This window comes from Balearica regulorum, chromosome 10, assembly GCF_011004875.1.
Source record: "Balearica regulorum gibbericeps isolate bBalReg1 chromosome 10, bBalReg1.pri, whole genome shotgun sequence".
Taxonomy (NCBI): Eukaryota; Metazoa; Chordata; class Aves; order Gruiformes; family Gruidae; genus Balearica; species Balearica regulorum.
Window position 1 is genome coordinate 2,321,723 of NC_046193.1, and position 140,633 is coordinate 2,462,355.

Sequence of the window (140,633 nt, forward strand, 5' to 3'; positions counted from 1 at the left end):
CTATGCCAAGGAAACATGCTAAGGTTACATAATTTGCCCAAACCAGTTTTAAATATGCCAGGAATAAAAAAAATAAAAAAATGGAACCTTCTTTACGCAATGAAGAAAACTGACAGATAAAGTTAGTTGCTGTGTTCAAGATCTCTGCATTACAGTTCTTTTACTCTGCATTTGTTACTTATGAAGAGACAGAGAAGCTGCCTTGTAAAAAAATTCATTTTCAAGCAATTTCAGTGTTACGTACAATCTATATATTCAATGTATTGGCAGACCAGGGTTCTCCTTCTCTCCTAGTGGAGTTTGCTGTTGCAGTGTCCTTTGTTCCATGTTAAGACTAACGCTTTTTTTTGTTTCTCTTGATTTGCACTCTTTCTTGGCAACAAACAATTAAGCCTGCCAAAACTTAGATAAATAACAAGGTGAAGTGCAAGGGCAGGAGTTGAGCATTTACCGCCTAGCTAAGTGAACTTTATTCCCTGGAGGCTGCAGGAGGAACAGTGGTTTAGTGAGCTGCGTATGGGATGGGCAGTCTGAACACTATTCTAATCTGGGCTCTGGTGCTGACTCATTGCATCACCTTTGGGAAATAACTGCCTCGATACACTTGTTTTTTCTTCCGTGAAGTGGTCACACTCCGTTGTAGACACTAGTTACCATAGTTACAGATCCTGGAAGAGTTACGAGGAACAATTTCTCAATCAGATAAACTGGAAATCCTTCGTTTTGTTCTCTGCTACAGGAAGAAAGGGCCAGAAGTGATAGCAAATTAGCAAGTAAGTTGAAGCGAGGTAATTCGGCTCCTTAGTATCAGAGACCAGATTTATTCCAGTTGCACACTGTGAAAGAGTAAGGTAAGACCCTGGCACCTGCTCCCCAAAGGCTGGGTGAAAGATGGTGGCCCACATTAATCCTAATCAGAACTGGTAGTTGCAGTTATGTGTGTATCAAACGAGCCATCGTAACCGGGAAAATCTGACCTCTGAGATTATTGTCAGCAGTGACCTGCTGCCAAGCAGCCTACTCTTATTTATTCCACTAAAGTCAACCTTGCTGACACAAGCCTTTTTTAAAGGCAATCTGCTTTGTGCATGCCTGTCCTGTTACTAGGTTACTAAAGAATGAAATATCTCTGGTTTTTTGTAAATCCCCATTCTTGCTTTTGGAAGTCTGGTCACACAAATCTGTTAAAGAACAGCCCTATTTGCATCTTTGATTTCTATTTACTTACCCCAGCTATTCCTTACATTTTGATGAACTCTTCTTGCCTCCTTTCCCAAGCCCTGCCGTAAGATAAATAGAGGATTCAGACTATTTGGTTTTGACCAGTGCCAAGGTTTGCGCTCTCGGCAGCATGCTGATCATGGCTGCAATTCCTGGCTTGCAGGGACTTGGGATCCAGTTACATTTGCTGGCGTCAAGCAGACTCTACAGACCACTGTGAAATACTGAATCTAAAAATAAAAGAGTGAAAAAAGTACGAAACCAAAGAGAGTGGGATATTAAAATCCCAGGAAAACTGTAGAAACGTTTGGAAGAGGCACATAAGCAGTCTCAGGGGAAAACACTAACGCATTGGGGGAGTTTAAATTAAGCCGATGGGTTTGCCTTTTTTAGCCCTGTCACCCATGTGACGCTCAAGAGTTCAGCCTGTGGGTCCAGGTATTTCTGCTAACACAAAGAATGCATTAGAGCCTTTTGGAAAGGCAAATCATTCTGACTGTCTCAGCTTCTTGCCTTTGCTCTCCCTAAGAACTGTTAAACCCAGGTGCACTCGGTTTGTGTTTGCACACATCCTCCCGGCCAGGGTCTCGTCTCGGCTTTTGGATTTCTCCTTCGGATCAGAACCGCTGCTGATGGTGCCAGAGGGCTAGCCGGGTGTGGGAAGAAGTTTCAGGCTCTGGTGAGTCTCAGGGGGGGACGGGTCAGGGAGGTGGAGGGGGGGAATATGATTTTCAAAGCTTTTGCAGCTCTTGTAATTGTACAGCGACATAGGGAAGATTAGGGATTCTGTGAATCCAGGCTAGAGGGTCAGGGTTAAATACTTGCTGGACCTGCTTCACAAGGTTAAATTAATTAGTCTGAGATCAGCTAGAAAAGCCCAAGTGCTATTTCTAAAGGGCCTTTCATGAATCTCAGATAAATAATTTCATGGGAATTTCCTCCTTTTCTGAGGAAAAATCTCATAATCTTTGAAATTGTCTTTTCCTATTTAAATATTAAACCAGCACAAGAATAAAGTTTTACCACGTACAAAGTTGCATTTTTAAGCGCGATATTTGTTGTGACTGTCCTTTCCTGACCAGCACGTTTCCATGTTAGGGTTTCAGACTGCCTGTGTTTGAGTTGTTTGTAAAAATTCTTCCTAGATTTAATCGAGATCTATTTGCAGGAGACTTTATTTCTGCCTCCTTTTTGATGCTTTGAAATTTAAACCACGATGACTGTGAAACTGAGGTTTAAAAGTAGATGTGTGTTTGCATAACAATGTATTATATATACACAATACTAGAGCTCCATGGCTACCCGTAACTGCAGTGATAGTGTATCTGCTGTGGTAGCTCCTTGGAAGTTTGCATATAGGTCAGAGGTTTCCAAATGATGATTGAGATTATATATATTATGATTGCATTTTCCAAGTATGCCACAGTTTAGTCACGGGACTCATTAGCATTCGTGAGAGCTGTGAAGTTCTGCTCCTTCACACTGAACTGAAAGTTCAGCTCCCTGTACCTGAACCAGCCCTGTTCCGCGTTGCTGAGATATCGCAAGGTCTCGTCTTGCCTCTTACCTCAGTTTCTTAATGCCTTGCTGCATGGGAGTCTATTGCAGTGGGTGAAGCAAGACGACTCAATACGTTACTTCCCTAGCCTTGCGAGTTATGCAATTTGTAGATTTGCTTTGGTTCTTGATCTTAAGTACAGTAGCTCACACCGTGCTTTCTAAAGAAACCTAGAAGTGATCTCCTGCCAGTATGAAGTGGCTGTTTAAAACTGCATGGGTGTTTTTGTTGGGGGTCCTTCTAATACTCTTAGACAAAACCTCTGTTGTCCCAACTGTGTGACCTTGAAAGTACTTCACATGCAGCATTTTATGCAGGTTAATTTATTTTAATAGTATAGCTAAAATGAAATGTTATAATAACATATAACAATTTAAAAGACACAATCCAAATATTTTAAAAACTGTACTGCTAATTTACATTCCTTCATTTCCCTCATTAACTTTGTAGAAGAAATCTGGACCTATATATTTTAATTTGCAGCAGAGGAAAAGCTAATGGAACCATCAGGCGGGCATTTGAAGCTGTTTCACCATGTCTCAGGCTGCGTGTGTTCTAAACAAAAACCACCTAAAAATAAATATGCAAAATGCCTGTTACTTATGTATATGAACATGGCAGATTCCTTTATAGTTTTGCAGCACATCAGGTTTGCAACTTAATAGCTGATTAAGCGCACCTTACAGTGAGAGATCCTGCAAGTAAAAAGGAACTAAACACATTGCTCTATCATCCTACGCAACTCACCAAGTCGGTGAGCCTGATTTAGCGTAACTCAAGGCAGAGTTTGTGCGAGGACTCACAGCCATTAGGAGATAGCAGAGGGCTAAGGCAGGATCCGAACCCCGCTGAGCTGGGCACTGTACCCTACAGCAGAGGTTCACCTCCTTGCTGTCCAGCCCTGCTGGGCTCCTGTGATACCTCATCCAACTATTGTTTCAGCTATAGAACAAATCCTTTGAAGCCTCTATTTAATAAAGATGAGTGAATAAGCTGATTTTCTCATTAGAACAGAAAACTGTCAAACTTACCCTCTGAGGTTTTAGGTTTTACTTTTTTTTCCTAGATAGTCTGAGGTTTAATACGTTTCAGCTATCTATTTGGAATTCATTTAAAAGAAATAACATTCATTCATATCGTCTGATAGAAAAAAATAATCTTTTTGATGACTGTCCACAGTTGGACAATATCTGGCAGCAGGTCAGAAGTTGCAAGAAAAGCAATAATATCCTCCTTTATCAAAGCCTGTGTCAGCCAGGATATTCAGCACACAGGAAGGTCTGCAGTCTCTGCCTGACTCTGAAATTCTTCAGCTGCCTCAGAATCACAACTTCTCTTAACTCCCTCCATCTTGTGTGTGACCAGGTTCCTTCTCTCTGTGTGTCCACGTTCTTGTGCAACCCTTCCTCTCAGCACTCAGTAAAAATAAGTTATTACATGTGTTGTATGAAACCCAACCCTACCTTTTCTTCTAACTGAAACAGAGGTCAAGACAAAAGGTAGGGGACGTGAAATACCAATTCCTCTTTTCCAAAATGGGTAACTGAGGTAGAGGCTAAGTTGCTCAAGGACACAGAGTTTCCCCGAGCGGTGAGGGAACCTAACCAGACTCACTGAACCTCACAGGAAGCTATGAGTAGCACAGAGTAAGAAACAAGCAGGTTTTTGTACCAGAAAGATCCAGCATAACTGTAGGACAGAATGATGTCCAAATAAACTGAATTTTAGGAGCAGTGGAAAGAGAAAGTTCTGAAGGAGGGTCAAGATTACCAAAAAAGAATTGTAGAAACCTGAAAGATGTTAGCCCAGTCCTAGATCTGTTTCAATGTAGTGAAGAAACCAAGTGATAGGAATATAATTTATCTTCTTTATTCATCTTATCTTCTAAAGTAAAGAGTAAACGTGTTAAAAGTCTCATGCAAAGTCTGGGCATTGTGTACTGCTTTTATTGTGTGTCTCAGAGCACAAACAGTGCTCATGGGCTATGCTCTGGGGAACATGCAAAAGTTTCTTGAGAGGTTTGATGCAGATGTTTGACGTTTCAGGGCTTCAATGTTTAAACTCTCTCTCCACCATGACAAAGGGTAACGGGCGCAGTCTAGGTCCCTCGCAGCCCGTGTAGGAGCCCATGCTGTTAATTATGTCAGTTTGCTAGGGACTCTTAATGAACAAGTGATTCAGCCTGTAAATAAAACCAGCGGATGTCCACCAAGGGGAACTCTATCAGTCTACAAGATGTCAATAGACACATCCTTAACCAAAACAACTCACTCACCAAATTTGAAGCACTTACTTGGAAGGCTGGGCAAACTATAGCTTCAGAGAAATGGTTGGAAAATGCTTAACAGAGTAAAGTTTACTATTTTTCCTTCTTGAGCAATTGTTGCTATTTTATCCATACGGAGACACACACACACATAAAATCATCTTAGGGCAGAGACCCAGCATGAACATTTACAGTCCAAATAACCTGTTGGCAAACTAATAAGCAACAGAAATCAGGATGTTATGTTTGGAAATGACAAGTGGGCATGGTTATCTGTACCACTTGGATGAATAGTGTAGATTATGCGTCATTTCTCAGACAGCTTTAAAGTTTAGCTTACTGTCTTTATATGCTTCATGTAACTCCATCTATTATTCTGTACTTTTTCTTTTGGTTGTATGTAGCCATAAATGTTTCACAGAAGTCAGCTAAGTTTTTGTTAACAGAGTTGTCTAATATAACCCAGGTGTCTCCGCATGCATTTTCACTATTGTCAGCAGCAGGTGCTAGCCAGCCTGGCACTGAGAACAATTTAAATGTGTGCAGAGACTGCAGCGTGCTACCAAAATTCTTTGGTTATTGGATGGTCATAGAAACATTAGTAATTCAAGATCCGCGGTGCTGAGCAGTGTTTATTGACCTCTATAGTAACCCTGCCACCTTTACCTGCAGCTATATTTTAGGGTCACATAACCACTATAGTGGAGTTAGAACTAGCCCTCCGAAGATCCGGGTCACAACTCACTTTTACTGGTTTCTGAAGTCATTAACTAAGGTAGCAGCAGAGTTAATTTTGTATGGTGTTCTTTATGCTTTGCCTTATTTTAAAGAATGATTGCTGGAGCAAGTTGAATGTGTTGCGTCCTAAGTATTATTGAGGCTGGAAAGCAGCCAGAACAACCAAGGAGCAAAACTAGGCAGTTTTCCATATCTACAATAAAGCCCAAGTCTCTAGCAAAGTTATCTAAGGAATCCAGGCTGAGAACAACAAATGAAAAAGGAATGACACAGATAGGGCTGGGCTATAAGGAAACAAAGTTAAGCATTTCATGATTTTGGACAAAGTTTCCTGCATGGTTATGCATTTCTTTTATTCCTCAGAAAAATCTGAGGCAACATACTGCCACTTCAGCAGCTGCATTCAGATTCTCATCTTCTGGCAACCTGGGTAAATCGAAATGATCTTCAGAGAGACAGATCAAAAGTTATTACTCACCCTGGCCCATTCATACATCCTCTAGCCAAGGACCAAAATGTTGTGTATACTCCCACCCAGTATTTTAACTATTTGGTACCTCAGCTATGGTACAATTTGTTGAGTATTGTTCCGTGCTTCTTTAAGAAGACGATGCTTATTGTGTTTTGAATGTTAGAGTGCACTTCAAGAAAAAAAACACATTGCACTTTGAGCAGCAAAACTAAAGCAGCCTCACTACAGATTTATATGGTCTCATCCATAAAACACCTCACTATAATAAATAAGGATATCTTAAGTGTGTTTCTTATTTCAGTGTCACCCCCATAAGGCAAAAACCTCACATAGTGTGGCTAATTCAGCTTTAGGTTAAATGGTGAGTGGCCAGCCTGCTATAGTAAACAGTACAATGTACAATGGTTGGTTCCTGAGTTCTTTCTTTCCTTCAGCTGGGGAATGAGTATGGTTCCTTTTTCTGTCTACAGTTGCTGACTTCCAAGAAACTTTAGAAATTTAATTATTTTTGAGACCTTGGTTCATGTATCAAATATGTTTGAAATTTGGAGCAAGAGATAGACTGAACCATTACATAAGCTTCTTCTCCTTAGGAAAGCGAGCTAATCAAGATTGTTCCATAAAAAGCCCCACACCCAAATGACTATAAGTGCATTTTTTTTACAAACATAGTCCTCTGCCAAACAATAGCCATCAGAACCCCTTTGCCCAGTGGCCTTTTCCTTGGCAGTGATACATGCTTGTGTTTGGTAATGAAGCGTGTATTGTTTGTCATCTGCTTTGAAGAAAGAGTTTACAAGTTAATAGTATTGTCAAGTTACATTTCCAACTTCAATTCAGTTGCATCCAAATCATTACTAGATTACCATTAATCAGGCTGTAGGAGAAAGAATAACAAAATGGAAATGTAGTAAGATTTTTTTCATAGAATGTCAGATTGCTGTACTTTTCCCCTAAGCTCCAAAGCTATTCTGCATTTCATTTCATTGGCAGATATCCCATACTTCCTTAAAATCTGAAGCAAAAAGATTGGGATAAGTATTCTGGGCATTCATGGATGTCAGATTAATATTGTTGGCTACCTACTCTGCATACCGTGATTAAGTCAGCACTCCCCGGATGCTGACTTAATCTGAATTCTGTCTGGATTCTGTCGTTGTAGTTGATGTGGTTGCTACCTACTTCATTTTTGAAGCCTGAATGCTATTTTTTTCCTGGTTTTTGCATGTTCCTATAGTATGGATTGTGCCGTGTGCTGGGGTGCTCTGTGCTCCATCCAGTACCTCTCTCTAGGTGGGGGAACATGAGAATATGGACCGCACTTTTCCTCCTAAGCACAAAGATACTATATCACTCTTATTGGGGAAGCCAGATGAGGGTAGTGGTACCATACCTTTAAACAAGAGCAGTAGCTGCATGCAAAGCCAAAGGATGGACCAGTGTTTGCAAGAAAATGAACTGTGTTCCTTTTGCCACTGAGCTGATCCTTGCACAAAACCCTAGTATACTTCATTTTTAATCATGCTGCACTGGAAGTTTAATTGAATACCTGTTCATTTTTCTACTCAGAATTATATTAACTTTTACAATCAATTGGATACAAGCAGATTCGGTTTGATACTCAAATTTAATACTTGCTTATTTTGATTCCAGAAGGTGTACAGACGTCCCTGCTTAAAGAACCTCATGTCTGAGGATCCTTAGCTTGTTCTCTCCTTTGAATATTTCCAACCAGGGATCACTCTTTTCCCCTGCCTCAAATTTGGTGAGAATCAGCTTTTGATACCCTGGAATGTATCAGGTAGCAGTCAGTGTTGGGGGGGTTAAGACAGAAACCTTCTTACTTTGGAGGAGAAGGATTCCAGAATTCTGTCACAAGGTTTTATTCTACTCTATCTTGTACCCTTATTAATTTGCAGTACAAGAAGAAAGCGTAAATAGTTCCATAAAGAATGTGGACTTTTATTGAAATGGAAGAACACATCCCTCTGGTGCCCAAACATTCTGGTATGTGAAATGATTGTTTGGTTAGGAAAAGCAAAAAATAAATAAATCAAAGTTTTGGCAAGCCTTGGTTTTGCATACCCCAAACACCAGGTAGACACCTGCACAAATATTGTTTGCATACAAATAAAACTGTGAACAGAAGTATGGAGAAAAAAATCTAAAAGCTGAACAACACTATAGAAGCCAAGGCTCAAATCTCCATCTTTTGCAGTATGTCATTATTGAAACAGTGATTAGTTTAAAGTCATTGTATGAAAGGAAAAAAATAGAATAAATATTTTTGCTAAATGATAACACATTCACACCCTCTGACACTGGGGCTTTACTAGCATTTTTACTAGTTGACTGAATTTTATGCAGAGGTATTTTTAGCTGCACCTGTAGGTTGTTTTTGCTTTTTAAAATGTCTACACACATACCTACAATCTTTTCAACTTTCCCACTATATCCACATGCCGATCAAAGCAGCACTACACACATAAAAAATCTTCTCATAGAGAACCTTGCCAACAAGCTATATGAAACAGATGATTCTGCTTTATAATATCCCCAAGATTTACAATGTCCTTTTCTCTTTCAAAAAACGGGGATCCTGCTGGTGAACAATGCAGGACTTAAGCTGTTCCTAAGCAGAGGTTCCAAACACGTCAAGTAGTGTTGAAAGCGCTTCCAAGCCTGGCATATTATGTCAGGGGCTGGTACTGAACCATAGCCTGCTTCCCGCTGTTCACATGTGCTGTATCATTTATAATCCAAGTGTGAAATGGAGGAAAACTGCTTGAACTAAACCCATGCATGTATGGATACCAGGACAATATTTTCTTAAGCTGAACTAAAATTAAGTCTTCCCAACCACCAGCTTATTTTTTCTAACTTTTACTTGAGTTACTTTACTTCTTATCACATACATGGGAATAATTTTACTGTTTTTACTAGGAAACTAGAATTTAATCTATTTGTCTACCAATTCACTGGTACCTAAAAAACCTGGCTAACACTGAGTATCTTTCGCCAACTTTCATATGGAAAATTATTCAACCTTCTTCGTTAGGAAATATGTAGTGGATTTGAAACAAACCTTGTCGTTATGAGAACTAAATGACATGAAACAGTTTTGGATACAGAAACCTGAATCTTCAGGCGGAGAAAGCATTGCTGCTATCTAGAGTAAAGGCTATCCCAGGAAGGGAGAGCCACCCTGCAGGAAGACCTAGATAGGCTGGAAGAGTGGGCTAGCAAGAGCCTTCTGAAGTTCAACAAGGACAAGTGTAAGGTCTTGCACCTGGGAAAACATAATCCAGGAGTGCAGCACAGACTGGGATCCACCTGGCTGGAGAGCAGCTCTGTGGAGAGAGACCTGGGGATCCTGGTGGGCCAGAAGCTCAATATGAGCGCACAGTGTGCTGCTGTGGCAAAGCAAGCCAACAGGATGCTGGGCTGCATCAACAAAAGCATGACCAGCAGAGATACAGAAGTCATTATCCCACTCTGCTCAGCGCTTGTCAGATCACACCTGGAATACTGCGTTCAGTTTTGGTCCCTTCTACACAAAAAAGATGTGGACAGGCTGGACAGGGACCAGAGGAGGACCACCAGGATGATCCAAGGACTGGGAAGCCTGCCATGTGAGGAAAGGCTGAGAGAACTGGGTTTGTTCAGCCTTGAGAAAAGAAGGCTTAGAGGAGACCTCATCACCATCTTCCAGTACTTAAAGGGTGGCCATAAAGAAGATGGAGATTCCCTTTTTATAAGGAGTCACATGGAAAAGACGAGGGGTAATGGGCACAAGTTACTCCTGGGAAGATTCTGATTGGACTCTAGAGGAAAATTTTTCAGAATGAGAGCAATCAGCCATTGGAATAATCTCCCCAGGGAAGTGGTAGATTCCCCAACACCGGACGCTTTTAAGATTTGGCTGGATGGGGTGCTGGGCCATCTTGTCTAGACGGTGCTTTTGTCTAGATGGAACTTTTGCCAAGAAAGGTTGGACCAGATGATCCTTGAGGTCCCTTCCAACCTGGTATTCTATGATGCTATGATACAAGTAAAAGTCATTGATCTCTTGATGAGAATCATAGTTAGGAAGGTGAATGTTTTACCAGAAAGAGAGAAGAAAAATTTCATTAAGTTTACCTGTGTGCTGAAATGACCTTGTGCTTCAGAGAAAGGCAAGGATATTGGCAGACATTGTCTTAGCATGTTTTGCAACATTCATTCTGCACTGTCTAGATTGCATGTGTGATTTCTGAATCCAGTTTCTTTGCTACAGGATTTTGCATTTGGCTTACATGCAATGTGTTCTTTTTAATTTGAATCTGCACGGATATACATCTGCAGCGGTAAGTGGAGACTTGCTGTAGTACAAAAAAAGGATTGTCCAGAAGCGGAACAATGCTATACCGTGGCATAAACAGGGCCTATCTAATGACTGTCTACAAATAAAGGGAAATGGTTTGCTGGGGGAAGGCTGTATTTCTAGTGCAGTATTATCTTGCCCGGAAACCAGGTGGGTAACATTTTAGGGAAACATTTCATGTCCCCACAAGAGAATTGACTTTCTACCCAAAGCTCATGTGTATTGAGTGAAAAGCCTGGTTTGTCTTTGTCCTAAACTATTCTCAGGATTCTAGTCTACTTTCCCACATGTGGAACAAGGCAGAGGCCACAAAGAAAGAATGGGCATGATAATGAAAGAAAGAAAATAAGACAGCAAGCTCTTTGCCTCCCCTCTATGCTCTTGCAGAAAGGAAAAGTCCGTGAAGTTGCTGCACTGCAGAACATAGATCTTTGACAGAGGAAACAGCTGAAGAAAAAGTACTGTACCAGTCATAGTGGTTCTACTCTTTGGGAAGCTGGACATTTACCCTCTAAGTGAGAGGGCAGACTTTTGTCCACTGACAGACAAGTAGGCTGCCCAGTGACCACTGTCTTCATCTGGAGAAAATAGACACCTGGTAAGGACAGTAAGTGTTTTATGTGCTGGTCAGGATGCCTGGAGGAGGAAGAGGCTATAGGAACAGCTGGAGGAACAGAAGGCAGGACAAATTCAGTGTTTCTCAAACGGAGGGAAAGGGAAGAGTTAGTATTTTAGTTCAAGCCCTTCTTTTTTTTTTTTCTGCCATAGACCCATTATCACTGCATGCTAATTTGCATTTAATACTGCAGCCTCCTCCCCACTTTTAACAGCTCGACATCTTAATAGCAGAATCTTTTCAAATTGTGACATCAGAAGATACTTTACTGTAATGCATTTGCCTAAGTGCAAAGTGCCAAATGCAAACTAACAAGAATAACCCTGATTTTGCAAAATGGGGAGGAAAAGTGGGTCAAGCTTAAGCTGATCTGCTGAATTGCTAAGCACCTGAAGCTAGTGGGTAGCAGCAGGAATTGCAATTGCTCGTTGAGGTTCTTCTTGTCTTATTAAATCAAGTCAATACTTGCTCAATGATCAGAATCTCTCTCAGCTTCAATCTTATGTTGGAGCTCAGGGGAGGAGACTTGCATGCAGGCTTCATTGTTCTTCTTATAAGAACTAATAAACAGCATAAAAATGGAAGCATGAGCGATCTGTCTTGCCTGGGGATATTATTGAAACCTGGTTACATGTAGATTCGTTCTTATTTGGTGATGGCAACTCCCAATCTGAAGTCACCTGTAGCAGATGAGGAATTCCTTGGGTGTATCAGATACTTCATTTACCTTTGGGCAGATACCAAGAGAAATTACAGGTTAGTTAGCTAGTTCAAAAGGGAAAAAAAATGCATTGCAATTAGAGAGCCCATTATAAGCAGGAGACTAATACCTGCTAAGCTGCATTCTGGGATGTTGGGATCTGTTCCCAATGCCATCAGATGACATGCAGAAGAAGATGCAGTAAGTACAAGGCTTTGATTTTGAAATTATATACATAAATATATATTTTTTTTTATCTGAGGGAAGATTGTAATCACCATTTAATCAAAGATAAAGTTTTCAAGGTGCAGAAGCAGCTCTAGTCTTCTTCAGATTATATATTAAAGTTGGCTGTACATTTATAAATCTTCTTCTGTCATGAGCAAGGGTTTCAAATTGTGGATATGGTTTTACTTTGAACAGTATATCATATATTGCTCACTAAGTACAAAAAATACATGGTTACTATCCTGAGAGAACTAGGCATTTAACGTATGATAAATTGATACTAAGTTAGTTGTGAAAAGCATTTAAATACCCTAACTAATTTTACACATGGACTGGAGACAGCTCTAATTCTTTGTTTCCACAAGGTACATGAGACCCTTGTGACAGTTTTGTGACCTGTTTGAATGTCTTCAGCTCATACATTAAAAAATTACTGTTTAAAAATACTTTAAGTATGCAGATCTTGAAGCCTATGTGGCAACACTGACTCCAGCAACCAGAACTCAGGAATTTACACAATCCCTGCAGTTAGTTTACAAACTAGTGGCTGTGCAGCCTAACTGGCTATTTTATCTTCCTCTGCTCTGATTAACCCTTTCCCATCAAAGTTTCCACCCCTATACTGTGTTGAAGGAACTTGTATCTGAAAGACTAGTAAGAATGCTCAAATTAATGATATGCTACTTTATTAAATCATTATTTTTAGATTTACACAACAGTCAATTCTTTAAGAGGAGTTCAAATATGTCTAGAATGCCGATTAGTGTAGTCTTGTGTATGTGAGCGTAAGGGAAATCTCTTCTCTATCCATAAAAATCTTTCTCTGAGTACATGCAAATATAGATCTCTGAGATCACATCAGGATAGTTAAGAATTTCCTGCTGCTATGTTGTTTTTGTCACATTGCTCCTGCTTTCTACTGTACAGAAGGAAATAGTAGCCAAGGGATGTAAGAGAACAACTGAACCCAATGTGACTCAAGTATCTATTATAGAAAGTGGCTGCAATGTAAAGGAACTGTTTCCTCTGGCTATAAAAGTGAGGGATGATAATAGCTATCTTTTTGCAGATAGGCAGCCCTGAATTTCAAAATCAAGTTTATAGTATCCTGTCTTGCTAATTAATGACATATCCATTTGCCAGACTGAAGCTGTAAGAACTAGCTTAGTGCAGAGCTGTGAAAAACAACCCAAAACCTGATTCAATTCCACCTAACCCACCCACCTCAGTCTCCCTGCCAGCTTCCTGGATTTAATTGCTCTCTCCGATCTTGCGAGTGAGTGCCTCCCACAAAGTGTTTTCCAGCACCTTTCTGAATCTGGTTTCTTTCACAGGCTTTGCATTTGGATTCCTTCACATATTGCCAAAAGCTCACAGTCCTTTCCTCAGTCTCAAAACCCAAAATAAACGCTTTGCCTACCTTTATCTGGTTCTCTTTGCAATTCTCCTTACAGACACAAAGCTGAAAGAATGCTGACAGCCCAATTTCCTTCAGGAGTATGCAAGCAGTTAATATTGTTTAAAGAGCTGATGAATCTCTGAATTTCTAACTCGCGTGAGCATATGCTACTTCTATTCAAAGTTTATTTGCTAACAAGGGCTTGTGGAAAATTTATTTCACCAAAGAATTACTCAAATTCTTGAGTGTGGGCTAATGAAGAACTGTTACATAAACCAGAGCCAAGTTTTACACATTTAGGGCTTAATCAGAAACTTGTGCAATATTGTTTATGTAATTGTTCAGTTTCAAATTTGGTTGTTACACCACTTCAGTCTAGATAGATGCCATAGTACATAATAAGTACTCATACTCTGATCAGGATGATTGTATATGAAAGAGATTACTAACTAAAGTGTTAATTTATGGACAAAGATACTAGACATGAACCATGGAGTCAGTAGGACCATCATTCTTTGATACAGAGTTTGGTGAAATGAATGCTTTGTGCTTGAAGTACCAGTACAGCCTTCATGTTAATACTTCTTATCCAGTGTTTGCCTCTCTTCCTATTTTCCACACCCACCACACCTTTATATCATTAACTATCAACTTATATAAAAAATATCACCTATGCTACTGCACCCTGCCCTTTTGATTAGGATAAACTGCACCAAGTCCTACCTTTCCATATCCTGTATCTCCAAATGTGAGTTGATGCATACTCAATAGAGACATTTTTGTCTTCAAAAGACAGGTTTTTTTATTCTCCTGGTTTCAATTGCACACTAAATGCTGAGATGATAAAAAGATATGATCTCATTGCTTAAGTGTCTCCAACTACCAGTGGATTAAACTTGTTTTTCTTATTCAACAAGAAAAATGCAGTATTTCACAGCCCTTTTCAACACAGTTGTATAAACCTTACTGCAGTATCAGTAGCTTTTTACATCCATGTTCTTTTTTTAAAAAGGCCAGACAGGAAACAAAAACATACTGGTCATGTTAACAGAGCTTTGGTGGTCCCTCTTCTATAGTGTAGAAGTAAGACATGCAATATTCAAGTCTGTCTTTCCCTAGTTTATCAACACTGCCAGTGAAGGCTGTGCTAGAGGACTGGTAGGTATATCTATCTTTAACATCGTTACATGTCTAAAGGTCAATAAAACTGACTGGAGTCATCTTAAGCATAAATACTTATAGTAGCCCCCAAGGAATATGTATATATTACAGTTGCTTTCTAGGCTGACATCCATAATAACTTATCTTCACTGTTATTTTCATTTCTTCTACCTACACTAAAACTGGCATGGATATATTGTGATCACAACTTCTCTTCCAATGTAGCATATATTGTAAGTACTTGAATGAAAAAAGACTATGTATCTGGTTTGAAGTAAGCACAAAGATAACGTAAAACATTCAGATTCTCTCGTGTTCATATAATTTAACTGCTTAGAGTCCCATAAATTATCACTTGATGAGCCTTAAGATTCTGCTCCAGTGGAATTTCTTGGGTAATATCAAAAGCAACTGAACAAGTTAAGAATGAAGTACAGCTTCCAGTCTAACTGTAGCGTTCGATACTGACAAAAGCAAGACTTCTTTCAAGAAAAAAAAAAAGCAATTGTCCACATAAACTGTAATTGCGTTCTAACAGGAAGCAAAAGATGCTTAATCTGTTTCAGAAGAAGTAGAAATTAGTCATACACAGATTAAAATCTATTCATATGCAAAGATTACTCATCTATAAATTGCAGCTACTTTCAGATGCGGTGTTAGATTACTTACTATACCCTGAAAATAACTGCAAACCAGTAGAGAATATTTATGTGTATTTCTTTCAAGCTAATTACTTATGCAAAAATGCATCTGTTGGATGACACTGATGAAGCTCATGATTTTCAAATATTTCCTTGTCCTATGTGGTGATTACTCAAAATCTATCTGTTCAGAAAGAGAACTCATCAAGAATCTTTCAACAAAATGCTTTTTCATTGGAAAATGAGATTCAAAGCCAAAAGTTTTGCATGGAAATGAATTTATTTTGGTGAAGCTTTGTCTCGGAACATTGAAACCTTTCCTGACAAAAGTTTCTGGTTTAGATGAGACATCCCTTCATTCCAAATTATCAAATAATGTAGGCCAACTGCTTGGAACAAAATAAGTTCTAGGATTTTGCTCCTATTCATGTGTATTTATACAAAGTAAAGCAGTTCCATCAGGAGAGACTGAAAGACCTATTGAAAACTGGCCACCAGAGCTGGGTTTGGGTACCTACCTTGGTTATGGCAGAACCTGAGGACTTAGCGTGTAGAGAAGAGACTTTACCCCTAATGTTTGTATTGTTTTATTGACAAGCTTCAAAAATGGTCTTGGCTTTACCCTCCAAAACTTCTTAGGGGGCTCTTCCCAAAACAATTCTAGCTTGTGATTAAGTAACTTCTAATCCAGAAGGAATTGTTTTGCAGTTTCCAAATACAGTTGCACTGTTATGGGACTCAAGCTGGGGAGTAGGAGATGTGCAATCATTACAGCTTAAATAAGCCTGGAGTCCTCCCTTCAGACAGAAGTAGTTACAAAAAGTAAAACCTGAAGAAAGCTAGTGTGTGTGTGTATATATGACTTGCAGCTCATTCTGTGAAGAGGTTACGTAGTTGAATTACTCAGTAAGCTTAAGTAGCAGAGAACTAACTTTCTTTAAAGCAGAAGCATCCTACTTGAGCCTTTTGCATACAGCACCACAGCAATCCTCATTTTTCAAGGGTTTTCAACTAACTGTCCCTCCCCTAGCACCATCCCCTTTCATACTAAGTAGAATCTAAAAGACTAGATTCCTCCCTCTCCAGTATGCTTTGGGAAAACAGATGGATCATAATTTTCTCCTTTTCCCTCATGGTCTAGTCTTGGAGACATCACTAAAAAGGAGAGATTAAATACTTTTTTTTTGGGGGGGGAGGAGGAGTAAAAACCAGACCCAACGTGTATATTGTTTCCTGAATTCTTTTCCTATATCTTAATGACTGAGTTCTATGTCTATGACTTCATGCCACTTTCTGTATTTCAATTACTTAACCTTCAGCTAGCACTCTTTATACTAGCTATGCATAGACTCTCAGTGTTGAATAGTTGGAGAGTACCTTCAACTATAAATTTGATGCTGGTATTGCAGAATCAACCTCAAAAAGCATAGGCTGGATCCCAAAATATCCCAAGGAAGAAAACTTCCACAACACAAACCCAAGAAAAGCATACGGAGTGTGTGTATACTTATTTATTTGATTATCCAAGCACTCTGAACTTGTAATGTCGGTAATGTTGCCAATTCTCCCAAATGTACAGAATGCAATTTGCCTTTGGGGTACAGGAACTTTTGAAACTGCCTGATAATAAAGGCTTCCAGGAACACCCCACATTCTGTTCCACCATCCTATCTGCTCACATCAGTTAGTGATCCACCTGATCCCTCATCAATGCTTAGAGTAGCCAGCTTTCATTTAATCATGGTTTTGATGCCCCTACATACATGGTGCCCTTAGTTACATTCCTGTTCCTTGTGGGCTGCAGTGTGCATCTGCTTCGTCCACAGGCTTGAGATGGCTTCTAGGCTGGAGTCCTCCAGTCAAACAGAGGAAACCCTAACTGTCCTTCAGTTTACCTCCATGCTGAGAGGGACAGCAAAGCCCAACTGAGCCACCATTTGCAGGAGCAGTAGGGAGAAGGGACAAGGGCTGGCCTGGACTTCTGCACAGTTTCTGCTTCCTTTCTTCCTGAGGGCTGCATTAATGATTCTGCTTCCCATTTAAACTCAGCTGAAAAAAACTCATATTGGGTACTGAAGGAGAGAAAGAAAGGCGCATCTGCCTTGAAGCGATGACCTAGATGCTCTACCCCAGGAGACGGGAGTAGCAGATAATCAAAGGAGACTTCCACAGACAGGGTTAAAAATGATGTGACAGCTGGAGTCGCTGGATTTGCAAATGACTGGCTGGATCACAGGACAGAATAATTCTGCTCTTGGTAGAATCATGAGAATTAACAACACTGTACTGTCAAAGTTCAAAGGAATTGGCCAGGGACTATAGTCTGTTCCTCAAGCCAGACCAAGATTATATCATGGATGAGCCATACCACTAATGATATGTGGAAGAATTTCCCTTTGCAGAATTAAACACTGAGTTGTTATATGACTGGCTTCAGGAGATCAGAGCTTAATGCAAACAAAAACTTGTTTGTGGCCAGAGAATTCAAGATAAGTTGTTGCTACGTAACTTTTTATTTTAAATTTCCCACTGGTAGTCTGCATACATTTTCAAAAAAAATTTGTAAGCTATTCTCCAGAACTGCTGGAATGTTATATCTCAACAGAGTTTAATTGTCCTCTCTATTAAAGATTAGATGAGTGAAAGTAAGAGAAAACTGCATGTCACAGGACAGCTTGGAAACAAAGTGGTCCTCACCTTTATTCTTTAGGGAACTTGCCGATTTGTACCCTCCACTCGCTTTTGATACTTCTCAGACACAATTTTGGACCAAAAAAATAATATCCGAGGGGCAGTTGAGGATCTCTCCAACTACTGCAACATGAGCTGAGTGTTAATTTTCTTCCTTCATTTACAGGCCATGGGTAAAACAGGGCTGCTAGCCAGAAAAGTGCAATGTTCATAGTATTATCATGTCATCTCACAATGCTGAGAAGTAACTCTTAATTTTGATTCTGTTTATGTTTTGGACAGCAAAAGCAGACTGTTTATGTTTATGCTGCAAGTATGCTAGTGAAACTCTTCCTAGGTAGACATATGAGATTTTATAAATGTCTGGAGCAAATGTACAAATGCTAGGAGTTGTAAGAATGCAAAAAAACCCCACGAACCCCCTCAAAAACCGTAAATCAGAACAAGTTTTTTCTAATGGAAAAGGATATGCATGTATGTGCTTTTGGAAAGCATGCCCTTCTACAATTAATTTCTCTCCTGGTTACTGAGAGTCTTTTTCCCACTTTGGTCCCCATGCCCCGTAGCAAAGAGAGGCAGATGCCTCAGCTGAAGAAGGAGCATGTTATTTGTAGGTGGGACGGTCTCTTACAGGTGTGAGGCTTCCTGTGCACAGACACCTACATCTACTTACTCCTGCCTGACTTCCATGGTACACTTTCCCCTTATCCACCAGAAGTGGAATAACACTTATATAGCTGATTCATGGCTGAAGTGGGAACTTTATGTAGTAAGTAGTTCTGTTTTCTATTCTAGCATGCTCTTTAATCTTTCTTCCTGTTCAAAGTGTTAAAGGGGTTTGTTGTTGTTTTCCAATGCCTCATTCTTCATTAATGCAGTTTGTTGGTGTATTTTGGTAGCTTTCCAGTGTTAGTAGACATTAGAGATTTTTCTTGTTGATATTCCAGTTACATCCAATGCTAGCAGGGATTCTGACTATGTCCCTTGTATAACCAATGTTGATGCCTCATAAGCAGTTGAAAGTGTTGAAAGAAGGGAAGCATGCCTGTTTCCATTTCAAGGATAGAAAATTGAGTCATCACAGGCTATGGACAAAACATTTTCCAGATATGTTCCAAAATATTAGAACTGACTCCTCAGTACAGTAATAGCCAGGAGTCTTGTGATGTTTAGCTTACCTTTTCTTCAGCCTTCCCCACTGAGGTATGGAAGTGTGAAGTAAGAACAAAGAGCAAGACTGAAAATTGGAGACTAAAACTGTCTCTACTGTCTCACAAAGACAACGTCTGTGATTACAGCATGACTCACCTTCCGGAGGCTTCGAACCTCTTGGTACTGCTTTGGGCATAGCTGGAGCATGTGCTGGTAGACATGGTAGAAGGGCAGTAGCTATGGGTGCTCAGGTGGGTCGTGCTTATAGCTGCTCTGGAGACTGCTCTTTCAGAGCCCTTTAGACATAGCCCAAGTACACAGACATGTGGAAGATGCACAGCAGAGCTGACAGTTTCACATCAGTCTTTCTCATTCAGTGTCGCCAAGTCCTGTGACTCCCTTGAATCATGTGAATCTGGTGAGGACTAGTATCAGTCTTGTGAGGATATGAGAAGTTCCAGCCCCGCTGTGGATTTCAACCCTCCACAGGACAGAACTTTTCTGAAAAGCTGCTTTCCTTCTTTCTGTATCGCTAGAAGTAGTGGCAACAGCAAGACTAGGACAGGAAGCAGAACTAAGGTGCTGTTAGACAGAAGTGAATGTGGGGGTGTGAAAGAGCTCTTGAATTCGAGGTCATGTAAACTTGAGAATGGTGATAATAATATGAAACATGCTATCCCTTATCTTTGGGGGTAGCTGAGGGTGTAGAAACAAAGAACCCTCTGCAAGGGACAGATCTAATCCTTAGATAGGGTTGTTGTTTGTTTTTTTTTTTTTTCTTTTTTCTTTTGGTGTAATCTCACAGTTTTGATTCAATGATTTTGAAGCTACAGCTGTGGCTAACAATGGATACACTCTGTTACAGCCTTGCTACTTCACAATTTTTCTCAACTGATGCACTTTCACTAACAAAGTAATGATGGCATTCTTGAAAATATCTCTCTTGTGCTTAACTTAGTCTCAGAGCTAGTAGACATTTAACATCTGCTTAAGCATATTTCAATTACTCACCTAAAAGTGACTTGACTAAGTAGTTTCTGGTAGAGCCACAATTTGAGCCCTTCACTGATTTAAATCCAATGTCTTTGTAGTTGTTGCTCATTATAATCTAAAATTTGCTATAATATTGTTTATTGTACATTTTATCTTAAAACCACATTATTTCCCTACTAACACCTAGTTCTATGAAGAGAATTAAATGGCATAAAGCATCACACTTGAATATTCAAGTACTCCTGAAGAAAAGAAAACTGGAATTAATGGAGCTGGATAATAAGTGTAACTTCAACAACCAGGAGCTATGACAGACTCCAAAGCCAAATGAGTCTGTTGCTGAACTCCTCAATGGTGTTATGATGTGGTAGAAAGAGAAGATAACACAAAATCTATTTACGGGCTAATTTAAATTCAAGTCCATGTCTAAAAGACAGACCTGACAAGTCATGTGCACTTCATAGCAGGGCCACTTTTTTGTTTTCTTTTTCTTAAAGAAGATTCTAAAACTTTTTTTATTTTTCTTTTCTGGCCATATTCCATGCTGGAAGGAGCAATGCTCCTCTCATGTGGTTTGAAATATGCAGCCACTTGGCCAATGATCTCGTGCACCAGGGCATATGGAATGACGCTCTTTGCTTGCATTAGTGTATTAGCACACTGCATACAGCTATTAATTTTCTTTAACCATTCACAGCTCAGCACTGTGGTGTGTGTTTTCCAATATATTCTAATGGAAATCTTGAAAGTTGTTTTATTTTCTCTTTCTGGCTTCCTTAGAAATGTTTTAGGATTACATTTTTAATAAAATCTCTCCAAAACACTTCAGATTTTGGAAAACCTTTTCCCGGGGCATATTACTATAGGAGTGGGAGAGCAGGCTAGCAAAACTGAAATGCAATCCACTGCCTTCTGAATCTCAGATTTCCTGGGTACCTTTATTTGCAAGAACATATGGTAGAAAAGCAACAGCCCAAAAATCCTTCATATCTCAGGAGTGATGAACCTTCTTCAGGAGGACAGAACCTCATAATGGGGTTGCCTAACACTCCCATATCTAGTTCTGTCCTTGAACAGAAGGAATTAAGTGGTTCTATGATGATGCATTTAATGCAGAGTAACTTTTCCAGAAATTAAGGTCTTATCCACTACTACTGTGCAGTGCTTTGCACTGCTATGCCAAGGTTAGTGTAAGATTTTTCTATCATGGGATACTGATGTAAGCATCAAACGCATACAGATGAATGCTGCCCTTGACCTGATTCAGTGCACTAGGGCTAACCTTTTTGTTGGTTTGTGTTTTTTCCTAGAGTTTCACTGAATATAAATTTTTCAGTTTAAAAAAAGCAAGGATTTATTCCATGTTCACATTACATCACTCCATGTGACTCCTCCTGTGGCTATTTTCGTAGCCTGTGGTCATATCGCTTAGTTCCTAGAATTAGGATGATAAATTTTAACACTGAACATTTATTTAGTTGGTAAGCTTCTGTATTTTTTGACTGTAGAGTTCCTCATTTTACTTCTCTTTTGAGCCTGGCTTTTCTGTAAACTGTCTGTTTCCTATATTAGGTGGAGTCTGCTATACTTTCCAGAATACCTGCATGGAAAATGTTATTTCTCTTTCTTCTTCCTCACTCCCCGCTTTTTTTTTTTCTGGTGGGTGAGTGTTAGGGGATTTTTGTCAGCAGTCTGGGATGACAATCATGTGTGCTTTAAACTTGTTTTTTTAAAACATGCTGCACACTTCAATGCTGTTTTGTGTTGCCAAGAAACATGCCATGTATAAACAAAACCTCTGAGACCACCATCTCTTTATATACTCTATGTATCTTTATTCCAGAAGTTAACACCCCAGATGTTTCTTAAGGATACACCTGTCAAAGATTTTCAGGTTATCTGCAAAATTTTTGTAAATACAGAACAGCTTTTTAACCCTTCATATTAAACCAGATGGTATTTCTGCTTCACTATAAAAACTTTTCCAAGTATTTTTACGTCGTATTGCTATTTTTTTCCTCTAGTTTCTGTGTGTTGGAGAAACAACTGTGTGTTTACCCTACTTAATTAAACAAAGGTCAAGCAAGGCAAAACATGCACCCTCCAGAACTTTGGGAGGATTTTGTGAAGAAATAAGAGCATCACTAAATCTGAGATGTATTTTTTCTAAAAAGCCTAGGCAGTTCTGGTTTATCAGATCAAGATTCCGACAGCTATGGAGTATTCAGAGAATAGATCTGGATCTAAACCTTGTGTCCTAAATCCTTTTCAAATTAGGAGATGCAATTGAGTTAAACTAGAAACAATTTATATCAATAGATAGATTACTGAAATACCAAATGGGCAGATGTTCTGTCTTCAAAATGTGCCTGAACTACAGGGTTCTGACTAATGCCAGCTTGACCAAGAAGAATAAGTAATCAGACTAAAAGGAAAGTAATTGACTAGCCATTCAGGATGGAAATCAAGCAAAATCAGATCAGCACAGACCAGAAATAGGAAAGAGATGAAAATGTCTCAAAATTACTTAACCAAGATGCTGTCACTTAAAAAGTGACGAACTGTGATAATATTTTTGTCATATTGGCTGCATTTTGTAAAAGTAGAAATTAATTTCAAAACAACTGTATATATACCTTTTGGTGTAATTCTATCATACTTCATGTACTTGCTATATATAGCAAAACATTAAGATCTGTATCTTAATATTTCAGAGATGGATCTGTAAGTTGAAATCTGGTAATGTGGTTCATAGATGTCTTTAAATGTGGTAATCAAATTATGAAAAGTCCCATTATGCAAATGGAAGGCACCTGCTTTGTAAATTAGTTCTAGAACTGTCAATAGGGTACATGTTCTCGTCTGTACTGAGACAATACAAACCTGAAATATTCTTACATATCAAGATTTCGATGTTGTTCAATTTTAGCATATCTCATGTAGCTGGAAGTGTTTGACAGTATAGTGAAACTGCAGGATAACTTACCAAGAAGTGAAGATTATTGCTGTTATACAATAAGAATTATGGGGCAAGTTGTATAGTTGGATATTGAAACAACTGATTGCCAGCCTTTTGGTCCTCAATTTTGTTCCCTATCTCCCTCATTAATTCACCATGTGCCCTTAGGCAAATCAATCTCTGTTTTCATTTTAAAGTAACAGCTAAAAGGATAAAATGCTTGCAGGTGGTTTAGAGTTTAAAGATGCTGTTCTAGAGAGTCAACATAAGCTACTGACTTTAAAAAAGACTGAAAAGATCTTTCCCTCCAAACCTAAGAAGGATAAACAGTAGAACAAAAGACCACTATTAGCTGCAAGCAGTCATCTGTCAAAAAGTGTAAGTTGTTTCTAAATGAGAATTTAAAAGCTCTTGGCTCTGGTATTGTAAATATAAAATCATAGTAAGGAGAACACAAAACCCAAAAGGCAACTTACAGAAAGTATAAATCTGTAAAAGACTTTAAAATGCACAGAAATAGAAAATCAGCCTCTAATTCAGGAAACCCTTACACTGATTGCTATAACATGGGAGGTCACAGTAGGGAGAAAACACCTGTTTTTTGTTTAGAGCATGCTTCCTAATCATCTATTACTGGATTTGTTGTGGTTTGTGAAGTGCTACGAGAACCTAGGACAGGAAATGCCTACACACCAGAGTACCTACTTTCTGAGTTTACCTAATTCTTATTCAAATCTATATTTTTAGTCCCTACAAGATGACTAATAGGCATGTGAGAGGTACTTGTCTTGTAACTTTATATTACTCTGTCATCCTTTTATTTCCCCAGTTGAAAAGTCCTAATCTAGTTAGTTGCTTATCACGAGGAAGCTGTTCTATATCTCTAAAAATCCCTGCTGCCCTTTTCTGTTCCTCTTTTAATTTTATTAAACATATATTCTAGCACAGGAACAGATCTGCATGCTGTATTCAAAATGTGGGTACATCCTTGACTTACCCAATGCAATAAGTACGCTCCTCTGTTTTGTTCTCAGATCTCATCCTAAATTCCTAACATTATTTCTTGTCTTAACCATTGCTGAGTACTGAGCTGGCATTTTTAGGGAGCTGTTCACAGTAAATCCCACATCTCTAGCTGGCTGACAAGAGCTAAACCAGAACCCCTTACTGTTAACATATGATGTAGGCTGCCTTTTCTTAGACTGTTGCTTTGCATTCATTTGCATGAGATTCAATCTGTTTCGTCATCTAATGCTGTGTTTTTTCAATGTATGTGTTTTAGTCTCAACTATCTTGAAAAATTGTGTTTATCAGCAAACTTTCTTGCCTTCCTACTTCTATTGTTCATTGTCACAACCTTTTGAAGAAGTCATATGGGCTTTTTTCAAACCTGACAATACCTATAGTGTAAGAGGTAAATTAATTACAACATGTGGCATTTATCAACAATAGACAAAAAACCTAATTTAGCAACTTCAGCTCTGTATATAATAATATTACTGCTTATGTTAGTGTGATAAACAGATGAGTAAGAAGATACAGCCTTTGAGATATACTTTATATATGCAAAAAGATACTCTTTCTGGGATCATAGAGTTTCTAACAACTCGGGCTGGAGTTTCACAAACCAAGTAACTAGATCCGTAGGCTGTTGCCAAACAGGGAGATTCTGGTCTCTGCACACCTCATCCACTACTTAAGCCTTCCTGCTCATCCCCGTGCATTGATCAAGAAGTGTTGGGATTGTGAGATTAGTTCACGAAAACATTAAACCCCCTGACTCACCATGCAGTGTCACGACTGCTAGATCGGGTGTGAGAGAAGGGGCAGAAATGTGCAGCTGGGCCTGAAAGGGCAAAAAGGGACCGTCCCTTTGGCAGCAGTATAGAATTAGACTGTGTTACATGATTTGTGAAATGGCACCTAAGCCTTAAGGCACAGCAGCGCTCCTACTTTTTCTTTCCCGAGGTACACAGAACTTCACCAAATCCACACTTTTTTTCCATGTGACCGCCAGGAACATAGCCCAAATGCTCTGATGCAGTGTGAAACTTTAACCCTAGACAAAAAACCATGAACTGCTTGTCTGCATTATCAGACTTGTGACTTTTTTTTGAGCGCATCATCTGTGATCGTTATGTGGGTTGGTGCTTATGCTGGAAGTGAAAGCTTGTGTCAGGAAATTATGTCAAAAAAAATGAAAAGTTCTCTCATTAAATGTAAAGACTGAGTCAGTTAATACTGTCTGATAGTGTCTAATTCTAGTAAGAATAACTTTCAAAACATTTTTAGCCTAATTTTATAAGTTCTATGATTCAAAAAGCCCCCTGCAACCTCTTAATTATAAATAGATAAATGCAGTTGGCGTCCTCAGTGGGAAAGCATACTGGGTGGTATACATCTAATGCAGTGCAGGTGATGCAACAACTTTGGAACTGATGGCAGCAGTGAAGGCGGGGGAAGACAGAAATGTATGAAGGCAGATAGTGATTAAGGCTGCCTGGTAACAGTAGCCTTTCTGCTGTTTGTTTATTCTTGTAATATCAATGGGAAATCAGAATAACAAGTTCAAGTTAAGCTTAAAAATAAAGCAGCTTAGACTGTTTGAAGATAGATGCTAATGTAACTGAAAGCAATTGTATAGCATATCAACAGTTGCTTCAGCATGACATACTGACATTCATGATTACATTCCTTTATTCCAAAATGCTAATGAAGACCAAGACTGTTATGCCTTGTAGTAAACAGTTGTGGTAAGAATAATATCTATATGGCTTACTGCTTTGAAAGTTTTCTACTGCATTAAGTTGTTATGTAAGAGTAATTCTAGAGTCTCTCCTTCTATGACAAAAGTTTCTTGAAATTGCTGTTCTTTCTTTTCCCTGAATGAGGAATGCAGTATTCAATGTGAAAACTACCTTTTTCACAAGAAAATAATTAATTTTTAATAGCCTATATAAATGATTATTTATAATATGCTTAACTTTGGTTACCTAGCATTTTATATCCTTGTCAAGTCTTCTTTTATAAAATACTATTTTCAGTATGGTCATCTTTTTTTGAAAGACTGCTTAGGTTTCTAGTCCAGCAGAACAACTGAATTAACTCAGGATTATCGAATTCTACAGTACTAGCTACTTTCAAGTAGCACGTTCTTACCAAGAACTCAAACTATAAAGTAATTAGAACATATTGGCTTTTTGCCAAATTCCAAGATAGGCTTCCTTGGCAAGCATCACCTCAAATGTTTCATGTAAGTTGTTCTACAGCAGGTCCACTTTCCTCCAGGAAAAGCTATTTTATAGAAAGGGAGTCTTAGCAATCCTTACTTCTAGATTACTTTATTGTTCCATATCACTACACAGTAGTAGCATATTTTGTTGTAAATTCTTTCCATTACTCACAAAGCCACACAAACATCTTGGAGCTTTCCTCTGAGAATTCTTAACTTCCTACAAAAACAAGCAACAAAAAGCTACCAGGAAAAGTAACCAGAAGATTTTTAATCACTTGAGTCTATTTCCTATCCCTAAGAGAAACTAGCATTTTCCACATGTTTTAAGTTAAATACTCAAGTGAATTACATGGCCTGTATTAAATTAAAGCTATGATCTATCACTTTTTTATGAACTATATTGTGTCAAATATGAGAACAGATCCTATTTCTTACCCATATTCAAAGACTTCCTAGGATTGCTACAGAAATGGAAGTTCTTCTTGAATAGGCCTGGTTTATCTTTTAATCACTTAAATGTGAGATTTAAATCCCATGTTTTAAATAGAAAATACTGGCTAACACATGTGTACAATAACTCAAAGTCTTTAACTTAGACTTTACTGTGGTGACACTCACTGCTCTCCTCCAGATACCAGAGGAATTGGGATATATTGCAATATCAGATTTCACCACTTTGAATATTGCAAGAGCAAATTGTTACACTTATGGTAGTCCATGATGCTAAAGCTTTGCATTGATAATATTTAAATACTCTAGACTGCTTTAAGGTGTGTTCAAATGAAAACATAACTGAACTAAGGCTTGGCACATATCGTTACATATTTGTGCATTTAAAAGTAATGGCCCACCCCGGAGAGAATCCGGAAGCAAAGCGAAATGCCAGGTGTATTTGGAAGAGATGATTTTTATTTCTTATAGTCAATATACTAAATTTAGTAAATCCTGTCCTCTGATACTGACAGGTAAGGACTCATTGATTTATTTTTTTAAATTGCTGTGTGTTCTAAGGTTGTGTTTCACTTGCTTTTGTTTTTTTGTTGTGGTGTTAGCTTTTTTTATCCCCATCTCAAAATTGTATGTTAAATCTTGCCTTCCTCCATCTCTGAGCTATATGAGGATGACTAGGAAAGCACAACTGTAGAAGTTAAAGGGCAAAGTGTAGTGACTATATATAAAGTTATAAAAAATAAACAATCTCAGTAATATGCTTCACTAGGATAGTATTAAAAATCTGAGGTGTTAGACCTTTGGTTTCAATGGAAATATCTTGAACTCTCCAAGATATAAACAAAGCAGGTGTGAAATATAAATTGTTATGAATTAAATAAGGTATCCTATATTTCAAATATTCTGGAAACTTGCTTATAAAAATATCTATATTTATTTTGAACAAAACTGTGTCTATAATCACCAATACATATTTAAGAATAAGCATAGTTGACTATATGTTATCAAATGCTAAACGAAGCCTGGGGGGGGGAAAGAGGGCAAATAATTTTGCTTGCATTTTTGTCAGCTAAGAGCGTGACCCTATTTGAAAACTTGATAAATCAAAATCCATTACTTAGGGAAATAACTTTGTTGCTTTGTACTGAATGTTTCACCAAAATATTTAGTTAAAATAGCTAATTTTGAAGTCTGTGATTCTGAAAGCTACAAAAAGTCAGATAACTTACCCAGAGAGTACTGGGTCAAAGCATGTGAAGGCTGCATGCACCCACATAACCAGTATGACCAAAGATCTCTTATTTACCGTATGGCCTTCATAACAGGAGGAAAAATCCACCTCAGTTTTCTTTTAAGACTGCCTTTTGAAAATAGTGTATCATCTGTCAAGGGTGTCCTGGGGAGACGTTTCAGCAATTGATCCTCCTCAGATGATAGAAATAATGCTTTTGAGTTTCACTCTACTTGCCTCAGGAAAGATTTAACTTCAATTACAGAACCATCATAAAGCACCACTGACCCTATAATATTGCAAGTAATACTCCGGTTAGAATTAAGGTAATAGCATGGCATATATGAAAGAATTTAAATAGTGGTATGTCAAAGTCATCAAACCTCAGGTTGGAATTATAAGTAAATATTTATTATATGCTGGCAACAAGAATTTGCTGTTGCTTTCCCTCTGCCAACTTTATATATATTAGGGAAAAATAATACCCTCTTTTTTCATTTCCTGTCTGAAAGTTAGCGTGTGAACACAGAATCAGGTTACTTCAATTAACAAAGATGTTAGCAATGCTTACTCTATAAAAAAAACAGGGCTTTGCTCCCCCAAAAAGATTTTGCTTTTTTTTATTTGGCCTTACTATTAAATAAACTGATGTCTCAGCAATAATGTTTTAGCAGTTACTTAAGTTCTTATGTCACTGTTCTGTTTAGGTGAAATGCAGGAGAAAGGCTTACATAATTTGTTGCTAATGCAAAACTTCTGTCTCCTTAACTTCAAACTTATTTCTGGTGGAATGTCTGAATAAATTAATCTGAACACATCTGAGTATTAGATATACATCTTGAAAGTATTAAAAATACTCAAGTACAACCAGACATGTCGATACTCATTTCTCTGCAATTGCTGAAAGATTTAACAAATCTACTAACACAGCATACTAGAGTTTTGCAGTGAGGCATAGCAATAGACTTGTATGTTTGCATTCCTTTCACCTGATGTCTTCGCTAATTACCGTTCAAGTAATTTACTTGTTTTGCTCATAGCATTGTTTTGTATTTTATTATCTTGCAAATAGAAATTTGAAAAAAGTTCTTACAAAAATAAAACCAAACCAAACATAATCTTGTATTAGAAGCTTTAAAAATGATAAAATTGACTTTTTCCATTGGAGGAAAAGCATACCCTGATGTATATAATAAATCTGATTACTGCTGTCTAGTCTAAGAGAAATGACTTTGTAACAACAACAAAAAAACCTGAACAAGTGACACAAAACATCTGACAAAAACACCCCCCCCCCTTTATAATCAGAGACTAAATTAGCCATATACATATACAATGTATTTTGCTTTAAATACCATACCTACACTGGTGTATCATCCTACAGAGCTTCACATAGGGAAATCTACTGATGCCTTCTGCTGCTGACAAGAATAATGCTGATACCTGCAACAGATATGTGGTCCGTTAGCATTTTTACCAATGCACCTTAGTCTAGTTCTGAAATACAATGTACCAGCATGCTTTAGACAGACATGTTATGAACTTATACTTGTGCAGCTACCAAGCTTAATCAGCTTAATAGTAAAAATCTTTCCCTGTTGTCATGTTTTCATTAGTATACTGTCTCTGAAGTTATGTGCTGACAACATAATTTTTGTCATACCCTTTTAAGCACAATTTGCTATATAGGACATTGAGGTATCAAAGGCTAGCTAAAACATATATTGAAAATATATATCGACGTATCAAAGGCTGGCTAAAACATGGGTATATTGCCTAAGGTAATGTATGCCTTTGATCACCTATCTTTGTTTATCTGAATGTTTGAGATGAACTTGAAAGACAATGGATAAATAGGCTTGTGCTGAAAGCCAAATACTTTTTTTTTTTCTTACTTTGTGTAGCTTTTTATAACAGAATCCAGTAAATGAGTTCCACTTGGCTTAGTACATGAATATATGCATGTGGCTAAAATGGGCTTTTAATTTGTCTTCTTGCTAGATGCATTGAACCTTTGAATGATACCAGGTATTTATAACCTTATACCTATATTCTAATTAGAAGTCTGGCTTTATCTGGGAACAGCAGTGTTGGAGAGCAGCGTGGATAGATACACTGGCTAGACTGCTTTCGATTCCCTTGTCTCTTAAAATCTACCTTTGATAAAAGCCAAGTGTGATGTCAAAAAGCACGTAAGTGAGTGTTTCTGTACACAATACAAACACATGACAAGAAGAATAGGGTCCTCATCAATATGATAAAAAAAAAGTTCGGCTTTTTATAAAGGATCACAACAAATAGGATTTATGAAAAGATAAAGGGAAGTTTATAATTTTTTTGTTTGCCTATCATCCCTCCATATGTTTTGAACATATATATACACACAGATATAGTCAGACGTATATCTTCCTATTTTACCCTATTGCTACTGATTCAATACTTGTGATTCTTCAAAGAAAACTGAAATTTTACTGTCATCGTAATGTACATTATTACAATGGGTGACTTCTAGAGAAACTAAGTATTGAATGCAGTTCAGTTACCACACACTAGAAATTGTCCATGCACAGGAAAAATAATATATAGCTTGAGGTCATGCCAAATCAGTTAATCAGTCTCTTTATGTAGCTCTGTATAGGTATAATAAAAAAATCTTCTGCAGCTGAGCAATTATATATTCATGCTATGTTCTGAGAATCTTTGTCAGGAAAGAGGTATTTATGCTTTGTTATTTTTAAACTGCAATATTCAGCCCTAAATAGATTTTTATTGTGGTTAGACTTTTTCAGAAAGTCAAAATAAACCCAATAAACCAGTTTGGTTAGGTTTCAAAAACAGAACACATGTATAAATCAAAGTGCTGTATTTATTGTCTATGAAGTAGGAATGGCTGTTCAAATAGCAACAAATTAAAGCCTAGACTCCCCCCCCAGACTATTTATTCACTGTGCAGGTGGCACCCATCAGTTCAGTATCTCCACATTAAATTTATAAAACATTATTCTAAAATGAGTTTTCATGCTTTGATATTCTCAGTAGACAGGGGTATACCAATTGACTTAGTACATTTGTCTTATGGTCCTCTTTGAAGCTTCCTAAATTCTGTCTGTGATAAAAGGAATGCTACCCAGATTCTCGATCCTTCTATTGGGAATCTAACTGCTATCCCTCTGATACATTTCCAACTACAGGGAAAAACCACATCTCTGGTTACCTAATAAAATACAACTATACCTGTCAGACACAATTTAACAGAGATCACTTGGAAACCATGTGGCTTTAGTTATTTTTAAATCTTTTTATCTTATCTTTTTTTTTTTTTGCAGTCAGCTTGTACTGCATTTGCAAATGGGTAGCCAAGGTCCATAACAGCAAATGAGTCGACGGACAAGGGCTGAGTCATGCAGCAGGGACAATTGTCTGTAAGCAGGAGCTGTGCTTTCAATCTCAGGTTTCAAAGTTATGACCAGCATTCTCATGTGTCACAACTTCTTTTCACACTAAAAGAAAAATAAATCTTGATAATAAGTACTGCAAATGAGTATCTAAAATGCAGGAAAGCAACTGAACTCCTCCCATCTGGAGAGGAGTCTGAGAGAACTGGATGGGGTAGTGCAGTGCCTCTGAATTTTCCTAGAAGCAAATTGCATTGCACTGAAATTGGAGAAGCAGAAATTCTCTGCTGCACAGCATATAAGAAGCCCAGAGACACTGGATATCTATAATACCATAAATTACAGGGAGCATATGGAGCACTGAAAACTGGTAGGGAGTTTGTTGAAAATTTTAGGAATGTTTCATATAAGATTATCAGTGAAGAAAGGCTAATATAACTTTTTTTTCCCCAGTAAGAGATTATTGCTTATTGTTTATAGACCTGCTCTCCCAGAATAACTTATTTATTACTATAGGGCTTAATGAAAATCTGCTTCAATTTTACACTGAAGTGTTCCCACACAAACCTGTATTGAAAAATCCATTGCAACTGACACTTTCACCACATATTTTTATTGTTAAATTTATATAAGGACATCCAAAGAACCCTATAAGTATGAATACCTAATACATGGATTATAGTATTAGAGTCCATTATGGAACGGATTCTGGAAGAATATACAAATCTGTAGAGGATTACAGTCTTTGACATTACAAGGAATTGCATATGGTTTTTTAGATAAACATGTTTCTTAAATGCAAGTGTTAAAGCACTAAAGAAGAAATGAAAAAATAAAGAGAATGACCACTTCATTCTGTATATACATTTAAGTTAACAGATAAGGCAAAACTGGTTTGCGAGCTAACTATGGCACAACATATTTACCTCAGGCAGTGTGTCTCATGGGGTGTGTGTAAAACATGACAAAAGAAACTTTGCATGACAGCTCTTGGTAACCGGCTTAAAGCACTGAAATTGGCTTGACCCTGCAAATAAATAAAGTGAATTTAAAAATAGATACTGAAGTATGAAGTAATAGCTGCATATATAAGGTTTGCATCTGTATTATAAAGTACATGACTTGACTTTACACTGAGACAAAGATTTGCTGAAGGAAATCCTTGGGGGTTAGAACCTCCAGATACGCAAGCCTACGTGACCCCGACTCATAGCCTGACTGACCTCCCCTGAGTTCTCTGGGTGCAGGAATTGCTCAAATGGATCTGCTTCCAGAATTCAGTCTTCCCAGGGAAGTAATGAAGTCACTACATGCTTCGTCTATGACTGATGATAAAGACTGAGGCGTTTGGAAGGAGGTGTTTTTTGTGTTGTGCCTATGGGAAGTCAGGTGGTGTTTTTGTAAGGAAAAGAAAAGCTCCCAAGATCTAGCTTCGCTATTTGGCTGAAGAGATGCTGAATGGAGTGGAGAAAGGTATGCACTGTAGCCAGCCCAACAGCAACCACATTTAGTTGGATATGGATAAAATAAAAAGTTAAGAGTTTGTTCAGGATAAAACAACAAAAATAATTAATGTGAACAGACTGTGCTATGGCTTCCATTCCAGCAAAAAACAAGTTTACTGCTTTATATATATATATATATAAAATGTCCTATTGTTGTAATGTGTGCAATTTAAATTCTTCAATGCATGAAAAAACCCAAACTATAAATTACATTCCAACCCCTCTTCTTTGATTACTTCAGTGACACAGGGAAATAATAAAGTCTTTCAGCTGAACTATAGAATTTAAATGGTTTATGCATCATCATACAAATAAGGAATATCTTATTTGGAGTACTTCCCTTCTAGGTTGCTATTGCTTGATATGTTCAAGGCCACCTTCTTCATGGCCTCTGTATTATGGGGGGAATAAGGGAATAATTTATACCATATATCAAAATAACATGCAGAAGTACAATACTTTGAATGCAGCTCAGATTGAACAACCGTGGATGGTTAAAGTGGCAAAGTTTGTCTATGGCAATCCTTGGCTTGAGGAGTAAGGGAGTAAGGTTCGATACCCAAAATTCCATAATAAAGTGTGTATATACATTTCTTCTTTTTCCCAGCTAGCTTTACACTCCTAATTCTTGCTACTCATTCTTCTGAGGCTTATAGGTCTTTTATATACTAAAGATACAATTAAAGTTATAGGATACCACTTAAAACACTTTATATTCTTTGAGACTCCCCAAGTAATCACAATTAAATAGACTAGGCAATGAATATTGCACATAGCAAACTGAACCACAATAAATAATAGGTTTAACTTTTACATGCTTCTTTTCCGCAGTCAATATTAACACTTTTCTCAAATATGGTCACTCAGCATCATCCATGCCATTTTTAACAATAAGGAAACTGAAGTCTGTGAAGCTGGGATGGCTTTGCCTGTGTGACGTACCCACTGCATGAAAGGGAGTTCCCAAGTCCACAACCACTAGACAGATTTGCCTAGTATCTCAAGATAATAGTTGCTGTCACCAGCCCACTCTAAACCCTAGTGGCGCTCATTCTCTTTCTAATCGCTCCTCAGCCTGCTTTTTATAGAAAACACTTCAGATGGTGAAAATGTAAGATTTGATTACATGCCTGGACAAATGAAAGTCTAATACCTGGACGCTCATGTGTTAAATATATTGTAAACCCAACCACTAAACACAAATATAAAACAGATCAACCTCAGGAAGAATGCTAATAACTTTCAGTTTATTTTGGAAAGTTTGTTCAATTTTTGTTTCCCTTCTACTTTAGTGCTGCAATGTTTGAGTTTCTTTGCTTGGTTTCCTTGTTTGCTTTTTTTTTTCCTTGTAATTATTGTATTTCTTTGTATGTGCTACATTGTTTACCTATCTGAGATTTGGCTTGCTTTCCTCCATAGCTGTGTTCATTTGTGCCATGACTGCAATCCTTGATCTTTCTACTCTTTCTTTTAGAAGAGAAGTTTAAAATTTTATGTCAAAACCACCTCTTCTGTTACCCCTCTTTTCCTCCCCTTTTTCTTTTTAAGCTTTCCATGGCATGTTCTTATTCATATTGTACATTATAATATTTCAAGCTCCTTTTGAGTATTTTGCCAAAATCTGTAGTACTCTCTACCATATGACATGGATATACTCAGTTTTAACCCATGTGAATATTTATTGTACACACTGCTCTGAGTTTGTTTCTCCTGGGCCGGCTCCTGCAGTCAGATACATGGATATGACTCCTGATAAAGTCAGGTAAACTGTGTATGTGCATCAGAGGACTCCTTCAATTTAAATGTGACACTGAAATGCCATATAGTAGTTATTCTCTTGAAAAGAATGATTCACATTCATAAATTTTGTCCTTGGTCAGTATCTTCTTGGTTTGGATTTGTTTTTCTGGTGGGGTTTTTTTTTGTAAGCCTGAGCCCATGGCAATGGGGAAGAGACAAAGACGAGAATAAGCACTTTTCCTAACAGAAGGGTTGAAATCTCCATGTAGTTTGTCTTGTAAAAGAGTGCTACAAAAGTTTAGTTAAATCTTTCTTTTAGCAATACCCTCTAAACTGAAGGCATCATTACACTGGAGTAAGAGGATAACTTCTAGAAATATGGGAATAAAGTACTGAATCACAGTATTCTAGAGACATGGAAATTTCTGTTTCAGCCTTCTAGAGGTCCTGGTTGCCATCCTCATTTCAATCTCCCATTACTTGGCAACCTCACTTCCTCCTGGAGGCACCAGTAGCTAAAGACTTTGTGTATATTTTTTTTTTCTTATTTTGTGCTTTGGAGAGGCAAACCCAACAGTGCTGCTTTTTTCTTGCCCTTGCTACGACTCTATGAGAGGTTAATGTGACTTTAGCTGAACTCAAGCATTGGTTCATATGAGAATAAACCCTCTTCTGTAGAGAAATCCCAAATAAGGGTGAGAGAAATTTGCTGGAGGCTCTTTTTAGAGAAGTGCTTATTTAATTAACAATTAATGTAACTTACATGACTGTAAATGCAAACACGTATGCTCTTTAAGAACAGTTGTAGGAGACGTGTTTTACTTTGCAGTGGCTATGCTTAGAAGTGTTGTTTTGGGATGATAAATTAACTGTTTACTGTGCAGCGCTGAGCATTTTCAAAGCCTGACCTAAAATAGGTTGGTTTGTGGTGCACTGGCAGTACCTTAACAGACAGCAGAGCCCTCCAGTATCTTTACTTTGACACGGAGGCTGTGCTGAGTTAGACACAGGGCATTGCTGTCTGACAGCTGTTCCCTGTCTTCTCCAGGAAAAGAGGTTGCACGCTATTTTTTTAAAAAATTTCTCCCCAGATACCTTTCCCAGCAGTTCACACCCCACCCCTCTCAGCACGTACCGCCCCTTGGGAATTTTTGCCTGTTCCCTTCAGAAACAGGCTTTGCCTTTGAGCAGGTAAGACTTACGGGCTCTATTCTGGAAGCGCGGCTGAGGCAGGTGTCGGCCCGGGGAGGGGGCGGCCCTACCCGCGGGGCCCCGCCGCTCACACACCCGTGAGCCAGCTCTGCCGATACGTCCCGCTTAATTAATTGTCAAACCACCAAGAGATTTAGCCTAGGCAGGGCTGAGCGGGGGACGCGGGGTTGCAGGGAGGCGCCTCTGGAGGACTGACTGAGGGCAGGCGGCTCGGTCGCCCCGGCAAGGCCCGCTCCATCTCCCCCGGCGCGGCGGCAGAGCTCATTCCCCCCACCTCCAGCTCGGTTCCCGAGCAGGTGGGGGAGAAAGGAGAGAGGAGGCGGGAGCACCTCACCTCCCTCCACGGCCGGGCGGGGGCAGCCCCGGCACCTCAGCCGCTCCCGCCGCTCCCAAATGGCGGCCTGCAGAGGGGGCGGGGGCGCGGAGAAGAGCGGGCTCTATCGACAGCTCGGCGCTCTGCGGTCAGGCCGAGAGGCGGGGAGGGAAGAGGACGGGAAAAGAAGGGGAGACAGGCGAGAGGGAAGGAGCCGAGTACCGAGAGGTCGATGGGCGGAGGATAAATGTCTCGCTGAGTGTGAGGCCGCCATTTTAGATGAGGAGCGAAACGAACGGCGCCGAGTGGGACAAGAGCCTGGAGGGAGCCGCCGAGAGGGAGTGACATAGGTACGAGCGGCGTTGGGCTGGTGAGCGGCAGAGGGCAAAGCAGGGAACGAGGGGGAGGAGGGCTCCCCCTTGTCCCATTCCTCTTCGGCTCTCCCTTCCTCGGTGCTGGCGCCTGGATCGGCGCCGGCTGCTCCCAGCGGCGGCTCAGCCCCGGGCGCATCGACCCTGCCGCCGCCTCGGCCGTGAGGGAAACTAGCGCGGGGGAAGGCGGCCGCTCGCCCCCTGGCAGGGACCGGGGGAGGAAGGAATCGGCCGTCTCCGTACCTGCACGTCGCGGCTCATCGCGGAGCCCTTTGCGGTCGGATCGTTTCGTGCGCGCCGCCTCCCCTCCGCAGCCGGGGCCCGCGTCCCTGCCGCGGGGCCGCCCTGTCCGCCGCGGGGCCCGGGCGGGGGCTCCCGCCTCGAGAGGAGAGGTTGCGCGGCGGCCCGGCCCGGGGAGCGGGGAAGGTGCCAAAAAGCCTGGGGTGGGGGGTGGGGGGGCTGCTGAGGCCCGTCGCGGCCGTGGCGGGTCAGGTGGGAGGGGAGGTGTGTCGTGGCCGCCGGCTGTCAGTGCCAGCGCGGAGCCCCGGGGCCGGAGCCGCCCCCCGGGGGGCTGGCGGGGGCGATGCGCGGCCGAGGCGGGTGTGCCCCGGCGCTGGGGCGGCCAGCGGGCGGGATGAGCAACGGGCATCCAGGAGCAAGCACCTGGAACGGTGCCCTGGTCGAGGGCGGGGGGGATGCCCAGCGGTGGCTCCGCTTGCCCGGCCTCCTCGGGTCTCCGCTTCGCTGCTGGCAGCTTTGTCCCTCCTGTGCTTCCAGCGGGGACTCCCTAACCTCCTGTTACTTTGATCTGCTGTCTTCTGAACCGAGAACGGAAAATGAGTTTAAGTTGTATGAGCGTCACTGAATGCATTCTGCTAAGGCATTCTTTGGTTTGAGCTGCTTGCTTGCTTGATTTTGTTTTGACTTGGATTCAGTTTAAAAAAAGACATTTGAAAGCTGGAGTGAGATTCTCTAGTTTTCCAATTTCTTCTAAACGGTTACAACTTTGCTATGTTTAGATTGTGTGACTCCAGAGGCAGGGCGCGAAGATTGTGCTGTTTCAGGACTCTTTTTTATCTGTAGTCTAAGTGTACACTCAAATAACCTGTCCGTGCTAACAGCAGCACGTCTCTTTTCCATTGTTCGTCTTGCCTACGTCAGGCTAAATAATTAGCGTAGATTTTTTTTCCTTCTTAGCCTTTAAGTGACATCCATAAATACAGAGACTTTACCTGGGACAATGAGACCTCAGAACCAGTTGTAGTGGAATTGCTACAGCACAGTGTGCATTCCAGATGCAATTGTAGGTTGTTGTAGGTACGCAGAACAAGAAGGGTCTGTAATGGAGTAAAACTAAGATTCTTCAGAAAACAAAGCCAACTTAAAATGTCTGAAAATAGTTTTGTACAAAAGACTTTTAAAATGTTTTTTGTTTTAATGTTTGTGAAAAAGCTCAGCTCCAATTATTGCATAAAGGATCACTGCAAAAACTAGGATACCATTTGAATGGACATACTTGTCCCTTAGGACGCATCTACAGTGTTGCTGCAGAAGAAAAAATTAAATTGGTGAATGTGAGAGTTAATTTCAGGCAGTTCAGCTAAATCTGTTCTGCAGACACCCATTCAAAATGGTAGTGGCTTTAATTTAGTTAGTCTTAATGAATATTTTTTGTAGCTAAACCCTAAGGCTACAATTAATCATAAAAAGGTATGGATCTGTATGTATGATCATGAAATGGGTGATTGATTAATATGGTAAGCAATTTAATCTTGGGTTATTAAATCAGAGGTGAACTAGCTTACTTGGGTTGGAGCAACAGTGCTTTTAGAAATCTGGAATGTGTTTTTCATACGGTTTGTTGCCATACTTAATATCTTCAGGACTGGACAACTTATTGTGCAACACTGCTGACTAACCTGCTTTGAAAGAAAATCTGGAAGTAGCAGAGAAAATATCTATTTTTTTTTCCAAAGAACATATAAGCCTCTATTTTTTTCAGTTGAATGCCTTTGGTGTGTACATAAAATTTTTTGTTCTTTAACAACAACAAAGCTTGTTCAAATTACATATGAAGTTACTTCTGTCTCAGGGCCTGAACTTACTACAACTTATTAAAATAACTCATATTTTATAAACCACAGACATGACCCATGGAAATCATTGGTCAGCACTTCTTGGTATGCTAAATCAGCACTAGTTTCTTCTGGGATGTGTACTCCTCTCCTCCCCCCCAGTCTGTTTATTTGGCTCCCTCACTGTTGGGAAACCAGGAGTTGAGGAAAAAACAAGTTTTCCTTGTTTTCTGTCTTTGAAAACAAATTATATTGAGGTGATGAGAGCTGTTGGTTCGAAAACTTCTGTACGAGATGGAACCAAAAGCTGGTAGTTTGAATTATGATGTATCAATAAGTCTAAAAATCAGTTAGTTTCAAATGCAGGAGTTGTGCTGATAAATTCACTTTCGTGTTATGGACACAGAATGTTTAAATTGTTTTTACGTTGCTGATGAAGTTTTGAGAGCAAATGAACTAACAAAGTTTAGTTCAGTACAGATTTGTATGTAGCCTCTGATCATCTCTCCTGCAAACATAATGTCTTTCTCTTCCGTGACACCTTCAGCATCACACTTTTGTAATACCTCTAGCACCCCTTCCTTCCCCATCTTCAATATTGCCTTACTTAAACACTCTCTAGATTTTTTTTTTTTTTCCTTTCTGGTGTTGCTTGTCTACCTTCTTGGCCTGCCAGCTAGGCAAGAGGGAGGGTTTTTTCTTGGTTTGGTTTCGTCACATGCTGCTGTAGCTGGCACACCAAAGGTTTGTGTAGTGGTGCCCCAGCTGATGAAGAGGCAAGGAGAGCGAAGGGTTCTTCCATACTTTGGCTTTCTATTTCCACAGCCTGTGGGAATTTTGTATTCTTGATGGCTGTACCTAGCTGTCAAGTTGAAATAAGCTAGTCTGTCCAAGAGTTGCTGGAGGAGAGGCAGGACATCTGGGTGGCATGATCACATAAGACCAGTTGCCTAGGAAACAAGGGTAACGTGTTTTTGTTGAATTTCCAAAACTTCCATGCAAATTCAGCTTGAAGCAAATGAATAATTGAAAAGGATGATTGTTTTGTAAGAAATAAGTTCCTGGGCTGTCGTCTAACTTAAAAATGCAGAAATCTAAAGGCTGTGTAACTATGTGAAGAGAAATAGAAGTGAGTGCTTAATTCTCATAAAAGCATCAAATTGCATAATTCAAAAGTATCTTTAGTTGGGGAAATAACAATACACAGAATAGTCAAAGCGAGATTAAAACTTGTGATTTAACTAAAATTTCAAGCATGGTAATTTAAGCACAAGTTCCACATAAGCTTAATTGTAAACAAGCAGATGTGTTTAAGTCTGGATTGTACCGCTTTTGATTTTGTGTAATTGCTTATGCAAAGCCCTTCAGTATTTTCTGGTATGAAATATATCCATTGTGTATTGAATAAGGTTGTGGAAACATTTTGTTAGCTCTAGAAATAAATTGAAAGATGAGTTGATGTTAACAGTAGGAAATCAGGTGAAAATGCTAGCTTTGACAAATTAACAAGGTGTTTTAGCAATGAGCATGCATTAGCTTATGAGTTTTGAGACAGCATGAAGTTCTTACTCTGTGTGGTATTCTGTATGGGTAATCCAGATACGTATTTAACGGTGTTCCGAGTTTTTCTGAAAAGAAAGTCTGTTTTGGACACAGTTCTGTGAATAATTCTCAGTGCTCTGTTGGCTCTTGCTGCGTACACTGTTTTTTGTAAACAACAATTTTGCTTTGAAAAGCAGCTGGCGCACGTTTATTCCTTTAGTGACTTGAATATTGTGTTTGTACTATAAATGTCATCTGTTTCACACAAAGTTGATTTTATTGCAGCAGTGTGTACTGACCTTTTACAGTTTAATAGAATATGGTCATCTTGTGTACTGAAATGCTGCAATGCATACAGTAGATGAAGATAAACAAAGCGCTGGTCTTGAGTCATTTGTAAATGAGTAAAGCATTTTCTTGGTAGACTTCAGAGCTAGGAATTATCACCGATAATAAATAGAATGTTTACATAAATGAGTATCCTTTTTCCAGGGTTTTAAATGACATAGTCGATGTGATGGAATTACGCATTTTTTCCAGAGGTTTCTGCTTGCTTATGGGGAATGACAGGCTTTTTAGAGCTAAGATTTAAACGCACAAAACCTTTGGATCCGTATCGGACAACATGGTGGCAAATGCAGGTCATTGGATTTGTTTGCAGTTGCAGGTGTGTCTGGGTTCTGCCATTTCTCCTATGCATGTTCCCAACGTATCCTGCATGCTTGCATAAACGAAGCAGAGAAGTAGCACAGTTAAATCAAAGCTGATTGGTTTTAACTTCAGGCAAAAGAGTTTTAGAATTGCCTTGCAAATAATCTGTGCATGTGGTGAGTGTGTAAGTGACTCTGCCTTGTTTTCTTTGCGCTATCTGAAAATCTGCAAATGGGACCTGTATCTCCAGCTCTTCTGATATAAGCCCCTTTTTATGTTGTTGTTGTTCTCAGTTTCGTTGCTCTGTGGAATCATTTCACTTGCTGTGTTGTGGCTCTCTGCAGATGTTGAGTTGATTACGGTAGTGCTGCCTGTTTTCTCTTACTACTGCATTACTTTGCTTCATTTCAGATTTGAGCTTACGTTGCATACTTGTTATTGGTTTGACCCTAAAATATTTCATTTCTGACAAACAGCTGACAAAAGGGTGTTAATTAATATTGCATTCCAATTGAAATACGTAGTATCGGTTAAGAGCAGTTGAGACATCTTGTATATTTTTAGTTCACAAGCTAGAGGGAGGTTGCTTCACTAAGTTGCAGCTGGGTGTGGCATGGGGTTAACCATATTAATTAAAGCTGGCTCAAAGGTTCAGACTTTAAAAAATGGCTCAGAGCCCCCATTCTAGTCTTGTTACATACATTTTTTCGCTATAAAACAAGCTAGAGTTTTGAAAATGAGTGGTTTAGGAACACCTAGCTGGAGAGACTAGCAAGAGGGAGATGCAAGGTAGTGCAAAAATAGAAGAAAGATGTATTTAATGCCTTTGTACCTTTACAAGGCTAACATTTTGGTATACATTGAGAAACTTTAATATATGACTAATCTTCCTTTTTATTTTTCTGTAGTGTTTTTTATTTTGCTAGTCATTTGCTTGCAGTATATGTCCCTGTCAGCTCTATTAGTAATTTGAGCTAGTTTTTTGCGTATTCTACTTTCTTGTTCTATTCTCAATCATTTAACAATGTTTGCTCAAAGTCTGGTCATGCTTTCGGTATTTTCTAGAGTGGTCTTTTTGGTCTGTTAGCATACCACAAAAAGCACTGCTCGCTCTTTACTCTTTTCCTACCTGTGGAAGAGATGAAGTGTGTCTCCCCCACTGTGACTGCTTGTTGGACAAAGGAGTAGATAATCAACTTTTTTGCTTTATTCTATCATTTTCCCTGTGTAGATGAAACTGCATGTGAGGTTTTTATTTAAGAGTTTCTTGGTGAAACTGAAGGAAGCATAGTGAAACGGGTGAAGATACATGTACTCCCTTTTGTTTGCATGGAATTGTTACAGGAATGTAGGAGCACAGAGGGATAGTCCTGCAAAGTAATAGCCCAAATGTAGGGAGGACCATTAGACTGGAAGCTTCAATGGTGGCAGTGTTGCTCGGAAGAAAAAATACTATAATTTTGAGATTTTGTTTAAAAATTCCTAATTTACTGTTAAAAAAATGCTAGTTACGTTATTCCCAAATGATTCTCATAGAAAATAAAAATATTTTTTAAAATTTCTTGTAAAAGGAAAAGCAAGGTAGGTTTTAATTCCACTTAATGTGGAGGTGAAAGACCCTGAAATTACTTCTCTAGGTTCCAGTTGAAAAGGTGTATTTGATATATAGTAACAACTTGATTTTTTTTTAACTTTGTTTTAGAAACCTTATTCTAAGTTTCAGTGAAAGTTGATCCTACTTATGACATAGGATATGCCTCCAACTTCAGAGTCCATAAAACCTTCTTTTAGAATTCCAGAAGTTCAGAATTTACCTACCAGTTGTTAATGCCAAGGTTAACATCAGGTAAAATATTTTCCTTATTTTGATAATTTCTGATAGAATTTGAATTCCTTTAAGTCTAATCTATTTCATAAGCCCACTAAAATACCTTTCTTTTTCTTTAATCAGCTCTTTATTTGAGCACATCTTTGTTGTAATTTTATGAGTGTTTTTGTAAAACCTGTATTGTAAAACTCATGCATTAAGCATGGCAAATGGGTCTAAACTCTATCTGCTTTTGAATTCACATGAGACCTATGTATATTTCTTCATATAGAGACACAGTATTGGGGCTGCTGTGTGCAAATAAGAAACGTATTTTTGATTATGGCAGCACTTTCAAACTTAAGGAGAGTTAAATATGTTGACAATCATTCAGTTTTTCTTAGGCTGAGGAGAAAAAGATGTGATAGTAACTGTGCAAGCTAAGTGACATCCTGCTTTTTTATAGCTTTCTTTTCCCTATCTATCTCCCTCTCCAATAACTTTTGAAAGCTGTGTCTGATCAATACCAATCTGTAGGCATGAGCAGGCAGAAACCTGTTTGTGGTGTAGAAGATGGGAGGATACTGGTTTCCCTTGTACCTAATTAGAAAGCTAAGCAATTTCAGTCATCTCTAAGTCAATCTGCAGGCTAAGGAGTGTGAATTTCTTCTAGCTAAACAACATTTCTGTCTCATTTTGATCACTGGTCTAGCAGTATTAAATGCTCATATTGTGATGGTTATCTTTTTTGTGGAAACATGGAAAAAAACATCTAGAGTTCAGGTGCTAGGGAGTGGTTCTTCCAGGGCGGTTGGAGCTGAGGGGCTGCCTTTGCAGAAACAGGCCAAAATGGGTTCATTGGAGGATGGCACATGCGTGCTGTGAGAGAATGTAGTAAGTTAAGTAGCTTCCAGAGTTTTTTGCAGCCAAAAGAAACAACAAAGTGTGCAAGCCTCCAATTTTATGCTGACATTTAAGAAAAAATAAAACTGTATTCTGAATTACATCATTCATCTGTGTTAAATGCTTTAGAAGCAAGTATAAAGCTTACACAGGCAATAACAGCATGCCGAAACAAAGTGTTCGTGTCAGAGTGATACAGTGGATTGATTTCAGCTGAAAGTGAGTTCCAGAGCTTACTCTTAGATTTCTCAAACCTTTTAAGTTGACTGTGTAACTTGTTCACTGGCAATCAAGAGGTTATAAAAAGCGAGCCAGCTGATGTTGCAATCTAAGCACTGGCCATATAGTGGAAAGACTCTCCTTTGGCATGTTCGCTAGTGCTATTTTTACCTATTCCAGTAAGATCTGCCCTTGTGATGTTAAATTACAGGACAGTACCTGGAATTATTTTGTTTTACAGAAGTGCTGTATGCTCTGGAGAAAATTTCAATAAAATTATCAGGCAGATTGAGACTAAACTTGTCTTACATTTGCAAATATTTTTTCTTCTGTCACCACAAGTAATACTGCTGCTGTAACTAAGATATTCTTTCACTTTTGTTTGCATATTTTGTGTCTGGCAGAGGGGTTTTTTTAAATTTTGGTTTCCTTTGTATATTGAGTGTTTTGTCTTTCTGAGTTTCTCATGTGGAGACTTTAAATAGACAATGAGATTTTTAAAGACAGGGAATTAACAGTGTAGCCCAAGAATAAGTGTAGCGGGGGTTTTCGTCATAACTTCTAAAAAGCCTAGCTGGTTTGGATTAAATTTTAAGTTGATGATTCCTTCACACAATAGAAAATGAATTTAGTGGGTTTTTTCTGGGACTAGATTTTCAGCACTGCCAGTGACAGTACTGTTTCTACCAAACTGTAGTGAAAACTGGAGGAAACAGCAAGAATGCCATAAGAGTGTAACACTGGGGTTCAGTTGTAGAAGTATCACATATGCAGATGTATGACCATCTGAATCACAGTGCTGAAATGTCTAACATTTGTGATTACCTAATCTTAAATATAATATTTTCCAGGTGTATTTTCTAAAACAGCATCTAGTTCAAAAGTGACTTGACGACACTGAAACACAAACCTATAATTTTAAAACTGTTTGTTTCAAACTCTTGTTCTGGCTGTTTGCACAATTAGGTGTATATTTGTAGCAGTATTTTCTGTTTTTTCAAAAGCAGTGGTTTGATACTGAAGTATGATCGGTGATCAGCTTGTGCGAGTTCAGCGTTCCCCTTACAGACCACCTGCTTCCCTTGCTCCTTCTCTTGCACTGTGGAGGGTCTCAGGTGGAAATCCTGCAAAGAGGCAAACTTCCTCCAGTACAGAGTCGTTTTCTTCTCCCTTGGCTTTGCCATTGTCTTAGGTGAACAATTCTACTTCTCAGGTTTAATTGAATCTCACATCTGCAGTAACAGCTGGTATTTTTGTCAACTCGCTTCTTAAACCCTCCTTGTTGCCAGTTCTGTTAGCAAATGTTCTTCCTGATTTTTGTTTTTAACGTGTCTCTTATCTGCCAAGGAAAAGACATGATTTTTACTCCCTTACAGCTATTTGGTTGCAGGTAGAAGTATTGTACGTGCTGCTTCTTTAACCTGTCACACTCGTTTTGTGCTATGCCTTCTGTTCTTGATTTGTATACGAGATTTCTTTTTCTTCTGGCTGATTTTACGATAAAAATACTTCAGGTTTTTAGCCTATAAAACCTCTACACCTCCTCAGCAGTTTTCTCTCCTCTTTTTCATCTAAAATTATCCATCATACTGACTGAATTAATTTTCTCAAAGTTTGTCCAGACTTTTTTCAGCTCAGTTTTTAACTCTTGTTTTCCTCACGAACTGATCTTTACAGATTTCTTGACCTCTGAGCTAAATATGAGGATCACAACTGTATCTTTGTTTTTATCAGTTTGCTAATGCTCAACCTAGCTACTTTTAAAAAACAAAACCCCAACACTTCACTCTTACGCCCTCATGCCTATATTGGTTCCTGTGAGGATGTTTTTCTCTGGTCCTCTGCATATTCTTATGGTGGTTTTGATCTTCCCTGGTTTTTTTCTGCTTCAGGCCCCCACGTACTTTCTGGTCACATCACTTTCTACACCTTATTCCTCAGTAATGTAATCTGTTAAAAATAAATAAACAAACAACACCTCCTCCACCTTGATTTAGTGTAGATTATTTCCTAAATATGTCATCATTGCTGACTGGTTGTCTTCTGTTAGAACTAAAGATCTCAGCTTTTTTTCTGATGTGTGAAAGACAGAATTCCTTCCTCCCTTTTCCCCAATCTTCCTGCTTATATTTTCCATGATGGAAACCATATTGACAATATTTTGTATGTCACATTCCTAAATCTTTGCTGTAGAGAGGTAAGCAAGTTAGTAAGCAGGGTGAATGTACAGTTCAGACTGTAAGTAGGTTTTAGTTTTAAGATTATTAAGTGGCTCAAGGTGGAGATCCCAAACCATTCTCCTGGTTTCTTGTTAGTCTTTGCGAGTTTGCTGTCTCGGATAAAATCCTTGCAACTTTCTTTTTTTTCCTGTTCTATCCAGGAGAGAGGATACTTCTAACCAAAAGTAAGCTAGCAATGTAAGATCTCTTCTTGATTTTTTTTTTTTTTAATGTGTATTTTCTTGTATTTCGTATAAAAAAAGACTTGATGAAGCTGTGACTTTTCAGCCTGGAGAAGAGAAAGCTTTGGGGAGATCTTATCAATGTGTATAAATACGCTGATGGGAGGGAGTGAAGAAGAGGACACCAGACTTCTCACTAGTGCCAAGTGACAGCACAAGGGGCCATGAGCACAAATTAAAACACATGAATCTCAATCTGAACCTGAGAAAACACTTTTTTTTTTTTTTTTTTTTTTTAAACTGTGTGGGTGGTCAAACACTGGAAGAGGTTGCACTGAGAGGCTGTGGAGTGTGTATTTGTGGAGATGCTCAAACCCCAACTGAGGTGGTCCTGGGCAGCCTGCTGTAGCTGACCCTGCTTGAGCAGAGGTTTGAACTAAATGATCTCAAGAGGTCCCTTCCAGCCTCAATGACTCTGTGACTGTGTTGCATCTTTCCCTTCTCTAATCAACTCTGCATGGGATTGTTCTAGGAATTGCTAATTAGGATGGGAACTTTGGGTAAGAAAGCATTTTACCATTTACGATCTAGTGAATATTTTTGTGTATTTGAATTACACTCTTTCTTTAACTAATCTGAGCTTCCAATCTTTTAATCAAGAAGCTTCCCAGCTTCCCTAGGAATTCTAGCTTTTACAGTTAATGCTTATATGCAAGACACAGATAGCCTTCGGAGACTTAGCTTCTTATTGCTTTCTTTTTTTGTTGTTTTAGATCCAAGATTTCTAATAACATTTGTGAGTCAGCAAGGTGTTTCTGTGTGAAAGTAAGGAACTGATGTCTGAGAAGAAAGTATTCAACTCATACTTAATTTTTACTATTGTGAATTTTTAGCAGTAAGAGATTTTTATGATGTTCTTGAATGAGATTATGTTGAACTGGGCTAGCTTTTGGTCGTCATGCAGTCTGGCTTTACACAGTGCGTCGCATAACACTGAAATGTTGCATAAAATAATGAAAGGCCTTGAAAACTCCTTAACAGGAGAAGGATGATAAGTTAACTCTACTATTGATATAATTCACAAAATAATTTTTTAAATTAATTTATTATGTTGTGCATGTGTTTGTCTACCAAAATAGTAAATATCTTCTGTTTTTGTGCTACCTTCCACAGATGATGTACTTCATCCTTTTGTCATAGGACTTCATTCGCTTAAAGGAAAACTAAAGGTATAACTACCTTTCTCTGGTTATCTTTCCCTTCCTCCTTACCCTGCCCCATTATTTCTCCTGAGGTCCCTAGGTCTTTCCTGGGGGAAGAGAAGCTTACCACAGCCGAGCTCTGTGCTTGTATTCCTTCACTGCTACTAAGATTTGCTTTTTGTTTTTTGAGAAATTCCACAAAATTTATATGATGTCTGCAGTTGCTTCAGTGTTTTCTTTATCAGAAGTACTTGTTTAACTTAAACTCCTACTTTACTCAGTCTGCATGGATATTTACTTTGCAGGGGGAAAGCCTTTCCTCAGTTTAGAACTTTAGATCTTGATATTTGCCTGTCTTCCTCAAATAGTATTTGGCTTTCCACATAACTACAGATCTGTTGTGAATAATCCAGATCTAATGTAAATCATGTCTATGACATTATCTTAGAACTAGTGGTTGGGGCATTTTTTTGTTGGCTTTTTTCGTTTTTTCTGAGATTGTACCTCTGAAACAAAAAGTCTGTTACGGCACTTTGGTAAATAAATAAACCCCCACCCAAACCAGAACTGTAATTTCATGGATGTATTTAGTAAGGTAATGTGAGATAGAGTTAAAATGGAGCATAATATATTTTTGGGGGCAATCAAGACAGTAAAAGTTTGACATAGTCTAAGTAATTTTGCTTGTATACAGTCTGTAATTTCTAATTCCATTCAGTTATTTGCCATTTTGTGCAGGCTACTTTTCAAATACCAGTGCATAACAAACAACAAAATAAAGTCAGTAGAGCTGTCCAGTCAGTTTGTAACTAAAATACTCAAGTAGTATCATGTTAGATTTGGTTCATATTGCAGAAACATATGTTCAAGTATTCCCAGGTGCACTGTATAATAAAATATAACGGAGAATCATCTGTTCTGTCTTCTCACAGAAAAATATCTCAAGGCCCATTCCAAGCCTTTCTTAGTGCTATTGTTCCTATTCCCTGCTCCAGCCCCTGCCCTGATCTGTACATTGTGTCCATGCCCAGGCTCTTAGAATTGCAGAATTGACCTCCTGGTGGCACTGCTGGTTCTGGCACAGAGCCCACATTTAGTAAACTAGATTTATTAGTTTAAAGCTGCCCCGAGTGAATGCAGAGAACACCTGATTCTTGAATTAGCTGGATCACTGCATCCTATTCCAACTGTACAGATAATCTAGATTGTCTGGTATTTTGCAGTGGTATTTTAACAGTAACTGGTATATCTGAACTGTAGAGTTAGCTTGCATAGCTTGCAGCTCCCTGCAGTTACTTGAATAGCCTAATCTCAGACTGTCTTCAGCAAAACTGAGGTTGGTTTAAAGACTGGTGTACGTTCTTGGTGGTGGTGTCCTCACTGTCACTTCGTTTACTCCATGGAACTGACGGAGGACAGAGCCAGCAATTCTTTGTGCTGAGATTCTCAGTCACTTTTGTTTAATCCTTGAAAACTTGTGTGGGAAGGGCATTTAGTGGATTGCTGACATTTGAGTAACTTTTTTATCCTTGCTGTAAAGTGGATGAGTTCCAGGCAACTGTAAGCACAGTTTGGGGCTTTCATCCGTACTTGAAACAATTCAAGCAGGAGCAAGTTCAGAATGCAAATAGGCACATGTCTGAGAATGTATGTACAATTGATAGACTTTAGGGAAAAAGTGCTTGTCTGAAATGTCTTGCCTGTGTAATGTCAATACACATGTAAACTCATAGCCCCACTTCTGCAATGCAAGATCCGCTTTAAAGATCTATCTTTGTAAATCTTTCTTTGGAGGATTCTGCTGTGAAGAATTTAATGTGATGGTGAACACGCAGCAAGTCTCAGCATGACAAAGAGTGTCATAAAATGTGATTCTGATACAGATATAAGAAAGCAGTGTTCAATATGCTTTTTCTTTCTAGTTATGCATTTGAATTTACCAAATTAAAAAATTAACATCGCTTCAGCTTTAGTAGTCCTCATAATGTTAAGAGAACACATTTAAAATATTGAGTGACCACCTCTCAATATTTATCAATTGATCATAAGATAAAAATTAGAAATTATTATACTAAAAAAAGTGGAGGTTTTATTCCATGACATAGAGCTCTGGTGTTTTGTTAGCAAAACTCATACAAAAGGTATGTGCAAAATTTGTACTTTCCTTCCTTGCCTTTTCCTTTCATAGCAGTTTTAATAGCAATTTTATAAACTTTTTTTGTGAATCTATATAAGTTCATCAGCAGTACTGAACTAAAATTTAAAAATGTTCTGATAGAGTGCTTGGAAACACCTGCTGCATCTTTCTTCTTACCTGGGATTGCATTTTTGCTTTGGGAAAGGGAAGAATTTGGATTCTATATCCCCTTGTGCTCTTTTAGATACAAGAAGAGTGTTCAGTGCTTCTGTTTCTCTAATGAAGGAATTCCGGTTTTGTAGGGAAACTTATGGAGCTACACTTTTGAACTTGATAGAAATTTCATATGGAAAGAAATAGATGTCTGACCCGGGAATGACCTGTGTGGAAAGGACAAACCAAATAGATCTTCCTAAAAATTGGTTAGGAAAACTAGCCTGGAGCCGTTCTTATCAACAGAGGAGAGCAGGTACAGAGCAGACAAGGAGCCGATAGTTTTGGTGACAAATACCTACTACCCAGAGCCCAAAATACAGGCTAGTACAGCCAAGCAGCATGACTTGATTTATGCTTACTAACCAAAGTTTTACTCTGAAAGCTACTCTTAAATACAGAATCTTGCAAAGGATTAATCAATCTGAAAGTGTGCCAGACTGAGAGTTGTATTCCTTGTGCCTTCCCTACTGTAGAGCCCAATTGTTGGAAAACCAATGTTATTTTTTTCCTTAAATACTTTGAAGTTACATTAGCAGCAAAATGGCTGAAATAGTAACTAAGAAATGAATGGTTCAGGGAGATAAAGGTGAGAAACGATACGTTCAAGATAGAAGAACTGAGACAAAAATTGTATGTAATATTTCAGTGATTGGTTTCTGTGTTTGGTTTTGTGGTTTGGTTTTTTTTCCCCTGAACAATAACATTTCCTCCTATTAATTTTAAATTTTTTTCCCCAGTTTTATTAGGGGGGAATTTGCTATTTGGGATCGATCTCAAAATGAAGGACATTTAAAGGGAAAAACCCAGCCTTGTAGATGTATGAGAAATCTGCTTGGGTTGTTAGACTGATCCTAACTCATGCCTTGCATTTATGTTTACATTGATCACAGTTTTATTTATTAGATTAGGAATGGGTTTGCATTTATTTTCTATTGCTATGAAAAGCTACTTTAAAAAAATAATGCTATATATCACAACAGATACTTGTTTGATGTGGGTTTCTTTTTTTTTTTCCCCAGACAACTGGTCACCCATGCAATATTAAATCAATTGAGAATTACTGTATAGGAGGGAAACTGAGAAAAGACCACAGTTAAATGTTTATTGATCTTTTTGTGTGTGAGATGAAAACTTATAAGCAACTTTTAAAGCTTGTATTTTCTAACAAAAGTGTTCATTTTAAAATGGATTCTGTTTTTTTTTTCTGTGGTGTTTTGCCTTTGTGTATGTATTTCATTAAACATGAGTGTGATTAAATTGTTCATGTGGATAAAAATGACAGCATGTGTGTGTTGGGAGGGAGAACTGTATTTACATTTTCTTTAAAAGCTTTTGGTGTTTGTTTAAGAAATAAAGGAAGGGGCAAGACACCTAAATGCTGTACTGCGAGGAGTTTAGCTTTATATCCTGCAAACTTTCAGGCTTTGTCATTACCAGTTTTAGCATTCCTTATGGAGATAGACTGAAATTTTTAATAGTTCAGACTAAACACTTTTTGCTAGTGACGGAGAAAGTTAAAGTAACTTAAGGTATCTTCTGGATATGAATGAATGATATGAGTGTATGATCTGAGCGGATATGAGTGAATGATCTCTAGGAATTTGTTACTGGCAGGTATGCACATTGCATAGCTATGTTGTGCATTTGGTTTTAATGATTGTTCAAATGACTAACCATCAAAATCTGTAATCTATGCAAAAAGTACTAATTAAAAGTGCAATCTTGGTCACAATGTGCAGTATACCTGTGGGAGGTGGAGGAATAGTATGAAGGGGTTTTTTTCCTGCTCAAATTTAACTTAGATCTGAGGCAGAAATTCTTCCCTGTGGGGGTGCTGAGGCCCTGGCACAGGTTGCCCAGAGCAGCTGTGGCTGCCCCTGGCTCCCTGGCAGTGTTCAAGGCCAGGTTGGATGGGGCTTTGGGCAACCTGGGCTGGTGGAGGGTGTCCCTGCCCATGGCAGGGGGTGGAACTGGGTGGGCTTTGAGGTCCCTTCCAACCGAAACCAGTCTGTGATTCTATGAGATAGCATGTCTGTTGTCTTCTGCTGTTGTGCTTGCTTCTGTGTTCAGTGTACCAACTAGAAATCATGTGTGTATGTGCAATATTATGTTGTGAGAGTACTTTTTTTTTTTTTTGGTCAGTTCAAAGCTGGTCAAGTAGTTGCCATGCTAATTCTCTTACCTCGTATCTATGTATGCAGTGAGCAGTTTGAGTTCAAAGTGAATGTTTTTGTATATGTTCATATAATATTTTTTTTACGCTAGCTTGCTTTACACTTGAGGGCAGGGAAAAGGTGTAAATCATTCCTAAATTACTTCTTAGGAAGCAGCTTTCATGACTGTCTGTATTCTTCCATGATAATCCCACATGAGGATTGACTCTGAACAGTTGCAGAAGTCAGCAGCAGGACAGTTGATTACAGCTGTTTCTTCAACAAGCCCCACCTTACCAACTGCATGCCCTTGTACCATGGATGCTGAGAGCGGGTTTAGCAACTTTTCCTCATGGATTCCTGTCTCTCCCCAGGAAACTGCAAGTAACTTTTAAACTTCCCTTTCTTCTCCCCTACCCCTCTACCCTCAGGCCACTTGCAGGTCTTTGTCCACTCCAGGCCAGATCTGAGCCAAGTTCTCATCTTCTCCCTTCATTGGTGGCTCCTTGAAGTGTGTGAGTAAAACCCATAGCCTTCAGTTTAGGCAGGAAGGAGAGCTAAGGATGGCATGTTTTAAATTTGCCTGCTGAGATGAGCAGGTACTTTCATTTTATAGAAAAAGATCTCAAGATCTGTGAGCGAACCCAAGCTGCCAGGGACGACAGTCATCAGCTGCAGCCAAAAAGATGGCAAAAATGCACTGGTGAAGTGTGGTGGCAAGAGAGAGCAAGGCATTGCTGGAAGAGAGGATTATGCTAAACATAGAGAGTCCTGAGAATATCTAGTATTTATTTGAGGCAAAGATCCTAGGAAAGAGAACGATGCAAATGCATAATCAAAGATTCAGCTGACACTTGTACAGTGGTTGCTGTGTTTATGTTTTTCTGACTGTGCATACAACCACCTCAAAATGTGTTTCTGTGGTCTTTTCTAGTAGGCTCTTCTACAATATGTAGTAGGCCTTTCCCATTCAGGCAAGAGAACACCGTTAGAGGAGGGAAGTACCTTTTTTGGTATGAAAGTTAGCTTTTGTCAAGGTACAAGTTTGAATTTTTTTGTCATTTCCTGTTTTCTCTTGAATTTTTCAGGAAATATTGGCAGCATGTCAAAATATTAAATATAAAGGCTGTAACATTAGGGTGTTGTCACCTTACGTCAGCAGTGATTTTACATCAAATGTAAGACTGTTATCATTTACATGCCATAGATTTAAAAAAAATAATTTCAAGTATCTGAATCCTATTAGATTTTGATTGGGTATTGAGTTTTAAATATCAATGATGGTTAAATATTTTGAACCTTTGAGCAACTGGACCTGCACAACTGATGGCATTGATGCAAGAATGACGACGATTGGCAGGAGGGAAGGAGAGGATATGTATGTTGTCATTGTGTATGTTGTCAGTGAAAGAAATGTTCATGAACAGGCCAAAAGATCCCTTTGTAGCAGAGAGTGTAAGAGCCCTAAAGTTGTTCTGCTGCAGAGTTTGCATGCGTTGTTAGGTGTGTCATATAAACCAAACCTTTTTCTTTAAGTTTGTTGTTACATGTTTCCTTTCTAGCTGCTAGTCAGATCTGGGTTTAGGTCTGTAGCCCTGTTAAGTACTTACAGATCTAGCTCAGGCTTTGCAGAGTTATGCTGCGAGTGAAAACACTCTGAAATTCAAAATTTATCCTTCTGGGCATCCCAAAATGGACACTTAACACTAGTGGAGATCTTTTTTTTCTGTGAATTCCATTACTTTACCTCTTCAACTGTAACAAACACTGTTGTCTTTTCTCTGACATAACTATGTGAATGTTTGGGATAAGAGGAGCTGCTCTTGTTTGGGGTTTTTTTTTTTTGGCATGGGTGCTACACAAAAGGGCACGAGGAAATGAATTGGAGGATTCAAATAATTTGCAACAAGGGACCACACGTTAAATGAGACTTTAATAGATACTGATAGAAGTTCAGAAAGGAGTGTTTGGTATTATGTACTGAATTAAGTTGTTAGTGATTTCAGGGGGAAAATGTAGGTCTTTCACTGTAAGTCTTTCCTGTACCATAAGGGGATGGAATTAGCATGGCTTGGAAGACCTTTATTTTGGCATTTCCTGACTGATTTACTTTTCGACTTTGCAGCTTTCATATGACTTTCTTTACCTTTCATAGAGGTGATCAGGAATATAGGTGGTGCGCACAACCACTGGAGATTAATTTGGAAACAATACTCACGTGGCGAAAGATATGCACTTGCACCGTGTAGTTCGGAATATCAGTTTCTCAGATGTTCATAGAAGGATGCAGTTTTGTGGAGGAAATAAATTACTGTGCTTATTTTCACTGTTGCCTTTCTTTTTTTTTCTTTTTGAAAGCTTGGTAATAAATCTGGGTACTTGGAAATTTAGCAAGGAGTACATTTAACTGTTAAAACTGGTTCAGACTTTGTTTTTGCTTAGTTTTGAATAAGTTACATTTATAGTATAGTTTGGAGTTCAAGCTGCATTGAAGTTGTGATAGCTAGGGAAAAAAAAAACCCTTTATCTTTGTCCCTGAGTGTGCAAAAATAGTGCTGTGTGCCGATTTGGAAGTATGCAGGGGATTGTTTATGTTCCTGCACTGGGAGAGGTTTATGCTGAAATATTACTGAGCGTAGTGTGGGGGGAGTTTTAGAATTTTTTTTTTCTCTGTTTCATACTACGTAAATTGTGGTACTATTAAAATGTTATGTATTTTGTTGTATACTAACAGTATTAAACTTACTACCCTTTAAAAACCAAACAAACAAAACCAAACAAAAAACCAACACCCCCCAAACAAAACCAAACCAAAGCCCCAAAATCACTGATAAAAATAGAATTTCTTCAAGGAATGCTTTTTTTATTATAATTTCTATTGGGCCTCTTTTTCTTAACAGTCCAGTCTGTGCTAATGCTTGCATGCCATATCTGGCTTACAGAACTATTCTTTTGGCCTGCAGCTAGCATCTAGCCATGTTTCTGAAGACCCCTCAGACATTGATTATCTTGATTAATATGATGGTAAATGCTTCCGTGGTGCCAGAGATGCAGTGAGAGGAATTACGCATATATTTGTGATCATCTGTTTATGTGCAGAAAGCCAAATGCGTTCAAGAGTCAGGCTACTTTTGCAGATGTGGGTGAACTGTACCATGCCTGTGTAGGTTGATCGTGTCACGAGGGAGAGGGCAGTGCAGTTTTCAGATGCTTTCAAAAGAGGCTGTGAGGTTTGTTGTCTCAAGAAGAGAGAGTACCACTTTATAGTGAAGGATATTGTAATTTTCCCTGACTCTCTCAATTTTTGCTTCTTAGACCGCATCAATGGAGCACATTCAGGGAGCTTGGAAGACTATCAGTAATGGTTTTGGACTCAAGGATTCTGTCTTTGATGGCCCAAACTGTGTTTCACCTACTATTGTCCAGCAGTTTGGTTATCAACGCCGAGCATCTGATGATGGCAAAATATCAGATACTTCCAAAACTAGTAATACTATTCGTGTTTTCTTGCCCAACAAGCAGCGCACGGTGGTAAGTCTACGTTACCTTTATGTGAGAAACGTACTGTTCTCATTGCTAACACTATGGCGTGAATCTGGCAAGAGAAATGCTAAGCTTCACAAAAGGTCTTATTGTGATTAAGCGTGTTGTCATCAGTTTGCTAATTCTAGAGGACAGATTTTGAAAGCAGTGTTATCTGTATTTTGAGAACCTGTATTTCGCTACCTCAGTGCTGCATTTTTCCAATATACATGAGCAAGATACTTTGCTTACCTATTTAACATTAGAAGACAGTAGTTGGCTGACCTAAACAATGATGCCTGTACGAAGTAAAACATGTAATCATTTCTGTTACCGTTTTCTTCACTTGAATGCCCACAGTGAAGTATGGTAGTTAAAGCTGAAGTGAAACTTCTTGAGGGAACGCTTCTATTAGATTTCTTGGAACTGAGTGTACTAATCATAGTCTTAGGTGAAGTTCCCTGAAATCTACATTAAGCCTTTTTCTATACTTAAGGTAACTCCATTTGGCTGCATTTCTAATACTTTTAGAAGCTACCTACTTATATGAGTGCTGTGTAAAATCCTGTTTTGTTGAAACTTAGTAATTGGAAGAAATTGAAAAGTTATAAAATGACTTCAAAACTTCCTTTGCATAAGTATGCAATAGTTACGTATATGGCAGAAAATGTGCCTGTCTGACAGGTTGGCTGAACATGCGGTGAGTTAAATCGGAAGGCACAGCAATCTGTTGTTACATCATACAAGTAATTTTTATTTATCTATTTATTAACTTCAAAAGTGAACAGCTGTGCAGTTTTACTGGAACTTTACTGGAAAGAAAAGGAGAAAAAAACCCATGACACCTTCTTCCTCCCTCCCCAAAAAACCCACAACCAACCCAACCAAACCCCCAAACCCATTTTAAACAAATTCTGCAATCACTGACTGAATTTTTTTTCCCTTTGGTCACAGGTAAATGTGCGAAATGGGATGACCTTACATGACTGTCTTATGAAGGCACTTAAAGTAAGAGGTCTGCAGCCAGAATGCTGTGCGGTTTTTCGACTTCTTACTGAACCAAAAGGGTAAGAGTCTGGAATGTTCTATGTGAAACTTTCAACTAGAGAATGTAAAAATCATAGTTTTAGAATAGCAGCAATAGTGCTGTCTTCCTCTCTTTTGCTAGTTTCTTTTAAAAGCACAATTTGATTGTGAACACTTCCCTGTTGCTTTTTTTTACCCTCCTCTAGAGCAACTCCTTCAGCTTCCTGGGTATTAAAAATTTCATTTTTGTTTTAAAGCTAAATATTAAAAATGCATTAAATTGAGGGGGTACACTCAAGTGCTTGTAGCATCTTACAGAGGTTTTTGTCATATTCTAGATAAAATGGTGTGATATGCTTGCATATTCGAGGTGCATTTCTCCTCTGTGTTTCTAGTTGGTAAACTTCAGTGCTAGTGATTCTTAGCCAACTTAAGTGAACGAGGCTCTGTGTGCTTGGTTTTAAGGCTCTGCATTCCTCTACAACTTTTCAATGTTTGGATTTAAATCTCACTTCAGATATTCCTTATTTTTTGTAGGACCGGGGATGCTGCTATTAAATACCAAATGATTCTTTTACAAGCTGAGGGAGTGAAGGTATCTCATGGAGTTAATACATTTAACTTCACACCTCGTAAGGCTTGAGCTTAATGCTCTATTAAGCCTCAATCGTGAGGCAGTCATTTGTGGGTTTACATCTCTGTGTAACTGAGTCCATTCTGGGGTCACCAGTAACTTCAGTGCGGAAGCACGTAATATGGCTTTCATGTCACTAAGTCTGCCATTCATAATTTCTTATGTTTTGTTTATAAAGGTATTTCTAGGACTCCTTTACAGCTTCTAGGTTTCTTATTTCAAATAATCTATATATCTCAATGAATTACACATTAAAAAATAAACAGAAAAAGAGGTGAATTGCTATGTTTTCAAAGTTGCTTCTAATTTTTCAAGTGAAAGACACTGAAATATAGCTCACTATAACAGGATAGCCACGCTTTTTTGTGTTTGTTTTCAGTTTACTCAAGGAAACTCACGAAGCATAGATCATTGATTAGGCGACTTCTTACTTCCTAAGTAATTTTGTTGTCCTTGTTTTCTCTTTCTTTCAGAAAAAAAGTACGTTTGGATTGGAACACAGATGCTGCCTCCTTGATTGGAGAGGAACTACAAGTGGACTTCCTTGATCATGTTCCACTCACTACACACAATTTTGTAAGCTTTTCCTCTTCTGTATTTTGATGTAAATTGAGCTACATATTCAGTCAAAGAATTTTTTAGGCATTAGGTACCTTTTGGCTTTCTAAACACAGGGGGAGATTTCAGAAGTGATTGTTTGATTCCTTCACCCTTACTCCCCACAAATTGGATTGGCTAAATATTGATTTGCAATGAAATGCCAGAATTCTGTTTACATTAAGAGACTCCTAGGTGTCAGAGACTTTAAAAGCTCACATTATGCATGTTCTTCAAAGGTCTGATGATTGCCATTTTTATTTTATATAAATATATATTTCTGTAATTGTCATATTAAGATATCATGTCTTTAAAGTCCAGAACTGGGAGATAACTTGCATTTTCAGTCTCTGGCTCATCAGTCAAAAAAGGCCAGATAATTTTGGCAGCTTTATTGGACTGTTGGTAATTGTGCTGAATGTACAGGGGTGCCGTTAATTCTGCAAGGTCATGACGTTGTTTTGAGAGGTAATACTGGCTTGTAATTTGACAGAATGATTTGGGGGGGGGATGAAAGACTTTAGGTTTGTGGTTTCTTCTCAAAAAATGAATTATTTGCTCAGTATAGAGCAAATAAATAGAGCTTGTTTGGGTTTGTTTGGGTTTTTTGTTTGTTTGTTTTACAAAGAGATAATGTCCAACTCTAACAGTTTTACCTTGCATTATTTTGTTCTCCCTGGGAAGGAACTCTATTCCTATATTCTAGCCTTTGTTGTTGTTTTGTCCCAGAAATATATTGTGCCAAGTGGCAAAACTAAAGGATTATTGCTTACATCCATTAGAAAGGTTAGAAGTGATTTACAAAAACTGAAAGTAGCTTTGCTTCTACTTTACATTTTTAGAAAACTGCAAATAAAATTGTCTACAGTTGGTCACCAGAAAACTCATGTTTTTCTCCAGATTTGGAAGAGGCTCAAACTTCGAGCCTTCCTTTGCAGTGTGCTCTGGAGGAAGAAACCGTTTGGTTCTTTTTAATCTTTTTTGCATATTTCAGAAGCTTTAAAAAAAACTCTTAGATGCCATTTAAAAGAGTAGGATTTCCTTAAACTATTTAATTAATTAATTAATTTATAATTTATTTCTTATGCAAGGGATATTGGCTAGTCATGAACACACAGCAAGCATTTTGAGTAATAAAAAAATAATGAGGTGATTCTTATGATCTGATCCCCCTTCACCTCCTTGGTTATACTAAAAACAAACAAAAAAGCCAATTCTGGGCCCACCCAGCTCTGTCACCTTACTGAGCACAAAATGGTGCTTTTGAATTTGATGGAACACTTTTTCCTTTTTTTTTTTTTTTTTCTTTCTTCTTAAATAATCAGGTAAACAAAGCCCTAAATGTTTGTAAGCTTTCCAGGTTTCCAACCAAACTGGAAATATATGCGATAATGGTTTTAAGTTCAGTAGCACTTTGAGGGCACTGATAACATTTTAACATGGTATTTATTTGTATCAAGCTCTGGAGATGTTCATCTCGGTTAATGAAGAGAAGCTAGTAGCTTGGATTAATCATTTAATGTGTTTTCTAGGCTCGGAAGACATTTCTAAAGCTTGCTTTCTGTGACATCTGCCAGAAGTTCCTGCTAAATGGGTTTCGGTGTCAGACATGTGGTTATAAATTCCACGAACACTGCAGCACTAAAGTTCCAACCATGTGTGTCGACTGGAGCAATATCAGGCAACTCTTGTAAGGACTGCTCCTTTTTAATAGAAACAGTAATACTCTGTGACAGACAAACATAATTTTTTTTTAAATCTCTTATCATAGAGATAAATTTGGATTGTTGGGAAGTGTAGTCATTTTCATCAGTATACAGAACTTGTGGATTGATTTCATAAAACAGCCAGCAATGATTGTCTGTTCCCAGGTGAAGAAGGCCGTTTACATTAAATGCATTTTGTTCTTGTTGTAAATTTTAATATTCTGGGACAAGCAAACAAATGTCTTGAACAGGCAGTTGCTATAATTAGTTTCAGCAGAGTAATAGTAATTCCTCTCGCATAACACTTTTGTTAGAAGGAAAAAAGGTTATGATTCAGTTGGGTTTTAGCTGTTGGAAGCATGAGTGTTCAGAACTACCACAATTTTTGACACCCTGTTGAAAATGCATGGAATAGTGAGAAAACTGATGAAGGATAGTACTTTCCTAATATTGATTAGTTGAAAACCGTTACGTTAGAAGAAGTCCTTTTACACGAAAGTGTTACAATTGATTTTATGTCTCTGACCTACTGATTGTATTTTTTGTAACTCAACTTGATTGTATAGTTATGCATTTTCTTATACTGACTAGTTGTTAGAGCATAGGATGACTTGTGCCACTTAGTGCTAACTGGGTTTAATGGAACTTAAAAAATTTGGTGTCAAATACCCTTTCAGGGAAACCTGAAGTCTGATGTGAAAGGATTTGTATCTTAAATTTAGAAAGAACACATGGAAATTTTCTTTGGGAGTCTGAAGACATAGTTTTTAGTCATACCATACACAGAAGAAAAATATTATGTAAAGATAGGAATGTGTTCATGAAGTTAATTATGCTGGAAAGAAACAGCCCTTTAAATTTTCAGCTATAAAGAGCATTGTACAGGAGGTAGTGTAGCAGTTGAAATTGTAATTGTTTTTGTTGATATTTCAGATTGTTCCCAAATTCAAATATCAGTGACAGTGGTGTCCCTGCACTACCTCCCTTGACAATGAGACGGATGCGGGAGTCTGTCTCCCGGATACCTGTTAGGTAAGCTAGTATTTCCTGTCATTTCTGGTTTGGGAAATACAGTTGTTTAAAAACAAAACAAAAATAAAACAAAAAACAAAACACCCCCAACTCCTCAAAAATAGAATGATCTTATAGAAGGTTGGGATAAATGTGCAAGAAGGCAGCACCACTTCATCACAGATAATATGTAGTGTCCTTTCTTTTTCCTAGATTCAAGAAAAACATTGATTTGGGATTTTGTATTTTTAATTTTTAGTCTTAAGATTTTAAGGGAGGGTATTAAAGGTTTTCTGGAGACCTTTGTTTTCCTGCCTATGAAAATTCAAGGCTCCCTTTGATATTTTTGTGAATTAATCTTATTTTATCTGGTCAGGTAGTATATATGTAAGTTTGTGCCACTTGTTTTGCATGACTTGCATACGTAAACTAAAATAATGTTCTAATGTCTTGATGACAGATAACAGTTTAAAGAGATAACAGTGGAAACTGAAAATATGCTCCTCTTAAAGAAAATTGTGAGACCTAAATAGAATGTTCCTGTAGTTTTAAATGCTAGAATAAAAATTGCTTTCCTTTCAAAGGGGCCTGTCTTCTGATCCTAATTTGTGCCTGTATTCTTTTCCTTGAAATTCTAGAGGCTGAAGAGGGCAGGCCACCTTTTGTTTTTTCTACATCCATTTGAAAAATCTTGGCCTATTCAGGAATGAGGCACAGAGCACGTAGCTGACTTGCAAATGGTTCTATTTATTCATTCATTTATTTATTTTAGTGGGAACTGCATCAGGAATTGATCTTCTGTTCTCTTTGCCATCTTATTCTATTTCCAGTGTTGTTGGACAATGACTCATTAACGTGATAGTTTTTTAAGCTTTTTGTGAAGGCTGGCTGATTTCAGTTAGGATACTTGTGTGATTTGGGATAAATAAGGTTTGAGTGACCTAGCTGTGATTTATAACTCTTTGTTGAACTGGATTTTAGTGTTGGCCTCCTTTTAACTGGCATTGGGTTTCATGACTTCCTTGCTGGCTGTTCTGTGCGAACCATTGAACAGTCTTGCAAACCTTTACAAATTTGGGGCTTAGCAGTAAAAGTAGCTCTTAAGCTATGCATTTAACAGGGTTGAAATGAGCAGTTCGTTTAAATTTCACAGACCTGAATTAATCCAGCAGAGCCTATATTTTATCAGTATATTAAATGTGATTTGATGGGGATTGAGGTGAACTGTGGCAAAATTTATAATGGCAGAAAGAGACTTACGTTATACACACTAGATAAGTATGTGAGCTGACAAGACCTTCAGGTTTTTTAATTTATTTCCTAAGTTAAACTGGGAATGATTCAGCTGACCAAATAGTCTAGTTAGTGTGTAAGTCCCAACTTTTTCTCTGTTTGGAATTCTGTGTATATTGCTTTTGGACTGGTTACATTCAACAGTATTTTTTCAATTGCTAGAGACGAAAAAATAACCACAACTTTCGCTTTCTGTCTCTCTTTCCTTCTCAGTTCCCAGCACAGGTATTCTACACCTCATGCCTTCACATTCAACACATCAAATCCTTCCTCTGAGGGCTCTCTATCCCAAAGACAACGATCTACATCCACACCAAATGTCCATATGGTTAGCACTACAATGCCTGTAGACAGTCGGATAATTGAGGTAATACTGGTAGAGAGGGAATAGCATAAAGTTAAACTGAAATTGTGACTGGCCATCTAATAGTCAGTTGTTTTTTCTTCTTTGGTTTCTGTCATTTGCTTCCTGTTTACCTTAGTTGGCTGAGTGATGAAGAATATAGTTGACACATTGGCATAGAAAGTTAATAGTTTATTCTTGCAGTCTTTATCAACTTTGAAGTTCTAGGGAGATTTTTGATGTCTGTAAAGATGTGGGAGAGCTTAACAATCAAGTTTCACGGATCTGAAAAGAAAATAAGCTCGGTTTTGCTGAAGAAATACTAAAAATATTTTTTCAGACTTGAAAAATCTGGATTTGTTGTGGGGCTGGTATTTATTTCACATCAGACTACAGGTACTGTAAGTCTGGATGTAGTTATAGAGTTGGAATACTTCAGTATTCAGTCAAAGCTTATTGGCAATATGTTTTCTGTTGTACAGAATTAACAGCAATTCTGGGCTTGTGTGCTAAAGCCATCTCTATCTGAGAATATTTCTGCCGTTCGTTGCTTTCAAGCACTTCTTTTTTTTTTTTCTTCTTTTTTTTCCCACTATACCTTAGACTGGCAGTAATAAGAGACAACTCTGAAGTCAGGCCTAAAGGGTTTTTTTTTGTTTTGTTTTGCGATAACCTTAACGAAATAAGGGAGTGGTGTGCAGGAAAGGCTTGCAGAAAGAAAGTGCTGAACTGCAGGACTTCAAGGAGAGCACTATTTGGTTTTTTTTGCTCTGGAATAGCTTAAAACTCTTTAGGCCAAGCAAGAGCCTTTGACTGCCTAGTTTACTTGCATCTTCAGCTGGTAGTTTATAGACTTCTGTGAAATGTGAAGACTCTGAAATGTGCTAGAGAAGTTCTCTGTACCTTTGGAGCTGAAGAAATGTGCACCGCAGCCCCATGAAGCTTTTTTGGTTAGGAGCTTTGCGTCAGCTGGGTTTTATGAGGTTTATTCTCTTCAATTTTCTTAGGCTTACAGCCTTTTTTACTGCTTCAGAAGCCTGGCTGGGACCATCTTTTATGGCACGAAAAATAATGAAGCACTCAAGAAAGAGAACATGAATTATTGAACTTTGTAGTGTGATGAGACTTTAAAGAGACATTGCTTTCTTTATCCTTTATGCGTAGCAGTAAAGAGACAAATCATAATATCATAGGGACTGATTAAAAATAGCTGTCATGTCTTAAAGGCAATAGCTGCTTTTTCCAAAAGGCTTAAAAAAAAAAAAAAAGTTTAAAACCCCCTCCAAACCCAAAAACACCAAAGAAAACAAAACACCACAAAAAAAGGTAGTAGAGACGTCGTATGACATGAGAAAGACCACCTTAATAAAGTGGTTTACCAAAAGAGGGATACTAGTGAAGTTTTGGGTTTGAACAGGAATATTTACTTAAAAGTTTTACTGCATTTAATTATCATATATCAAACAAATTAGGTTATTTTTTCTTTCTTTTATCCTAACATTTATTTTTTAAAATTTTTTTTTATACCTCCTCTGTTCTTTTCTTTTATCTCTTACTGTGTTGGCCTAGAATAACAGCCTGAATGCTTCTCCCAGTTCCTGGTGCAGACGATTTTGTTTGAGGGGAAGAGTAGGTATTTTCTTGGTGCCTTTTGTTTTCTTGTGATTAACAGGATTGCTATAACTTGTAAGCCATGGCAGTGTCCACATGAAATGTTTAATCTGGAGTTGATTTGATGAAAATCTTTATAGCATGTTTATACTTAAATATTGAGGACGCTCATTGGAAGAGGCAAATTGATAAAGTGCTTCATTTTTAGTTTAGCTGGATGAATCCATGCTACTATGAAATTTGGTGCAAATTTGAATAGGTTTGAATTAGAGATGCATTTGGTCACACAGTTTTAAAGCAAAACCTTCTCAAACACATTTATTGTGTGGCTTTTTTCCTCTGGAAACTATTTTATTGAACATAACTGTACAAACCCCTTAGATTAAGAACATGATGTACTATTTTTATTTCACATCAAAGTAAAGGTGACAGACTACAGCACTGTGTGTGGTATTATTTGTGTTGTAAGAACAACTCTAAAGAACACTGATTTTGGTTCATTTGCTGTAGGGTTCATAAGCAAAAAAGAAAATACATCAGGATAGAAGTTCAAAAATACTTTTTTCTTAAATAAGAATTACATATACCTAAGCATGAGCACAATTTTTAATTATTTAGTTATCCTTTGCCAGTTTACTTGACAGCAGTTACATTCTCAGGCTGAGGTACAAAAACCATTGCTAGTTATTAATTCAAGTTCTGAAAGATTTTTATTGTCCTAAAAATGGACAAAAGCAGTAACTTGCAAGAGTTCTTCATTGGTAGTTTATGCAGATTTTAATCCACTGAGGTGCAGAGTAGAGGTTCTCTGCGAGAGTCAAGCCTGGGAGAATGCAACTAACTAGCTAAAATGATGTATTTTATAAACAAATCTTCACTAAGGATAATCTGAGTCAATTTGAAAACTATGGTGGAATGTAGGCTTGTTCTGTCCTCCTATGAAATCTTACATTTACTGTTCTACTAATTAGTTAGAAAGTTTGAACTGACTTCTATTAACTTTGACAGTATTTAACATTTCTGTAGTGCATGTTCTTGCTTTGTACTTATACAGTACCTGGATATTTTACCTTTCCTGTATGTACTTTGGGATAATACATAGCAGGTGAGAAAAGTTGTAAAGTCATGTTTGTCAGAGCTTAGTTTATCTTGTGCATGGCTGTAGAATTGTGTTGTAAAGTGCCTGTGGCATGAGGTGAGAGTTGTCGCGCTGTACCAACTAGTGAACTGTGTAAGAACATGCTTTTCAAATATCAAACATTAATCTGTGGGAAAATGTTTTGAAAATTAGATGGTTTTGTATTAGGGCAGTAGATGTAGCCTTTTTTGGGTTGAAATAGTACAGTAGAGATATTTCAAAATGTATATTGACTTCGAATATTTTTGGGGCTTCTAAAAGTTTACCTATTTGTCACCCAAAAACTTCTTGAGAACTTGTCCCCTAGAGACCATCACAGGAGCTATGTTCAGATCTGATATACAAGCATGTACAAAAATCCAGTGGTGGGAATGCAGACAGTATTTCTGGTGTTTCTTCTTGTTCCATGTCTTTTTTTTTTTTTTTCTCTTTCCTTTCTTTTTTTGGTAGTAATACCTTTTAATATGCTGTGAATATTTTTAATGTTTTGTAAGAGTTCACAAATTGCATGGTTTTTTTTAGCATATAAGATTCTTGTAACTAGAAAATAAACAAACTATCATCTTTTGGAGGGTGTTGGTCAATACCGTATTGCACTAGACCAAAACTGTCAGGAACGATTTAAACACTATTCCTGCTCGTTCCTTTGTATGCTTTCATATATTTATTAACTTATTATCTATCTTCTCTGTTTTAGGATGCAATTCGAAGCCATAGTGAATCAGGTATGGTTTCAAAAAATAAAATAATTTATAATATTATTTTGTGTTTATTTTCTGGTTCATAAATTGTTTTTCTTCTATTTTTATATTTAAGCCTCACCCTCTGCTCTGTCTGGAAGTCCTAATAATATGAGCCCAACTGGCTGGTCTCAGCCCAAAACCCCAGTCCCAGCCCAAAGAGAGCGAGCCCCTGGATCTAATACACAAGAAAAAAACAAAATTGTAAGTATGGTAATATTTGATTTTTTTTTTTTTGTTATTATGTTCAGCTAGGCTGGGAGTAGTGGTGTGTTGGGATAAATTTCTGCACAAGGCAATAAAAGCTGATGATAATCTTGGATTGCTCTGCACTGTGTGTGCCCAGGGAAGTGGTTGAGTCACCATCCCTGGAGGTATTTACAAGAGGTGTAGATGTGGTGCTTAGGGACATGGTTTAGTGCTGGACAAGGCAGTGGTAGGGTAACAGTTGGACTTGAGGATCTTAAAGGTCTTTTTCAACCTAAATGATTCTATGATTCTATATAATAGCAATATAATTTTAACTAACTTGGGAAAGATGGCACTATTGCTTTGTGTTACTGAAAATTGATTGAAAATTAATTTCAGACATTATCGTGACATTAGTTTTCAGTACAGATTCAAGGATTGCCTTTCTAAATCTTTAGGGGCTGCATGTTATTTATTCTTTTTTAATATTGGCATAAGTAATTCTTTAGCCTTATTATCACTATTTGAACTGTATTGCCATAGCTTCCATAGAAAGTAGATATTGATAATGCCATCATTTTCATAGTAAAATTTGTCAAAATGTCTCAGGGAAAAATAGCTTTAACAAAATGCAAGTTTTCCCTCAAAGGCTTGATTTAAACTTGGCGGGGGAGGGGGTGGGCAGAGAAAGAAAAATTAGAATAATAATGAATAATATCTGGAATTTTTTGAAAGCTTGTAAGATTTAAAAATGAAAGTAGAGTTGCTTAGTCGGACTCACAGTTATTAATCACTTAGACATTTGAGAATTCTGCTCTCATCTTTATGTTTTATTCCTTTTAAATATGTAAATAAGTTCCTGAATTTTAGTATTGTGTTTGGAAAAAGTAAGTTTCTTAAGTGTTTCAGATGTCTTTAAATAGTTGATTATAAAATATTTGTTCCTCCTAAGATCAGAATTTAATGATAGCTTCTTAAGCTCTCTTTTTTTTTTTTTTTTTTTTTTGTTGGGGGTGGGTAAACAAACCCACCACCTCTCACAAATTGAGGAGAAAAACAAAAGTCTAAACTGCAGGACAAAACCATCAAGCTTTCAGTGCATCTTAAACTTGTACGAAGCAAGTTATTTCATTCTTGGTGTGTATGTATAATATATTTGATTAAATACTTAAAGTAAAAGCCATGTCAATTTTTGTTCCAGAGGCCTCGTGGACAGAGAGATTCCAGTTATTACTGGGAAATAGAAGCAAGTGAAGTCATGCTTTCTACCAGAATAGGATCAGGTTCTTTTGGAACAGTTTACAAAGGCAAATGGCATGGTAAGTTCTTGACAAGTATTACCATCTTCTCAAAATGTTGATGTGGTAGGACAGCAGTCCAGAAAAAGGTAAAATTGTTTCAATGGTGCTGTGTGCTTGTCTACCACCAAAGGTACTAGGTGAGAAATACTCATTTCCTAATATTAGCAGTGGGGAAATTAAGGCAAAGAACAGACATCAAAATCTGACTCTCACGACTGCCATCTACGTGTTCAATATATTGGAACCAGCATTGTTTTCTTTATTACTGTGTTCTACAACAACTTGTTTTCTGAGAAGATTTCACTTTCCATTAGCAGGATTGAATTAGCAGAATTAGCTGGGAGGTTTCACAGCCTGATGTTAAATTATGTTTACCTTTTCTTAATACCTCTGTGGTTTAATTAGCATTCTTATATTCAAGGTGGCAGGGAAAGGAAATAAGGATAAATTGTTTTTACTGTGGAGTTTTTCTAAGGTAAAAATGGTTGATGTGAGAGTTTGTGATACAAAGTTAGCTGGAATACTTACAAAAGAGACACACTGCAGAACTGCAGAATTAGTTTCCAAATTCAGGGCTTGTGATTTAAAAAGAAACACACACAAACCCCTCCAGGCCCTAATTTAAGTAGCATTATTGTTGTAAAATAAGCTGACAAAAGAGATCTGGAAACTTACCTTCCACCCTCTATTTTTAAAGAATAAATACTTGCATGTCTTAAAGCCTAAATATTGTCAACATCAATGGAAGGACTATTCTTATGCTAAAAGTAATATTCATGAACAGTTAAACCGATTTTCATTATTATAAGTGAAATGGAACACAGAACTTAAGAGGAAAATAGGTTAAGTAAGATTTCACTAAACAAAGTAATAAATGAGAATTTCTTGTTAATATTTATTTTAATAAAACATTTGCAACTCTTCGTGTATCCAGGAAATGCACAGGAAATGCATGGAGCTACATATTTAGAGAGAACCCTCAGTTGTGTGCACAAGATGGCTGTATAGCCGTCTCCTAACTCAGTATCAATAAGATTCACTATCTTATTTGTAGTAACTGTTTATAGTTTACCTGATTTCTCAGGAAAGTCGAAGTTAAATTACTAATTTATTTTTTTTTGTAACCTTCATTTGTGGTGTGGTCTTAGAAGATTTAAAGGTTTATATTTCTTGCAAGTCATTTCTGTTTAGAATTGAAGAAACTGGGAGTTGACTGCGCAACTTAGTGAAACTGCAGACTTTTTTGTAGTAACCTGTTCTAATAGTACAAATGCAGCAATAAAAATATCTTGGTGAAGCTAAATGAAACAAATCAAAGTGGCAGATTGCTGCAAACTTAAGTAGAAATTCTAGATTAAGTTAGAGGTATTGGGTTTCCTAACAAGCCCATCCGTGAAGAGCTGTTTGCAATGAACCTTTGGCGTGCGTCTGTGGAAGATTGTGTATAACTATATGCAAACTGTATTAGGTTTCCAATAAACTTCCCTGACTTAGTCTTCCAAAATAAAAATGAAGTGTCAAGGACAGTCTTGCTCCGAGGAGTGCACGTCTCGTTGAACAGGTATCGTGCACTTCCATATTTTTCCAGATTGTTCTGATGGTTAAGTACTAATTGTCATATTTGCACCGCTTCTGTTACAGACCCCATTTGGATCCTGTAGTGTCCTGTAGCATGCTTCTAAATTTAAAAGGCGGAAAGAGAACCAAGGCAGTTTAAATGGGTTGGAAGACTACCTATCATAAACACTCACATTTCCCCTTTGGCCCTGGTAATCAGTTCTAGGGTTTTGGTGGTTGGGGGGTGGCGGAAGCTGATTTGTCTTCAGATTGCTGCTAAACAAAACGAGTGCTAATGTGTATTTGTTTCTGTAGAGAAAACTGCTTGGGAAATGCCATCAAGCCTAAAAAAAAAGTGTGGCACCTGATTCAATAAGAACAGTATAAGGTTAAAAACATCTGGAGCAAGGATCATAATGGAGAATATATTGGAAAGTAATCTGAAAACGTTTGGTCTGTCATCAGTGGATGCTGCAGCCTTGCCTTGGCTCATAGCAATATACTTCAAGTATCAGTAGACCATCTATTGGTCTTGCATTGTACCTCAGCAGGAGTTGCAGTAGGAACTGGCCACTTCAAAGCCTGTGATTTTGGTAGTCTTGTGAAAGTGTAGGCTTTCTACCAGTAATCTTCTGTTCTGGTCTGTAAGCAGAGAGATCTGTAAGCTATAGAACGTTATGATACCGCAAGTGCAAGATGGTTCTCTTTGTGAAGATGCTAGAGGATGAAATAGGAAGTATATTGCATTTACTGAAGTTAAAGGAAGAAGATATAAATGTATGATAGTGTGTTCAATATTTGTGCATGTTTGTGACTTCCAATTATACAGCAAATTAAGTAGCTGGTAACTACAGTGGAAGATACTGCAGTTCACTCCGGGTACTCTGAAACTTTCAAGTACCAGCTTGCACAGCCTTCATAGCCTTCCCATACTTTGCTGGCCACATTTTTTTTTTTTTTTTCTTCTTATCAAGCAGTTAGTTTTCCCAATGTGTTCAGTTGATCATTGTATTCTAGAGACATGCTAACATATTTTTCATATGAATCTTGGAAAAGAGACCATATTAAGAAGGAAATAATTAGTGATTGTGGTAGCAGAGAAATCTGTTACTCTAGGGGTTTTTTTAATGTAGGTGACGATTCTGTAGTGCTAAGTGGCAGCAACCTTTAGACTCTGGGTTAAGCCTATGTTGGAGTGTAGCACTTCCCAAATCTTTACTGCATGTGGACTAAGATTGAAGTTTCAGTTCCCCTAAGCTGCTTTTATCTTCCTGTGACAGTGTCAAGGGAAGTTTTTCCCCCTCTTGAATTCTAAAATGCTGTCCATCCGTAGTTAAAATGAACGTGATGCTTACTTCTTTCACGGAGGAATCGGTGGGCCTTGCTGTTAGTGCTTTTACTTTTGGTAGAACAGGTGGCTTCATTCCACTATGGTACCTTTTTTTGAATCAGCTCAATTCCACTGTTTTCTGGATGTACACTGTAAAGGTTTTTATGACTTCATTCTCTGGAAACAGTCTCAATCAGATAGCACTGGATCATCATATATTCCTCTCTGCATTACCCTTTAACAGATACTGAAATCTAAAGCAAGCACTGAAACTGAAAGCAATTCAGATGAAGATTTTAAGTGAAATTTTATAATGTGTCAGCTTAAAGAACAGTAAAATAATCTGCTTTCTGTAGTCCCCAAATTTGTTACTGAAATACTAAAATCAGTTGTATGGGTCATGATTTTTCTGCGATTCCTAGACAGAAGATTTATCCTTCCCATTTCTGAAATTTAGCAGTATTTAAATCTAGAAAGTTTGGTTTTTAAATATTTATATTAAAAAAGAATGTGTGTATATACGTATATATAGTTCATATATATATGTAAAAAATTTAATATATCAATTATATAAAAATACAAAGGGGGGTGTGTGTGTCTATATATGTGCGCTAAAGCTGGATAGAAAAGGGGAAGTGATGAAGCTTTGGATACTGTTTGGAAGCCAAGAGACTCTGAGGTGACTGCTTGAAATAATGTGCTGAGAATGCACCTGTACTGGAATACCTTCCTTTTCAACAACTATTTGAGATTTAGTAGCTTCGTATCCTGCACAAAGCACGTGTAGTTCTAGCCAGCCGTAGCTGTTAAAAATAGAAGGGAAGCATGTGAACAATTAATGACTTTTTCTGTTAGACTGAAATTCAGGTAAATGAATTGCTTGATACTACGGAAGTTTATATGTCTGCAGGAAAATCTTGACCTGTGTACAAATTAGAAGAGGTATACTGTGCGCAAATTAGGAATTTTAAATATACTATATATTAATGTTATTTTTGGGGGGAAAAAAAAAAAGCTGCATTTTTAGTAACTCTTATGGTAAATGTGTTTTCAGGGGATGTAGCAGTGAAGATACTAAAGGTTGTAGATCCAACCCCAGAACAGTTCCAGGCTTTCAGAAATGAAGTGGCTGTATTAAGGTGAGTTGGTAGTTTCGCTGCTAAATTCTGTTACTCCACTGCACTGTATTTGACTACTACTCCTCCTTTAAGCCGTCTTACCCAATATTCTATGTTTGATAGACACAAAAAGCAGGTCTCCAGAGAAGAATAATCAAAAAGAGAGCATACAGTGATACTTCTGAATATTGTTGTGGAGCTCTGAGACAGCAATCAGAATTCAGAGTATTTTAGTGGTTCTTCACTCTTTCTGAAAGTTGTCTTTTCAGATAAATAATGCTAACATCCATAATCGTTCAGGTCACATTGGGCATGCAGTAAAAGGTGAGGATTAGTAAATTCTGCCATAATTCTCACCACCAGACAGACTACTTGAACTGTACCTTTTAAAATTGCAGCATAATTACTTTTTAAAAAATGTATATTCAGATCTACATAACTGTTTTCTGCTTTCAAATACTGTTTTTGTACTGTCCAGTTAACTATCTGTAATGTTAATCCTGAAACTGAACCAGTTGGACTACATCGGAACTATCTTCTCATCTGTTAATTCCTCCACAGTTTCCTATTGGAATTCGGTCTTCTATCTCAAGTTGTCACTTTTTCACAGTTTTCAGGGTGATTTCTGTTATTCCAATAATTTTTTCCAATACCACTTGCAAGCATGAATATTGGTTACTAATTGCAAAACCCTTGAATTTTCCTGACATCTTTTTCTTAAAGGTTGATTTTTAAATAGCTTCCTTGGAAGTAAAAGGGAAGTATTTTAACTAAAAAGCAGAAAATCAGCTGATTTTATTTAAAAACTATAAATTGGCAATTGTGGCATATTTTTCTTATTTTTAAAACCAAACTTTACGCACACATGTACCTAGCAAAAATTTTGCAGGAAACTCATCATTTTGGACTTAAAAGCTGAAATACATTCCTTCAGCCAGGAATGTATTTTTAAAAGAATTTGAAAATATTTTTCATAAACTAATTTCTCTTTCTGTTACTTTCCATTAGGAAGACTCGGCATGTTAATATTTTGCTCTTTATGGGCTACATGACTAAAGATAATCTGGCCATTGTTACGCAGTGGTGTGAAGGAAGCAGTCTGTATAAACACCTACACGTTCAAGAGACCAAGTTCCAAATGTTCCAGCTCATTGACATTGCTCGGCAGACCGCACAGGGAATGGAGTGAGTAGGATAAACAATGCTGGCTATTTTTGTGCTTGGAATGGTGTTTCTCTTCTCTACCCCAAACCCTAGTATGTGGAGTTATTGTGCTAAAACAGTAATGGGTCAAAATGGTATACCAAGTAAAGATTTTGTGCAGCCTTAATTCAGCACTGTCGTATGCATTCTTACTTTCATTTAGTGGGGTTTTTTTTTCCTCATGGATTCTTGCCTTTAGTTCATGTTAGACCATTAGTCACTTAAGTCAGCTTTTCTATATTTTATCTTCTTTTGTAGCTTGAGGTCTTACTGTAATGCATTAGATGAGATCCTCTTCTGAACATAGAATTAATTTGGGTTTTTTTTCCTTCCCTGTGTTACTTACTACAACACTGCAGTGTTTGGCAAACACTAATTTTTACTCGTGGTACTTCAGTGAGATGAGGGGATGGCTGTTCCTGTTCTACAGCTACAGGACTCACACGCAGGTGTCAGAGTTGATACAATAACCACCTCACTGCTCTTTCAGAACAAGTTATAATGTTGGTAGCATAGAAGATGCTGACGTTGGTCGAAGCTATAAGTGCTCATCCATTTTGTAGATCAGGTTCTGGGTTTCCAGTCAGACACCCAGAATACCAGGGACATGTATTGTGGCTGCAAAGTAAAGCAGTTTGTAAAAAGTAAACCTTAGCATAGCATAACATTTTCACACATATGAGGACAGCACCCAGTTTTCCAGGGCATTATACAGTTCCATAACAATGATGCCACTCTTTCCTTTCCTGAGATTTTACTGCATTGCTTCCACTTTCTGTCATGCATGAGGCAGTAGTCCTCAGCTAGCGCTTGCTACATTTCCCTTTTCCCAAAGTAGACGCATCCTGTAAATTGACTAAAGCAAGAGGTCTGTGAAATGGTTGAGTATGTAGTAAACTGTCACAGTGTCTATTGGTAAATTGAAAGGTTAAGTTTATGTGAACAGCCTCCATAATAGCACTTTCCTGCTTTTTCTTTCACAGCTATTTACATGCAAAGAATATCATCCACAGAGACATGAAATCCAATAGTATCCTTTCCAAACTTAATTGTATTTCCTTTAATGTGAGAGTGATTTGTTGTTAATACTGAGCTTTTTGGGGGTTGAAATAGCTGTTTCAAATGCATATAATGAGTAAGAAATTACTTTTTAGCAAGGACTTTCACAGAATATATGTGCTTGCTTACCTAACTGTTGTAATACAGATGAAAAAAAGATGTGCAACAGTTGTGCTCCAAAAGCGTCTTATTTTACTTAACTGATGTTGATGCGATTCTCTGTTACCCAAATGCTGTATTGGTGAGAAGCTGCACTCCTTACTTGACCGGAGATATGTGTGCATGTGCATGCTCATGTACGTGTGCACACTTGGTTTTGTTACTGTTTCCCATATATTTTTAATTAATTTAAAACAACTTCACATGACTGGATGAAATTAAGCCAAAATTCTTACTTTAAGAATTTACTTCAAGAAAAGGCAGCCTTTTACCACCGTATTTCTTGCAAAAATACAAATGTACTAATGCATACGGGGTAAAAATGTTGTGAACTGATGTCTTTTACCCTTGAAATTGCCAAGAGCAGCATCCGTTGAGTTAGCAGTATAAATTTTAACTTCCTTTCATAAAACATGAACAGAATGTTTTGCAAATGTCATCATAAAAAACCACGCCTGATTCTGTAGTTCTTTAATGTAAGGGGATTCCCATTTTCAGTTCAGCTAGAAAAATAATCATTTTAGTAATAGGAGATCAGGAGTTTGTGATTCCTGATAATGATGACCGTTTTTGTGAAATAAATTAACTCTTCTCCTGACATGAAAATGAGAACTAGACGTCTGTCATGTTTATATTTCTGAATCATCTTTTTGAACTTAAAACATTCTTAAATGAAATTGTAAAATTATATCTTCTTAAAATAACCTCAACAAAGAAAGTGCTACCTATCAATCTTAGCAGACAAATCTATTAAGTAGATAGATTACAAATAGTAGGGATGTGTGTATTTCCAGTTGAAATAGTTCAATCATAGTTAAATCTCAGGAGACCGGCCAGAAAGCGGTATGTAAATAGATTTTATTTTGATATTTGTCTCTACTTCTAATTGTTTTTTCTTAGTTTTCTTTTTTGAGTTGTGATGACTTCTGTGTTGTTTCCCTATGTGTCTTTTGACACCAGTTATGTACGCACCTGAGTCATTGATGTTAACTAACACAGTTGATTTCTGTCCTAACTCACCATAAATGTACAAATAGTGCTGAAACATCTGGTCTCGTTTAGTCTTAAAAGTTAACTCTGTAAATATGGATGCCATAAAATGACTTTTCCTCTGTTTATGATACAACTCGTAGCAGGTTTAAAAAAAAAAATCGGCAAACTTCTTGGATAGTTGGCTTGTGTTTGTGACAACCCAACCAGACCCTTTGTAATCATGTCAGAAAATTCAGAATTGTTTAAAGTTTTCTACAGAATTTCTTTAACAAATGTTCAGATATATTTCTTCACGAAGGCCTCACAGTGAAAATAGGAGACTTTGGTCTGGCAACTGTAAAATCCAGGTGGAGTGGATCTCAACAAGTGGAACAGCCCACTGGTTCAATCTTGTGGATGGTGAGCGGAACGTTTCACTGCTCTTAAATAGCTGCCTTTCGTTCTGTCAGTGTATGTCCTTGTCAGCTGAATGCTATTTTAGAGCTTTAAATCTAAATGAATCAACACATGCTGTTAGTACTGTGTAGACTTTTATTCCAGTTAAAATTGAAGAATTAAGTGCTGGAGTGCTTAATTGTCCAAAGTAGACACCATCCACCTAAAGATTCTCCTTTTGATAGTTGGAGTTATTTTAAATATTTAGGGCTGCCAGTGGAACTGCAGGGAGCTGTTGGAGGGAAGAGGAGAGCCGTTCTCCTGCCGTAATCCTGCCTTTCCCCAAATGGGCTTCTCTCAGGGAGAGCAAGCTTTCATCTGCTTAATGGTGGCTTCGTGGGATCGGCGAGACCCTGTCTTTCTCTATGTTCTTCATCGCGGCCTCTTCTTCCCCTGCTCCCTGCTTGGGACTCAGCAACATCCCTTCTCGCACACGCTCACTGATCACACGTTTGGCAGCTTTGGCAGGGACAGGGGACAGGATAGGGAATGCTTCTGGAAGTACGGGAATGAGCGCAATTCATCTTTGGTACTGCAGTAAGACGTTTCATATATACCAAGACATTGCTGCTGGGCCCACTGCTGCTCCTTACCCTGCACCAGAGAGACACGGTAGGTTTTGAGGCAGCTCAGAACCATAGCGGATGAATGTCAGCTCAGGTACCAAAGTTCTCAAGTTCTACTGGAAAATTTATGGAGTTTCTTTTGGAAGCGGTACTGCAAAGTCCTTGTCTGAGAGGACGTTCCCAACAATCACCTTTATGTTTAACTTCTGCCGGAACTTAAAAGGCAGTTCCACAATTTTCCTTCCAAAAATCACCTGGAGAAAATCTATTTAGTAACTTTTCAAATGTGGGATTTCATAAAGTAAATAGAAAAAGTGGAACAGTGCCTGTTACCAGGTTAAAAAGCATCATTAAAATTATGCAAGAATGTCTTATTTAGCACTCAAATATTTTGTTGATGTTTCACTTCACCCATTTTTGTTAATACTGTGCAGTTTACTTTTTGCATGTAGACTGATCAATATTTTCTAGCTCCCAGGACAGGGCATGCAGCAACATGTGTGGCATGTACTTAAGGGAAATGTAACCAAATAAAAATGACTTGTTGAATGCTACATATTAGTACATTTTAAATCTTTTGATATTTAGCCTGAATGAACTGCAGGTGTTACTTAAAACAGGTTTTCCCTTTTAAAAATTATTCTTTATTATTAAGCTAGCCTATTTTGCCTATTTCAAATCACCTGAAACAGTTACAAAAACAGAAACAGTTTTTTCTTTTAAAAAAATACGCAAAAAGCCAAAGTTTTTTACAGCTTTTCGTAAAAGGATTTAAAACTAACTTACCTAATGGTATGCCTATGAAACAGATCTTGGAAAAAACCCTGCACTTTTGCTCTTTGCAGATTTTTTTGTCATTTAATCATTTATTAGACCATCTTTGCTGAATTGTCATTACGTAGAAGGGGAGGTTGATTCTGCTTCCTTGAAAGTTGATAAAATCTCTTACTGGGTTTTTGATGTTGACTGTTGTACTTTAACTAGTACTTTGCTCAGTAATTCTGAGGGTCATCTTTAGGGGAAAAAACTCTTAGTCAACAGGAAAGGTATTTTGATGGTTTATGTCTTGTTTTATTAAGTCATTCAACTTTAAGTTCTTTAGCTTCATAATTTTCCTTTGCTTTGCAAAGATGCGAGAATGGTCTTTAACACGGATACCTGTTTAAGAGCCGATAGCGAGAGGCTCAGGCTCAGTTGTACGTAAGATGTAACAAAGTCAGTAAAATTGCAGATCGGAATAGTAATAATTTTTCTAATGGTAAAATGATCGTTGGATTAAAGCATTGCTTTTTTGTTTACTCTTAATTGTACTGATTTTTTTTTTAATAAAATGTAGAGTAGCACTGCCTGAACTTTTCCAGAGCCTTAGGTAAAATTTATCAAAGGTTTTGAGGTATCCTTTGTTCACTCATTTTTAGTTGAGCTTACTCTCTCGGCTTTCCAAATATTTTCCCCTTCTCTTGTCCTTTCTGTTTCTAAGTTCTATTAATATTGCTCATAATTTGATTCTTTTTTCCTCCTTCGACAGGCACCAGAAGTGATACGGATGCAGGATAGTAACCCATTTAGTTTTCAGTCAGATGTCTACTCCTATGGAATAGTATTATATGAACTAATGACAGGGGAGTTGCCATATTCCCACATAAACAACCGAGATCAGGTAAGAAACATTCTTTGAATATTGCATTTTATTTCTGGGCATAGTACATTTTGTTGTCCTCAACAAATGTAAGATAAAGACAAATGCAAAACAAGAATCAAAATTTTCTTTACAACATGATTTGTTTCAGCAGTTAATGTTTAATTGCATGTTTACTTAAATATTGACAGTGACAGTTACTCAAAGAAACAAATATTCTTTTTATAAACATTTTAAGCGCCCTGTTAATTTGTTCATAGGCTAAAGCTTTTGCTACGTCAGTAAAATCTTGGTTTATGTATTTGTGGTTATGTGAAATTTCCCTTTTGATGTTAAATATGCTGTTCTTCTATCAGCAAGATTGGATTCTGTGCTTTTTACTAAGTGAAAAAAAAAATGCTGGCTATTATCAAACCTTTTAGTATTGTTTATGTTAGTTCCATGTTAGTTTGTGTGGTGTAGCCGTTACTAAGTTGTATTCTTACCAGTCGGTTAACCAATACTTATAAAAACACACATTAAGGACAGACACCTCCACTCTTCTCTTTACATGAATGTTTTTTTCTGGCTTAGCAAAGTGTAGAGCTCACTTGTTCTGCAGGGCATGAACTTAACACTGTTAGATCTTTATGATCTCTGTTTTGCTGATCCTCAGTTGTGGTTTGTGTTTTTTGTTGGCTTTTTTTTTTTTTTTTTTTAAATTAAGAGCTTATGAGAAAAGTGTGTGTATGGGGACAAACTACTGGATTTTATCCCCTATTGTGTTACATAGTCTGTATTCAAGTAGAAGAGACCAGTTCTGTTAAGGAAGTTTTTTCTTATTTTTAAGGTTGTCTACAGATTGGGATATTGGAATGTATTTTAATTCATAATACTGAAATTATATGCAAGCTTTAATAGTGGTTACTGTCGCAAAACATGTAACACTTGACCTTCAGGGAAGTTTTCTGGGGAGGGATAGAATATTTCCTGGAGAACAACACTGAGACCTTGTTTTGGCAACATTATAGTGACCTTTCCCCACCCACCGCCCCGAGAGGATATTAGTAGAAAAAAGAACCAATAGCAGTTAGTTCTGTGTACCCCTCCTGCCCCCCCAAAAAACCCTCAAACAAACTCCCCTCAACCAACCAAACCTACCACCACTGTACCAGATAATAGTCTTAGCAATACTATATAGTCAACTAATAAGGTTACTGGAAGTCTGATGAAAATCCTAAACAGTGACCATATTAACTTGGACTAAAGCAGAAAATGTATTTTCTAGCACTAATAATGTCTTTTATTGTTTGTCTTGAAACAAACCAAACTCCATTTCCTTTTTTGCTGCATTAGTTATGAGTAGTTCGAATGGTCTCTTTCAGCTTGCTAGCTGTTATGTCTCCTTTTGCAACACGTTTTGCAGAGATACCTGGAAATACAGTTCTGCTGAGGGCTGAAGCTGTTGTGCCAGGCTGGCTGGCGGCTTGGAACTGCTCAGACGGAGGCTCAGCTCTCGCTGCAGCCTGCAGTTGAAGGAAATTGCCATGTCATGTAGTATGTCCTAGTCTGTTCCTTCACTGGCTGAGCGTTACAAACCAGAGTGTCGTTCTGATTTAATCATGCCCTATGTTAAGCAAAAGCAGGGCCCTTGTTTCCATTAACTAATTTGGACAAATCTGCCAGGCTCTGCTGGTGTGTGTGCCTTTGGGTGTGTTTAATCACTTTGGGACGTTAAAGCTATCAACCAGTGAAACAACTCTTACAACTTTGGTTTTCTGCTGTTTGCTTGTTCTTTTTCAGATTATTTTCATGGTTGGCCGAGGGTATGCTTCTCCAGACCTCAGTAAACTGTACAAGAACTGCCCCAAAGCAATGAAGAGGCTCGTAGCAGATTGTTTGAAGAAAGTTAGGGAAGAACGACCTCTGTTTCCACAAGTAAGTGTGTTTTCTGCATATAAGTTTAAAAGTATTTTATAAATAGCCATTAGCACACAAAACATTCTACATAGCTACAAGTTTTGATTTCTATAAAGTGCAGCCTGCTTCCTATTTTTGTCTTTATTCATATGTGCATTTTTCATAACCTACCTCCCTTAAGCAGTTCGTACATCTGATTGTACGCAGTTCCTGGAAAGGTCATTAAAAAATACTACACAAGCAGACTGAAGCAGTGTTAGACTAACACTAGAGCAAGTTGCTTTCAACAGCTGACCCATTTTAGATAGGCAACACCCCCCCCCAACCACAGAAAAATTCAAATCTGTCTTTGTAGCTACATTTAATTTTAGTGTAGGTGTGAGGGAAACGAGACACCGTTCCTCCTTTCCTTCCCCACAACTATGAATGAGCAAACAAAATCCACTGGGGGATGTAAAATAATGTAGCAATTTTTGCTATGTTTACAAAGGCTACTTTACCTTTTCCTGTCACTATGAGGATGATGAAGGTACTTTCTTATTAAATAGCTGGAATTAAGTGTCAACAAATTTTGGAAAAATAACTTCTTGCTGTTACAATCTAGTATAACTTTTGTTGTTTAAAAAGTTCTTTCTGAATGTTGTTTTGTAAACAGACTGGTAGGCAGAAGATGCAATTCCTTCCCTGTGACTTGGAGAACTGCGTAGGTGCTTGTTAATTGATCACAATGTCTGTGAACTAATGAAAAGTATCCTCCCATCCTCTGAAACTCACTGAGACTCCTCATAGCAAGGAAACTGTATGGCAGTTTGATTACTCAAACTGGAGTATTCCCAGAGTGGTGTTCTCAGTGCCTCTGCACAGTACAGTGTTGCTCTTAAAGCTATAGTAAATGAAGGCTTAAGACTTAATTAGAAGGAGCTGCTTGTCCTAGAAGCCTTCTTTTAATTTGATGTGTTTCCCTCAGATACTGTCGTCCATTGAACTGTTGCAACATTCTCTACCCAAAATCAACCGGAGCGCTTCTGAACCATCTCTGCATCGTGCTGCCCACACAGAGGACATAAATTCATGCACATTAACATCCACGAGACTACCCGTGTTTTAGGATCATGCTCCCCTTCCCTTGTTCTCTCCAGTGATGGGAAAGGAACAGAAGTAACAGAAGTTGTGCTTTTAATGCCTCAGCGTACAGGATCAGTGCCAGCAGGATTATCTGCGTCCCAGTTTTAAGAACAAGCTGCTAAGGATTTCTGCGGTCCTTACCCTGCAGGGACACAGCTCCACATTGCCTTTTTCTACAGTTTCTTTTACTGGGATAGTTAACAGACTATAAATCAAGAGATCTATTACTATTTTTTTAATAGATGCACTTGAGCCTTATTTTTTCCCCTACACAGAAGCGATGGATGTTTCTTTGGCAGTGTTTCTGGATTGATTTGGATCTGTTGATAAATCGGCATTTTTTTTACAGTGAGGATGGCTTGCCTCAGCATTTGAGGAAAGACGATGCGTTACGGTGCTCCTCGATTGCCCTGTGCCATATGCCACTTCAGGCTGGGGGAGTTTTCCCTGAAATGGGTTATCTGCAAACAAGACTGAGGGAAGAGGGAAAAAAAAGCAACTTTCTGGAAATCGGCTCCTGCCCAAGAGCTTTCGTCAAGCCAATGAACTAAGTTAAAATGCTAATTCAACACAGAATAGGTTTGCAATAGTTTTGCACATAGAAGAAAAACTCTTGCAAAAGAATGGAATATATTCTGAACTGTACTGCTCAGAGAAGGAAGCTAGCCAGTCTTGCTACGGTCATCTTCAGTAACTTAAGCAGCTTACTTTGGTACTATTGACTTGTTTCTTGCAGCCCAATGAGGTGGTAAGTGCGGAAAGACAGGCTTTTGTGGCTGAGAAAAGGCTAATTAACATTATCCGTATACTTCTGCAGAATGAGCGTAGTCTTTGTCCCATCTGAAGCTGTCGTCCAAGAGATGCACTATCAAGAGGAAACTGAGCATATACAGTTTTTCTTGCTGATTTGGGTTTTAATTTTGTTTTTATTGCTCCTGAGAAAATGCATTTATTGTAAGCCAAGGTTCCTCTGATTATCTTATTTTAATAAAATAAATTAAATTTTAGGTTTAAGATTCAATGTCATCATTTAATGTAGTAATCCGTAGTTCTGACAGGTACATCTAGATTAGAAAAACTCAGAAAATGACGTTCTGAATAATTTCTAAAACATTACTGGGATAGGTAATAGCAGTTAAGTAAAAACACACTTGATATGATGACCTGTAGTTTCCAATCACATTCTTTGCAATATGTTTTTTATTCTACTGCAGCATGTACTTACTCAGATACCTCCACTGATGTACTACCAAGCTCTTTAACTGCACCACTTCTGCTCTGCATTTTATCTTCCGTGAACCTGTTAGTTATGTAGAAGTGAGTGTTTGTCTTGGCTGAACTCCGCAGATGACAAAAATTAGGTGGTTTAATCTAAGAAATTATTTTTTATACAGCATTCTGTTTCAATACGTCGTTAGGGAAAGAATGGAAGCCAAGTTTCCATTCTTAGAATGGAAGCTTGGGATTTGGTGTCTTTCTCTGTGCATATGGATCAGCATGAGCACACTGCCGAGTGAGGAGGTGAGGTGTCTGTAACCACTGTTACCTCAATCTAAACAGCGGCCTAAAATTTGTTTGGCAAAATACTTTTGCTGTGAATTTTGACACCTCACATGTGCAACTCAACTGCCTGGCACGTCCACCTAGCCATTTCAGCTTCTTACTTGCAGCAAGCAAAATGCCCGCAAAGCAAAAGGGGAGAGGAGCTTGAAGCACGGTAAGTCAGACACATACTTTGAGGACAAACCACCTAGGTTTTATTTTCTGAGTATTGTATAACATTCTAAGAAGGGTCGAATATTAATCCTTAGGTGGTAACTGAGCAGGAGGAACATAAAATTGGCTTGTTAAAAAGTAAACTGAGGGCTGAAGTAAACTGTTCCATATAGTTCCGCATGTTTTTTTTAATAATATTCTTGGTATTTTAACTGCAGCCCTCTCTAAATGTCACTTACCTCTCCTTCTACCTTCATTATAATAAGTTTAAGGGGAAAAAAAGAGAAATGGTAAGCTGCTTTTACTTTAGCTCTAATTTCCAAAAAGAAACCATTAACTTCCATTTTTAAAACAGGTTATATGTTTCTTGAAAAACTAAAGTATTTTTGATAAATAGGCTTCTTTTGACCAGCACTTGATGTCAAATTAGATGAAAGCTGCTAAGTGAAGAATTTAGAAGATCTGAGTTTCTAAGTCTTACTGCTCTTATATGAAAACTTCTGTTTATGCTGTCCCTAGGTAGCTTTGAAAAACAAGTTATCAGCTTTTTCATTTCAGACTACTGTTACCTGGTTTATGTCTTCTTGGGGTAAAGTAAATCAGGAATGTCGTTTAAGGTAACGAACATCTTCTCCATTGACTTTTTTTGGGTATATTTTATTTCTGAATTTCTCTCTGGAAAAAAATGTGCAAGACGAGCTAGAAACAAGCTTGAGCAGGGGGTCTAAGGGCTGTTTGTTTAAGTATTTTGCGGTAGAAAGTGTGCCTGGGCAAGTGCTCTATAACCTTCCGCTTGGAGTACCACATCTCTGTCAGTGATACTTTATTTGCCTTCACCTTTGTAATTAATAGGACTTCCTAGAGTAAGACCTTCACATGCCAGTTTTAAAAAAGAAGCTGACAAGTAGGTGGTTACAGATCCTGACAAGGTTTTGTAGGCCCAGCTTTGCAGTAAGCATTGTTAAAGGTTAACTTTAGGGGGAAGTAAGCATGGAAAAGTTACATTTCCTGGGTCAGAACAGAGAGCAAAATGCGTGTGTTCAACTTGAGGGAAGTGTTGGCCAGCAGCGATGGGAGGAGCGCTCCCCCTTCTTTTGGAACCCTCACAGAAATGCGTATTTCCATCCAGAACCTTTCCCAGCTTCAGTTTTGACCCAGAAATGCCAACCGATAGTTGAAGCAGATAATCCTGGAGTCACTAATTTGGTGTTGTTTAAAAATGTTTAAATCCCAGATTAAGGTTCCTGCTGTTTGCTTTACAGCAGTGACCCAGAGCGCAGTTACTAACCCTCAAAGCAGCGCCCTATTTGCTCTGCTGATGTAAGGGTTTTGCACAAGCGTCTCCAAATATACTTTGCTTCACAATACAAATAATTTCTGTTGTCTCAACAATCACACTTTCCGAAATGCTCGAGTCTTTACAGACAAGCAGCCTCTGAAGGGGCCGCAGCCTTATCCTCCAGCCGTCGGTTAGATCGGCCCTCTGCTTACGTTAGGATCGTATGCTGAGTGCGCGTGAGAAAACGCTGCTTGTACTCGAGTGTTTCGATGCTGTGTTAATCAGTAGCCATTTCAGTTGTGTCTGGGCTGAGTTTTTAGTTTAACTGCAAAGTTAATACAAATGACTTAGCAGAATTAACTTCTTGTATCAAATTTCACAATCAAATCGCAAAAACTGTGAATGTCTGCCTGCACTTTTAGTAAGGGTATCTGCAACCGGAGAGGGGGAGCTCCAGGGAAAGTGGGTCTCACTGCTGCTAGAGGTATGGATCTACCAGCCACACGGTCTAGTTAAGAAAAGCAGTAGTTAAAACTAATTGTTTCTTCTGTACCTGAAATTATTTCTGTTCTGTAGTTGCAAACTCTAAGATCACTGTCAATAAGGAGATCAGAAAATCATTTAGTTACTTCATTTTAATTTTGGCTACTTCATTTAACTGAATCAAGGTTTCCCTTCCAGTTAAATCCCTTTGAACTAATTAAATTGAACAAAAAACGTAACTATTACTGTTGTAGTGACTACTGGAAGTAACTACTTACTCTCATCACACAGTTTCCAAAATCCTGTTTGTGCTGTAAGTTTAATTTAGCTGTATGCAGTGACCCCAGCATTGCTTTGCCTGAAGATATTCACCAGTACAGTCATATTTGCTTTACAACAGGTGTTCTGCGAGACACTCCCTGCCACTGCACACGTCAGGTGTTTTAAAACAAGGGTAGGAACGTCACTCACGCGGTCGTTGAGAGCCAGGCAGCGTCCAGGTCCCGCTGCTGGAACACTCACTGCAAGGATACAGTCAACTTGACTCTCAACTGCAGGTACTACTCTGAGGTATGGTGTATTAGTTCTTAAATCTCCTTTTTTGAGGAAGAAAAAGCTACACTTACTGTTCCTCCCAGTGGGTTTTTATAAATAGATACTTAGTTGATTTAGTTAAAAAAAAAAAAAAAAGCACCCAAAATAGATTTAGCAACAGTTTTTACCAGCTTCAGCTTTAAATGGTAAGAGAGGAGCTGTATTTACACTACCACGCAGCTCACAGGACAGCACGTGTCAGGCCAAAGAGGGAGAAAACCCTCTTGGGATTAAGGGATTTTTTTCCATGCAATCAATTTAACTTTTTTAATATATTTTAGTATTTTTGTTGCCATACAAAAACTATCTGAAAACTTTACCAGGACTTTACCAGCACAAGGAAACCACAGGCCACATTCATTCTAACCGTGCTGTAAAGTCAAAGCATCGCTAAATAAATAGCTACATTGCTACAGCCAAAAGCACCTTGAGTTCTCTTTATTGAGAAGTAGCAGAATCCTCATCAGCCCCAGAAAGATGCATGAAAAGTTCTCCAAGCTCTGTTACTTCGTCATCCGTGCTGGTCACAGTCCTACTTTCTCTGTCTTCAATGAAGTCCCACAGACGAACAGAATTGAAGAACTGGAAAAGAAGAAAATCTGACTGAGCATGAACCAGTACTGGCCACATTTCCACCAAAGTATTTTCCCTTATCAGTCTTTTCATTCAAAAGAAGTCAGAAGTTGAGATTCTAGTAAATGCAGGATTTACTAACAGTCTCGGCACCACCTGCTGTGAAATTCCAAGTGACAAGCGCTCTCTTTTGTGTTGCAGTAGGAATACCGTGAGGTCCATGTAGCCCGCATGAAGGAGCCGTATCTGTGCGACAGGAGGAGCCCTGCCTTGCCCAGGCAGGGGGTTTTGAGAAGGTGTTAACCTTTTTAGCTGGTCTTACTGGCCGTATGCAGGCACGTGAGGCAAGTTTTTAATACTGTAGGTGGAAGCTTTAAGGGCAGAATTCCTTTGAAGAAAGGTTTGCCAGGAGAAGGACTGGTTGAAAAAAATGAAATGATAATAAATGTTTGCTATTAAATGAAAGGTGCCGTCTCCTTTCCCTACCAACAAACCTGTGCCTCAAGGAAAGCTGAGGGCTGCTTGCTTTGCTTCACCAAGGCCACGTGTGGTACAGAACAGTGAAGTACTGCACTTCACCTTCAAAACTAATTAACTCGACTGGAGCGTTCCCTTACCCGCACAGTCCCCTCAGAGCTGAGCTGTTTCCGTGGTTTTTCAGGTTCAGCTCGCGTCCCATCTGGGTAAGCGTGAAGGTAAAGACACTTCCCACCAAACGGGCAGGTTCCTTTCCCTTGTTCAAAGTACTTGCAGGGCTTTTTCCTGATTTAATTAGAAGAGAGAGTTAGTGCCTTCAGCTAGTGAGGAAGCAGACAGAGTTGCCTCTCCATAGCTGCTTATCTCATCCTTTGTCAGTGATGCGGAGTACTGCTCTGTCTCCCCTTCCCTAACTGAGGGCAGTCAAAAGGGATAGGAAAGCTTATTAAAAGCAAACAAAGAAATACAGAAAAGAACAGCATTGTAAGTCAAAAAATTTAAACTACCTTAAGACATAGAAAGTGAAAGATGTTCAGAGACTCATCCACCCTACGTGTGCATTTTCATCATAATGAACAAATCCGCTACCATTTTTCTGGCAACATTCCTCCCCTGTATTTTCTACCACTACATTTTTATGAACCAGTTCCTCTCATTGTCTCCTGTGGAAGTTCTACGACAATACTTCATTAATTTAAGCTTCCATCAGCTTTGTTCTTCAACCCCACTGTTGTAGCTGTTTTTATAAAGGTGTTCTGTACAGCACCAGTACAGCAGTACTGGGAGGGGGCAGCGCAGGATTGGGCTACAATGAGCTGAAGAGGAAACTACAATTGCAAATGCAATTGAACTTATAATATGCAAATAGTGACGAAACTGGTCCCTAAGACATAGCTACAGCCTATCAAATAGCAACTCAATGGAGAAGAAAGCTCAAGAATAACAAAACAACCCCAGACCACCAAACCCCCCCAAAGCAGGCAGTGCATCAAAAGCGAATGAATTTGTCCTGGTTTAGGACTCAAGTGGGCTGTGACTTCCAGGGTTCTAGGTCTGACTTTTTTTGTCCTGCGCTGGCATATAAATTGGAATGGATTTGTGCTGGCACAGCCTCTGCGCTTTTAGCTTAGACTCCACTTTATTAGCATTTTTTCATTCTGTGCAATACTAAAACCACAAGTTAAACTGACTGCCAAGAGGCAGAGCCATAGAATTTCTGTACCAGAGACAGTTTTATCTACAACACACACGGTATTTGTCTTAGCTGAGCACCTACGCGAAAACCCCTTTTGCGTTCTCTTCTATACAACAGGTTGACAAGAACCAAACCCGACTTCCAACGCTACTCCAGGAACACAAAGCTTACCCTGCTCAGAACATGCCCACACAGAGCTGCGTTAACCTGAGGCTTTTCAGCACAACTTACTACCCTCAACTCAAAGTCCTTATGAACCACAATGAAAAACCAAAACAGCAACAGGGTCTTGAACACAAACCTTAGCTGAAGAACCTCCATGTAAAGTGATTAATTTTATTCAGATACTTTGCCTGACTATAAGATAAAACAAGACAAGGTGCTGGATTAAACATTTAACGTAGTGCTGCTTTCATTCTGCTGTGTTATAACAGGACTTCAGAGGCTTAGAGCTCCCCAAGCAGCTGAAAAAGCGACACACAGATTTAATTTTTTCTGTCCTCCAAAGGGCATGTTTAAAGGTTGGCGCACATCACAGAATAAAGCTGCACAACCTTCATCGCTCCCATGGGCCAAGCACAGCTCTGCCCATTTACCTTAGAAAGGGTGAGTAATGGTGTCCTACTGCTCTGTGAACGGCACAACCCTTACACCTTCCGGGCGAGCACAGCTCTGCAACACTGCTGTAGAACTACTCCTTGGCAGGCTGCTCCCAGCGCTCCAAGCACCAGGCAAATCGTTATTAGACAATAAAAGGAACACAGTCATTTACTATTTTCCATTCCCAGGAGACATTACAAAAGCCCCGTGAATTTTTATCTCGTATTTCAAGAGACTATTACATTTTCCTTCCCTATTTGTGTTCCTCAGTAACTGACAACCTTCCAGGCAATCACGTCTAAGGGATCAACAGAAAACGCATTAAGCCAATTTCGGCAAGTGAACTGAAATAGCTTCAACATTTCAGAGCAAGTTTTGAATAATTTCTGATCTATAATTACATTACAGACCCTTTTGTGGCAGTTGCAAAGTTAAATAAAAGCATTAACAGAGATTAAGAGTTCGCTGTAGAATGGTTTGTAATTACATACAGTTTAAAAATACAGGCACTTTGATTGACTAAGTCTTAGCGTATCTGTCGCAAGGACAATGTAAACAGTGTTTGCGGTTACTGAACTTACCCCACTCCCTGCTTGAATGCTTCAATCAGCTCGTTTTTCTTCTCCTGGTCTTCCACCCAATACGCACTTGGAATGACAAACTCGGATATCACACGGCACTCCGGGCAAGACCTTAATGGATCAAGACAAACCAGTGATGCTGTTACTTTCCAAGAGTGACACCCCTCGATAAATTTGCCAGAAACAGCAGTGCCCCAAGGGAAAGGGAAATGGTTCGTCACACCGAAGCAGCAGACACCTCCTCACACGTTAGTACAGCACATGCGCACACTGGTTATTAGTTTCAGTTGAAAGAATCCAATTCAGTGCAGTCAGGGCTTGCTCTACCTTGCGTTTGTTTCTAGACTTAAACAAAAATAACAGGTATTTCCTCAGTACGCAGAGGTAAACTGCATTTGCTAATCCCAACACGAAGAAGTAAACCGTATCTGTTACGCAAGCAGTGCGGCTCCCACGTGGCGAAAGCCAAACCAGTTGAAAAAAGACAAAGGAAGGTCTCTAAGCTTTTGAAGTGTGATCTGACTTTTCTTTAGATAAACTTTGCAACAATCAGTATGTTCACCATTATGAAGAAATGTGAAAAACACATTTGAAGAATGTGTATTAGATTTAATCCACACTCAGAATGGATTCCAGGGCACTGTTTCTGAAAAAAAACCCAGCTCACGGTCCCTACTGTAGGCAGAATGTCTCAGTACCTGTCCAACAGAAGCTCGACTCCAATACAGGTTACATCCTAATGAGCTTCAATTCAATTAAATTTATGATGGCAGTTGTGCAGAAAAGTCTATTTTGGCAGAAGACTGAAAATATTTCCCACCCTTTCCCCAGCATGCTTGTTACTTGAGAGAGTTTTCAAAGAGATGCTCAAAAAAGGAAATTGCCCTAATTAGATGGTTTAAATTCTCTCATCTGAGGAGGAGCATGTTTGGAATACATTTTTAATAGAGCTAGAAGATTAAGGCATTTACTCAGATACAGATAAATCTGTGATTAGTGGGACAATTAGCTCGAGTAAGCTATAATTGAGAGAAAAATCCAGTAATTAAGCACATACATAGAAAAAAAGGAGTTAACTGTTTTTGGACAGAGGTGACTGAAGAGCACAGGATAACAAGGTCTCCGCTCATCTCACCAACGCAGGCCACAGAGAAGAGGCTCTGGTTAACATCAACTTACTTTATAATCGGGTTCTCAAACTGCTTGGCACATCTCCACTGCCGGATGCAAGACAAGCAGTACGTGTGATTGCAGTTGGAAAGGATCCCAAACCTCCTCTCGGAGGCTGACGGTTTCTCATACACCACTTCCATGCAGATACTGCAGACTTTGTCCTGACTCGCCTGAAAGGCAAAGGCCTTCTCCATGTCATGCTCAAACGTCGCCATGCACATCTGTCACAGGAGAGACGGCATTGGTTATTGCAGCCCCCGTATCAGCCCGTTCCTTGTAAAACAAAAGGGACCTATTACAGGAAAAACATGGGATGCTGATGAAAAGCATCATTCCTAGCCTTCATTGTCATCATTTATTTTAAAAAACATTAAATTCAATCACACATTTCAGCCCTTCAATGTTCTCTGCAGCTTGAGGAGTATCAGAAGTAAGGCTGCCCGAACACTCTTAGTTTACACCTTTCCAGATCTGTCATGGAACAGGTATCGCACAACGTGATGCTTCAAATACCCCTAAACCCACCACTTCAGGGTTCAGAATGGGTGCCACACTCGAGACGTTACTCTGCGTATCATTAAGGCCACACTCATTCCCCGGATACTAAGCTTTACCCCAGCTAAGGAATTAGTCTTTATTACAGGCTTTCCTACAGCGCTTCTCACCACAATATCCTGGTTATGATGATCAATAACCGATTTACACTCCCTCAGCATTACAAGGTGAGCTGGTGGTTATACCTGCATAGTTTTACCTCTTTTCAAAGTTCTCAGGACTTGACAGGTAAAATAAAATTAAAATACTTTATAATAATAATAAAAAAGGACACAAAATAATTCCACATTAGTAGGAACATTTTGACTAGTGCACATTCTCATCCAACACACCCCTCTGCTTCCGGAGCTGAGCACCTGACAGCAGCAGTGACGGGACACCGTGCCAGGGATTGACAGGGTCCCGGCGAAGCAAGAACTCCTGCACCAGCACGTTTTGCAAGTGCGTGCTGACTGCACAAAACCTGAGGTTGTTAACCCCTGGATTCTACTCCAGACAGACTTCTGATTCAGGAATGACTAACTCTGCTGGTCTTTCTGCTCCTCAGCCTTGAGAACTCCTGTTCCTGACCAGCCCTGACCCAAATCTGGTAGCCAGGCAGAGAAAAGAGCTGCCCCTTGAGCCCATCTTTACCCAACGGATTCCTCAGCCAGTCCTTCCAGCTGAACTACTTCAAGGTCAGCTCCAAAATCTTTGTACTTTGTTCGGTCTGTCCCTACTTGACCTTGCCCTGAAGTCAGCCACAACCGAGAGGAGACTTCCGAAGAGATGACTCAGCTAGAACGCACCAGCAGCCCACCACTCCGCTCCTCCAATGTACACAACGCACCACTGAGACGTCAAGTAAGCTACAAAAGACATTTTCCCGGTAGTTTTAGGGTGTTCTGGGAGAAGGCTGCGGACAAGTTTCCGATAAGGACAACATGGGAAAACGAGAAGTTGCTGTAAAAGGCTATCTGCATCATCGTTACCAATTAAACCCCAGATGCTCAAACAGACCACTCTTAGAATCATTTTATAGATAAACAATAAAACAAAAGCTCTTCGGAAGAACAAGCTCTTCTACGCAACACGTCTTTGGCTTTTAGGGCAAACAAACCAAGTCTTGCACCGAGCAAAACAAATCTCACACGGATTTCACGTTAATACTACCATCTCGTGAGCCTTCCTCTGTTCTTGGTCGAAAGGGTGAAGCACTTGCAATCCACAGATCTCACACACGTCTCCGTGGAGGTAAAGGCAGCGATCTCCAAAGTGGCACGCTCCCGCTGCCGCGTAAGGACACAGCTGCTCTCCTTCAGCACAGGAGCTTCCAGCCACCGGATCTTCCAGTCCGCTGCAAATAGCTTCCAAATACGAATGGGGCTTCGCTTCCAGATTATCGTTTTGGTCACTGCAACACACCACATCGCTCGTGGCACTGGGTTTCTGCTTGTCTTCGTTCAAGCCACGCAGATCTAAGGAAATGGAAACATAATATGAACCATACAGGACACTGCACAAAACCCACACGAGAAGCTCCATATACTTTATTCCCAATGATTACCAGGTTTTTGTTTTTAAAAAAAAAAAAAATTTCTTCTCAATGAAATCTCATCCCTAAGCCCCTTTTGCTCACAAATCACAAGAATTTTTATAAATTACTCAAAAGTCCAATTTCAAGGTCTCTTCAGCTGTTTTCTTGTTACAAATAGGATAAGAAAATTCTCCCACTTTACGTGAGGGCAACAGTGAGAGCAGGCAGGAACAGCGTGCAGGCCTCAGCACGGCTCAGCTCCTCTGCCCTGCCTGTCAGGCGTGGGTGGGTGCCCAAAAATCCCCCCAAAACAAAGCCCATCCTTCAGGGAACACCGAGCGAAGAGCCAGTTGGCTAGCTGGCGTCACTGAAAGGTACTGCAGGCAGAAGCGTTTCCAGGAAGAGGCTTCATCGAGTGGGAAGTCTGACCTCTCTGGCTGTGCAGGAAAGTCAGGTAGTAAAAGGAGGAAAACTACCTAACTCCCGTCAAGCACCAGGCAGAACGAGCACCGCACCGCTCCCACTCACTTCTGTCCCTGAGCACCAGCGTCTTCTTCTCCCGTTTGCCAGTCTCGTGCAGTTTGCTCCTGATTATCGGCGCGCTGTGCTCGGGAGGGTGGCGAGGGTTGTGCAGCGCCGCCGACGAGAGGGGAGGCGGCGCAGGGGCTGCTGCGGCCCCTGATGCGGGAAGTCGAGTGTGATCGTACCTGCGAAAGGAAAAGGACAGAACAAGCGTTATAAAGGCTAAACTTGGCACAGTGGCAGGAACAGTTAAACAAAATAAAACTGGGTAGCTACTTTTTGTTTTTTTTAGGATTGTTCTGAGAAGTTGACTGAACTGCTCAGTCTCTTTCAAAGCCACGTTAAAAGGTTTCTCAGTCACAACAAATGGATGTCTGAAAGCACACCTGTATTTTCTTCTGCAGAGACACCCAGCACAGCTGAAAGATGCACATTATTCACGTGCATATTAAATTAGATCTTCATCATCCCCCCACACAAACAGGTTTGCTGGCATTTCTCAGAGCAGCAACATCAAAACGCTGTGCAGGACGCAGTGACACTTCACGATCTCTGTTTCCCCCGCAGGCAGCCAGACTTAGACGCCATGCTCCCACACCGCAGGAGACGACGCAGCATTTGCACATGGGATAGGAAACATCCGGCAAAGCGATGGAAATACGCTCCGGCAGCAGAGCGGAAACAATCAGCGCAGTAAAGAGGCTGGGCCAACGAAGCCACAGATGTACCTTAGTGCTAGAATATTTTGATGGGAACAAACATATTCTCCCTATCTGTTTCTGGTGCCGTACTTAGGACCCGTACGTGCCCTGTGCACGCATCGCTGATGTGCGAAGTGCCCCAAACAGCTGGAGTAAAACAGCAACACACTTTGCAGCTGTCGTTACAGTCCAGTCAGCGTATGACGTTGCCCCCACAAATAACCCAGCCGTCGGCAGCGTCGCACAGCACTAATTCAACGCGAGCAGCTAAGGGAAGCTGCAGAAATCACTAACGTTCCATCTCCTGATCCAAGTTTGGGGCCGTGCACTAAGCAAAGGAAACACGACTAAGCCGCTGCAATCACAGCAACGCCGCGAGACCCCCTGTTCTTGTCAGGGCTTCTCACCCATGACCAGAATTGTTCCACGAAGGAGCCACGGGCTGCTCTGCAGCACGTCCCTGGTGGAACGTAACAGCGTTAACTAATGCAGTGTTTACTAGAGCACTGCTCAACGAGTTTTAACCAGGAGACTTCCGGAAAAGGTGCAGTACCTTGGGGAGCATGAGAAAAGCACTTTGCTCTAAGACAGAATTGAAAGTCCTCAAAATTGTGCATTAGAATCTGCAGGAAGGAGGCTACGAGCTGCACGAGGAGAACGGAGGGAAGCGCTGCCGAAACACTGCCCGCTGCCACCACCTCAGTGACGTGGAAAGCCAACCACGCCGCCAAATGCTATTTCACGTGATGCGGCAGGCTCTGGGTTTTGCACTTAACAGGTCTATAGAAAGAACTGGATGAAAAACGTATGTGAAACCTAAAGTTTAATTTCTACGGCGTAAAATAATTGCTGAAGCCAAGACAGAGTGAAACTATACTATTGGATCCGTAAGGAGAAAAAGCTCCTATTTAATATATTATTTCATTCCCTCCGTATCTTGATCCTGGATTCCCCGGGGTTTAAAGCTGACCACACGCAATTGTTATGCCCAGTTCTTCTGAACTCACTAATTCCAAAAAGAGCCCGGCCTTTACCTGCACCGAGTTCCATAGGCGCACTGCCCCTTCTGGTAGTACTTGCAGATAGTAGACGATTTGCTTGTAGATAAATCATGTGAGAACAGACACTTGCTTCCCTCCCGGCACACTCCTTGCACGTAGTACCTGGGGGAGAAGTACTTCTGGTCAGAGAAGTCACTTTTGTAAAGACGGGCCTAAGAAGGGTTTCACTTCCCGGAGGAGACCTGGAAAAGCGTTTCCGTCCAAGCCCTCCTCAGAAGGCAGGCCCTGCTCGGAGGCAGCACCCGAGGGACCGCGCCAGCTCCTGCACCCGCTCCCCGCCCCAGGCAGCCGCGGGCACCGGACAGCATCTGCTGCCGCCGCCTCCCGGGAGACGCCCCCGGCCACGTACCGCCTTAGCGGCGGGCACAACCGAGCCCGGGCTTCCCCAGGCGGAGGAAAACGCGCTCCCCCCGCATGTGCCGCGGGAGGGGGCCGCGTCGGGCCCAGCGGCCGGTACGGTACGGAGGCCCGGGCCGGGGAGACCTCCACGACCTTGCCCTCGCCGTGAGCAGGCCCCAGGCGGCTCCGCGGAGCCGGGGCCCTCCCGAGAGGCCGGTGCGGGCGGGGGGGGGGGGGGGGGCGGGCAGGCCCCGGGCGGGGGGGGGGGGGGGGCGGGCAGGCCCCGGGCCGGGCCGAAGCGGCGGCGCTCACCTGCACGTCACCTGCTTCGTGCTCATCCTCGCTCCGCTCCGGCCCGCCCCGGCCGGCTCCCCGCGCCGCACACCGGGGTTCCGCTCAGCCGCGGAGAGGAAGGGCGGAGCCAGGCGGGGCCGCAACACCGCCCCCCCCCCGCCGGCCCGCACGGACGCTATTTACCGACGCGCCGCGCCACGCCACAGAGGTGCGGCGGCGCAGGCTAGAGCGCCGCTCGGCCGGAGCACGGAGAGGCGGGCGGCGGGGCAGAGCGGAGCCCCGCCATGGCGGAGGCCGCCATCCTGCGGGTGCGGCACTGCGGGGCCGACATCTTCTGCCGCCGGCCGCCGCCGCGCTGCCCCGCCTGCGGCCGCCCCCTGCGCGGCGCCGGGCTGCTCGCCGCCCCCGTCCGCCTCCCCAGCCCCTTCCGGCACGGCCACCGCCAGCCCCGCGCCTTCCTCCTGCGGCCCACCGCCGGCACCTTCCTCGGGTAGGGGCACGGGAGGGCGGGGGCGAGGGGCCGCTCTCCCCGGGGCCGCTCTCCCCGGGGCCGCTCTCCCCGGGGCCGCTCTCCCCGGGGCCGCTCTCCCCGGGGCCGCTCTCCCCGGGGCCGCTCTCCCCGGGGCCTTTGGCCAGCCCTGCGCCGGGGAGCGGTGACGGACCGAGCCCCGAGCAAAAGCCCTTTCGGGAGGGAAACGCCCTTTCCCGGTTTGAGCGGGTTTGCCTCCCGATCCGCACCGCGGCGGGCAGCGGCGTGAGGCGCCTGCCCCGCTGGGAGCAAGGGAGCCGCCGCGCCGACCGCCCCGTCTCTCTTCCAGAGCGTACGACGGGAAATCCGACCTTCACGTCGGGATAACCAACAGCAGGGGTAACCGCCGTGCAGCCAACCGCCCCCCTCCCGTACCTTGTCTCTGGGCCGTGCGCCCACCTTGGGGCCGCCCCCTCCGATCACCCGAGTTCGGTGACAGCGATCGCGGAGCCACCTCCGCTGCTGCTGCGGCGGCATCCGGCATCTGACGCCCCGCTGCCGAAGAACGCCGGTGCTTCCGCTGCAACCGGGAGCTCAGCCGTCCCCTACGAAAGAGCATCACGTAAAGATCACAAAAACCTGGCGTCCAAGGCTTCCTCTCGCCCTGCAGCAGCGAGCACACGGGCGCTCAGACCTCTGCGCTGCACGGCGTGGGACAGGCGACTGCCCTTCCTGACGCACGGAAACAAAAAGCTAGGCAGCCTACTTTTAAAAAGGAGTTTCAGGAAATTTTAACTTAAACACAGTTTTTGCTAAAAGATACCCCTCATTAAAATAAAATTTTAAACCCCCCTTTTTAAATAAAAGCCACATTAAAAATCGTATCTGGTTCTCCTAGAGTAGGCCCACCCTCCAAAATCTCGCTTGACATGTTTATTTTATGTAAGTGGTCTAATTTGTGGGTTTAAAATAGAAGCCTGGTTGTCCTTAAGTTGCTTTCATTATCAAAAGCCATCTGAAATCGCATTGTAAAAATGAGAACAGGTTTTTGATGAAAGCAAGCACTGCATTTTCTACTCCGTAGCCACAGCAGCCCACTGATGGGAAGGTTGGGTATAGCTAGTCCAAGAAAGAATGGCAGTATGGAAAATTGATAGTAGCTTTCACTCCTCACTTAAAAAAAAAAAAAAGACATGGATCTGATTCTCCAGGGCCACCTGACAACCTGTCGCTCCTTATTTTCAGGCGTGGTGTATAATTACAACGAAGAGGGCATTCACAGAGCTGAAACCGGATGGGAACAGTGCATTAGCATCCCGCTTGTGCAGCCAGACGTGTTTGGGCTGCTTCAGCAGTGGGATAAGCTCCTAGAGGAATTTTCTGTGGGAGAGGCCTGGCTTCCTCACAGGTACGTAGTTTAAAAGCTGGATGCAATAGGAGTTTTTAGTCTGGGATGGTAATTTGGGCTATTCCGTTTTGGATCCTGCAAGGCTTGTGGTTCATGCCAAGCCTTGTTCCTTTAGAACTCACATTTCTAACACACCAGTCTAAACAACGCTGTCAGGCTGTCTTGAAACTTAGTGGCCTTGCTAAACAGGAAAAGAGTATTTTTAGGTCCTAAGTAACAAGCTCATCTGCTGGAATGTAAAAGCTCTAAAAGAAGAGATCAGTTTAGGGAAGTTTGCTTCAGCAACAAAGAATTTTGCACGAAAAACCCCAGTTCAATGAAACATTACCTTTAAGAGCATGCTGCTGAGTACAGAAGTAGAAAAGTCCAGATGCAATTCTAGAATTATTCCTCCTAGGTTTCAACAGTTTTAGGAGTGTTTGCATTTACAGGCTGACCACACCGCTGGGGTTCTTGCCCAGATCATACACCCAGATGACGTCTTTTTTTTGCCAGCGATCAGAAATGGGAAACACAGGCTCATTTCCAGCTGGTTCGTAACATTGCTCTGCCTAGTTAAATACAGAAAGACTTCCACATATTTTGAATTAAATGTTCAAACGAGAACGTTCAGTTCTTTGTAGCTTTCCTTGAAGTTAATGCCTGATGACAGTGTTACAAGTTACGCAGCCCAGCTAAAACATGCGCTGCTGCATCACCACGCCTGCTGATGACAAAGCAGCCTGCTCTCCAAGAAAACACCAGTCCTTGAACTGTTCATCACTAACAGTCTATTTAACAAACAGCCTGTCTGAGCATAGTTCTAGCTTTAAGTTCACGAGCGCAGACGTCATCTTATAGAAAAGAAAAAACCCACAACAAATCAAAAGCAGGTTTTAGCAATTCTGTATGTGCTTGACTATAACATTTCAGAGATGATGTGTTACCTCCCTAGTACCAGATGAAATAATTTGACGTAGACTAGAATTTTTAAATGTCTACGGAACTTGTAAAGCCAACACAATTTGTGTCTCCAATACTTTTACAGTTCCCAGTGCCTTAACGTTATTACCAAAATTAACTTGATGTCAAAAAAGCATTAGTAGAAGGTGGATAGATGCATGCATCTCTTCCACCAGCTTTCCTTTGGTTTTCCTCCGTCTGCCACCTCCTGACAAGGTGGCCTACTTTTTCCACAAACAGACCAGTGACCACTAAACTGCTGAAAATGTAACATCTTTTAAAAAGTTAACTCCTCTGTTTATTTTTTCAATGTACAGGAACTGCGCTAAACTAATCCTGTAACTCCTTTGGGTTCAGGCCAAGCCTGACTCTAATTTTCTTGATTGCTTTTCATTTACTGGAAGGATGGTATATAACAGCAGCAAAGAACAGTGGCCACAGCCATGACCAACAATATCTTAAATTTCTGAGAGATACTGAGTTTGCATGTCAGGATATAAAGACGTGCTTCCCAAAAATGAGATGCTAACTAGAAGACACAGACAGTAAATAAGAAGCATATTACAGAATCTTTTGCATTATAAATAGAAAAATGAAGTTATGTGCTCCGCTTAATCGTGGCACTGATTCAGTGAAGCACTCGTGTACACAGAAGCTATCCAGACACACTGTGGTGCGCTGCAGACTCGGCCCTGAGCTGGTGAACCCAACCTTTTTTTTCAGTGCAATTTCCAGATGTTTTGTACTGCACAGTGATGATAGCCACTCTTGAAGTTACTTGTAATTATTCTTCCTTAACAATTATTTTGGTAAAGTAAGTACACTGTAGCAAATTGCTTGCTTAGGACATGGGGGCTCATAGGTCCCTTCAGATACTCTTAAGGAACCAGAAGAGCTTTGAAGGAAACAGCGAGCTGTCCTGAAGTGGGCTCAGGCTGGCAGGGTTGCTTTTGATAGCCCGAGTCCTCAGATATTGCAAAACCACCTTGTAAATTCCCTGGGCTGACAGGCAAGCCTCACAGGAGATTCCCTGTGGCAACACAGACCATGGAGCCACTGACAGGGCAAGGAATGAGTGACAGGGCCAGGAAGAACAAGGGAAAAATGACACAGGATGAGGTAATTAATTACAGAAGAAGTTTGAGGATTAGGCAGATGGCAAACAGGAGTCTGAGCAGGTCTGTATTAAATGCAATTATACAGGGTCAGTGGAAAGAGCAGCACTACGTGGTTGAGGGCATGGAATAAATTACTGAAGTTGTTAGTGGCCAACATGAAACATTTGGGAGAATCTGAGAAATACTCTGACAGTGAAAAGAACAGGTAAGTGCCACATGCTCCTAGGTTGGGGAAAAAAAAAAAAGAAAAGAAAAAAGGCAAAACATTTTAAATGGCTACTCCTCCTATTCAGTTAGTATTTCTGTCCTTGCACAATTGGCGCAAATTATTGCCAATGGGAGTTTGACTGGCACACTGTATAGCAACTGCATCAACATACTACTGATAGAATGCATTCCATTTTAAGTAAGCTTCGGAGTTAATGCCACACTGAAAGAAGTGCACATGGTGGCACACAATTAACCATAGTGCTGCAGGAAGAAGTTTTCAAGATAACAGTAACAATACATGGAAGAGCAAAGGTTAACAAGGTATAAGCCAAGTAAGTATAAAAAATAAGAACTCATTATTGCAAAGTCTGCAGCCCTCCTTTTTTTATGCACAGTTTCTAGTATCCCTGGCTGGGAAGTACAAATTGCATTGGATAGAATATATTTAAGCACTAGCATTAAAGGAAAGTGGCAATAGTTCTTGGAGACCCTGTGCTTCCTTATTTCACTCAGTAAGATATTCCTCCAGTCATTAGTAGATTAGTGCTAACTCTTACTAATGAAGTATTTTTCCTAGGTATGAAGAACATGACCACAACTGCTACACGTACGCACTGGCATTCATTAACAGTGTACTGACCGCCCAAGGAAAACGGCAAATGAGTAAAAGTGAATTTACAGAGAAATTTGTGATCCCACAGACAAAGAAAGCTTCCAAATACATTACTCTGCACCAGGAGCTAACAGTTAATGATTTCTACATCGTACCCCTTCCTGATCAAGAAAAACAATGCCAAAAATGACAAGGTGCTGTACTAAAACATCTACAACATGCAATAGGAAAATGAAGTCTTAGGACTCCAGATCTCAGGGTTTAAGATGCACAATCTACTTAATGTATTTAAAACCGCAATTAACTTTAGGTATTAAGCTGCACATCATGGAAGGATCAGGAAACTGAACTTGTGCATTTGACTGAAATAACATACATACAATGTACACACTACAGAAAATTTCTGTGGGAACTATTCATATGGAAAAATGTTTTCCTATTTACATTCACAATGTGTTGTGTTCTGCCAAGACATGATACCAGAAGTCATAACTGCTGTGAACTGTGGTAACAAGCTGTAGCAAACCAAAAAGTTTTTTTCCTGTCACATTTGTTTACTGATCAGTGAAAAAAAGAGAATTTGTGCTTGTGTGCTGCTGAAATCCAAAGTCCATGACTTAATGCAAATTCACAACATGCAAAGTTATTTTCCTTTAATTTAATTACTAATAAATATAACAACAAATAAATCCAGCCTCTTTGCCAGATACATTTCTTTTCCAATTCTTCTTTATCTTTTGCACCTTTATTCCTCAAACCAAGACAGGTCTTTAGTATTAAAAGATAGTAATTTAGTGTCTGTGTCTCTCAGTATCTGTAATAAGCAACAGACTCCTCAGGATTTATCTCAGAATTGAAACTTGAGAACTTAACAAAAAGAAATTTAAGTTAAAAAATGTAAAAGATCCTCTAACGGCACTTTTACCTATTGGACATTACACAGAAGGGTATGCCGAGGTCAAAATTGTGCAGTCCATAGTTTTGTGCAATTTCACTATATTTACTTACATTCTAGTTTAAGCAAATAATTTCAGCTTTTTTTCCTTCTACTAATTTCTGCAAAGTAAGCTGGGTTTGGTTGAGATGGAAGTCCTATTTTCTCAAAGATGAAGAAGTAACCATAAACGACTGGGGTTTTGCCAACATGTAGTTTATACTCTTGTATACGCAAACTGCATTAAGCCTGCCCCAGTACTCCAGCTGCATACACCACACTTCACATGCTTCCCCCCCCTCCACGTTCTTCCACTTCCAGTTACAGCTCCTTTAAAAGCATATTCAAAAAACACAGCTCAATAAAGACAACGAGCTTGAAACGTGCAACACAGCTGCTGCGTGAGACCTCCTATCCACCCACTCCTACTGCAAGTCAGGATTCTTCAGCTAGGATCTGGCTTACAAAAAGAAATTATGATATGCTGCTTCTGAGTGAATCAGAATCCATACTTCATTTGAGTACTGTATTTTAGTTGGTAAACTATAACTTGTACCATAGCACATTGTATTTATCTAATGTAAGTCATTTGATACAGTACTGAAACATGAAGTGCAGTCATCTGCAGCTAGAAACAAAACACCTTGCCACATACAGTCAACACATACCTGTTCAGCTTGAAAAAACTATAATGCAATTAACATTTTCATTTTACATCATTCCAGTAGAAGTCCTATTAAATGAAAGCAAAGACTTCCACTTTGAGGAGTACATAGTTTCCTGCATTCGTGACATGGCTTTACAATCTAAACTGCCTAAGCAAGCATGATTGTGGTTTTCTGTTTGGTGGGAACAGTCCGAGCTGACAGAATTTTTACCAGCCCTGGAAAACGTCCTGCGACCAGGAGGCAAAACCCTCTGTTACAGCGAATGAAAACAGCACAAAGACAATCCAAACCAGTGTCATTGTCACTAGCTATAATGTATCCTTACTGCTGCAGCAAATGAACTGTTCTCTCACCACACAGGGGGACAATTAACATCTTAACAGCGCAGTGAAGCAAGAAAGCCTGTTGTTCAAACATGAAGATGGCATTCAAATGCCTGAATCTAAAGCAGCAATACTTTAAATGCATTGTAGCTGATACTTTAACTGCCTGGCTCAACTTGAAAGGCAGCTGAATACCTGCTGGGTTTGTTTGTTTTCCAAATGTGGCTTAGCAAGAGTAAACATCACATTTAGGAACCTGCAATCTAGATGATTAATTCTCACAAAAAAGTTAGAAAATAGCAGGCACTAGTGTAGCAAGGCAAGAACTGCTCAGCACTGGCCTATGCCTCGCCCCATACAAAACACAGCGGTGTCTCCCAGTCTGTTCTAGAACACTGGACAGGCCAGGACAAAGAGAGCTACTAGCGCACCATGAAAAAAAAACGTACAGACTGTTGTAGTTGCTGGGTAAAAGAGAAAAAAGCAGTGATGAAACCTAACATTGCTGTTAGGTGCTTAGACCCCAGAATTAATTTAAATCCTTGCACATTCTGGGAAGAGTTCCTCAATTCTGAGGAGTGCTTGTGAAAAAAAGCACTTTTAGATGACACCACGACATTCTAGGGTCTAGGCACCTAACAGTAACATGTTACAATGCTCAACATTGCAACAACCACATCTCTTCCCAAATCTAAGTTTGTGCAACTTCATCACGGCTATGAACTCAGTTTTTGGTTGAAGAAGAATGGTACCATACGTATCCCAAAAGGTTATTTGACTCACTATCATTATGGCTGGCTTTTAACTAGTTAAAAACCAGCAGCAAACTTGAGCACTATCAAGTTTAAGTCCTCATTTCTGAAGAAATGTAGGACCCCGTGCTGAGCTACAAAAGGAAGTTAGCCTTACAGTTCCTAAGTTCAACTCTGAAGGATCTGCAAGGTATTCCTAGAAAACTGTTTGATCCTTCATTGCTTCGGCTTTCAGTCAGACATTCAGGTTTTGGACTTCAGTACCTATTCAGCACTAATGCCTGGATTTGTCGGAATATTAAAAATACCATTACTTATCACTGCAGTCTAGCCACCATTCCAAGATACACATTTATAAGTTTTAAGGAAACAAACACGTATTTTGAGTTGGGACACAGCTTTAATTTTCTCCCCTTCATATGCATTATTATAATTATGTTTTTCAATACAATATCCTCTCCAGTAAACAGGATATACCTCATTTTAAATAGCATTTATACATACCAACTGAATATGTTGATAGAAACTGTTCTGAGGCAACGGTTCACCATGAGAAGATCAGGTAAAAAACAACAAGGCGTGGTTTGGGAAAAAAAAAAAAGTTTTTCCTATACAGTCAGTTAAAGTTCATCTTGCTCACTGCGCTCACGGGAAGCAACCCAACGAGATACAATCAGTTCCTGAAATAAAAAGCAGCAACTATTATTTGGGGGGGGGGGGGTGGGGGGGGGGGTGGGGGGCGGGGCTGTGTGTGTGAAGAAAAACCTACAGGCAATCAGTGAGGGACAGGGATTAAGCCTTCAACAAATTGACGTATATTATGGGACCACTGAGAAATTCCAGTATATGACTACATTTGCTCCTGAAGTCACCTGGTCTCTCGCACGTTTTTCTCCCTTCATTTTTAAATTTACACTAACCTTACAGTCTCGACAGGTATCTCTGTTTCCACATGCAAACGCTTACATTTACTGTAGCAGCAACATTAAAATTTAGAAGATCGTAAGTCTTTAAACAGCCTGTAACGCACTTCTCGTGCCTTGGGGCACAAAGGAATCTAGTTTTATTGCAGCTATGCATGCAAAAACCAAAGCATGCTAAAGAGCAAGCAACAGTTCAAGGGGGCTCTTAGGGTGAGCTGTCGAGCTGCCCCAAGGCAAAGCTATACAGGCAAAGGAGAGAAGTAATTACTCACCTGAACCTTAATTCTTTTCATACATTCTGGTGTCGACATCTCTTTTTCAGTCATCTCAGACGGTCTAATCAAATAGCATAACATAAGTTCCTGTTGGTAAACAGAAAACACGAATACGTGAATTTCAACTGATTTCTTTCTATACAAGTTTTAGATTTATTAGAAATGTAGATATCAAGTTTCCTACAAGGTGTCTTCTGCAAACCAAGATGAGAGAGCTGTATAATATGCATATCTCATTTTCCTTATCAAAGCATAACACTGCTGTAAGATAAACTAGAATTACAACACAACACCTGAGCAGCATGGCTGTGAGTATGGAAGCACTATGTCTGAGGCTCTATCACAGAGAAAACCTTTTGGAAACTTCCAGTTTCACTACTCAAAAGAAAATGCTGGTAGATAGAGAGGGCTTTAAAGACAGAAGTGGCAAGCAGGAAAGAAGTGTCCCTCAGGTCTGTCTTCTGTTCCTCGCACAACTTTTAATGTTCCTACAGGCGACAGAACTTTCATAAGCTTATTCCAGAATTCATCTGGATATTGACAAAGGAAGCTCTTGTGTGCCTACTGGCAACTTAACACGTTCTTCGGCAGACTAGAAACAGGAAGATTCTCCTTCCAGCCTCACTCCAACTCCCGTTCTTTGGAACTAAACTGTACATTTATCATTTTAAAGCTATTTTAAAACTAGCATCTTAACTTACCTTAGAAGCATTAACAGTTGTTCTGTTCAAGCCAGACAAGGACTTCCAGCTGAGTGGTCTGCGAAGAGAACCTTCAAAATTATCATCAACTAATTCAGCAATGACAGAGTAACTGGAAAACAAAGCAGAAAGGACAATGCACAGAAAGAAAATTACCATTTGAGGAAGATCACGAAACCTAAGAATTAGAGCTTAAAATTGTTGTTAAACAATATGCCAGCAGTAAGGAAGTTGTGAAACTTACGTCTCTTTCTACTAGGCAGAGAGGAGAAACAATGAAGTTGTGAATATACTTACTGGCACTTTCCCTCCTCACCCTTCTGCTGATGTTTGCAGCATTCTCTTACGAATGTCAGCATTTCTAATCATTTTATTATCTAGTAGTTCAACCTGACTAGCTAATTAATAAAGACAATTATCATCTCTTAGAAGTTTTTTTTCCTAAATTACATAATTATCCATACCATATATTTTTAAAAGTCGGTATTCCTAAATCAAATTACTTTCCTGAGTGCGTTCATCATATGACTGCTAAATATGCTCACTGAAACTTTTAACATCTTACTACTGTCATATGAATTCAATGAAATTGTGTTATTTAGTACCTCTGCTAAAAGGACTTGCATTCCCAGTACGAATGCATCTGGCAAAGTATTTTGAGTGAAGAATATGTGCTTAACCAGTGAAAATACTAAATTTGCATGAGAGAAATTTACTAATTTGAAAATAAGAAATTAGACAGAAACCAAGCTTCAAACCTTGCATGATAGAAGGGCGGGCCTTTTCGATACAGCACTGAAATGAAAGAGAAACACCTTAGTTAGATAATCTCAAGGTTTCCATCTGGGCTTAATACCTGGGACCATAAGTATTTTCACATGTTTTGTAAGGTTTAATTACACAGGACAAAACTCCAACACTTTTGAATTCTGCTCAGAATTAAGTTGTCCCAACAAGTGGAGAGAGAGAGGGAAGAGACAGAAAAACCATAAAAGCATCAGGGTGACTCAGGGCAGGGGAGTGGCAGGTAAAAGATAAAGCAGAAGAGCCAAAGTACAGTTAGGAATTGCTAGGGGAAAAAAGTCTAGGATGGAATTTTTCTGCAACAGACTCATGCTTTTAACTGTGTTTGCAACAGAAGTTGAGCCACTGGAGTACAAGTAAAAGATCACAATAAGCCATCGAGTTCCTGTTCTAAGCAAGCATTTTCCACAAGTTTTAGCAGAAGCAAAGGGCACAAGTTCTGCCTGCAGAACTTGTTCTGTTAACAGAACTTATGTTCTGTTCACATACTGCCCACCAGACCCACTAAAAGTTCCTTCTCTATCCAAGAGTACACAAGACTCATTGCAGCTGTAACTGAGCTAAATGGTTAACGTTTCCTCTCTCCCCTTTGTCATGAGCTTTTCAGAGAGGTCTGTCTTTAACTAGCACAGGTTTTCTTACACAGCTGGCTAGCACAGACCCTGTCAGGAGGACAAGCAGCACTTCATTCCAGTGACAACCACGACTTGCAAATTATCCATTATAAGCAATCATAGTAACATAAATTCTAAGAAGGTACTGCCAAAGAACAAGAAGGTAGAGGAGCTCAGGCAGCCTTAAACTACCAGCCTTAAACTAATCCACTTCCTTTGTCTGGCACAAATCCAAAGGCAGTGATACACTAAACAATAAATTAAGGCCAGAACACAAATGAGCAGTGAACAAAGTGATATCAATTGCCCGTATAGATCAGGTGATCAATAGCAAAACCCCATCTACAGCCCAGAGTACTAAGAACAGTGATGTTGAATTCAACCAAACCTAGGCACTGATCCAAAGGATTAGCTCAGCACAACCTTGACAGCCTCAAATACACAAACCCCCAAATTATAAAACTGCTTCAGGAGTATTAAAACACCTGCTGGTTTGTATGCATACATTAAAAAGTATCTCCCTTTCTGCACATTTTCCTGTAATGACAGACATTACTGTACTGTTTACATTGACGTGAGCTGAATGTAGTTCTTGAACTACTCAGAAGGGATTATGGACACTACTGATTATTCCTGCACAATTAAAAACCCTACCATTAACAAATAAGCAACTCTCTTCCCTCTCCTTCCTGCCCCCTCCCCCCAAAAAATCCCATACAGAGAAACAGTCTTAGCAATACGTTCAGCAGAAGTCCAGCTGCCATTAAATGAGATACATGAATGATACAAAAATGATTCCTTTTTTTTTTTTTTAAGGAAGCTACTCACAGAGATCAGTTCCATACTTCAGTCCAACTTTGGGGACCCAACCCTTACTGCGGAAGTAGTGATATGCCATGTAAGTAGTTTTAAAGTTGGGCTTCACTTCGCTGAAAACTTCCCATAGCTTCAAAATAGTTAGAGGCTCCTAAAAATCACAACCAATGGCATGAATGTGACAATATTAATATGACAGCAGATATAGAATACTGTGTGTAGTAGAGTGTAACAGCCAAATATCAAATATCACAGTCCACTGCAAAGAGCATGAACTGCGGGCAATAAAATGCGGAATCCCTGAATATAAGACAGAAACACGTTGCTCCATTTAGGTGGGATTTTTTTAGCATTTCACAATCAGTCCCATAATGCCCTTGCTTAAAGGGAAATCTGTTAAGTCTTAAACTAGAAGCATACATTCCAATTATTTTGTCATTACATTAACAGTAGCTTGATATACTTATAAATTAATGCTTAAAACTCCAAGCAATTTTCCTGTTTCACCACATTATTCCTCCCATACTTTCTTTTCCCGTATTTCCTGTCTAAGTTACAACAAAAACCTCAGTCTACAGAAAGACTGTGCACTTACCTGTATTTGCCTTGGTGAACATAAAACTTTCAGACTAGCATTTCATAAACAAAAATACCATTACTTATAAGAAAATATTCCTAATTACTCTCTTTGGTATTTCCTCTTTCAGAATTAACATCATAAAATACTGCCATAGTCGGTAAAAATTTCAGACCAAGACATATCCAAACTAATGGTATCCCCAGTAATCAAAAATTAATCCAATCTCTTACCTCACCATAATAAATACTTAAACATCCCAGAGCATATACCAAGAAAAAAGCCTGAAAAAATAAACAGAATCATTTTAACTGACAGCTAGACTCTTCCTGTAGTTTATATTCCACACAAGAACAAAGGCTCAAATTAATTTTATGCAAGAATCCTAATGTTGTCAAGACAAACAAGTTGCCTGAAAGTTTCCTTTGAGATCTGTCTTCATGACCTTTATAGTTCAACACATAGCACTACAAAAAAAAAAAAATCTATGCACGTGCTGTAGACTCCTGAAGGCACTGTGTTAAAACTAACACACATGAATACATTTAGAAGCAGTACAACAGAAGTAGGATTTATAAAAATGTTACATTCCTGGTATTTCTATACTTAGAGTCCCATCACTGGTCTCTTTGTCAGTGGGATTATTCATATAAAGTGAATGGGATTGGGCCCTACATGTTTTTTAACCATATCATGTAATTATTGCAGGTAATTAAAAATTATTTTAATGATTCAGACAATCCAAACATTTGTGAGACACAGGAGAAGCCTGTACTTCAGAAACAGGTATTAAAATACGTTGCAACATAGATTAACGTTTACTTTTCAGGTTAAAAGTAAAACAACTTGTACTGTATTTGAAACATACCTCTTCCAAGCTGAGTTGTAAATATTCAAAAATCCTAAATGGATTTCTTCTGCATACTAGTTTTTCCTTCTTGACAATCTACAAGAAAAAATTACTTTATTACTAAAACTTTAAACTGGAAAAATACTGAATTCTGAAAATAGGAGTGATTATATGATTTTTCTAAAAGATTAGGATACTTTTATCCTTACATTTTCTTGCGCATGAGCAGCATCATCTTCAGGACATAAGCTGCCTTCTTCTTCCTCTTGCACCAATACATATTCTGGAGCACGCTCTTTTGACTTGATCATCTCACAAGATCCTTGCTCAGTACTCTCCTTGCAGCCGCAATGCATGAGAAAACCATGCTTCTGGCAAGACACTTCAGCTACCTCTTTCAAGTCTCCTTCTTCTTGTTCTTTGGAGCCATGTATGGCCACAGGATCAAATGCAGGATCTCCTTCCAAACAGGCTTTCTTGTAGCCTTCATTCTGATTCTCAGGACTTAGAGCTACCACATTTCCAATAGCTGTAGAAGATTGTCTGGAAAGTTCTGTATTTTCTGTATTTGGGCCCATTCTGTTGCAACTATTGCTGGTTTGTTCAGCTCCATCCTCTTTCAAAAATGGCAGCTCAAGAGGCTTAGTGTAATTTTCAAGAATTTTGGTAGCCGAGCAGTCATCAAATCCTTGCTCTTGCAAAATACTTTTAGCCCACTGAACATGACACTGGTACCTAGTAAGCAAGTAAAATAAATGAGCAATTCTAGGGTGCTACATCCCTTATTTAACATCTTAAAAATAAGCATCTTCAAAAAGAAGATTCAACACAGTTCACAAACCAAATCTGAACAACCCCCTAATAACTGCTATGTGAAATACAACATGCATAATGTAATAGGACTCCAGTCTTCAGGAAGCTGCAAACATCATTACTGAACATCAAGATTCTGCGACCTTCTTTGGCTTTGTTTTGCCTTTTAAATTTCTCTGGCAACAAACACCGTTACTGAATGTTGCACAAGGACTACTGCTATACAGTTTCAAGAAGCAGGAACTTCACCAGGCAAAAACTTCCTTCTCCCACTGAAGCCTGAACTCCCTGCAAAAACATCTTGGTATCAGAGCTTGCATGGTTAAAATATGCAACAAGACTTTGCATATAGAGCTCTCGCACACTTCATCTATTAAACAGCTAACTACTGAGAACAGTATCTTCAAAACTCTGTTTTAACTATCTTTGAAACAGCAATGGCATAGCAGTAACACCAGCGTAAAAATCTTGAGCAGAAACAACCTTCAGTTTTAACCAAAACCCACACATCCCTGAGTAACAATAATCAGTAAGATAGTAGCTGAAAGCTGTACATATTTCTATTATTTTTCAATTATGATAGAGCTTTTAGCGTCCCTTCAATTATTTCTCCTTGGAAGACAACATTAATCTGCAATGGAAGACATGGAAGACATTAATATTAATTCTGTGAAAGTTGCAGGTAGCGGAGTGCAGCTGTCCTTACTCAAACCTGGACAACGCTAGTACAATACTCTTTATCTCCCAGAACAAAATCCTAATCAGCAATCAGAGACCATAGTGAAGAACTACAAAGACAATTAAATGCAAATTTCATCTGTTAACACAAGTCCCTCTGAAGACTCATAATAAAACTATGTAATTCAGTGCTGCGCTTCTGCAAGTTGTAGTAACTGTAGTAGCAGTAGTAGTAGTAATGCTGCTGTTTGGCTTGTCTAAAGTTGACGACTGAAGGAGCGTAACATTTTAAATTTAAAATTTTTAGTTATCATAAGATTAAAGCAGAGTAACTAACTTACGCTCTCTTACAGTTAGTTCATACACTATTTAAGTGGAACAAAATAAATATGTGATCCAACACTCTGTTTTGCTAAATGTACAAACTAGCAATGTTAATAGAGACTATTAAAAAAAAGTAACACCTTTATGTTATAATACAAGTTCAAGAGCTGCTTCAGCCCACATTATAGTAATTCAATAAGGAAATGGAAGAATTATTTTAAATAGCCTGCCCCAGAAAATTCTCCTCTTCAGCTAAGAAAGAAGTTCATTATGCTTGATATTATTATGAATTAATTACCCATACTACTATGCATTCATACCCATATACATGCACTCCATCTTGGCTTCAATTCAGCAATTAATACCTGCAAGCTTACATGAAAAACCATGCTGAATATAATATCACCTACTCTATGTCTAGTTTTTCTAATGTGAGTTATAAATTAAACACAAAGAAAAAAATAGAGGCAAGTCATCAGCATTTATACAGCCAACAATCTGAAAATCAGTAAAATAAAACACAAAATAATCTGTTTCATCAAAAACTCAAGAATAAATTAATGTAAATTGAACTTACTTTTTGGATGCAATTATAGGCAAGTTTATGTTAGCACCTGCATAAAGAAAAACCATACATTGCGTCATCAATATAAAAACGTTTTCATGTGATTTTGCTCACTGAGGTAATCTGCAGCCTAGTAATTACCCCCATTTTCAATACTCTATACCATTTTGGTCCCACTTGTATTCAAGAAGGACACAGTAGAACTGGAAAAGGTACAGAGTAACAGCCTGCACCAGAGGAGCAATTAAATTCACTATTTTTCTCCAGCCCATAAAAAGACAATTGTGGTGGAATAAGACATCCAGTGATGTCTATTGAGACTTAACTGTCATGGAAAGGATGAATAAAGAATGACAGTCTTTCTCTAAACAACCAAGAGCAGACCAGATATAATTGGCCATAAGCAGATTAAAAATTTCACATATCCTTGCTTCATGATTTTATGGACACTACAATCTACAGATTAAAACTGAGAAAAACTGGACAGTTATAGGAAGGAAAGTCCAAGGATGATACCTTCACTTACAGACTTCCTAAGCAACAAACCAGCGAAGGCTAGGAGAACGCATTAAGGAGCTATCGACATGTTTCCCCTTCGTCTTGTTCTTTTCTTAGGCATCTGGTACTGGCCATCATCAGAGATAAGGTATAGGGGAGAGAGATCCTTGATCTGACCCAGCAGAAGGATTACTTTTCTGTGTGTAATTTATACACATATACTTCCAATGACTGAAGAGAAGTGAAAAGCACTATTAGACCAGTGATGGAAGAACAAACAGGCACAATTTACCTTGCCACTTAGTAACCAGTGAAGGATCTGAAATGCTGTACACTGGTCGACTTCTTGAAAGGATACCTTTTCCAAAATAACCCTTCAAAGAAAAGGAAAAATCCTTATTATATCATCAGACAAAAATGAACTTATTTCCAAATATAAAATGTTTATTGCTGAGATCAGCTGAAAAAAGTAACTGAGATCCTGCAGCATTTAAGCTTTGCGTAAAGCTTGCTACTTAGCTTCTGATAACTAGTTCAACATTGAACACCTGCACTCAAAGATTTAACCAGTGGAGGGTGCTGGGTCCTCTTCCTCAATTCTAAATATTCACCAGCCAGCATCTCCAAGCAGATGCAGAAGAAAACGCCTGTGTATTAATGCTGTGACAACACGTAATGGAAAAGAAAGAGATGGATAAGAATGGTGGTGAAATGGTACTCAGACATAAGAGGCTTAATGTAGCTTATTTCACTCAGGAAGAAATCACCCTGAAGCTGAAAGAATTCTACAAACGTTTATAAAACACTAATATTCCAACCTCCTGAGCTTTAAAAACAAGAAAATGCTTTTGCAAGGTTGCATAAAATGTTGAAAGGAGAAATAAACGTAACAAACATGAAGTCTTTGCAGCTGTTTTTTAGCTCACAACATCATTCCAAAATTTATTTGCTGGCATAAGCATGAAATACTTTTCACATTTGATACAAAATATATGTTTTGTACTGATTTCCGGAGAGGAGGGAGATATGGAGAATTACTGGAGGCTAAAGGGGAAGGAATGCATAAACGCAGGCAGATTTTAACAAGTATTATGCTTTACCTATGTTTAAACCACTACAAATACCGTGCAAACAGGGTACAGCACCTTGTTATAAAGCTGTTCAATATCTTCAGGGTTTCTCACAATAACATTGTTGTTAATGATTTCAGCCTGGCATATTCTGAAATCCTTCCCACCTACATCCACAGGAAAGGGAGACTCATATGACTCAAACACTCTTCTCTTCCTTCTTGGGGGATGAAAAACTGCTTCTGCCATTTCCTAATATTTATGTTTCTCCTAAAAAGTGGAAACAAAACATTTACTGTCCAGGAGTTGAAGTCCACACATTTTTACATGGCTCAGCAACATTCCCTTCCCAATAGCAAATTAGCAATAAATCCCACAGTATAACCCAAGTTTAATTCTGTAACACTATTATGCCAGACAAGCATAAGAAGTGATTTGCTAGTGTTATCTGTTAATCTTTTTCTCCTGGGCATTACAGTATCCTCTGAAGACCAGGTAGGGATAGTTTTCAGCCAAGAGTTTATAAAGTAAACTGTAGATGAAAGGCAGGTACACAAAGTGCTGAAAATATTTCCAGAATAAAGCAGAAGAATGAGCAGAATAGCAGAAACCACAGCACACAAGTGCCTAAATATAAACTGTTTTGGATAATCGGGGAATAAATTTTGAAGAAGGAGCCGCGGCTTGGCAGGTCTCTCTTCTTTAAACCGGGAAGCCGGGCAGAGCCCGAGGCTCTCTGGGAACCTGGGGGCCAGGGAACCTTCACCGCCAGACAGAGCCACCGCAGACGGGTCTCCGCGCCCGCAGGCTGCGGCCGTCAGCGCCACCGCTCCAGCCCCGCCGCGGGGGAGAAGTCCTGCCGATTGCTGACGCCCAGACGAAGGAACCGCCTTCACACAGGGCCGGGCCTGTCCCCGCCACGATAATCGCAACCCGCAGCTCCGCCCGCCCGCCGGGACCCGCAGAAGGAGGCCCGCCGACGAGGCCAGGGCCAGCAGCGCGGCGCCTCAGGCCCGGACGGCCACCCACGCAGGCCCGCCTGGGGCGAGGTGCTGAGGAGCCGGGCGGGGAGCGGGGCGCTGCGGCCAGGCAGCGCGGCTACCGGGCGGCCACAGGCCGGGCACGGCCGCTCGCCCGTCGCCATAACAACCGCGCGCCTCACGCACCCCCTCACCGCCGCACGAGGAGGCCGCGCGCCGGGAGGCAGCGCCCGCCAGATCCCGCCCCGCGCGCTGGGCGGGCGGCCGCGCGTGCGCACGGGACGGGTGCGCCGGCGCGTCTCGCGAGCGGCCCCGCCCCTCTTGGTGTTTCCTCAGAGCTGTGAGGGGATCGTCCCGCGGGGGCGCCGGGTCTGGCGTGGGTCCCTCCCGGGTCTGAGCACAGGCAGCCGGGCAGTGTGTGGGGACATGGCCCGAGCCTCAAGGGAAGGACGCGGAGAACGTTTATGTGCGAGAAAAACTGGTTTCCCTGGGGACCTCTGCGCCGCAGCGCTGCGTTTCTAGTTGCTGCCGACCGTGATGCTGCAGAAGCGTCCCCAGACTGCAAGCCAACTGGCGATTTAAAAATAATAAAGTGAGAGAGAAATGACATCTTGTGTGGAACACCCATCCTGAAATGAATAATGAGCTTCATAATGAGGGGCATTAGAGATACTCGGGTGAATGAAATCGTATAGCTGTGGGAGGTGAGGCAGAGATACAATTTTCAGCTTGGAGCGATTGTTTCTGGCTCTGTAACGAACCCTTGACGTGGCCGCTACTTGTCATGCCATGGGGTAATGCAATGCTACTTAACACAACTTGTTAACGGAGGTAATTGTGATCGTGCAGCTTATTACTAGAACTGAATTCAGGAGGACACAGTGGTGCAATTTAAAAAGAAAAAAGTACCTGAGTAAAATGCAAAGCATTTTCATCAGTTAGTGAGGAGCAAACATCCCCTTTTTCTGCTCTGATACGCAGTGAACTGATTACCAGTTTGAGCCTTGCTCATCAAATTCATCATCATGCATGCAACTACAATGCAACTACGCTTTCTTATTCTGAGGTTATATTGTGGGGTACCACTGCCAAAGAAAGAGGATCAAGACATTTTGGCTCCAGGGAGACAGACTCTCTGTCAACAATTCTGTCTGATTTTCAGCAGAGAGATCGGTGAAGTCACTCATGAAAAGTTGTACAAATACATCGTTCTTAAGAGGAAATGTGGTGCAAAACATGAGAATACCGAGCTAGTATTCTTACAGTTATTTCCTACAGAGCTCTGCTTTATATACCAGCGCATGAGTGTTAATTTATGTTGAACGTCGATTCGCACATGATGTGTTGAAGCTAAACCTCGGAGGACTGTACTGTGTTCCTGTCACCAAAGCAGACAGCAATGCTGTGATAGTTTCCGGTGCATTCTTACAGCACTACCATTACAATACCTGGGAGTCAGTCTTCTAGGTAACAACATGAAATGTCACTCTCTTTCAAAATTCCTTCTAAATTTGTTAAGTCTCATTTAAATGGCAGTGGAGTTTATCTGTGCTAGATACATCTTTATCTTCTCGTTGTGCAGATGCATTACTATGAGACAGACATGACGGTGAGAAGCAGACAAAACATAAAAAAGCTATAGGTCAGTTGTTTCCCTCCACAGCTCATTATCTTCATAGCCCCTTGAGAGGGAAACCACAGCATACGCCATTCAGACAATTAACTGAATCATGCTCGTATTTCTTCAACCAGACATCTGCTCTCATTTCTGATTGTAAGCCCAGATTGCACTTCAACCAGAAATTTTGCTATCTGAAGGACAAGCTGGCTGTAAGATGAGTTGTGCCAATTTTTTTTAAGAATATGAATAATTATACAGACACTTTCACAAATATCTGGATCTCCCTTTTTGTGATGAGACAGCAAATGACAAGGCAGCAGCTAACTGACTAGGCCGTAGCTCTGAAAAGCAAACCCTCAGGATTATTTGAATCACAAACCGGGAACGAGTCAGAAATGTCATACTGCTGTCAAGAGTCAAGAAGAGAGTGACAAGGGTGGCCCATGAGGAGCAACTGAAATAACTCAGGCTAGAAAAGGTAAAATGGACAAAACACACCATTGCAAAGAGGGGGACCTACATTGCTCTGCACGGCCACTTGGAAGTAATAGAAGGAGCAAGGAGTTTATATTGCAAAATAATATTGTACCTGTGAGGTAAGGACAACACTGTCATTACCTGGGAGGGTTGCGTTGTGTCCGTCACTGGAAATGTTAAGAGCAGGTTACACAAATGTCTTCCAGGAACAGTTGCAATAAAGTTGATCCTGCCTTGAGACAAGGGACTGCACTAAAAGCACTGAAGGTCCCTTTCATGGGAGTTTTCAGATTTATCCTTCCAGGAGCTTTTCTGATCTCTCTGCAGTGCGGCAGAAAACGCAATGCTCTATACTGCCCTGCAGAGGCTGAAAGCCTGCAGCTTTTCTTAACTCATCTTTCAGATTTCCCTTTCCACTTTACAACTTCCAGTTCAGGAATGTCACTATGAGAACAGACTATCTCATGTTGTCTCTGGCTGATTCATTGCTTCTAATGCAGAGTACTCGATTGCTTACTATTTCTTGATACTCAGCTGAATTATTCTGTTGCTCTTTATTATACTAAGGTCCAAACCAATGTCAGCTTTCTGAAAAGACTAATATGACCTGCTTTTGCAAGTCATTATGAAAACAATTTGGTTGTAACTCTTCAGTTCTAGAAATGCATTGCCTCAAACTTTGACACAGTTGCCTTTGCTGCATAATTTTCAGTCATCTGTTGTCTGACTCTAGTTGTCCTGATGTTTACGCTGCCATGCCCAGAATTTCCCGTGGCACTGTCCTGTTTGGGGACACTAGTGCATGCATAGTGGTCCCTCTGAACTAGCAATAAGTCTTTCCAGGGGGAAGTTGCTAGCTTCTGCTCTGAGTTGTTACAGGATTTCTCAGTCAGTGGTAGAGGAGGAGAACTGAAGTACAGTTACAATGGGAAGACATGCTCTCACTATCATCAGGCTTATTAAATTCTTCCTGTGACCACGTACGCGATAATATCCTTTAAAATCTACATAAGCATTTGTAATCATGTACTCTCAGCCTTTCTGTGGTTTATTGTGTCCTTCCACAATAACAGTCATATTACAAAGGTTGTCTGGAATCATTTAGATGAAACATTCCATTTAGACAATAAGAGCTCATTTAATATTATATTAACTAGTATTTAACAGCTAACATTAACTAATTTTCATGCTATGAAGATCCTATTGCCAGTAAAATTAAGTTGCCATATGCAGGAAAGCACTAGGGAGTTTTGTTGTCCAAGGTGGTTGTTTTCTGGATGTTTGGGCACTTTTACAGGGAGTTGGGAAGTTAATTCCCAGTCCTATCTCAGCCAAAACATACAGGCCAGGTACTCTGTAAATACATATTTTACATCCTTAGGCTTATTAAAAGAAACAGAAATGTCAGCCTGTAAAACTATTTGCCTATGTAGCACTCTCAAGGAAGTTAGTCATAAAATCATAAAAGAATGACCTATTCTTGTGGTGTCTTTAGGTAATTTTGGATTGCATACAAAAAAAAAAAAAGTTTTACATAGAATCCCATGGAATTCAAATCATGATTTGTCACTAGGTTCATTTCCATCTCTGATTTCCACAGAACGTTCCTGTAAAGTTTTCTTATCCCATACTACTTGTCCGCAAAAGAAACATTATGACAGTTTCTTTTCAGTAAAGCTCATTCCTTTCTCACAAGGTGATTTGAACAGTAGTTGGAGGATGGGCTGTAGTTATTTACATTAGCCAGTTCCAGTTTCCCCAGACTGACAGAAATTCCCATGGAAATTCTGGTTACATTAACTTTGACAGAGATACGGGACTGTTTTTGGAAACTTTAAAAAAAAACAACTAGGGAATAGTTTTCATTTTTATTAATATGCAGTATCTTCATTTTGTTTATTAAAGAAATAAATCAAGGTTAGTTTCTGCTTAGTTTCAGATGGTTTTCACAGGAGACAGAAAAAGAGAAGTCAGACAAATATTGGCCAAGCATCAACCCAGTAAGAAATCCCATAATAGCAGAAATCCCAAGGTGGACAGCAATAAAGTGAATAGCATGAGAAAAAAGAACATTAAAAATGAGTGTGCAGTTAGCATACTTACTTCAGACATAGAAAATGATTTTGTGTTCTTGGAGATTAAATACACTTCGATGAGGAATTCGTATAGAACTATTTGATTCAGCTGACACCCCATCACATCAGTGTCTCTGCAGACATTGCAGGGCACACTGTCACTTTTTTGTCCTCTCAATTTGTGTTACAAACTGTATGCGTTTGAAAATCTACACATTAATTTTTGCTGCATCAAGGCCTTCAACACCCCCGAAATTAGTACTTTTCTTGTCCCCACAGAAACGAATGCAAAACATCTGAGCTTGCAATTTCAGGGGAAATTAAGGGCACTTACGACCTCTGATTTTTGCCCATCCCTTGAGCTCCCATATCAGACTTATTTACCTTTTGTTGAAGAAACATTTGTTCCTTCATGGGTCATTAGTTTTTCCGCTTCATCAATCACCTAGGTAAGTTGTTAAATGACGCACAGCTTCTGTTTTGCCAAATTCTGACTCTGTCACCTTCACCTCATGCAACTAAGGAATGGGCCAGGCAGTGAAAAGCAAGGACAAAACTCCGGGCTCCAGCAAGATAATCAGTTAAAGTCCATTTCATTTTTTTGTATTTCCATCGGAAAGAAAACTGTAATAATCAGATGTCTCCACTAGATGTCCATATTTCAGCAATTTTCAATTATAAATTCAACAAAAGTAGCTGCCCTGTGCAAATTGCATAAACCGGCTATGCTCCATTGAAAGATGTAAGTACGAGATAGATTTTCATCTCAGTGAAGTTGTGCACCTGGCTCTTTGTCTAAAAAGGCACTGAATCTAGTGCAAAACACTCGCAAAACACCTTTCGCTTTGTACATCTTATACTCTCGGAAAAAGGTCCTTTTAAGGCTGTCAGACTTTTCAGATATTGAATATTATCTCTCTGGTTGTTTACAACCTTGCCTTTCTTATTATTTTTCAAATTATTATGTGCTTTGTAGTAACTTATAGGAATAAATATTTGGAAAAAGCTTTCAAGATTTCTAGTGGTTTGGTTTTGGCTTTTTTTTCTCAGATTGGCTTCTAGTTTTTCTATGCACAGGTTTTTTTTGCATTCAGATGTGCGCAGATTCCAAAACCATTGGCTCAGATTTTTAGATACGCTGGCTAATTGTAAAAGGATTGCTTTGCTTATTACATTTCTCTTCAAATATTGATGTCTAATATTTACCTACTTTTTCTGGGTATCTAATGGATGTTGGAAAGCAGAGTTATGCTTGCATGCATGTAAGTACAGTAACTGAACACATGTTCTTTTTTATGCTCACAATTTTAAAACAAACTGCATGTAGACAGCCTGCTGGCCTTGGTATTCATTTACTGAAGATGCTTTTCACTGCTTTGTTGCTTATAGCAAGTGTGAAAGCAAGGTTTGCCCTCCATTTTAAGTGTGTGCTTGCCTTCTGCCAAAGTGGTGAGCGTTGCGGCATGGAGAGTGCCAGGCTACAACTCCAAACATCTATTTGTCTACACTGGCAGAAGAGTGTCTCTGTTATCACTCTGCTCATTTGCCTCAGCAAATCTAGAGTCATCATTATCTTGCCAAAATTGCGACATTCTTACTTCCTTGATTACCTGTAATACTGCAAATAGAGGTACCAGTGTACGTCCTCTGTGATGTTTTTGTGATTTGCATACCCAGCCATTAATAATAGCCCACAGACCAGCGATTAGTTCAAATACTAGGGAATTCCAAGGAGCTGAAATGAAGGCCTTATTTAAGATTACTGAATTCTGTTCTAGGAATAACCCAGAAGACAGACTTTTTTCACTGTTTTTCTTCTGGTTTCCCAGGCATTTTCAGTTTTGTTGAATGTAAGGATAGACTAGATTTTAGAGAATGCTATGTACCGGACCATTTTAAGGCAGCTTCCAGGACCAGATGCAAACTAGGCACTAGTGATTTACAGTTCCCATAGATGTGAGTGTAACATCTAAAACTGAAAATGTCTCCAACACTTTTACCTCATTTACAATGTTAAGGAAACAGAATAGGTTATTTTTATTATATAACAAAATTTGGTGTCACTCCATTTAATCTTGACCATGCCTGATCCAGGAATGTGCCTCAACATGGCTGCCTGCCTTTAAGCACATAAACAATCCTACTGGATCCAGATATTATCTGAAATGTGTCCCAAAGCTCATCCTAAATGCTCTCTAGGTTCATGTGTCATAACTGACAAAAGGAAAAAATAACAAGCAAATCAAGATAAATCCCTAAATCATCACATTCTAAGAACCGAAATAAACCAAATAAATCAATTTGTTGCCAAAAGTATATATGTTTTTAAATACAACAAAACCCCAGAACATCCTCTTATGGAATATATCCCAATCTTGAATATTTACTTTCCGTTTGTTTAATAACAGGAAAAGGTTTGTAGTTCTTTTGTTGAGTTTTACATGTCAGCATCTTAATATTCCTATGGTATTCTTAAAACTTCTACCAGGAAAAAAAACAGTGCCATGGCCTATACTAGGAAATGTTCTGTTTATTTTAAATGCATTTATGAGCACACAAAGGCAAACAATTACCTATCATAAACCAAGGGAGCAACCTATAATGGCTTGGTGTCTCATTTGTACTTCTTTATATAGTTCCTTGGCTCATTTGTCCCTGCCCTTCCTGTGTTCTGTTCATTACCTTTCTCTGTACCTTTTGAACTCCAGTGTAGATTAAATCCTTTTTTTCATTTCCCCATTACCTGCTGGGGTCTGCTTCTTTTGGTGTCTCAGTTATAACGAACATTGGGCTAAAAGTTTATCATACATCTGTTACTAGGTCCACAGGACAAGGATTGTCACTGGCATGAAGAAGCGAATCCGAAAACTGAAAGGCTGCTTTTTAACTACATGGCCCTTAGACTAGACCCTGAAAGAAAGAATGACAAACAGCTTTGAAAGATCATTAGACTTCTTACAGAGGTACTTTAACTTATTTTAACCTCGCCTGTTCTATTGTGGCAACTGCAGTAACTACAGCAAATTTTGGCCTAATCATGTTAAAAAAGTAGGGTAGTTCTGCCGCTGTTGGATAGACCAAACTGTATCAAGTAGGTTAGTTCTCTTCACATAGTTCTAACATGATGTGGGCTTGTTTAAACAATGAGTAAGGTACAAACAGCTAGCAACTGGATTCCTTAGGATTATAACTGTGGGCACAGCACTGTTTGAAATCCAGGCTTCAGATAATAAAAAAAAAAAAAAAAAAAAAAAGAAAATAACTCATAAAAGAAGTGCAAACAGTAGGGAAATCTTGTTTCCATCTGTCAAGCTGTGTAAAGGACAGTCATACTGGAAAGAATGGTTAGCTTTAGGGAGGCTACTGGGGCTTGGACATCTTATGTGCTTGAAGTAGTTGGGGGCGGATGTGTGATCTTCATCCAGTTGTTCTGCACCTTCACTAACTTAGCTACACAATGCATCTCTGGCACAGACACCAAAGTTTCAGAGGAAAACATCAGGCTCAGAGGCCCAGGCTTCACTGATCATATCTATCTCCTGATTATTGTCATTAAAATGAGATTCAGCAGCAAACTAGGATCATTACCATCCCTTTAAAAATGACTGGACTCACATCCATTGAACAAAAAACCCAATGCTGTTGTTCTGAGATGATAGTTTACCAATAGTTAGTTCATCTAGGAGCACCTTTCATAATTCAGATGACTGTGACCAGTTATCACTAGAAGGGGTAGGTCAAGCATGGCCTTTTAAAACTGCGTGCTAATACAGGCGTGCTACTTCAGCTAATGTAGTCTTTATAGGAAGATACTAAGTCTATCAAATGGAATGTAAACATTATTGAACGTGAAGGCTCTGTAAGCAAGACATGATTTGGAAATCTGGGGGCGAAAAAGAAGGAGGTAGCCCAGAAAGACTTTCTACATTATGGTAAGAATTGAAAAATGTAAGCATATTAACCCTGATCATAAGTATGGTCGCTGAAAGAAGTGACTGTGTCAGTATGAACATATTAATGAGATATTAACAACATGAGCAAACTAAAGAGGTTGGCACAGGACAGAACTGGTTGGTCAGAACTTTTCCGAGTGGTACAACCAGTCAACAGTGCTTCCCATCTCAGAGGATGCGCTGCAGGTTGAAAATGACCTCTGCTAACCTGTTGAAAGAGTGGCATCTTATGTGGCACTTGGAAATGGATGAACTAACACAGAAGCTACCACATTACAGAAGGCTTTGTTTTCATTGCTCATAATGCAGGCTTTTACACCTAGGAATAAGTAACTGTTGGAACTATTCTGAAGTAAAAAGAGAAGACTAAGCACTTTATTATTACCATGATGTAACCGTGCTATTATCCAAGCCCACACTTGGAGCTGACCTTGGTGTGTTTAACTCAAGGCTAAACCGGAGTGCTTAGTCTTCACTGTGCTTTTACCTCAGGATTGCTTCTGCATGTTAGTTGCCACGGAGCAAAAATCAGAGCTTTTTCAGCAGCCAAGTTGAGGCCTTACTGTGTGTTTCTCCGAGGTTGTTTTCACACATGATAAAATTTGTACAAGCTACAATTCTTTTGCTCCTTATATAAATGCAGAAGAGAGGCATGTGGCCCAGCAATATGGGTGGCTGCATTTGAATATGAACAATCTTGTCATCGCACTGCAGCATGTTATGAAACCTGCTGTGCAATTTATGACATGATTGGATTTCATATCACAAGGGAAGAAGCTGATTAACAGTCACATGACTACTAGATATTGGTATTCAGATTTGTAAAACAATACATGCCAACATGCAAATTATACACATCTACTTGAATGTCCCAGCAAAATTATACATAAACACCCCTTTTCTCATATCCTTTCCCTGACCATAGCAGATAAAAATTACACACACATTTTACTGATCTAAATTGTATTGGCTTTCAACATTTTTTGTATTTCATATAAGTGATTTCCATTCTGTTGTGTCCTGAAACATTAGAGAAAAATGAGGGATATTTGAATTGTTTAACACCTTCAACCTGTCACAGATGGAAAACTCCAGCTATAGATGAATATGTTCCATTCATTGTATTACAACCACCAGGTCCCGTAGGAGAACCACAATTCCGCTAAATGCCTTTAGGGCACTGGATTATGTATTTGGAACTTGGATTGGGAAAATCACTTGTAACCAGAGAGCACCCTGATGAATACACCTCTGAGAAGGCTCACATGCATGCTTTTTACAGTGTTTAAGGTCTGGAACAACTTACACATACTCAATTTGATCTAGATAGAATTGTATGAATTTAATATATAGGCTGCCTAGAACAATGGGATAAAACTTCCTGGTTTGTCATATCATTGTCCACCAGGGTGAAGAGAGAATCATTGTGTGCTGATACGTAGAACGCAATCATCTGGAGAATGATAATAGAATAATATTGTGAGCGGACAGCCTCCAAGACACATGTAGTTCATATTTGCATTTTGCCTATGTTCATATTACGTGCAAGTTGCTGTCAGGGGGTAGCTGCAATTTTGGACCCTAATTCTGCAGTCATACAAAGAGATATTAGTTACATTTAACAGACAGCAGTCAGGTAATGACATCTGAACTTCACTACCTATATTACTGATGGCTGAAAACATAATTCTCTTTAGCCTTCAGATATATATTTCTGTGCTTACTTCTAAAGAATGTTACAGTTTAAACCACGCATGCTTTCCTTACTCTCTTACCAGATCCTAGAGGTCTCTGATACATTTTTCCTGAAAACTGCTGCTTTAGCTTTCTTTTCACCTTGAGGTGTAAGTTTTCCAATTGGTATCGCTTACTGATATAAGCATTTTAGTTATGTCTATCTTTGTAAAAAATGTTTTTTCTGTAACTTTTGAATTGTGGTATAAAAAGCTACATATTTCTGTCTCAGTAATGTAAGGGTTCTCGTTCTTAATGTTCTTCATTCACTTAGCTTATAATAGCTACTTGTGTCTTGCCTTAACCTTTTCTAGGGCAGGGACTGTTTTCAAATGGAGCCATAGAGCAGCAAAGTAAAAGCTTGTTCCTGCTTGAATCCTTAACACTGCTTTAATGCAAATATTGTGGCAATAATTTTTTAACACTGAAGTTACTCAGTGGAAAGTCTCACAGGTCCCAAATTAGCAAAACCTTTGTAAAGTTCATATTATTAATCTATGGAATTTGTAACAAAGGTGTTGAAATCACTTACGCTGTTGCTGACTCATTTCCCCCACGGGATAGCTGATGACCTCAGAAATACCCTCACAGAAGTTCAGGGCACATCGTTGCCATCTGCATCATGAAGAACATACTGAACTCTCAACTCTAGTTCATCCTAAAATTTTTGCCCCATATACCTCACTGCATTGCAAACCCGAGTCTATTTTAAATGCCATTTTCTTTTATAATCTGTTCTGACTCAGATGCTAAGTTAGTATGGTATGCACAAAATATCTGTATCACTGTGAATTTATCTTGCCAAGAGAAGTTAAATGGTTACATATTAAAAAGATTTTATAAGCATGATATGCCACAGTAAACATTAGTAAAAGCTGTTCTAAAACTATTTCTGTCTTTTGTTGGGAAACAAATTATTGAGGCTTGAAGGGGAAGACTGCTTAGTAAAAGGAAGGAGAATTCCACATACTGAGGTTTTAAAGGAACTCTGGTTTGCTGATTAAGTGCTTTCTACAGAAATGCAACTAATGTTTCCTTCTTTTTTAATTTTTACATCAGGCCCAACTGCCAGTAAATGACTTTCTTTACTGTGGGTGGAGGTTTATTTTTAGTCACAAGTACAGTATAGATTAAGACAGCAGGCTGAAAATCAAGGCGTCTGCATGCTGAATAAACTGCCACACACTTGAACTCTTGGTGTCAACTCATTCATCTCACTGTGGCTCAGATTAACTTTCTGTTAGAAACAACTTTTCAGGAGCCATCTGCCAAGGCTGTAAAGCTGCCTTACCTTATCTTTCTGAAAGCATCTTTTGGTTTTTAAGCTTCGTGCCTTTGATTTTACTGGGTTTGAATTCCGGAGCTGGAATTTCATCTTCTTGTCTATAAACTTGCCTGTCAATCTACCAGCAGAACTGCTTGGCAACTAGTATTACTCCCGTTAGAAGTCTGGTGAGTGGTGGGCACTATAACCACGCTGCCCTTTTAAAACAAAAATATCAGTCTTGATGTGTGATAGATAAAATTGTTCAAAACAAGTCTCTCACCAAATGTTTACCATCACCAGATGACAACCTGGTAACCACCTGGTAAAAGATAGAATTAGATTTTTTAGAGGCCTGCTGGGCAGGCTTTTTCTGAGCAGGTTATCACCTTATTCTAAATTGAGAGACCCAAGAAATGCAGCTTTGAAATGGATGATTTTCCTTTGCTCTTGGAGGTATTTGTGTCCACCAATGCTGTTTACCAAACTATAGTTTATGCTGAGCTACTACTTTTCCCTCCTGTTCCCATCTTGTTGAATCAACATGCGAGTAGAGAAAGTAATTCTGATATGGTCAGCATAAAGTTTTCATTACCTTACTAAGGAACAGAACATTCTCTATAATGTCATCTAGCTTTCAGAAATGTTGAAAGACTAAATTGGTTAATGCTTGAGAAGTTCCCTGAGATCCATACATAATGTCTGGTAAATATGCTGTTTGGTTTAAATTAAGTGCAAGTCTACTCTGAAAATTAGCATGCACACAGTGCTGCTTCTTCAGTAGAGTTGTACTTTGTTCGTATCAGCTGACCAGTTTAAAAACTTGAATTTTTCACTCCTCCTCATACTGTAGAGTTAACACAACTCCAAGTGAGTGAACTGCTGATTACAGTTCATCTCCTGAAACTTCAAATAGAATTGTTTACCGAGTTTCAATCCATTACATCTATTCAAAGTCATTGTAAGTGGCACGTAGGTCACTGAGGGCATGGTTTGCTGATACCAGGCATAGCATTGATGAATTTGAGGGCCTAATCTGACCTCTAGAACTTTATACGTTTGGACACATGCAAGAAACCTGAAAGACTCTTATCTTGTGTTCCAGAACCGAAGCTAAATTTGCCAGGCTTGTAGTTAGCAAAAAAATGTTTCTGCAATGTCTGTAGTCAGTATAACTTCTTAAACGCATAAATCTATGTGCCTGTTGTCCTTGAACACATGATAAAGTCATACGCGTGTATCAGTCCTTACTGCTTGCTACGGAAATCATAAAAGTAAATACTCGTGGATTCTTGCAAAAGTCTTAGGGTTTGAGAGTGCTGGGTGTAGTAATGGCATGGTTATCCAATGGCAGCCTGATGTCAGTATTGTATATTAATGGCAAGTCTTGGGACTACAAACTATTAACACAACTCATTGCAAGACTGTAGCACTATTGCATCAATTCTTGCAATGGGTGTATGAATCCCTTGAGTCAACACTGTCTGATTAAAAATGACTTGTGGTTGGATTTGAATACTTGGAATAAATAAACAGCAACTGACTATTATGCAAGGTCTATACACTTTCCCCATAGACTTTCACAAAAATGCCACATTTCTGACACCTTTCCAGGAGGCTATTTAGAGGCACCATGGCCCAGGCAGACAGGATGCTAGACTACAAATATGAGTACTGGGTCCTATTCCCCATTCTGACAGGCACTTGGCAAATAACACCTCACTTACTCAGTATCCTTATTTGCAAAACAGAATAAAGCCACTTACATACCACTCCACTTACTTTGATATTAATAGAGAATGGTACTGTTATTTAAGACTTATTATTTCTTATAATTCCTTTTAAAAATCCTTTAAAAGTAATTATTTTAGAAAAATTCATTTTTAAATGATTATGTATTCATAGGAATAGTAGCATCTATCTAAATGCAAATTTACTCCTTCATCCTATTAAGTATCTATAATGCATATTTAAAATCTCCATAAACCTCCTTACTCCATAAGGAATATTCTGGTCTCATAGGCAAGCAGCAGGAATTTGAAAAGGCTTTCTAACGCACACTCATGGTCCATATGCAGGCTGCAGCAAATTGGAAAGACCCAGAAAAAGTGGATTAAAGTAAAACTGCTCGTAAGGACAGCATTTAACTGTTCCTTCACCTCTGCAACTCCAAACCAGCAGTACTGGCAGAAGTTCAGATTCTGAACCACAGAACAGCCTGCTCCATGAGATCTGATAAAATGGAAGCCTTGTATTTGTCCATGTAACATCAATTCTAGAGGGTCTTAGGACCATCATTTGTTTACATCACTGAGGAATTATTCTATCAATTCAAACATGACAGGTATTCACACAAAATTAATTCCTTGCTTCTGCCTTCTATAGTTTCTGATTTTACATTACAAGTGACATTGAATCAGTACAGAGAGATGAAATGAACCCATGCTCTGTTAATCAAAATCTTCCCATGTAAGAACACACATATTTTTATAGATGGCAAATTTAAGTACAAGTATCCTCTAACGTGCCAGAAAAATAGTTAGGAATTGCTAAGCTGTATCAGACTCCTGCTCTTTTTTATCTGGTAGTATGTATTTTGGTATGACATTTCCTCCTGCTTCAGAGGAAGGTGTGAAAAAACAATGTAAAATGTTGCATTTCTACAAAAGCTATTGTCTTTGCTGAAATGAAAGCACAGCTGTGGAAAAAATACATGTGGAATGCTGAGTAAAGACCTAAACTTCATGGGTTTGAGCTCATTCTCAAGAGGTAATACCTTTCTCAACACGCAACTGAAATAGCCAGGTGACGTTAGGTTTCAGAGGAAAGACATCCTCCCCTGGAGAGCAGCTCTGAAGCCATGGGTATAGCAGCACAGGGGTCTCCATTCCGACTTGTCATACACACTGAGAGGGGTTTGGGAACTCCCAGTGCCAGCCCTGCTTCTCTGCTACTTACACATGGGCAATCTTTTCAGAGGTGTGCAAAATAACCACAGGCATGATACTGCTGAAAGGCTAAACGTTATTCAGGTTATCTCTATCTCTCATTTTTTAAATAAGAGGTTGAGGATTAGGAATGGTCTGGAGCTCATCATTGTAATTTAGATGTCTGCATACAATATCCATGTAGATAATTTCACCAGTGTTTCTTCACATACCAGAACTTCAAGGCAAATTCAACTGTTTAGTCTCTGTCGCATTGCTGCAAAGTTAAATAACATCACTCTACATAAATAACTTAAATATATATACTTTACCTACGATCTAACAACTTCTATTTGCACCACAGGATACCTAGATTCAGGCTGCTAACTGTTATTTGAAAAGAAGAGTTAAAAGTGTGATCTATGTTACATTTCTGTGAGGCAGTATGTATTCAGAATTAGCAGATTCTAATTATCAGTGAAGAAAGGAGGTAGCGGATATCAACTTGTTTCATAAGAAAAACAGGAGTCTGCTATATCTTATCATTGTATAGCCAAAACAAAAAGGAGGTGCCAATGTACTAGCTTTCTTCAGAGATACTCCACTGCTATCTGTCTAGTGCCATTGAACAAAATGATCCAATGTCATTTGGGTCTGACTGTGCTATACAATATTTTGGTGACATTATCAGGACATGTAACTCTATGGAAGCCCAGGGGGTTCATAATTTACTACCTAATTGCAACCACTTTTGGGAGAAGAATTTCCAGTAGCAGTTAGTTCAGACTGGCAGTAATCAAGGTGAGTCTTCCAGGAAGAAGGGAAGCTTCACATCATCAACTGCAATGGAAAATAAAGGCAGACACAGTAGAATAAATATTTTAAAAATGGCTGGGAACAATGTTAATATCATTAATTCTAGGAGTGTTTTTTCACATGAGTGGCCAGAATCTTCATTTCATGAAACTAGTGCTACAAAGTTTACAACCATAAAAAGAGGTGAAAGGGGTAAAATGGACTGTTAGCCCACACAGAATTGTTTTCTTCAGTAAAATTGCTAGCATTTTATTTACTCTATCTTTAGGTCTGTACTGAGCATTAATATTAAGCATGTCCTCAACCTAAATGTTCTGATGATCCTCAAGTATCCTCTCTTCTGTTAACATTGAGAGAATTATAGAGAACTTTGGGTTTGAAAGCAAACCCTACCCGAACCTTCTCCCAGTCTGCCTTCATGCAATGTTTTAAACTTCTTTCATGAAAAGAAAGTCTGCAACTGCATATTTCTTTGATCTGAGTTGCTGAACTTCCCATAAAGCAAGAATGATAACCTGTAAAATAACTCAACAATTTGGTGTTTCTCAAGCTTTTTAGAATTTTTTCCCTTCTTTCCTGTAATAATGTGACCCAGGCAGACAGTCATGGCTATTGTCTAAGCTTGCAGCCTTTGGTCTCCTTTACCCTTCCTGGCTCAGAGACATCAATTCACTCTTCACATGGCTGCCAGAAAGGAAAGAGAAATGAGTAGAGAAAAAAGACGGAAAGAAGAGAGACAAACATCAGGAATTCCCTGCAATGTACCACATAAGCACAGGATATACTCCTTACTCCTCCACTGGGGTCTTCCCTAGTTTTGAGAAACACTTTTGTAAGTGAGAGACATCTCAGGAAGATTAAAGTGACTAAGGTTTACCTTAAATACTAGGGTAAATTTGCTTTCAAGATGCCAAGAAATGGAACTTACCATGGAAAAAATATTCTTTCTTTATGGCTTTTCAGTATTTCTTAATTTTTTAACCAAAGCTCTTGTTCTTAATTGCGTTCCACTATTTCCAGTTGCATTTGCAAACAAACTAACTTGTATCCCTCCCCGTATGAATGCTTTCTAACATCTTAACATAGACCATTTGGTCATCGTACTTCATTCTCATCACTTTGAAAGCCTGTGAAGGGCACCTAGGGCAAATCTACCACAAGCAGGTCTTCCCATTTGGGAGTTGCACCAAATGTCTGCTGTTCATGAACTTCACGTGGCTTTGTCTGGTACTGAGATGAGGCCTTTTTCAAACACAGGCCTATTGCAGCACTGCAAGGTCCTGTTGCATCAACGTGAGGTTTCAAAATATAGTAAAACCAACTTGGCCCTAGATTATTTATTTATTTGGTACTAATGTCTAAGAGAGCAGCAGCATTACTGACAGCAAGAGGATTCCAAGCATCTGTCCTTAGCTTTCCAGTGACCCTAGGGAAGCAACCCATAATCCACATATTTTAATTGCCACAGGGGTTTGTGGGCTGTGGAGGGGTGGGAATGTGGGCAAGCATTTTTCTGGAGCTATAATTAATCCTGCTTGTTGTACGTGTGTGATTTATGTGACAGCCTCATCATTGCGGGAATAAAGGAGTTGTTATAAAGAGATGTGGAGGTATATTATTTGAAGGAAGAGGAATATATAGCAATTTCACTGTCTTTAATAAACCATGCATATTGGAAAGGCTCTCTTACAATACAGTACATGCTGCCAAGAGTTATCCTTTAGTTTTCTATAGCCTGAGGATTATTCTAAGAGTGTCCCTAGAGTTTTTGGCTACTGAGATCAGGATTCACCAAGAATTTGAATTAAAGGCTGCAGTAGAAGTCAGACCTTGCTAAATGACACAGACCAGGGCTTCCAGATCTTCTGACAATAGATGTAGCAGGACCACATGACCTCTGCTCCTTCCCAGAACACCCTGCTTTCAGATTTTGCCCCATTCTCCCAAAGAAGCACAGAAAGAAAGGAACAAACCATTCTACCACAACATTTTTTCCACTTTGGCATAGGCAGATAAGATATAACCTGGGTGTTATTTCATGCACAAGCTCTTTTGAAACTTAGTCATCTTTTAAAACTGTACTGGATATTTTAAAATTTTCCTGTGCAAACTCTTCAGCTTCATCCAGGATGATTCTGTATCACATTGCAGAATAACTTATGACACTGAAAAAAATTAGTGTACGAGAGGCATTCTTTTGTCGTAAATGTTTATGCACATGCTAACGCACACATTTTGTGTGACCAAAAGCAACTGTTTCCACAGAAGTATGTCATCTGACATCTATATCTTTTTTGCCCTCGTCGCTTCCTCCTTTTACATACTGATGCTATGAGGTGCTGCCATGCTGAGTCACCCATGTAGTAACAAGACACAGCATATTGTTAGTAAACAGGTTAAGCTTACATAAGCGCTTGTAAAAGACTAATTTTAAGTTCTAGGTACACTACTTGACATGGACCAGTTGCAAAAGATAATCCCCTTGTATGGCTAGTCAGAATACAGCAATTTCTTTGCCTGTGTTGTTTAGAAGAATAAGATGACTTACATTCTCTGTATTTAAACTGCTGGGTAAAATGTAAAGGAAAGAGATTTGTCATTTTGTTCCCTCAGTTAGCATCCTGCCATCCCCACACATTGCCTCATAGTTCAGGCTGTATTCACGTTACTAATTCAGATGCAAAGCTACCCTTAACATAGTAGCATGCAAATAAATATCATTTGCTCAGACAAGAAATTATTCCATTTCTTCTCCTGTGAAAGCTTAAAAATTGCTATAGAAATTATCTGGCCAATATATAATTATCTATAATCAGCAGCAGCTCAGCTATGGTATTATCTGCAGCTTCTAGTATACGAAATTTCAGGGTCCAAATTTGGTGCTAGTGCAAATGTCTATGGTTCCCATGAGAGTCTGGTAAGCTGGTAAATGCAATACTGGCTGTGTTCATTTACAAAAAGATTTCAGAAATAGTACTGCATTAAATTACAATAATTCCAGAGCTTAATCCCAATGTTAGAAAATATGCTAATGCTACCACTGTTGAACCTTGTGTGATGAAGCAGGCATTATTTTTGCTTTATACAAAAGTTATGTTCCTTGAAAAATATTTTGTATTGAACACAAACCAAAATAACTTCCATATACATCAGCAAAACTATTGACTAGTGCAAAGGTAATGAAACATGGACAGAAGCTGTATGTATTGCATAGCACTTTACAGAAAACCAATTGGTTTTAGTCCTGTTCATATAGAAAAGGACCCAGTCAATTAGTAAGCCCAAGTCAAGTATCTCAGCAAAGGAAGGAATGAATGGTTACAGATGCTAAATTAACATGCACCCCTAGAAGTGGCTTTTCCAGGCTAGTGTCTGTAGACCAATGACTTCACAAACAGCTACTTACAATCTTGCTGCCAGAATCATACCATTCTGTAGGTAAATGGACCTAATTCTCTAGAGATTTGATTTATGTCATATGTATAAACAGAGGAGGAAATAAATGGGTAAAACAAAACCCTAGTAGGATTCCATAAATCCAGCTGTTCTTTTCAAAACCTTGGAGGAATGTGACAGAAGCAGCAGATGATACAGGCTGTTGATCCTACCTATTACATTTCATGGAACTACTACTTATGAAAATAAAATAAAAATTCCTTCTGTCTAATATCCCAAGCTACTGGGTGGTTGTGAGGTAGAGTCAGGGTGTTAAATCCAGTATGCTAGATATCTAGAATCTCTCTGTCAAAGATGTGGCTGCCAGTCACGCAAGGAATACAAGAGAACTCTGCATATATGCTGTGGTGGTACATGTGCAGCCATTTCCAGGATTAGGCTGAAAATATCCCCCATGCCTCCCCTTATCATTTCAGAAAGCATGCTTGTCAATGCTGCCTCAGACTAAGGGCCAAAAGACAAATTCTTTAACATGAAGGACCCTGTACTCTCCTACCCTGGAGCACCGACTGCAGGAAAGGGTGCTGGCTCAGAGGCAGTATGGATGACAAGAAGTTTCAAATGAATCATATTTTTGTGGAATTAGGAAAAATAGCAAATATTTTGTGAAGTAAATGATACTGTTCTCATCTTCATGAACAGAACAGTGACATATAGCCATAAATGCAATGGTACTCACTTTTCAGTATCTGGAGAGGCTTTTCGTGTTTGGCGCTAGCTGTAAATCAAAGTGAGACTTAATGAGCAGCCACCAAACATTCACAGGCCTCCAAGACAAGGAGTCAGGAATACAAGTCCAGGGAAGAGAGCAGCTTAGCCTACTTAAGATGTTTAGATGTCATCTAGCTGTTTGCTGAAACAACTGAGAGTGAAAATGAACAGTCAAAAGTCAAGACAGGTAGCTGCAGAGAGTTGGTCAGAAACGTGAGTCCAAACACTTATTCGATCAGTATTTTTAAAGCCAGTTTATCCGAATACTGCTGAGATTTCAGAAGGGTGGCAATAATTCTTCACACTGTGATCCTGCTTACAGATCTGTCTTAAAGCCCTTCAGTATGAGTGATTTCCAACTCTTTTTCACTTGACGGCTGGCATGTTGCCTCACCTGTATGTGAGCTCAGGCTCTGCTGTCCGTTCCTCTGATGTCAGGACAGCCTTTTCTCTCGTCGTGAGCAGCCAGGCCTTGCTGCTGCCCCATTTATCTTTGCTGACTAATGTGTGGGGAAAGGAGGTGCACAAATTACCTCTCTTTACACAGAAAACATAAAGGGAATTCTCTTGTGTTGCTGCATTTGAGAGCATTTTTCCCCACTCTGACTGGCTTTCAGACAGAATGTGCAATGTAGCCTCTCTTTCTGAGAAAATGACTCACAATGACTTCTGCTATCATCTGAGGATGTTCAGGCAGAACAAATAGCATGTGACCTGAGGCCAATTACAGCTGGGAATTTGGATTAAAAATAAAAGAGGAATGAGAACATTTGTCACACAACACTCCATCCTTCAAGGAGCAGAAAATTTTCTAACAGGGAATAAAAGCAGCATTTGTTTTTATTAAAAGTGCTTCTGTTTCACCAGGGTTTTCTGACCCTAAGAACACTTATGTTTTGATGGAGAGCAATTCTCCATCATGAGCTTGGCTTAGGGAAGCAATCTGTGAAACAACACAATATATATTCTGAATGAACACAGCATGAGAAGGTTGTGCCTGCAAAAAGCTGCCTGCACCTTGCACTTCTGAACCAAGTAAAGAGAGCAATCAGATTGAGATTCTTTACAGTAGATATGCGTGGGGTTGGCATCCTACTGCCAAACAGGGTCAGAACAAGGAGAAAAATTTACACATTTGTAGTCTGGAACAAATGTTCGGGGAGTGTCCAAACCAGATTTTATAAGGGGATTATCTACTTTGAGTTAACTGTCAGTCAGTTAACCAGAGATGAAATGCTCATGTGTGGATACAAGGTCCAAGCAGTATTTTGCTCTGAATGTTCACCTTGTTTTCTGTAGAAGTACTGATGAAGGAGGGTATGTTGCCATGTAGGTGACAAGAGTGTGCACACAGTGGGTTACGTATTGGAAACAACCATCAGTTTGGGGGGGGCTGTTTGGATTTGGGGGGGGGTTGTTTGGTTGGGTTTTGTTATTATTTTTTTATAATGCCCATTTCTGCATTGCTTATTTCAGAATAGGCACGGGACCATGGCTGACCTTCGTTAAATACGGAACTGCATAGTGCAGTCAAAAACAGAGAGAGAGGCCACTCTGTTCACTCTATGCCTTCTGCTGTAGCATGGCATTTGCGCTTCAGTTAATTAGTCACCGGCTCCTTCTAGATGGCCAGCTTCTCCAGGCTAGTGCCAAGTGGTTTGATTTGATTCTGCTGTAGTTATACGTTTACCCAATTCTGTATTCCCCAACTGGAGTAATAATCAGACATCAGTACAGTCTGTAAGTCACAAAGTTCTCTTGCTGATAATTTCGTCATTTCTTTATCATCTGGCAGCGAACCACTGCTATCAATTTGGCAGAAAGTGAAACAGTGGTATTCTGCTTACAGATTGTCACTCCAGTATTTTGTCTATATGCCCAATCCTACAAAAGCAAGCCAAGGAATTTTGCTAACTCAGCTACAGCACTTCTGCCTTGCAGAGCTCTGTAAACACAAGTTCCCAGAGAAGAAATCCAAGAGCACGTTGTGGCAGGGAAAAATATGTTTTAAATACATTTAGTGAGAATTACTTAAACAGTTCATCAATCAAGTGACAAACAAAAAGTAAGATCTTATTTATAATCCTTCTTTGCTTTGGGTATAGTAAAAGGTTAGTATATGGCAGGAAATTAAAATCATATTTTATTTTTCCACCTGCTTCTTTCTATTATACCTTGGCCAACGGTGTGTAGTCTTAGTACATTCCATAACAGACCTCAGGGCAATGTGGGAGCAATAATGAAACATCACTATATTTTCTGGGAGCAACTGCAAAAGCTGATGGTAAGATGGGAGGCTCACTTCAGCTATAGGTTATTGCACACATATTTCAGCCAGCTGATAACAGGGAAATAGCTATGCTGAAAAACAGATAAACACTGATCCCTTTGATTTGCTTCAGGAACAGATTTCCAAGAGCGTCTAGTCAGAAGAATGATTTCTATCTTACAGTTGTATTTTCTTTCTTCTCTTAAGTGTTGAAATCTATCATCTGAATCAAAGAACATCTATGGTGATTAGTAGGCTGAAACCTTCAGCTTCTGCTAAACTAGTCCAGTGTATGTTTCTGTCATATTTTCTGTTACTTTAAAACAGAAATGACATTGAAAACTCAGTAAAATAAAGGTTTTGGGGCAAGATTGTATTTTAAATGGTGTCTACTTTTAGTCCAGATAAAATGAATAATCAAGTTGTTCTCAGCTGGGAAGAACAGGAATTGGAAGAAGCAGTAAAGAGCGCTTGGGGTCTCGAGGTTTGATGTTGCCATTTAAGGAAAGCAAGGTGGAAGGGTTGGAGAAGGACCTGAACATCACAGTTTGAAACACGGAAATAGAAGAATAGTTCTAGAAGGGGCCACAAGATCTTCTAATCAGTTCTTCTGTTCCAAGACAGGAGCTAAGAGTCTTGAACCTGATAGAGTGAAGGGAAAAAAATAGAAGTTGGTTGTAGAAGTATCTGAAAGAGTGGCTGCTGTAGAGGAGCATTTGTGTATAGCTTCCCTTTTTCTGTATTAGGTTTATTTGCGGTCAAATGTACAAAACTTTGTGTAACAAGATGCTGTTGTACGATAGCAGGTGTATCCTGTGCTCCTGCGAAATCTCTTGCTTTTATGAGCAAATCTGTGAATTGCACATTCACACAGGTAGTTAAACATACAGTTAGTCAGTTTGTTGTCTCAAAGGTGGGGTTTTGCAGGCTTTGTTGGCAGCTCCAGATGTAAAAACACTGTTACCGGTGAAATGGAAAAAACCCGACACGTTTAAGCTAAATAAAAGAAACACTTTGATGAAACACAATTAACTTGCAGCTCCTGTTATCACAGGACATTGCTGAGGACATTTACATAGTAAGCTGCTTCGTTCAGTGGATAAACCTTTGCTAACAAGAACAGTATGGACATATATATATAGAATAAGCATTTCTGTCTTTGAAAGTAATAACTAAGTAGCTCATTTGTAGGGATAAGCATAGTAGCACTGTGGCAGCTGATCATGTGATCTGTTGCTCAATTCAACCTGTTGAAGGTGTTTTATACTTTCTGCTAAAGAAGCAATTCCCCACATTTGAATACTTGGAACACACTTAAATGAAAAGTCTGCCTTGTAGACCCTTCTCCTTCTGTTCTTGGATGCACACACTAAAAATTTTCACCTCACCCACCCACAGTTTGCAAATATTGCTGCTTCTTCCAGCCCTGATTGCATATTATCCCCATGGCAAATACAATTGCCTAATAGAAACAAACATTAAGAAAGCTTTTAATGAATTGTTGGTTGTCCTCTAATAATAAATGCAACCGCTGAAAACAGAGGAGAACTGTCACGCCGAACAGCCAGTTCTAAGCACCTGATATTTTGGGAGGAGGTCCGGTAACATGCATGGTGCATTTTGAAATGGGCTCCCAGGCAAGACTGGACCATGTTTTTGGAAAGGCAATCTTGAACCTTTTTTCTTGAATATTAAGAGAAATATTATCATCAGATCACACCTGTGTTACAAACTCAATCTGATCCTCTTACAATGATTTCCAGGTGAATGGATTCATAAATTCAAACTTAGGATGGTCTTTGAGAACTTGAACCTTTGAGAACTTGAACCTTTTTTTTTCCTTTTTTTTTTTTTTTCCCCGAAAATACCAAATGCCCTTTACCATCTACTTGTGCATATAGTGCAAAAGAATGACATAGATCCCCCTTAAAGAAGCTCAGCAATGTGCAGGACTGAGCATATATTCAGTAAAGCGAATCTCAGCTCTTTCAGCAAGGCTGTGTCAAGGCCCCTAGGAAAAGCCAATAACTACTATTGCTAGTGAAGTGAACTCACTGCAGCACTTGAGCACCATGAAGGCTCAGAAATGATCTTGTTGACCACATCCCAGTTTGGGGAGAAGTATATACAATCACATCAACTGGATGGGATGTATAATAGAGTAAATTTTTAGATTTTTTTTCAGACAGATCCAAAATTTCTCATGCCTCAGGTTTCCTCTGCTGGACACAAAATAATTGTGTTCGCGTTATTTTACAAGTCTCATGAATGCGAAGGTGAGAAGGAAAAGAGGACACCAGAGGAAGAAGGGAAGAGAAAGAGGAGTGAACTAATGCCATCAGCTTTGCTAGGTTCCATGGATATATGATATTATTTAGCTACAGTAGCAGACTCCTTTAAAATTTCATATATTATGTGAGAGAAAGAAGCCTTCCGTATATGACTGGAAAGAAGATACAGGGTGTCACATTCTTGTGGAGCGTATTATAGGCTATGATTTGTCTCATTTTTATTTAGTCATCTAAAATTCACATCCATAGCCTGTAGAAGGAGCAGCATCTCCAGAGTGCAAGCCATATCACAGCCTGAAACATCAACCTTTGCAGGAGATTAATGCCACGCTGAACTCCTCCTCCCTTTGTAGAATGAGACTACTTGGATGCTTGGCTTTCAGACGGTCTTAAATTAAGTAGTATGAAATCAAGCCATAGTATATGTGCACATTTTTGCCTTGTAAATAGTAAAATAGCTAGAGAAAATGATCTAGAGGGAACTTAGAAATCCATTCAGAAACAGATGCTGACAAAAAAAATTTTATAAAAATCTGAAACTCTTCAGTGTAACTTGCACATCCTTTTTTCCTACATAAATGAAGCCCTGATAATTAACCAAGCTATCTTTGCTGTGTCTTGTGCCATAGTTATTTCTGCAGTTTTAAGACCATTACTGTCCATTAACTCCTGAAATATCAGAGAGAATGTTTTAAAAAAAATCTATTACTTCTCTAAAAGGAAAAGAATGCTATGAAAACAAACTGCGGCTTTTTAGGACTTTTTGCAATTTCCTGAGGCTTTTTCTTGAACTGGGGAACATCAAGTCCTTACTCTCCAGCAATTCGTGGGAACAGTAGACTATGCATGAGAGACTGGTTAGTGTAAGTCTAGTAGAGAGGGAGAGACAGATTAATACAATCGTCTGGTTTCCAAATGTCTTTCGAAAGAGTGCTGCTGTCTCTAAAGTATACTCTGGATTTGAAGCACGCATTGTCAGCCAGTGTTGACATCGATATATTTGAAATGCCATCAAGAAAAGACTACAGTGAATGTGTTAAGGGCAGGTTTACTACTGGTTTGGGAGGGTGGCTCTCCTCACCGAGAAACAGGGTCTTCCCATGGAAAGAAATTCACAGCCTACATGAGAAATGAAATAAGGTGCTTTTCTTTGTATTCCCAGTTCTCCTTCCCTGCCTCCTTTTCAGACATCTTAGGACTGTGCCATCAAACTCAAGGCAAGGACACAACAATCTTGGATGGTGGTGGTAAGAGTCAGTTGTCAGCCAAACAGATGTTCTGGCTACCAAGTAGTGCCTGCCTTTTTTAGCAACAGCAACATAATACTGTTGTGTATTGGGGTTGTGATTTGCTTTATCCAGATACTCGTGTCATGCAGCAGTGTTACATTGCCAATTATTCTATGGTTTGTAATGGCATATTAGAGTTTTTTCTTGTGCAGGTAAAGCTTCACATCTATGTTTGCTGAACCTTACGTATTGATTCCAGACACTTATTCCAGTATCTCAAGATCAGGTTGAATTAAAATCTTATGCTTCAGAACACTTAATTCTCTGTGATGTAATTTTGAAATGTTCTAAGTGCACTATATATTTTGTTATCCTAGTCATTAAGCAAAAATTCAAAGCAGAATGTACTCAGAAAAATTCTTGTGCATCCCAGCTGGTATGATTTCTCAGTTTGACAGCAAACTATTGAGAAATACTTTTTCATCCATTTTTGCACCCGTAATAGCTTCACCTTTCAATGCTTCACCAGCGTGTTTATATGAATGTTACATTGAGTTGTGCAAAGTCATGTCATAGCATATCTACTGCTTCCCTCTTATTCACAAGGCCAATTATTCTGTCAAAAAAAAAGGAAATTAAATTAACGCAGCATGATTTTACTCTTGACAAAAATATGTGCACTGCTTATTATCTTGCTATTGGCTGGATATTCTAAGATGGATGGTTACATGACAAATCAGTAACCAATTGGGTATTTGAAGCTAGACTAATCTGTAATTCTCCCGGTCCTCTCTTTTTCCTTTAAAAAAAAAAAAAAAAAAGAAAAAAAGAAGAAGAAAGAAATTTGTCCTTCTTAAGTCCTTTGAGACCTTGCTTCTCCGTGATCCATGAGTTCTTAAAGATAATCACGTAATGGTTCAGATTGTTTCAGCTATTTCCTTAAATACTCCAGGGTAAATTTCCTTACAGCTTGCTAATTTGAATATATCTAACCCAGCTGAGCATATTTAACCTATTCTTTTCCTACTCTCTATACTCCAGTTTGTTGCTAATTCTAATTATTCTAAGCATCTGGTAGGAATTGACCTTTTACTGTAAAGACTTAAGCAAAGAAGACATTGAACAATTAATCTTTACTTCATCTTCTGTTATTTCCTCATCTTCCCTTGGTATTGCCATACCCTTGTGATTTCTATCTTTCTGTTATTTTTATTTTAATGTACAGAATCTTTTCTCATCTCCTTTAATGCCTCTTGCAAACTGTAGTTTTCTACTTTAATATTATAACACCAATGAGTATTTCCTATCATGGGTGGCTTTAATAAAGTCTGCACCAACAGAAAAGAAACACTTGATTTTAGAGCCAGTGTGTAGTAGGAAAAAGCTGTTTTATCAAAGTCGGCTCCAGTGATACGCTCTAGCCCAGTAACTGGATGCTGTATTGCTTAGAGAACGTATCATTAGATTGTTTCATTTTGGTTTGCTGTTTATTAAACAGATACACTGACCTGAGGTAATCTAGAGCAGTGCTTCTTCACATGTTATCCAGGCACCCCTACTCTTCTGAGACGTGAGAAAGTAGCACACAAAACCACTAGGAGAGGGAAAAAAAAAAAAAAAAAAGTTGCTCACTTGCAAGCAAACACACAATTAGGGAAATGAAATTTTAAAGGAACAGTCCTAGCTTAGCTTTCTTTTTTGTAAATTAAAGTCTTTCTGGTGGTGCTTTGTAAGACAACTGGTGGATTTTTCCTTGGAAGAAGAAACATTTTTAGGAATACTGCAGAAGATACTGTAACAGGAGGATTAAGAATGAGGCTTAGTATGCAGTTGGCTTTCTGGATGATCTCAGGCTAATCACTCACCTGCAAACCCAGTGCTCCAGCTTCCCCCATCAGTAAAACGACTAGCTGGTACTGATTGCTACAAAGCATTTTGAGCTATTTGCTGAAATACCACTCCTGAACTAACCTTCTCTGTTAGATTGGTCACACATAGTGGTGTAAAACCAGAGAGCTGAGAAAGGTCTGAGTAGAGCAACATGTTTTCTTCGGTAAAGGTGCAATTGGGAGGCTGAGATTTTATCTTTGAAACCACATTTGAAAGACGTATTAAAATGCCCAATAAAACAGGTTGGATTCTTAATCCATTGAGCAATTACTCATTTCAAATTATAGCAGCAGTATTAAAACACAGCTGGGGTAATTTCTAAGAAAATCAGAAGATATAATCATATGACAACATTCTTGTGCCCTGCAGTCCTAACATATGCAAAATGCCTCCTGAGCTTGAGGAGATCTTGTGTGTCTAAGCATAGTGGAATAGGTTTTATTTTGAATAAGAAGTTCTTTACCATGCAGCTATCATCAAAGTGAAATTTTGTTCCTTTGGATGTCAAGCAGAATGTACCCACTGTCTGTGATTTAAAGCTTACCAGGCATGCCAAGAATATATTAGCTTACTCTTGGCAGTGGGAATTGCATTTGTGTAACAACAAGCTTTAAAACCCTGTTAAGAAACATTGTCTGATCTGTAACATGGGACTCATTCATTTTGTTGTTGTTGTCATTTTACTGAAAAGAAAAAAAATGTGCATAAGACATTTTTCCAAAAATCTGTAGGGTACTTCAGAATGTCTTTTTTTAAAAAAAACCAAACACCACCAAACACCACAACAGATTGGGTAATAGCTCCATCTACTACTTATTTAAGGCTTGTTTATAACGTAAAGGAGAATGTTTGTTGTAAGTGTCTCCAAGACACACTGCTGTCCCTACACTATCTCACAATGTGGATTGCACAAGAATTTCAAAACCAGTGCCTAAAGTTAGGCTCTTAAATCTATATTTAAGTATTCTGAGTCCAGTTGCTTTTTGCTCAGCGCTTCTGAATACCAGGTTGTATTCATTTGACTAAATGCAGATCAGAGAAAGCTCAAACAAGGGACAAGGAAAGGCCAGTGAGTTAAAGCGCTCCGCTGTAATGTGAGGGACAAAGGTTTCAAGTCCCTGCACTGCCCTCCAGATGAGTACTGTAACTTTCCGTGCCTATTTATGTATGCAAAATAGAAGAGGTCCATCAGAAAAAAACTGGAAGAGAAACCGACTCAATGGCTAAGATACCTGCCAGAACTGAGGAAAACTAGATTCCAGTACTGTAGCTCAAGAATAAGAGTCTGAACAGGGGTTTTCACAAGGGCTTTTCTTCATATAGTCATGGAAGTCTTGAACTGTCTCATGTTGTCCCAGTGCAGACTAGAAACTAATTTTCTGGGTTACATTTGTATTTGCTTTTGCAGAAGTGCACTCCTGCCACTGCAATAATTTAAAAAAATCTTAATCGTGAAGTCATGCTCAGCAGGAAAACTGCCTGTAAGTTCTCACTTAGTTCTCTCACAACTAGAGCTGTTGGGAAGAAGTTTGCTGCCTTATGGAATTGGCAAGATGCTCCTTAAGGTTGCCATTGACCTCAGGATAGCTGCAGAAGGCAGGAACAGCTGGGTCTGCATAGCTCCCATCCCCTGGCACAATGGTTTCTGGGGAAGGAAATGCTATTATAATTTGTATCCTCAGCCCCTTGGCTGCTAACCAAACTATCATAACTCTGAGCAAGACAGACACTCACACCCAGCAAGGGCACGGGCCGGATACAGGGAACAGGAACTGGGGACAATGGGAAGAATCTGGGGTGCAGCAGCAGCCATAAGCTCTCCTCTAGTTTGCACTGAGAGTCAGCTCCTAGTGCAGCTACTTCTTTATGGAAAGAGATGAACTGGGAAAACCAGTCAGACACACTCCTTTGTACAACAAAGTCTCCTCTCTCCCTCTTGTTTGAATAATACCCACAACTGAACATTAATGTTCCTGCAAGTGGAAGTTAGAGGATTCTTGCTGGTGCAGAAGGAAAATTCTCAGCCGCTGAAAATCAGGCAGGCTTCAGCCTAGCCCAGAGATAGCAGAGTGCTGACCAGAGATTAGCATTGTGCTTAATATTGAGCATGGAGTATTGCTTCCAAGTAGGCAGTAATGGCACTGACAATCCGTTTTCACTATTTTTAATGTCTAATTTATTTTTAAAAATACTTTGCATTTACTGTTCTTTGCAAATATCTTTTCT

The 140,633-nt window shown here is 39.3% G+C and overlaps 4 protein-coding genes across 15 annotated transcripts; 2 read left to right on the plus strand and 2 right to left on the minus strand.

The window, feature by feature from the left end:
- The first annotated feature begins 1,729 nt into the window (after positions 1 to 1,729).
- On the plus strand, positions 1,730 to 81,117 carry RAF1 (Raf-1 proto-oncogene, serine/threonine kinase). 6 transcript variants are annotated; one of them, XM_075762719.1, is made up of 19 exons: positions 1,730 to 1,900; positions 47,382 to 47,437; positions 55,232 to 55,447; positions 56,393 to 56,505; positions 57,572 to 57,674; positions 59,228 to 59,385; positions 60,335 to 60,433; positions 61,919 to 62,072; positions 63,618 to 63,677; positions 65,495 to 65,522; positions 65,614 to 65,741; positions 66,928 to 67,045; positions 70,969 to 71,053; positions 72,041 to 72,217; positions 73,219 to 73,265; positions 74,727 to 74,845; positions 76,976 to 77,107; positions 78,869 to 79,003; positions 79,953 to 81,117. In XM_075762719.1, the coding sequence occupies exons 3-19, from the start codon at positions 55,241 to 55,243 to the stop codon at positions 80,091 to 80,093; spliced, it is 2,004 nt and encodes a 667-aa protein (XP_075618834.1). In that variant the 5' UTR covers positions 1,730 to 1,900; positions 47,382 to 47,437; positions 55,232 to 55,240; the 3' UTR covers positions 80,094 to 81,117. The 6 variants fall into 6 exon arrangements, with proteins under 6 accessions (XP_075618834.1, XP_075618837.1, XP_075618835.1 ...); XM_075762718.1 differs by lacking the exon at positions 1,730 to 1,900 and adding an exon at positions 36,421 to 36,589; XM_075762722.1 differs by lacking the exons at positions 1,730 to 1,900; positions 60,335 to 60,433 and adding an exon at positions 36,419 to 36,589.
- Positions 77,118 to 93,958, minus strand: MKRN2 (makorin ring finger protein 2). Of its 3 annotated transcripts, none has more exons than XM_075762731.1 (9): positions 93,788 to 93,958; positions 93,110 to 93,238; positions 91,381 to 91,559; positions 90,489 to 90,793; positions 88,788 to 89,002; positions 87,609 to 87,719; positions 85,373 to 85,517; positions 84,609 to 84,764; positions 77,118 to 77,466 (listed from the first exon to the last, which is right to left on the minus strand). In XM_075762731.1, the coding sequence occupies exons 1-8, from the start codon at positions 93,811 to 93,813 to the stop codon at positions 84,621 to 84,623; spliced, it is 1,254 nt and encodes a 417-aa protein (XP_075618846.1). In that variant the 5' UTR covers positions 93,814 to 93,958; the 3' UTR covers positions 77,118 to 77,466; positions 84,609 to 84,620. The 3 variants fall into 3 exon arrangements, with proteins under 3 accessions (XP_075618846.1, XP_075618845.1, XP_075618844.1); XM_075762730.1 differs by lacking the exon at positions 77,118 to 77,466 and adding an exon at positions 83,889 to 84,184; XM_075762729.1 differs by lacking the exon at positions 77,118 to 77,466 and having other exon boundaries at positions 84,289 to 84,764.
- A 95-nt stretch (positions 93,959 to 94,053) lies between these two features.
- On the plus strand, positions 94,054 to 99,222 carry MKRN2OS (MKRN2 opposite strand). 2 transcript variants are annotated; one of them, XR_012837136.1, is made up of 5 exons: positions 94,054 to 94,259; positions 94,588 to 94,637; positions 95,484 to 95,646; positions 96,078 to 98,248; positions 98,494 to 98,627. XR_012837136.1 is itself a non-coding variant. In XM_075762732.1 (4 exons), the coding sequence occupies exons 1-4, from the start codon at positions 94,054 to 94,056 to the stop codon at positions 98,717 to 98,719; spliced, it is 645 nt and encodes a 214-aa protein (XP_075618847.1). In that variant the 3' UTR covers positions 98,720 to 99,222. The 2 variants fall into 2 exon arrangements, 1 of the variants encoding a protein (XP_075618847.1); XM_075762732.1 differs by lacking the exon at positions 96,078 to 98,248 and having other exon boundaries at positions 98,494 to 99,222.
- Positions 99,223 to 101,586: 2,364 nt separating this feature from the next.
- On the minus strand, positions 101,587 to 114,062 carry TSEN2 (tRNA splicing endonuclease subunit 2). 4 transcript variants are annotated; one of them, XM_075762728.1, is made up of 12 exons: positions 113,905 to 114,062; positions 110,790 to 110,984; positions 109,937 to 110,018; positions 109,159 to 109,195; positions 106,976 to 107,501; positions 106,785 to 106,862; positions 106,150 to 106,200; positions 105,352 to 105,490; positions 103,864 to 103,900; positions 103,106 to 103,217; positions 102,402 to 102,491; positions 101,587 to 101,886 (listed from the first exon to the last, which is right to left on the minus strand). In XM_075762728.1, exons 2-12 carry the CDS (start codon positions 110,961 to 110,963, stop codon positions 101,827 to 101,829), a joined length of 1,386 nt encoding a protein of 461 aa, XP_075618843.1. In that variant the 5' UTR covers positions 110,964 to 110,984; positions 113,905 to 114,062; the 3' UTR covers positions 101,587 to 101,826. The 4 variants fall into 4 exon arrangements, with proteins under 4 accessions (XP_075618843.1, XP_075618839.1, XP_075618841.1 ...); XM_075762724.1 differs by lacking the exon at positions 113,905 to 114,062 and adding an exon at positions 111,881 to 111,952; XM_075762726.1 differs by lacking the exon at positions 113,905 to 114,062 and adding an exon at positions 111,889 to 111,944.
- Positions 114,063 to 140,633: the final 26,571 nt, after the last annotated feature.

Bases quoted from the DNA above. Each gene is read 5' to 3' on its own strand.
- RAF1 (XM_075762719.1), top strand. From the start codon at position 55,241: ATGGAGCACATTCAGGGAGCTTGGAAGACTATCAGTAATGGTTTTGGA. The intron at 72,218-73,218 runs GTGAGTAGGATA...TTTCTTTCACAG, and splicing joins CAGACCGCACAGGGAATGGA to CTATTTACATGCAAAGAATA. The intron at 77,108-78,868 runs GTAAGAAACATT...GTTCTTTTTCAG, and splicing joins ACATAAACAACCGAGATCAG to ATTATTTTCATGGTTGGCCG.
- MKRN2 (XM_075762731.1), bottom strand. From the start codon at position 93,813: ATGAGCACGAAGCAGGTGACGTGCAG. The intron at 90,794-91,380 runs GTGAGTGGGAGC...CCATTTCCTTAG, and splicing joins GCTGGTGCTCAGGGACAGAA to ATCTGCGTGGCTTGAACGAA. The intron at 87,720-88,787 runs GTAAGTTGATGT...TGATCCATTAAG, and splicing joins TTTGAGAACCCGATTATAAA to GTCTTGCCCGGAGTGCCGTG.
- MKRN2OS (XM_075762732.1), top strand. From the start codon at position 94,054: ATGGCGGAGGCCGCCATCCTGCGGGTGCGGCACTGCGGGGCCGACATC. The intron at 94,638-95,483 runs GTAACCGCCGTG...CCTTATTTTCAG, and splicing joins CGGGATAACCAACAGCAGGG to GCGTGGTGTATAATTACAAC. The intron at 95,647-98,493 runs GTACGTAGTTTA...TATTTTTCCTAG, and splicing joins GAGGCCTGGCTTCCTCACAG to GTATGAAGAACATGACCACA.
- TSEN2 (XM_075762728.1), bottom strand. From the start codon at position 110,963: ATGGCAGAAGCAGTTTTTCATCCCCCAAGAAGGAAGAGAAGAGTGTTT. The intron at 109,196-109,936 runs GTAAATTGTGCC...TTCTTTATGCAG, and splicing joins ACTGGTTACTAAGTGGCAAG to GTGCTAACATAAACTTGCCT. The intron at 107,502-109,158 runs GTAAGTTCAATT...CTTGCTTACTAG, and splicing joins CCTATAATTGCATCCAAAAA to GTACCAGTGTCATGTTCAGT.